The sequence below is a fragment of the Podarcis cretensis genome, assembly GCF_951804945.1.
Source record: "Podarcis cretensis genome assembly, chromosome: 3".
Taxonomy (NCBI): Eukaryota; Metazoa; Chordata; class Lepidosauria; order Squamata; family Lacertidae; genus Podarcis; species Podarcis cretensis.
In genome coordinates this window covers 31442498-31551215 of record NC_137172.1, presented here as the reverse complement: position 1 = coordinate 31551215, position 108718 = coordinate 31442498, and the positions used below count along the sequence as shown (strand labels likewise).

At 42.4% G+C, this 108718-nt stretch overlaps 4 protein-coding genes and 1 long non-coding RNA gene across 13 annotated transcripts; 2 read left to right on the top strand and 3 right to left on the bottom strand.

Annotated features, from left to right (window-relative positions):
• Positions 1-3156: 3156 nt before the first annotated feature.
• On the bottom strand, positions 3157-8387 carry FAM177B (family with sequence similarity 177 member B). The gene is made up of 5 exons (XM_079969362.1): positions 8215-8387; positions 7240-7398; positions 6478-6544; positions 5777-5874; positions 3157-3436 (listed from the first exon to the last, which is right to left on the bottom strand). The coding sequence occupies exons 1-5, from the start codon at positions 8239-8241 to the stop codon at positions 3239-3241; spliced, it is 549 nt and encodes a 182-aa protein (XP_079825488.1). The 5' UTR covers positions 8242-8387; the 3' UTR covers positions 3157-3238.
• A 3788-nt stretch (positions 8388-12175) lies between these two features.
• On the bottom strand, positions 12176-37362 carry BROX (BRO1 domain and CAAX motif containing). 4 transcript variants are annotated; one of them, XM_079969315.1, is made up of 14 exons: positions 36936-37362; positions 30799-30937; positions 30552-30658; positions 29934-30030; positions 28678-28773; positions 27137-27209; positions 25353-25458; positions 23373-23462; positions 22850-22935; positions 21715-21796; positions 20096-20246; positions 17802-17961; positions 15234-16405; positions 12176-14891 (listed from the first exon to the last, which is right to left on the bottom strand). In XM_079969315.1, the coding sequence occupies exons 2-13, from the start codon at positions 30897-30899 to the stop codon at positions 16319-16321; spliced, it is 1236 nt and encodes a 411-aa protein (XP_079825441.1). In that variant the 5' UTR covers positions 30900-30937; positions 36936-37362; the 3' UTR covers positions 12176-14891; positions 15234-16318. The 4 variants fall into 4 exon arrangements, with proteins under 4 accessions (XP_079825441.1, XP_079825440.1, XP_079825442.1 ...); XM_079969314.1 differs by lacking the exon at positions 36936-37362 and adding an exon at positions 35066-35220; XM_079969316.1 differs by lacking the exon at positions 36936-37362 and adding an exon at positions 34783-35016.
• Positions 37363-38335: 973 nt separating this feature from the next.
• Positions 38336-61741, top strand: AIDA (axin interactor, dorsalization associated). Of its 4 annotated transcripts, XM_079969339.1 has the most exons (12): positions 38336-38613; positions 46628-46697; positions 50319-50372; positions 52973-52993; positions 53090-53144; positions 55667-55730; positions 55957-56063; positions 57389-57400; positions 58493-58615; positions 60266-60388; positions 60848-60965; positions 61282-61741. In XM_079969339.1, exons 1-12 carry the CDS (start codon positions 38504-38506, stop codon positions 61376-61378), a joined length of 954 nt encoding a protein of 317 aa, XP_079825465.1. In that variant the 5' UTR covers positions 38336-38503; the 3' UTR covers positions 61379-61741. The 4 variants fall into 4 exon arrangements, with proteins under 4 accessions (XP_079825465.1, XP_079825467.1, XP_079825466.1 ...); XM_079969341.1 differs by lacking the exon at positions 52973-52993 and having other exon boundaries at positions 38338-38613; XM_079969340.1 differs by lacking the exon at positions 57389-57400 and having other exon boundaries at positions 38338-38613.
• A 3005-nt stretch (positions 61742-64746) lies between these two features.
• MIA3 (MIA SH3 domain ER export factor 3) lies at positions 64747-103128 on the bottom strand. 3 transcript variants are annotated; one of them, XM_079969148.1, is made up of 28 exons: positions 102773-102966; positions 100242-100375; positions 92718-92804; positions 89242-91987; positions 86824-87099; positions 85170-85309; positions 81345-81476; positions 80581-80602; positions 79608-79696; positions 79339-79416; positions 79145-79255; positions 77283-77354; positions 76615-76719; positions 73614-73736; positions 73398-73500; positions 72878-72933; positions 72310-72400; positions 71345-71483; positions 70404-70505; positions 70264-70324; positions 70123-70158; positions 69910-69977; positions 68936-69033; positions 68711-68833; positions 67779-67855; positions 67546-67617; positions 66182-66323; positions 64747-65628 (listed from the first exon to the last, which is right to left on the bottom strand). In XM_079969148.1, exons 1-28 carry the CDS (start codon positions 102948-102950, stop codon positions 65306-65308), a joined length of 5784 nt encoding a protein of 1927 aa, XP_079825274.1. In that variant the 5' UTR covers positions 102951-102966; the 3' UTR covers positions 64747-65305. The 3 variants fall into 3 exon arrangements, with proteins under 3 accessions (XP_079825274.1, XP_079825275.1, XP_079825276.1); XM_079969149.1 differs by lacking the exon at positions 67546-67617 and having other exon boundaries at positions 102773-102968; XM_079969150.1 differs by lacking the exons at positions 64747-65628; positions 66182-66323; positions 67546-67617; ... (5 more) ...; positions 70264-70324; positions 70404-70505 and adding an exon at positions 70512-71107 and having other exon boundaries at positions 102773-103128.
• LOC307212282 lies at positions 87109-88309 on the top strand. Its single transcript, XR_013836936.1, has 2 exons — positions 87109-87832; positions 88210-88309. It is a non-coding gene; the product is annotated as an uncharacterized lncRNA (long non-coding RNA).
• Positions 103129-108718: the final 5590 nt, after the last annotated feature.

The following is a 108718-nucleotide window of genomic DNA, read 5'->3' as shown; positions in this document are numbered from 1 at the left end:
AGCTGAGGACTGTAAAACTGAAGTATAAACAAAGCAGGAAATAATCGCAACTAGACTGCTTTTTCACCATTTAAGTGAAGTATTCAAGAGTGAGGCTTAGAGTGGCTGGGGAAATGCAGCCAGATGGGCAGGGTATAAATAAATTATTATTATTATATAGACCTTGCTGGCTATGAAAATCTGAAACGGTGGCCCTGACATAAAGCTCTTGTCATGGTACAGATAATCCTTCCCATGGACACCAGGTTGTTTCTGTACTCTCACGTCTTCTCAGAGAAGGGGAAAGAGTTGAAAGGGATGATAAGAATATTTCTGACTCAAGCCTTAACACTGTTAAAAATTCACTCTCTTGCTCTGCATAACAAACATAATCCCCTCAGGAACTGGATAACCTGTCAGTTGCCAGATTCACATACTTACATAAATATATTCTTATCTATGGGGTTTTATGCTCAGGGAGGCTCCAATCCCCTATAACCTTTGAGTCCCAAAAACATTTTCTTTGCAGACAGCTGTGCCTTACACTAGATCTGACATCTTTTTTCTGGCAAGGTTCCTATGGGTTTGGTGGGGAGGGGGCTAACACGTGAGCTTCCAAATGTCATTGGAAATACAATTCCCATCACCCCTGACCATAGCCCTTGCTGCCTTGGGCTGCCAGGAGTTAGAATCCAACATCTGGGGGTGGGGCACAGATTAGCTACCCCTGCTTTCATAACTGCTGTAACAGGAGAAAGCTGCACCTGTTGAATTTAAATTAGTAGGCAGATTTTAAAGGCACAGAGTCTCCAGCACAAAGAAAGGGCAGCAGCCTAATTGGAGACCTTTATTCCATCTAAAATAGCAGGTGTTTTCCCTGTGATAATATTCAGCTATGTTCGATGGTCACACATCATACTTCGCTGAATAAAAAAGGCTCTGGCAACTGATGCTTCTTTTCACCTTTACAGTGGGAACTTGGGCAATAAACTGGTGTTCATCTCTGTAGGATACATTCGAACTTATTGCCTCTGAGCATTTGTGAAGTCTGCTCCTTTAGTATTGTATCTCCAGATGGAGATTCTGGGAAGATTTGAGGCCCAGTGTGTAACTTTAAAAAAAACAGCAACACCTTTTTCATCCTAGTGTCAAATATATCTGAAAGTGACCTTAAGAGAATCGTACTAATTCTGGTTTATCAAATAATCTCCAAATAATCTCCTGAGACAACCACGAAATTGTGTAGAATGTACGATATACATTGAATGATGCAAACAAGAGTCATACAGTGAGATCAATTTCCTATAAGTGTAACTTTAAATATGCTATCCGATTCTGTTTGACTGGTTTAGCATGATGACCTCATCTTTGATTGGAGATGGAAGAAGGCACTGGTGTCATTTTGTCCAGTTGATAAATCACTTGGCCTGGAAACCAACTGTAGCAGTGGTGGAATACCTATGGTCCTCTAGATGTTGCTGGACTACAACCCAGCATTCCTACTGGTTACGCTGGCTGGGGCAGATGAAAGCTGGAGTCCACATCTGGAGGGCTAAGAGTTGTCCCACCACTGTTGTAGAGCCTCCCCACTTCTGTCTTTGCCACATATTCCCATGGCTACAGTTCAAGACTAGGTGTTTTTTTAAAAAATTTTTTGGATGTCTGGTCATTTTGGGGAGACCCGGAGGTGCTTTGAAAAGCCATCATTGTACTTTGCATGCTGTGCCACAATATTTGGTAAAACAGGGTGTACAAGTTTCATAGCTGCACACTGTGGTTCCGCTCCTTTCTCCTGGGCCGTGTCCAGAAAGTGGTTTGGGGGATGAGTGTTCAGATCCCTAGGCTCTCACTTCTGGGGTACCTCAGGGTTCCGTCCTCTCCCCCATGCTTTTTAACATCATATGAAGCTGCTGGGAGAGATCATCAGGGGGTTTGGGCTGGGTGTTCAGCAGTATGCAGATGACACCCAGCTCTAACCTCTCTTTTAAATCAGTACCAGTGAAGGCAGTGAAGTCCTGGAGGCAGTTGGAGGATGGATGGCGGCTAACAGATTGAGGTTGAATCCTGACAAGAAGTACTGTTTCTGGGGGACGGGGCAGGCGGGTGTGGGGGACTCCCTGGTCCCGAATGGGGTAACTGCCCCTGAAGGACCAGGTGCACAGCCTGGGAGGCATTTTGGCTGTCTATGGAGGCGCAGGTTAATTCTGTGTCCAGGGCGGCTGTCTACCAGCTCCATCTGGTACACAGGCTGAGACCCTACCTGCCTGTGGACTGTCTTGCCAGAGTGGTGCATGCTCTAGTTATCTCCCGCTTGGACTACTGCAATGCCAGTGACCCGGAAACTGCAACTAATCCAGAATGCGGCAGCTAGAGTGGTGACTGGGAGTGGCCGCCGGGACCATATTAATACCGGTCCTAAGAGATCTGCATTGGCTCCCTGTACGTTTCCAAGCACAATTCAAAGTGTTGGTGCTGACCTTTAAAGTCCTAAACGGCCTCACTCCTGTATACCTGAAAAAGCGTCTCCACCCTCATTGTTCAGACCGGACACTGGGATCCAGTGCTGAGGGCCTTCTGGCGGTTCCCTCATTGCGAGAAGTGAGGTTACAGGGAACCAGACAGGGAACGCCCTTCCATCAGATGTCAAGGAAATAAGCAGCTATCCTATTTTTAAAAGACATCTGAAGGCAGCCCTGTTTAGGGAAGATTTTCATATTTAATATTTAATGAACCCTTGAGTCACATTTGGCAATGATATCTCAGGGGCATTCCATAGAGGACAGACAGACAGCCAAACAAACACAAGCCACTTTCCAAAATATATAGTAGATTCTTCCTTGAATAAAACAAATACTTTGTGTCAATAAACCAAATAATTACTCCCCGACATGGTGGGCTGCTAAAGTGCCAATTCAAACCCAGATTACAACCACCAAATGGACAGGAACCATTTTCAAGCTGAATGAATTTGTTGTGAAAACAAAAGCAGCCATGTCTCTTTTTACTAGAAGTCTGTTGTCTTGGGACAACTTGAAAAGTCAACCTCAAAATTAGAGATTGTCGTGCAGTGCCACCTTGTGGTAAAATATAACGAGACTACCCCCAATTAAAATTGACGAGTTTATATTCTGGGCATGAATGGGTCCATTCAGCATGAAGTTCCAGTAACAAGGCAAAGCTGTGTGGTTTTTTTATTCAAAGCATTCCATATTTAGATGTGCATCAAGTGCTTATTTACAAACTTGACAGTGGCTAAAGTTCATTTTGGACTGGGGAGGCTACCTTCTTCAAGTTCATTGACCACTGCAACAGTGTTTTCCAGAGAATATGCAGGTGTCTCTTTAGAATCAGTGGACCCATATCCAAAGCTCTGCCTCTCCAGGTGCTCTTTTTCATTTGATGCAACAGTCCCCTCCATCTCCTGCATCTCTTCTCCATCTTCATCACTTTCACTTTCCTGAAACGAACCCCCAGACAATAGCAAATTCAGGGCACAAAACCAAAACAATTTGGATGTCTTAAGGGAGGCATGTGACAACAGCTAAACAAATATTTTCTTATTTTACATAAGAGTCTATTGGATCAGGACAGTGGTCCAGGATGTCCACAGGAATCTCACATTCTCCTGTCCTGCAGTTTCCAGCTGACAAGCCAAGTGTCCCCATCTTATATTGGTGCAGCTTCCACTTCCTGCCCAAATGTATAACCTTACATTTGTCCCTACTGAAATTCATTTTGTTAGCTTGCGCCCAGTTCTCTAATCTGTCCTTAGCTTTAGATACCCCTCCCAGTTTGGTGTCGCCTGCAAATTTGAAGAGCATCCCCTCAATTCCTTCATCCAAGTCATTTATAAAGATGTTGAACAACAACAGGCCCAGGACAGAACCCTGAGGCACCCCACTTTTCATTTTTTTCCAGGATGATGAGGAACCTTTACTGACCACTTTTTGGGTTCAGTCAGTCAACCAGCGTTCAACAGTGGAAAAGACTCTGAAGATGGTGGATCCTCCTTCATTGGAGATTTCAAAGCAGAGGTTGGATGGCCATCTGTCATGGATGCTTTAGTTGAGATCTGTGCATTACACGGGGTTGGACTAGATGACCCCAGGGGGTCTCTTCCAGCTCTACAATTCTATGATTCTATGACCGTGGAGGCAAAGCACAGCCATCATGGTTAATAGCCATTAATAGCCTTTACCAATTTTTTTATAATCAAGTGGAACTTAAATTTTGTGAAATAAATAACATAAGTATTAAAAGTAAAGGGACCCCTGACCGTAAGGTCCAGTCGCAGATGACTCTGGGGTTGCGGCGCTCATCTCGCTTTATTGGCCGAGGGAGCCAGCGTACAGCTTCCGGGTCATGTGGCCAGCATGACAAAGCCGCTTCTGGTGAACCAGAGCAGCGCAAGGAAATGCCGTTTACCTTCCCGCTGGAGCGGTACCTATTTATCTACTTGCACTTTGATGTGCTTTTGAACTGTTAGGTTGGCAGGAGCAGGGACCGAGCAATGGGAGCTCACCCCATCGCGGGGATTCGAACCACGACCTTCTGATCGGCAAGTCCTAGGCTCTGTGGTTTAATCCACAACGCCACCCGTGTCCCTTAACGTAAGTATTAGTGGAAGCTGAAACGTAGCAGAATGGAAACAGCACTGATTGTGATAAACACAGAACAGGACAGCCTCCCCATATTCCTAAGCCACAGCCCGCCCTATTCAGTCTAAGGAAAAGCTTTTGGGAGCCCTCAGGAAGACACCAAGGGGGAGAAGGAGAGAGTGAAAATGTCACCTTTCCTCCCATCTCCTTTGCTGGTGTTTCTCTGGATGCAACAACATTAGAATTTAGGTATTTCATCAGTTGTAAAGGCAGACCTCAGACATTTTGAAGAAAAATAAGTGTTGTTGCTTCCACAGTTAGCCTCAGCACAGCTGGAAACCACTTTTAGGTTTCTGCATCAGAGGCTGACTTCTCACAAAACAGCAGGTGAAATGGTAAATCTGTACCTTGTTTGCCTGCTGTTTTGAGAAAGATTGGCCTATGATGCAAAGTCTATAAGCAGTTTCCAGCTGTGCTGTGGCTGACCCTTGCGGGGGCAGGGGAAAAAGAAGTCTTCCATATGACTCAAAATTGCATAAATTCAGGCTGGAGGTGTGAGAGAGTGCTATCTTAAGAAATGCTCCCCCATCCAACACTAAACTAGGTGTCAGGGAAAGGGACTGCAAGTTTTCTAGGAAAAGATGAAGTCTTGTGGAGTCCCACCTGCTACAAGTAATTCTTATCAGCTGTTTTGGAGACTTGCTTGCAGAAACAGTTAAAAGGGACCAGCAGGAATACAAGATGTTTGTTTTGGGAAGTGAGTGCTAACATGCCTTTAATATTCCCATGTAACCCAATTTCAAAAGGACCCTCCTTTGTTATTTCCTGCCAAACTTCACAGCCAGGCCCATTTTTCTTTGCTCTTCAGAGATCCCCACATCCAAAGCTGATTGCATTCCAGCTTCATATTTATTGTCACTCAGCAGACTCACAAGAAAACAGGAGGGCTTATCCCTAGCAGCTTCTTAGCCTCCAGTGAAACAGCCAGATAACCAGGCAATCGGTAAACAAACAGATTTGCTCTGAATTCTCTGAAGAGTTGCCAGAGAAAAGGAGGTCGTTCCCTGGAGATAAATTCAATAGGATCGGTGCTGTGGGCCTGAGCCATAATAAAGCAACCCTAATTAACCAAACACAAACAATCCCAGTGATCTTAATTCCTGTTGCTTTTGCTCCACTTGGAGCTAGACTACACTTACCTTGTTCTGTGTCCTGTAGTATTCGTCTATTGCATATTGATATTTGGATTCATTGAGTCCAAACAGCGCGGCGAACTTCCCACCAAGAAATTCGCAAGCTGTAAGGATATTGAAGAAAAACAGCAATTGGGACCTTCATCTTAGAGAGAAAGAATAGCAAATGGATAGAAGGGAAGTGGGAATCACCAGTGGATCCCAACGGATACAACAAGCCACATCCCACCTGAGCTGAGCTCATGTTGATCTCTAGCTTGTGAGCAGGGTATGTGGAGAACAAAAGGTGGGCCATAGGGCAACTTGGTTTCTGTGGACTATGGATGCACATTAATCCTCCCACACCATATGCACCACATTTTAACTTCCATTAAAATGGCCTTCTTCAACCTGGTGCCCCTCCAGATGTTGTTGGACTACAACTCCCATCAACCCCAGCCAGCATGGTTACTGGTCAGGGATGATGGGAGTTGTAGTCCAATAACATCTGTTGGGCCCTAAGCTGGGGGTGGCTATAGTAAGGTAGGCCTTGTTCCTGGTTTGCTGGATGAAGATGAAGACAGACATACGTCCTTACCCAGGAGCAGAAGACTTAACCAATGTCCACAGACCCAACATGGGCATTTTTTTAAAGCAATTGTGAATTGATGTGGTGACTGTTCTCACCTCATCAATCTGGCAACCATACTGAAAAGGAAAACGCTTACTAAAAAAAGTTGTCGCTGCTATTCGAAGGACCCAAAATCGCAGGTAACTAGCCCAGGAGAGGCCAACCTATGAAACAAAAGCAACATTTTACCAATGACAGTACAGAAACTCATTTGCCACTCCATTAACAGCAGGATTATATATTTGAGATCGGGGCTGTGGATGTCTCTTTTGACCTCAGAAGACAAAATGTCTTCCTTACAACTCAGGTGGAGTGACAGGTGGAGAAAAGGGCTTTTTTTGTCATGGCACCCAGCATATTCAAATGCCCTCTTTAACACATACCCCTAACCCTAACCCTAACCCTAACCCTAACCCTAACCCGGCTCTTAATGTGCTCTTTAACAAAGCTTGCTTAGACCCCAGTCATTGCCAGGTATATATATTAATGCTTAGGCCTTCCAGCACATTAAGACCGGTACACATTAAGACTCGGCTCTACTGAGATTTTAAATTACCTGATGTCATATGCTGTGCATGTATATTGCTTTTCAAGCACATTCAAAGCACATTATTTTTGTCAAGAATTATGGGCGCTGTTGTTACAATTCCCAGCAACCTTGAACAAACGACAGGGCCCAGAATTCTTTGCGGGGGATGGGTGGGTGTGGATTGTGCTTTAAAGGTATAGTGTGTATGCAGTGGGAAATTAGATACATTTACTTTAATTGCTTTTTGTTTTGTGTTATTCGCTGCCCTGGGAGTATTTTTTTTTAATGTAAGGTTATATACAAATTTGCTGTTTTTAAAAACATTCTCACAGTGTCAGGAAGTGGATTGTGGTCGCTTTCCTCCATATCTTCTTCCTCTGTACTGTATTCTTCCATCGTTTCACCACTTGTAAAATGAATAATCCTCCTTGGAGGTTTCCCCCCCTTTGAACCTTCATCTCCTGGCTGTTTGCCACCATTTTCTTCTTCCTGCTCATCAGAAAGATGGTGATCAGCTGAGACAATTTTAGGAAAATTGTGGGAGCATCCATATGCATCATTATTTTTATTTCGCTCACGGTGAGTTGGTAATAAGGTTGTGCGCTGCACATATCCTCTGTGTATATATCATATACAAACATGGAATCTACTTAACATTCCATTGCACTCTTTGCAACTTTTGGTCACACTTTTAGAGTGACCAGGAAACTAAAAACCAAGCAGAGCTACGAAGACAAGAGCAGGCTTGATTCTAGGGCACGAGTCCTCCAGATGTTGAACTACAACTGCCATCATCCCTGACTACCAGCTATACTGGCTGAGGATGATGGGAGTTGGAGTCCAACAATATCTAGAGGACACCATGTTGGCTACCCCTATTCTAGGATAACAGGGAAGAAGTTCAGGACATACAAACACACCCCCATGACGTGCCTGACTTGTTTTAAATTTGTGCTTAGCTAGAGGGAAAGTGTTTGTCTTCTCAGGCAGATAAAGTACAAAATATGAGAGTCTATATGTGTTGATTATGAAGAGCTCAGGGCTTCAGCACAGTCCATAAAATCATATTGTGCACTTAAAATATTTTGCACACATATTTTACAATGCATCGGGGGATCGTGCTAAAAACACATCTAGCTCTGGAGCAGAAAATTTTGTTTACCGCTCCATTATCTCCCAGCTACTGTGACAAACAGCAGGGGAGTTAAAAGCAGGTTCAAAGGATTTTCTCTGCTGCCGTGCGCGAGGAATTATAATAGGCAGCTATTGCTAAAGATCTATTAAAAACCCACAATAGTCACTCACCTTCAGAATCCCTTGGCTCCCTTCCATCACAGAAATGAAACTCTGACTAAAATGCTGAAGAAGTTGGGAGGAAAACAAGAAAACATAACTGGGCCGCCTCCTCTTTTGGGAACATTAGCAGCTCATAACTGAAGACACCAGCCAGGAAAAGCAGAGCTGCTTCAGGAGGGAATTGCGCTCATAAAAAGGGCTGGCTGTATTTGAATTGTGGGCTGGGCTTTTTTCCTCATGCAGATCTAAATGATTGCAACAGAGAGGTGGAGAGCCAAGAGGAACAAGTACCTGCAAAAATGATAGTTTAGGAGGCTGCCAAATCTGCAATTTCTTTTTTCCAAATCTAGTTTTAGGGATTCATTTTCAGCACCTCCTTTTTGATGCCCTCCCTCCCTCAAAATGTTTAACAAGGTTAAAAGTCACAGTGGTATTTGCTCTTTCCCAGCAGTTAACCAGCCAGAATCAACGCCACACCTTTGTTGAATGGAGAGAAGCCGCTTGTGACCTGGGATGCCGCGCCACCTACTGCTTGTTTTGCGAAAGTGCCACGTGTTAGGAAGTTACACGTAGCAATCGCAGGTCTTCTAGCTATGCTGCGGATTCCCGACAGAACCGACTTGAACAAGCCATTATCTCGTTTTTTAACCAGAAGCTTTTGTCGTATGCATAGCAAAGAATAAGGCATAATCACACTTGGTATGGGGATATTTATTTTGAGTTTAACTGCTCCAAAGCTTGAATGATTCTGTCCCACTCTGATTCAGTCTGGTAATAGGTTTTAATTTATAGTGTACCAAGGTATTCAAAATTATTCAGTCAGTCACTGTAAGTAGTCCTAACAACAGTCCTATAAGGTAGGCCCGCCTTTCTCAATTTTGGGTCCCCAAATGCTGTTGGATTACAACTCCCATCATCCCTAGATGGGCCAGCAGTCATGAAGGATGGGAGTTGTAGTCCATCAACACCTGGTTGGAGGCAAGGCTGAGAAAAGCAGAGGTAGGCGATTCTTTGCATATCGCAAAGGGGCAGAGGTTAAGAGATGGGGCAGCCAGCTGCAAATAAGACTTGTGCCGCATGGGAAACTGTGAAGGCACATTATGGGATGTGTGGGCGGGACAAGTTGCTGTTGCTGCTGATATTCCAGTTTTCACGATTGCTTTGCCTCTGACCACCCTACTGAAAGATATTGGCTTGCCTAAGTCATGTGGGGAGCTCACAGGCGAGACGAATTTAACCTGGGAGATGTCCCAGCTCAAGCTTGTAGTCGTAAGACACTATAATATACAGTGGTACCTCGGGTTAAGAACTTAATTCATTCTGGAGGTCCGTTCTTAACCTGAAACTGTTCTTAACCTGAGGTACCTCTTTAGCTAATGGGGCCTCCCGCTGCCGCTGTGCTGCTGTTGCACTATTTCTGTTCTCATCCTGAGGTAAAGTTCTTAACCCGAGGTACTGCTTCTGGGTTAGCGGAGTCTGTAACCTGAAGCGTCTGTAACCCGAGATACCACTGTACAGGGAAGCACCTTAGTTTAATAGCACAAGAAAAGCCTGCTGGATCAAGCCAGTGGCCTCTCTAGTCCACCATCTGATTCTCACAAGCAGGACCCAAGCACAAGAACAGTCTCCTTTGGCTTCAAGCAGTCTCCTTTGGCTTCCAGCAACTGATATTCAGAAGCATTGCTGCCTCTGATAGTTGAGATTGAACATAGACATCAGGGTTAGCAGTATCCATCGATAGCATTATCGTCCATGAATTTGCCTCCTGCTTTTTAAAAGCCATTTGAATCGGCAGCCGTTAACAGCTGCTATACTATGGTTGAACTATGGGGTTGCAACATTGGTACTTTGGTTGGCGCTGGGCTCCTGGGATGTCATCAAGCATTTCCAAAGGATGAATGACAGAAGAGCCTTTGCATGAAAGCTAGTTGCTTATTTCACAAGGAGACTTTTGACATATAAACTTTTAGGCGCCAAAAAGAGCGAGCGCCAGGAGGATATGGAAGAATTCACATACACACAACCCCACAACAGCTTGCCGTAAAAAAGCCTGTCGTTTCCCCTGCCTGGGGTTAAGCCTTGAGAGAAGCAGAGGCTAACCGAGACTCCGAACTAATCAGGTAATAGGCAACCATGCAGGAATAATTCAACATTGGTTTGTAATCTGGCCTAGCTCGAGTAATCAGGTAGGTTACAGTTGTCAAACTTCTCCTTATAGTATCTTGACCCGCACAAGTAGCATGTGATAATTCACAGAATTATAAGCAGCATCACAATTCTTAAGTGCAGAGTTGTCTTTGCAACAATACATTAATATCCAGCTGTGTGTAAGGCTGTATCACAGGACTCATCAGGACACAAGCAGATTTTTTTGAATTAAAGGAATCAAGTACCTTTGACCTCAGTACAGGTTCTGACATGCTTAGACAAAGATGCTTAGCTATGATACATACTAATCTTTTGAGCTCGAGCGCTGCACGCTCAATGAAAGCTTGGGTGTAACACATGCTGCTTTAGTGTTTCTTCATTGAAAACCAATAATCCTACTGATTTGTCTGAGATATCCAAAGGGGAAATTAAGCTTTTAGGGTGGCATGTCTCTAACAAAGCTAGCTATTTCCTGTGAGCTAAAATAAAACAGAAAACAGTCAGAGGAGATTTCAGGCATACCGTTTATCATAGCATATTGTTTGCTGAAACTGCAGCTTATGCAGTTCTTTTTTATTAAAGGCCGTATCATGCCGACAAATTTATATATCTGGTTTAATAAAAATGGTTTTAACACTAGTATCCCAAGTTCTGTAAAGTCTCTTTAAACCTTGCATTACTCTCAGTTCATGTAAAACTATATATAATTTGTATAGTCCACTTTAACGCCCGGAGCATATCTAAAAGTGGTTTACAATAAAATAGTGTCACATTCAAAATCTGGTACAGGAAAAGAAGTTACATAGGATAGTGGATAATGTTGGACTAGGACATGGAAGACCGGGGTACAATTCCCACTCATCCACTGGGTCACCTTGGAGGAAAGGTGGGATGGAAATGTAAGAACAGTAAAAAAGGTAAAGGTAAAGGTACCCCTGCCCGTACGGGCCAGTCTTGACAGACTCTGGGGTTGTGCGCCCATCTCACTTAAGAGGCCAGGGGCCAGCGCTGTCCGGAGACACTTCCGGGTCACGTGGCCAGCGTGACATCGCTGCTCTGGCCAGGGCCAGGGCCAGAGCCAGAGCCAGAGCCGCACACGGAAACGCCGTTTACCTTCCCGCTGGTAAGCGGTCCCTATTTATCTACTTGCACCCGGAGGTGCTTTCGAACTGCTAGGTTGGCAGGTGCTGGGACCGAGCAGCAGGAGCGCACCCTGCCGCAGGGATTCGAACCGCCGACCTTTCGATCGGCAAGCCCTAGGCGCTGAGGCTTTAACCCACAGCGCCACCTGCGTCCCGTAAGAACAGTAAGGAAAAGCAATTATCCAGGCTGTATTTCCTGCCATAATAATAATTTATTACTTATACCCCGCCCATCTTACTGGGTTGCCCCAATCACTCTGGTGGCTTCCAAGAAAATATAAAGGGACAAAACAAAATATCAAACATTAAAAGCTTCTCCCTACAGGGCTCCCTTCAGAAGGTTGTATAGTTGTTTATCTGTTTGTCATCTGCAGGGTGGGTGCCACTACTAAGAAGACCCTCTGCCTGGTTCCCTGTAACTTTGCTTCTCACAGTGAGGGAACTGCCAGAAGGCACTTGGAGCAGGACCTGAATGATGGGGTGGAGACACTCCTTTGGCTTGAGTGGGTCTCTGTTGTCATACCAGGCAGCAGCTCCCACCAAAATTTCATTGAGGCTGGCGAGCCTTTCCAGTGCACCAGCAACATCAGAGCAGCTAAGCCAAAAGGTATTCAGAGGGGGTTATGTGGTCCCACTGCGACATCAGGGATCTGCTGAAGAATTAACACTCACAGCCTACAAGCTGTGAACATGCTAGGCATTTTATTATTCCTACAGCTCCATCAACATACATGGTGCTTTACAGAGCAGTGTTTTAAAATCAATTGCTACATTTTCCATCAGATACATTTTAATTATGAGTGCATAAGGAAAAGCAGCCTAACATTCAGAAAATAATATGAAAATGTTCAGCTTGCATGTTAAGCAATTCATTTGTCCATAAAGTCCCAACCAGCTTCTCTTAAGAATGTTATGGCAAGCAGGGGAGCAAACCGAAGAGGCAAATCAGAAGTATTAAATGTAGGGAATGCATGCTGATACTGAATAGCTTATACTTCATGAAAAAAGTGTCACAATTACAAAAGAGAAATCTATATACACTGGAGTGTAAAAAGATCATGCCCTGTTTTCATTAATTATATACATAATTATATATACTACATGACATCTAAGTCAAAATAATGATAAAAGGCAAACAGAAATCCAAGAGCATGTTGATTCATTTCCATTCATACCACATTCTTGATATGCAGTCAAAGGCCACCCAAGCTTGGGAAAGGGACCAGGAAGATCTGTTAATTCCCTCTTGATACAGATCTCAACCAGCATTCCAGTAATGGCAAGACGTAAAGAGTAAAGTTTCCCCAACTCCAAAAAAGCAATCAGGAACTTTCAATATGTGTTTTTGTATGCGAGTGTGCAAACATGTACACTAGGAAACCTTAAGTACATAAACACAGCTGTTCTAAAAATAAACGGAATGTTTTTTTACTGCCAAGGATAATTTTGGAATCCCAAATCTGCAAATACGCTCACTAACATGCTGCCTCATTAGTGACCAGTATATTCTTCAAAGCATCTTGCAGCGCCAGCTAACATTTCCACAGATTTGAAGCAGTGCCTTTTAACCATCAGAAACACACCAACAAGTCAGAGGGCTTAGCCAACCTTACCGTCTGTCCTGCTCTTTCCAGGCACAGGAATACACTTAAAAGCCCCATGGCTAAGCATTGGTTGTTGGGAGCTTTTTGCCCCACCAAAACATCAGTTCAGATTTTCTGTAGATTGCTGTTTGCTTTAAAGAACAGATTTTCACAGGGGAAAACCCTGGAGGCACAAGAAAGGATGCTCGGACACAAAGCCTTAAAGCATGGGCTGTGCCTGGAAAGAGCAAAAGAGAGGACAGTGCCGATAAGCCCACTGGAACCACACATTTCTATTTAATTTAAAACTGGCTTGTGTACTTAAGACTTTTAACCCGTCATGTCACACCTATTCCTCCAATAGCTTCAGGAATATGCTGTAGTTAGTGGCAGCTTCAGAGCAACCGAAGATAAGGGGCTGAACAAGAATAAGAACATGCAGCCAAAACTTCTTACACTGCTGGTTGAGAACTAAAGGTGGCTGAACCTGCAGGCATGTGGTCGGGGGGCAGGGAGGGCCCACCGGATACAACAGAGAGGAAAAGAAGGTTATGGAATAAATAAGAGCATGGGAAGTATGGATGGTAAGTGAAAGCACACAAAGGCAGCACTTATATGTGAGTTAAGCTCCACTGAAATAACGGACTGTTTACCTCTGAATACATACAACCAGGACTGAGCTATGAAACTGATTTTCTATGATAAGCCTGGGGGCAGGTTGTTTGCCAGCTCCTAACTGTTCATTAACTACATTTTACAAACTGGTTAATTTAAGGTTACTGACCAGAACCCCTAATAAGAACATAATCTACAGTTCCTTAGCACAATACATTCCAAAGATGTGTTAAACCGTTGAGGCTTATCTGATCCCTACTAATCCCTGGCTGGACATGCTCCTGGTGTTTTACATATGCCATGAGCTTCTCAGTGCATATTCATATATGTTTCCATACATCAGAACCCTATTCTTTCATCCAGTGTGGTGTAAGGCAGCAAGAAGACATCCTAAACCACTGGATGATTGTAAATTTTGATGGAAGAGAAGGGTCCAGACCTGTACTGGCACAAATAATAAACAGAGCCCTGCTGGATCCAGAAAAAAGTCCATTCAGTCTAGTGTTCCATCCTTACCAAGCGAATATGGGAAGCCCACAAGGAGGGCGGGAGCACAGTAGCATGTCACATCTTAAAGGTGATTTTAGGCTTTGGTGAGTCCAGCCAAGCTGATACCACACTGCATTAAATAACCTTACTTTCTCCAAATACAGGTAGTGAGCCAGAGTAATCTACTGAGGACGCTGTTTATACAAATATATACAAATTCAATTGCAGGCTGGAGCAGCAATTTTTCCAATCATGTGTTAGCGGTAGTTGTTTTTACAGGACATTTTTCTTTCAAAGCCATGTTCTGTAAACCAGATTCTACTAGTTTCCCATAGCATAATCCAAGTAGCTCACACAGAGATACAGCAACATTCTTTTGCCTTGGCTCTCAAGAGTCAACATTTCTTTGTTTTCCAGGTCACCATTCTGCTGGTTATCCACAACCAGGGACTCAGTTAGATTGGTAACAAAAAGGCGATTTATATGTGTTGTATATGCGATATAACATTGTGCCACCAGATGGCCATGTGGAGTCTCGTTTTTCTCTACCTCTTTTCCCTGTTTAAATTTACAACTCATTTAACTGAAACACTTTTTTGATGTGTCTAGACGCAGCCCAGGTTTCTGAACGGAATCAGTACAGCCACTCTATTCTACAAACATCATCCCCATCCTCCATGTTTTGATTCTGCTTTTCCATTCTATTAGTCTTACAGTGGTGCCCCGCAAGACGAACGCCTTGCAAGACGGAAAACCCGCTAGACGAAAGGATTTTCCGTTTTGGAGGCGCTTCGCTAAACGAATTTCTCTTCGCAAGACGAAAAAATCTTGCGAGTTCCCGCGGTTTTTTTCGCTCCCCCCCTTTCCTAAGCCGCTAAGCCGCTTATCAGCTGTTCCGCTGATAAGCCGCCTCTCAGCTGATCGCTAAAAGCCGCTAGACCGCTAATAGCGCTAATCCGCTAAGCCGTCAATGGGCTTGCTTCGCAAGACGAAAAAACCGCTAGACGAAGAGAATCGCGGAACGGATTAATTTCGTCTTGCGAGGCACCACTGTATCTTGTTGCAACTCCCATAACTCCACAATTTTGTTTCTCCTTCAACCTTTCTCTATACTTACAATAACCTTTTAAACTGATTTTACCCCATTTCTGATAACAGCAGTTGGCACAAATATTGAATACTTAACATGAATCCTCTTCATATTTACTACACAGATCTGCCATTATCTTCAGGCCTTCTCCATAATGTGTTATTTACTGGAGTGGGTAGATTTTTTTTTTAACACAACAGAGCAGCTTGATGTTTATCCATGGCAGCTCTGCGTTAAATTAAGAGTTGCATAGTCCTCCTGTAAAAGTTTTGCTTCTGTTTAGCCCTTTTGGTGCAACGGCTAAATCTTGCTTAACATATGTTCCTATAACCTCTCTTCCCCAAGCATGACCAAAATAAGACATTTTGTTTCTGTCAAAGGACTTCAAGGTCAAGTACCTTCCAAAAGCATATTTTACGTGTATTTCACTTGCTGTATTTGAAGTGTCAACATGGCATCAGTTGTATTCCTGCTAGGGTAAAAGTTATATGAGCTAAAACGTTCTATTCCCTTAGCAAGGTGAGGCACTATATTTCCATACCATTTCTTTAAATAGATTATTACTTTGATTCCCCTAGAAGTCTCCATTGCCTCAACTTAACATCCTTGCTCTTAAAATTCAGTACTATGAATTTGTCCTACCTTTTAAAAATGTTCCTTGACTTTAGTATTTTCAGTCAGCTCTTTTACATGCCACCTTAAAGCTTCTACAAAATTTCCTCCTGTTCAGTCTTCCTCCTTCGCAAAATACTGCCTCTCCCAAGACTCACCTGCTTCTGTTTCATCTCTTGTATTCACTATCATTTATTCCACATTCCAGTGCAAATTCATCTAAACACTCACTTTCTATGCTGAGAAGGGTACATTTATGACAATTCCAATTTTAATCACTTAATTCTTCTGAAAGAGAGCTTAAAAGAAAAGTATCTATAAAAACTCGAAAAGCAGTGAATTCCTTTGTAGGATGAGAAAGTCCAGAAAACAAGGTAGATGATAAAAAACCCAGAGTTCACAAAATGCAGCTCACAAGGGCTATTTCAAAGCATTTAAGAGATCTGGCACCCAGTGTCTTTTTGAGGTTTTATATCTGGTTCTTTCACAGGTTTCACTTCCTCCTCTGGTTTTGGTTTAGCCTACAAATAAAAGTGAGAAAATGGTGTTACTGGAGAGCAAATGTTTTTTGTTTTTCTTTTAAATACAGATTTAAGCAATGTGGCTTTCAGAATCGAGAGACAAATAAGCCCCATTTGTGCATTTATATTCACCACATGAAAACAGCCACAGGGTGTACTATCAACGCCTGTTGCCTCCAGTGAGTCAGCTTCAGTCTATAAGTATGAGGGTAAAGGTTTGAAGTGGGGAGCCTCCACTTCTTGTGGATCTTCATTCTCCAACTTGTGTGGGGTTGTAAACAGACAACAGGACTTGATAGAGCCCCAACTTTCCCCCTGCTCTTTTCACATGAGCAACACAAATGCCAAAACAGGGCTAGATTACTCAGGTTTTTGGTTTTTGAATTTGGTACACAAGAATGCAGAAGGCACTCTAAATTTAGGCCAGTTCTTCAGGTACTATAAAACTGCAGCTGCATATTATTCGATAGTGGTCTCAACCAAGGCATACAGGTGAAACTCGGAAAATTAGAATATCGTGGAAAAGTTCATTTATTTCAGTAATTCAACTTAAAAGGTAAAACTAATATATGAGATAGACTCATGACATGCAAAGCGAGATATGTCAAGCCTTTATTTGTTATAATTATTATAATTTGTTATAATTTGTTATAATTTGTTATAATTTGAGAGCCAGTGTGGTGTAGTGGTTGAGAGTGGTAGTCTTGTAATCTGAGGAACCGGGTTCCCGTCTCTGCTCCTCCACATGCAGCTGCTGGGTGACCTTGGGCCAGTCACACTTCTGTGAAGCCTCTCAGCCCCACTCACCTCACAGAGTGTTTGTTGTGGGGGAGGAAGGGAAAGGAGAATGTTAGCCGCTTTGAGACTCCTTAAAGGGAGTGAAAGGCGGGATTTCAAATCCAAATCCAAACCAATTACTGAGTACATATGCATGCTTCTACATCTCAGAGGTCCAATGTTGCTCTATTTGCAATCCTTGTTTTGCTGATTTCATTTAATATTCTAATTTTCTGAGATTGTTAATTTGGGGTTTTCATCAGCTGTACGCCATGATCGTCACAATTATAACAAATAAAGGCTTGACATATCTCGCTTTGCATGTCATGAGTATCTCATATATTAGTTTCACCTTTTAAGTTGAATTATTGAAATAAATGAACTTTTCCACGATATTCTAATTGTCTGAGTTTCACTTGTATTTTGAAAGCTTTTCAAGGGAGTAACATTTCATGCAGGGAGCCCTTGGAACAAGGCAAAGATATCTAAGACACCGAAATCCAACGCTTTCACAGCACTAGTCTCTATCAACACCATTCTTCCTCCACAAAGCAAGAAAGCAAGGTGATGCTGATGCAAAAGGTAACTCAAGTTGGAAAAAGCAGCAAGAATTGCTTACACTGTCCTCCTTTGGCCTTTTGGTGAGATCAAACGCAGAAAGGGCTTCTGAAGTCCAGTGTGCATGCAAAGCAGGGAACTCAAAAGCAATTGGCTCAACCAGACCATAGTTTGCCTTCAGCTCCAGCTGGGGAGCCTCTGGGGGAATCTTCTGGAAGTAACTGGAAAAAAACACCACGTTGGATTTTAGCAACCTCCTCGTTCTTCTCGTTCAGGATTCATGCCACAAGGCAGTGGGCACAATTTAAACAAACACACATCACACATTCATTCCTATATCAGGGGTGGGGAACCTCTGGCCCATGGGAATAATTAGGCCTGTGCAGCATCCTTTGGCCCACCAAGCCATTTCTGCCAAGCTATGCCTACTGACCTGCACCTGACACCATAAATGTCAGGTGTGGGGCACATATAAATCTGGCTCAGCTGAAAGGTTTGCAGGCACTGCCAATCAGCTATGCTGTAAAGCACTGGGCAAAGCACCGAGTGAGGCAGCACTCTGAAAGGGGCTCTTGAAGATCCAATCATCAGCTGGATGTCAGGCCTTCACAAGTCCCTTTCAAAGCACTGGGCAAGGCAGTACAGTGGTACCTCGGGTAACAAAATTAATTTGTTCCGGAGGTCCGTTCTTAACCCCAAACCGTTCTTAACCTGAGGCGCGCTTTAGCTAATGGGGCCTCCCACTGCCACCAGTGTGCGATTTCTGTTCTCATCCTGGGGCAAAGTTCTTTTTTTTCCCCCATCATTCTTTTTATTAATTAATTCCACAAAAGAAAATAAAAACTAACACACATATATATATATATATATATAAAAAGTCAGTATACAAAAAAGTCAGTATACAAAGATTAAAAAAGACATAAGAAAATTTAAAGAAGACAAAAGAGAAGACATAAATAAATAAAAATACATAAACTTTGATTTGCCCATTAACATTCTTACATATACATTCCTTTCAAGACTTCCTTCAGCTTGTCCATAAATCTTTCGAAACAGTAATCAAGTTCACACGTTTCTCTGCTTATTATTGTCGTTAAACTTATCTCTATCTCCTATTTGCTTTAAACAATAACTCTTTGTCTTTCACAGTGCGTCTCTGAATCCCTTTAGCGTTGTTTGTCCCTCACTAATACATTCCAGATAATCCACATACTTTCCCCAATCCTTGATAAACACTTGGTCTCTTACATACCTAATTTTCCCTGTTAATTTATCCAGCTCTGCGTAGTCCAGCAGTTTAAATCTCCACTCCTCCACCATTGGTAATACCTGCTGTTTCCACTTTTGGGCTAACACTACCCTTGCTGCTGCCACTGCATAATATACTATTCTACGATCTTCTTTTTTAATCTCTTGCCTTAACATCCCTAACAAGAAGATTTCTGGTTTCTTTCTAAACGTGTATTTTAGAATCTTCTTTATTTCAATATATATATTCTCCCAAAATTGTTTCACTCTTCCACACTCCCACCACATATGGTAGAAGGAGCCCTCCTCTTTTTTGCACTTCCAGCACTTCTTATCCGTCTTATACATTTTTGATAATTTTATCGGTGTTAGATACCACCTATAAAACATCTTCATGACATTTTCCCTGGGGCAAAGTTCTCAACCTGAGGTACTACTTCCAGGTTAGTGGAGTTTGTAACCTGAAGTGTTTGTAACCCGAGGTACCACTGTACTTTGAAAAGGGGCTTCTGAATACTCCTATGTGTCGAAAAGGTCAACTGGCACCACTGTGACATCAAGTGATTGACAGGTAGGCTGCTCTGTGGCCTGTGAGGAGCAGGGGAGATAATGCTCTCGCCCACTGGCCAGATCGTTTTTCACTGGCCTGTATTTAAGGTCTTCAACACAGGAACACAACCCAAAAAGAATCCTGGAATGAAGATTTCACAAGCACTTCAGGCTGCTTAGTTTATTGCTGAAGTTTTGTTATAATTGGGAAATGGATAAAAGAAGGAATTGCCCTGCCAATTCCTTGGGAAATGGATAAAGAAGGAATTGCCCTGCCAATTCCTTCTTTAACTAGAGAATGAAGTATGAAAGAATATCATCTGCTAGTGGCCTTTAACATCATTACTCTCAGTCAAACAAAATGGCTGCCGATCTTCTCACGTTCATGTGCACCCATTAGTACTAATTATTTCCCACAGAACTCAGCAAGATCGACTTCTTAGTTAATATGTTTGTGGCTTATTTGGCTGTTACTGTAATTCAAAAAACAACAAGCAAGATCACTTAAAAACCGTGCAAGTATTTGTTGAAAGCACGGAAGAGATGTAACAAACTTACATGAATCCATTCTCTCGCTGACATTTTTCTAAGGTATTTTTCACCAGAGTTCCCAGTTTCCGAAAGAAGAGGTGGCCGGAAGGCTTAGCTGTAGTTCCAGGACCTTTGGTTTCACCATATTCTTTGCACAAAGCTTCAGCCTTGGCAAAAACTGAACAAGAAAACAACAAGTGAGACCATGCTCTTTAATTATTCCTCTTTGTAAAAGCTGGACAATCTACTGTTTTCACCTGCAAGGAGATTTGAAATACTGAGAACACAGTCATGGACATGATTTACACTTTACACTTTATAGAACAATGACATGTACTTGGAAAAATGACAACAAGCTGAACAGTCACAAAGTGAGATGGTTGCTTTTTTACTTTTGCTGATTGTTCTACATTGGCAAAAAACAAACAACAACCATTGCATTTCCCCCTATGTAAATCGTTCTAGGCTTTTTTAAAGCAGAATCTCATATAAACGATTAGCAGATACCAAATCTGACTATCATATCTTTGTGGAAAATACTTTCAGCAAACACTTATGTTACAATTTTGCTCAGGTACAGTGCAGTCTTTCCTAGACTAATGATTTCTCCTATCAGTTTGGCACAGGAATATTTACATAGCAAGTACCGGACCTATTAAGAATGTTCTGAGGGAGATTTAGGTGACACTCTGATTCTCTGCATTTATGAGCAAGACTTTGGATGTTTTGATGTGTGGTAAATAGAAGGTAAATTCCCATATTTTCCAGAAGGGAGGAACAAGGTACAAAAGAATGTAAGAGCAGACCTGCTTGATCTGACCCAAGGCTACACCTTGTATAACATTCCATTTCTCAGTGGCCAACCAGATGCCAGGAGGACAATAGCTCCCTCCTACTATTGTCACCAGTAGCCATTTCCTCCATTTCCAATTTGTCTAAGCTTATTTTAAAGTCATCAGAAGTGGTGGCCATCACATGTTGTAGAAACAAATTCCATAGTTTAACTGTGTGTTGTATAAAATAGTAATTTCTTTAGTCAGTCCTGAGATCTTCAAATGGCTCCCAACTTTATATTACAACAGAAGGAGAACATCATCTCTCTATCTGCTTTCTCTTCACCATGCATAACTTTATAACCTCTATTATGTCCCCTCATGTTAAGACACATTCTTGAACCAGCAGCTCCAAACATTGTAATCATTGCTCCTGCTGCCTGATCTTTTTGGTTGTCCTCTTTGGGACCTTTCCCACCTCTAACACATCTTTTAGAGGTGAGTGATCAGAATGGGAAACAATATTCCAAGTGTAGTCACACCAAACATTTGTATGCAGGCATTACTATGTTAGCAGCTTTGTTTTTTATCCCATTCCTAATGATCCCCAACAGGGAATCTGCATTTCTCACAGCTGCCAAACCCTGTGCTGACACTTTCATGGAGCTAAATGCTAACAATGCATTTTACCATTTTAATGTCCATTCACCCAGCTTGGAGAAAACTTTTTGGCGCTCTTCCCAAGATTTGTTTTTACCACCTGAATAATTTGGCATCATCTGTGAAAGCCTGGCCACCTCATTATTGTTCACCCTTAACTCCAGATTATTTATGAACAAGTTTAAAAGATTTTTTTAAAACCACCATACATACATTTTTCTGATTCCTGCAAAGACCTAATAGCTTCTCCACATTTGTCACCGGCCAGGAGTGTTTGACCATGGTAGCAGTAGGCCTGGTGAAAGAATACATTTGTTAAACATGGTTAGGCAAGCTAAGGCCTGGGGGCTGGATCCAGCCCAATCGCCTTCTAAATCCGGCCCGCGGACGGTCCGGGAATCAGCGTGTTTTTACATGAGTAGAATGTGCCCTTTTATTTAAAATGCATCTCTGGGTTATTTGTGGGGCATAGGAATTTGTTCATTATTTTTTTTCAAAATATAATCCAGCCCCCCACAAGGTCTGAGAGACAGTGGACCAGCCCCCTGCTGAAAAAGTTTGCTGACCCCTGAATTACGACATGCTGTGGAGCAAAATTAAAATGCCACTTGCTTCAAGGGCTGAGGCAGAAGAGCAGCAGAATCATGACCTGGGAAGCATCACCAACAATCCAACTGGGGAGCAAAAAGGGAGAATATGTACGAAGTGCATTTCTGCTCTCGTTCACAACGCACATCTTCATTTGAGACAGTACGCAATTGTCACTGTCCATTGCAGCAGAATCGTACAGGTACAGTGGTGCCCCGCAAGACGAACGCCTCGCAAGACGGAAAACCCGCTAGACGAAAGGGTTTTCCGTTTTGGAGGCGCTTCGCAAAACGAATTTCCCTATGGGCTTGCTTCGCAAGACGAAAATGTCTTGTGAGTTCCTGCGGGGTTTTCCCCCTTTTTTCCCCCTTTCCCTAAGCCGCTAAGACGCTATTCAGCTGATCCGCTGATAAGCCGCTTAACAGCTGATCGCTAAAAGCCACTAAACCGCTAATAGCGCTAATCCGCTAAGCTGTTAATGGGCTTGCTTCGCAAGACGAAAAAACCGCTATACGAAGAGCCTCATGGAACAGATTAATTTCGTCTTGCGAGGCACCACTGTAATGGATTACTGCTGTGGGGACAAGATGCTGGGCCTGATATATTATAGGAAATTTAAGAGCATCCTATCAAAAATACACTCTTCCTGAAAAGTACTGCTTTAAATAGAACACAAAGCTTTGATTGCATCCTACGCTAGCATTTTATGACCCTTTGGAAATCTTCTTGAAATATTTATAAACAATGACAGAGCACTCACATAGGCCATATAGAAACATGACTTCAGCTGAAGGTATTTTCGCCACTTGGTTGTATATGCTGGGTCCAGACTGGATAACATTTGATCTGGAAGGAGAAGACAGCATTACATTTACAATAGCAGTCTATTCACAAAGCCATCCTCTTACTGTGGCTGCTGAGACACACTAATTTGGTATGAAAGCTCTAGTTACTCTGGGAACTGTCTTTTAATATGCATGGTTGCAAGATACACCTCACTTATTTGGAGAAAACTACAGCAAGCCAATCAAATTCTCAACCTAAGTTTGTTTCTTGCCCCAGTTAGCTATAAAGAGGGAAAGGTAAACATTATCAAGTCAGTCTACTTTCTGGAATCATGGTTAACCCAAACCAAGACCCTTCTTAGCTAAATCTGAGAGCCATGGAAACCATTTACTGTCCATAATATTTCCTTGGTATTCTTTCAACGCTTAGGAGCCTGTACTTTAGGACTTAGCTTAAGAAGCTATCAAGAATTCATACAGCAATGCTTTTTGACATACCTGCTCTTTGATAGAAATTAGCTGTTTCATAAGCCAGAGCCGCTATTAGACCAGGATTGTGTTTCAGTTCAATAGCTCGGGCAATAGTCACTGAAACAAAAAATAGATATGCTGAAGCTATTTCCTGTAGTTGATGGTGATTAAAAGTACAGTGGTACCTCGGGTTACATACACTTCAGGTTACATACGCTTCAGGTTACAGACTCTGCTAACCCAGAAATAGTGCTTCAGGTTAAGAACTTTGCTTTAGGATGAGAACAGAAATCGTGCTCCGGCGGCGCGGCAGCAGCAGGAGGTCCCATTAGCTAAAGTGGTGCTTCAGGTTAAGAACAGTTAAGAACAAACCTCCAGAACGAATTAAGTACTTAACCCAAGGTACCACTGTATAAGTGAAAAATTGGCCACAGAAGTCCTGTTCAGAAATAAATAAAAGGTAACATGTTTCTAATAGTTGAGCCGCACTGAATGAACAACACAGGAATGAACAACACTGTTCCTGCAGGAACAGACTAAAAGGCCAGTCTAGTCCAGCATCTTGTGCTCACAGTGGCCAACCAGATGCCTCTGGGAAGTGCACAAGCAACAGGACTCTCCACGCTTACAATTCCCAGCATATGGTATACAGAGATACACTGCCTCTGACAAAGGAGATAGAACACAGCCATTGCAGCTACTAGACATTGAGAGCCTTACCCTCTTTTTTAAAACCACCAAAATTGGTAGTGATCACTACATCTTGTAGGAGCAAATCCCCCAGTTTAACCATACACTTTGTAAATAATTTGAGACCCTGAGACCCCTGCCCCAATTATTGAAGGAAATCATTCAAATACCAGGCTCTGCTATCTTAAAGTTAAACTGAATTATTCATAGCTGCTGGTAGAAACAGGAAAGGTCAGATTTCACAATGAAAAAAGGTACAAACATTGCTCATGGCTGAATGTAGCTAATTAAATTAGCAAAAGTGATATCGTGAGTAATAGAACTGGACAGATGCCCCAAAGCTAATAACACGGGCATTATACCAAAGATCACAATAATGTTCTAGTATAGTTGTGCATATATGTCAGAATGAAAAGGATGGGGACACAGGTGTTCAAGCCAGAATAGAAAATTGAAATTACCATGTCAAGAGCAATGTCAGAACATGAGGGTGTCAGCAGTAAACCTGTCTACTGCTCCTCTTATCCTATTACTGCTCAGCTTACTCAGGAGCATTTGGTGAGGTACTTTATCAAAGGCTCTTGAAGGTCTTAAGTACATGACGCTGACTGGCTCACCTCTATCTATATGCTTGTTGACACTCTCAAAAGACTCCAAAGGACAGAATTTACCCTCACAGAAGCCATGCTGACTACTTCAGCAAGACTTGTTCATCTATATGTTTGGTAATCCTATATTTCCAGCAGTGTTTAAGCTAATCAGATCCCCTCTGGATCCTGTTTTTTAAGTATTCCAGCAAATGAGTATTTCCATTTCCAAGGATCAGAAATAGAAATATTCCTTAATTAACTTGATACAAAGGGAGAAAATCAGTTAAATAAATAATCTACTGAGTTTCATATCCAATGTTTTCAAATCCATTATGAGGAAGGACATTAGTCTTGCATAGAGGTTACAGGTTTGATTGTCCAATTATTGGGATCAGGTAGCAGGTGATGAGAAACATCTCTAAATCACTGGGAGCTGCTACCAGTCAGAGTAGACTACATTCAGCTAGGTGGACAAATACTGGCCAGGGGCATCTTCCTATGCCCCTAAAATATCTGGATTTTGCATTATTACTATATAAAAGCAGCCCCACTGCATCAGGCCAAAGGCCCATCTAGTCTAGCATCCTGTCCTCACAGCAGCCAACTAAATGCTTACAGGCAGCCCACAAGTATGAGGTAAAATGCCAAACCACATTCCACCCTAGAGTTCCCCAGGAGAGAAAATATAAAGAAATCCAGAGAGAGCCCTTAAAAATTTAAGGAGTACCTTCTTGTGCTTCAGCTTGGCACTGGATAACGTAGGAATCTATCATTCGAGCTTCTAAATCTCTTCCCTTTTCTACAGGAGTGATCAGCCTAGGGATGTGGCTTTCCTAAAGGGGGAAAAATGTAATTTAAGATATGTTTGAAGTGCTATAACCAAACACAGGTAACATCTGAAGGAAATGACCAAGGAGTAATGAGGTCACAGGTATAACCCTGGAGTGGCTCTGGGATGGGCATTGGTGGCACTGCACTTCAGTGCTTCTGTTCCTATCTTCTGTATGATTAACAGAGTGGCTTTCAGATACTATCTGGCTGCCCCTGGCACTTCTGCTATGGGGTTCCTCAAGGTACCATCTTTCCCCCCAATGCTTTTAACAAACTACTGAGTAGTCGTCATTAGGAGACTTTGAGTAAAATGTCACCAGGGACCTGATGACACTCAGCTCTACTTCTCTGTTACATCTAAATCAGAGGAGGCTGTGCAAGTCCTGGATCAGTGTCTGGAGTCAGTGATGAGATGGATGCGGGCAAAAAAAATAGAAGCTGAATCCTGAAAAGATTCCTGAAGGAGCAGGCACATGATTGCTACACATTATTATTTTTATTTATTAAACCCGGTTTTTAGCATCGTGGCACACTATTTTAGAACACGCTTCTATTGAAATCAAACAGGCACCTACAGTTTTTATATTTCATTACCTGTTGTTGAAAACATTATTGTTTTGACACAGCTTTTTATAGAATTCATTTGATCCAGTGCTGGGTCAACTGTTTTGTACTTAATACGTTTAAAATATTATGATGTTTTAATGAATTCATTGCACACTGCCGTATTTTTCACATGCATTGTGGGTTTATAAATAGTCTTGCAAATAAGTAAAAGTATTGTGCCATTCTACTTCCAAGCAAAGGAACGAATTCTCCGACTTTGTGAAGTGTATGGAGCATTCATGGCTACCATGGAATTCCAGAGGTATGTGGAGCAACAAAAGACAGTTGCTATTACACCAGGCCCCACTAGTCAATAAGTCATTCCAAAATTAAGAAACAGCATGTGGTATAGTCTCCCTAGGGCTTCACTGCTTGCTTGAATGCACCCTCACATCAAAATCTCCTTGCATTAGGAAGATTTGCCCTATAAACTACCAAAAGAAAAAGAAAAAAAGACAAGCTTCCAAGAGATTTGGAGTGCATTTTTGAAAGTGCATTACTCAAGAGCAATATCTACACAACTAGAAGAAGTGGGAAGCACAATGCAGGGATGAAACCCTCTCCAATTTAACAGTTTTTAATTTGGGATTCAATCAGAGCAGTGGCACTCATTTATCCTAACCTTTTTTCTGAGCATGTGAGCCTGAACAATGAAATGAGGGCAGGCTGGGGGAAATTGGGCAGGGGTGGTTGTGGGAGGCAGTAAGAGACTGTTCTGTTTTACTGTAATAAGGTCAAAACCCTAATAACAATCTCCTCCCCACTCCCCATTGTTTTAGCTAGTTTTCCATGCATACAAATATGGTGATATTGGAATGCCTTCAAGCAATTCCCCCATATAAATCCAACTATCCCATGGTGGGTATTCCACAGACTTTTCATAAACATCTGAAGTTGTTCTTCGTTCTCTAAATTAAGTTACTGTATAAAAGGAGGGGAATCAGAACATCCCCCAAAACAAGGGTTATATTGACCAAAAACAAAGCAAGAATGAAAACAGGATCTTCATAAGAGGAAATGTGTGTGTGTGTGTGTGTGCTTTGTTTTTGTTATTTAAATAAAATGGGTTTGTACCTTTAAGTGTTTGAAAATCCCAGCTGCTGTTTTCATACTCCTGTGGACATCTTTTGCTTCATCTTCGGTTATGCTAAAAGAGGAGCAACAAATTAGTACTGCAGCTCTCCAAGGATATTAAACATCATCTGAATTTACTCCCATTTAACCTCATCAAATTTTCCAGAATTCTCATTGGCCAGGTTTATTTCTAATTTCTATTATCTCGCCCCATTTCAGGAGTGGTCACTGTAAATAACCTTTGTTTTAAATGTCTGATACAGCCGAGACAGAAGGTAAAAGCTGTCTTATACCAGATCAAAATGCAGTCATACCTCGAGTTGAATGCGCTTCGGGTTGAGCGCGTTCAAGTTGCACTCCACGACAACCCAGAAGTAACGGAGTGCGTTACTTCCCGGTTTCGCCACTTGTGCATGTGCAGACGCTCAAAATGATGTCACGCGCATGCACGGAAGCGGCGACCCGCGCACACGCAGATGTGTTGTCGCGTCTTGCATTCCGTTCGGGATGCGAACGGGGCTCCAGAACAGATCCCGTTCGCATCCCGAGGTACCACTGTAGTTGTGCTGTGCATCTATCTCAGCATTGTCTGTACTGACAGACAAGCAGGGTCTCAAGCAGAGGCCTTTCCCATTTCTCACACACTGATTTCTTTCACTAAGTATGTCAGGGATGGAACTTGGGACCATCTGTATGTAATGTGTGTTCTGTCACCAATTATAAACATCGTCAACACAGCCCAACAACTGCAGCCCCAGTATGTATGTTTCACCACAAATACCCTTTGGACCAGGCACCCCCAAACTTGGCCCTCCAGCTGTTTTGGGACTACAACTCCCATCATCCCTAGCTAACAGGGCCAGTGGTCAGGGATGATAGGAGTTGTAGTCCCAAAACAGCTGGATGGTTGAGTTTGGGGATGGCTGCTTTGGACCCTGGCCTATGTTTCCATACCTAAAACATAATCCTCAAATGGAAAGCAGAAGAACAGAAGATGCAACATATATATCCCATGAAAAACAAGACTTTCTTCACTTGCTACCTTATGGCTAGGAAGGCAAGTGCCAACAGAGCATTCCATAACCAGTGTGCCATCATTGAAGAACGTAAGAGCCCTGCTGGATGGGATGAAAGCCCCATCTAGTCCAGCATCCTGTTTCCACAGTGACAGGCCAGATGTTTAGGGAAAACCTACAAACAGGACATGGGCACAACAGCACTCTTTCATTGTCTATGGCAGGAAAAGAACAGAGAAGGGCTTATATCAGGTCAAGAAGTACCAAAAACTCTGAAGGAAGGGGAACCTGGAGCAGGGGTTCTGATGAGAATATCAGAGAAGGGCAGGCTCAGATAACAATAGGCAGTCCTTCAGATATGCTGGTCCAAAGCCATATATGTGCTTTATATAACCACTATATATGCTACTTCACAATTTCGTCTGTTGGCTTAATTGATGTTTCCATGGCCTTAAGCACAACTAATGCTGCAGAGGAAAAGAGGTAGATAGTTTAGAAGCCTATTACTAAAGTGAGAATACTTACTCTTCTTTCCCTGCCAACCTGGATGCATATTTTGTGTACCACAAAGCCACATTAAATCCCATGGAAATTAATTCAAACACAGCATCTTGTTGGGCACTAAGGGACAAGGGAAGAGAAAGAAAGAAAAATATAAACTCAAATGGTTTTTTGCATCAACTACAACACACTGTTAAGTACTCCACCTCTCTTTTAGAGACTTCTAAGGCAAACAAACAATCTTATGTTTAGTTCCTTCCTCACCCTCCCATCCCAAATCATGTGAGCAAACCCCAGAGTATTCAAATGTACGCTCCTCACATAGATTTCAGACAACTTGAAAAGGATAATTGTTCAGTCAGAAACAATTTATGCTTTGTTTTAAACTGGATTAAGAATGGTTGAAGCATAACTCTTGTGCAAAATCCAAGTCTCCATCAACCCCTCCAAACAAAGCACAGAATAGCAGTCAGAACCTTTACAGTTCCCTATAAAGAGCAACTGAGAATGTACTAGTTGATGTTTTAAATAGAACATTTATCTTAAGCAGAATTATTCACACGCCCTGTAAAGATAAATTTCATATGAACTAATCTTCTTCTCTCTGGGGTTCTATGATAATAATTTATACTAATAATCTATTATTTATACCCTGCACATCTGGCTGGGTTTCTCCATCCATTCTGGGCAGGTATGATACAGAAGGGTTTGCAATTCGGGGGGGGGGGCTGCAATTATCCATACAAATCCCCTAAATGTGCAGGTATTGTGGAAGACCAAATCATAGGAGAATATATGTAAATATATATTTGTTTCCAGGCACCAACAACTTGCCTAATCATAGTGGCCTGGTTTAATGTGAATGAGCAGTGTGCTCCAGCATTCTGCTGAAAACGCAAGTGCTTTGTGCCCCTCATTCCTGCTAAGCCAGAGAGGAAGCAAGTCACTGTGCGGCTTGTCATTAGTATTCATTTATAAAAATATTTATATACCACTAATTCATAAAGAAAATATCTAAGCAGTGTAGAACAACTGTACAATCCAGGCTCTCAAAACATGGACTACTTGAGAACCCAGGCTCACAGGTTTTTTCTCTTGGAACAAAGGATAAGTGGAAGCCAATCAGCTGATAGGATGCAATTGTTTTTAATCATTTATACAATGTTTTAAATGATATTTATACCACTGGGCCTTGAAAATAAGGGCATGACATAAACAGAAGTAATAAAAATAGTTACAAGAGGCACTGAAAACCATACTACATGTAAGTACGTAAGTACCTCGGTACTTGTCCCTGCAAGGTGTCTGTCCACTTAAAATTCTGAATATATCTCAGCTTGCTGTCCTGTGAAGAGTCATCCAATGAAACTATAAAGCCTGTTAAAACAAACAAACTCCTCTAAAATTCCAAGTAACTTTCAAAATGATGATCTTGATCTTCAGCAATTGTTCCTGAGTCTACTACTCAGCCTTATATACGTAATTTGTTTATATTTGCACTTTCACTATTTAATAGCCCCCCAAGATCTACTCCACTGGGCTAATTGGGGGCCAGTTTTAATGCTTCGTATTGTACTGTACATCTTCTACAGGCTCATTGCATAAACCATCTAATAAATATATTAAATAAAATTGTTTCATTATTAGGTGGGAAAGCAGAATTAAGAAAGCTATAGAAGTACAGCATTTTCCTACCGGTTTCAAATATGTCAAGTACATCCACTAGACATATGAATCTCTGGGCCACTGATCTACATATCATGCCAATTGGGCTAAGTCCCATTTCTATCTTTTATTGGCACAGCTGAGAATTTGTGCTTTCTAGTGCCAAGCAGAGATTTATTTACTGAAACTACTAGTAACCCAGAACAACTATGCCAGCTGCACTGATATCTTACCTTTCAAGAGTGAAAAATAGGAATCAGTTGCGTTTTTCATCATATCTGGATTACAACTAAGATCTGTAAAAAGCTCCAAGAGTCGGCTTCGTGATAATCTTAGATCACTGTATTAAGAAACACACCAAAAACACATTTCAAAGACAGATACTTTGGAGAGATGCAGTGTTGGATTGTCTCTTACATCAGTACTTGCAAATGCATGTTGTATGTTGAGAAGCCCCACTGAGTTTTTAGAACCACTTACTTGCAAATCTTTGTTGCAGCTGGAGTGGTGGCTACCCCATAGTAATTGAATGAGACAGGAGCTGTAGCCTTTAAAGGGTTTCGATGAAACCAATGAGTCATTTCTGAGTGTCTCCTGCAGGTTTAGAACTACAGCAAGCCTGAAATAGTGAAGGGAAGGGAAGAAACTAGAGATTATAAACATAAATACCAATCTTCAGCAAAAATAATGATAAAGTATCTAATTACTTAGAAATAATTATTCATTGCAGGAAAGACTTAAGGGTACAATCCTAGCCACATTACTACAATGCAAATCTCCCTTACAATTTATTTACTGTATTAAAATTATTTGTATATTGTCTTGCATTTCCAAACACAATAAAGTGGTTACAGGGCAATAAAAATAGCAACATTTAACAAAATGTAACAATAAAAGCTGTATCAGTAAAACATCCATTGCAATTACAGTGGCCAGATATGCCAGGAGTTAGTATTAACAGTCAAAAAGAGGTTGGGTAAAAGGAATGTTTTTAGTGGCTGGGGGAAGCATCTAATACCGTATTTTGCCCCATAGGACGCACCGGCCCATAGGACGCACCTAGTTTTTTGGGGGGGAAATAAAGAAAAAAAAAATTTATTTCCTCCCCGCCAGGTGTGGGGCTGGAAGAACCAGGTCGGGGAACAGCGGGAAGGAGCGCTCTGCCTCCCCGCTGTCCCCCGAGCTTGTGGGGCTGGCGATGGGGAGAAGTGTGCTGAGCCCGGGACTGCAGGCAGCTCTGCGCAGCCATCGGGAGCCGGGCAGGACTTCGCGCCCCGCTCCCGATGGCCGCGCAGAGCTGCGCTGAGCCCGGGACTGCAGGCAGCTCTGCACAGCCATGGGGAGCCGGGCGGGACTTCGCGCCCCGCTCCTGATGGCCGCGCAGAGCTGCGCTGAGCCCGGGACTGCAGGCAGCTCTGCACAGCCATGGGGAGCCGGGCGGGACTTCGCGCCAGCTGCGCTGAGCCCGGGACTGCAGGCAGCTCTGCACAGCCATGGGGAGCCGGACGGGACTTCGCTCTCCAGGCTTCAGCGAAAGCCTGCATTCACCCCATAGGACGCACACACATTTCCCCTTCATTTTTGGAGGGGAAAATGTGCGTCCTATAGGGCGAAAAATACGGTAGTTGGTGCCTGCCTGATCTCCAGAGCACTTACTTCTGAGAAAGGACTGCACTATATGAAACATCTACTGTATTTTTTAAAGTCAGTATTAGCTAAGGTGGCAGCACGGAAATGCTTAACCCTTTCGCACCCAGTTTAATATAACTAGTGCAGCAGAGATATACTACACAGCAATCATTCATTCATCACATGATACACTTTTGCAGAAGGATAAATCTCTTTTATGTTATCTTTTCCAGTTTTCATAAACTAGGCATTGTTCTAGAATAAACAATAACCAGAGCTTCAAGAATATTTTAAGAGGCAAGAAGTACAGAGCACTTATACAACTGCATCAACTAGATTTGCTACTCAGAATTTCTATCAATGGGGCCATTATTAACTTGTCTTTTGTATCTGTGAGTTCACGCTAGTCCATAGGATGCCTTTGCTTTAGTGTCAGAAATACAGTATTTGCTATTTGCTAGAACTAGTTAAACTTGACTGTTCAAAGCAGATATCTGTTTGGTTTTTGTTGTAAGCCCACTCCTGCATTAGTAGATTTGTTCAACTGTGAGGCTTACATGCATTTAAAAAAGCATCCAACCCTTTCACAAGCTTAGCCTACATTAAAGCAGAAGAAAGTCTGGAGCAGCTGCTTTTGGAACAAACCAATATGTCTGAGCAGAATGGACTCATAGTACAATTAAATATTAAAAGCAAGTAGATTGTGATTAGGATAGTTAAAGCAACACTTTGAACAATCTAATTACTCTAATTTCATCCCCATTGTTTTTCAAGAACTGAAAAATGGGATACCTTTTACAATAGTTGCCCCAGACAAACTATATTTACAGAAAGCACTTCTATATAATTAGAAGTTGCTTGTGCTCTCTTGATTAATGACTATCACTTTAGAGCATTAAGAAACTTCTGCTTGAGTCTATTGACTGAGATGCTGCACAACCACTAAATTTATACTGTACAGCATAAATGCTGATGTTCATCTGATATTTCTTAGCAAGCTTCTTTAGAGCAAAACCCTCAGTGCAGGCTTCCTTTACAAATAACATTACTGAATCTTTACCCATCTATAAATGGCATAAACATGGGCTGTGATCCAATGTGCATGTGAGGCTATGTACATGCATAGTGAGAACACATACAGCTGGAATATATTGTAGGCACTTGCACAGCTCAAGAAGCAAACTGATTTTAAACTGAAAAGCACCTTGTCTGATCCGTCATGCCAGAGGCTCCAGCAAAAAATATAAAAGACACCCCCAATTCTGCATGTAGTTTTCTACCATAACAGCACAAAGGTTTAAAATCACAGCCCAGGTTCTATTCTAACACCATTTTGCATCTAACATCTATTTTATTAAAACATTTCTTAAAAATAACTATTGTCCTTCTCAAATTGGTTACAGTATTTCAGTCCACCATTACAGCTTAATGCATAAGTGGATTTTTTGACAAGAAGTCATGCTTATAAGGTCAGGACTGGTTAACTGAACTATTAACCAATATTCATAGAACACCCAAATAATAGCTTAACAAGGCCTAAGCCACTACACTGACCTCTGTTTCATGCCAGAGAATCATAGCTGTCAACCTTCCCTTTTTTTTGCGGGAAATTCTCTTATTCCAGCGCCATTTCCCACTGCTTCCCGCTGCTATCCCAGATTGTTACATATCCCGTAGACTGTCCCTACGACAGGTGAGGCTGCTGATCCCTTATTTTCGAGGCTGCTGATCCCTTATTTTCGAGGCTGCTGATCCCTTATTTTCAAATCTAAAAGTTGACAGCTATGCGGAGAATCTTGCAAGTCCTCAGTCTGCTGGATGACCACTAGGCTAAACCAGTGGTTTTCAACCAGTGTGCCGTGGCACCCTGGGGTGCTTTGAATGATGGTCAGGGGTGCTGCGGGCAACACTGGCCTCTGTCCTTCTTGCCTCCCCTTCCTCCTCTGATGCCCTCACATCTCTGCCTCCCAAAGGCTTTCACAGCTGTTTATTGCAGTTGCCCTGGCTATCTTTATGAAAGGTGGGCAGCTCAGAGACCAGGGATGACTTTAGCAGCTGCCAGAGAACTCCCAAGGAGATTGGAGAGGAGAGGAGGCTGAAGGAACACTCCACAAGGGAGGGTGTTTGAAAAGGGTAAGGCACTATCAGCTCTGCAGGCAAGGGGTGACATAACTGGGTTCCTGAGCCCCACAGGGGTGCCACAGAAAGAATGCAGTTGGTTAAGGGAGCCATAGACTTGAAAACCTCTGGGCTAAACAAACGAGGATTACTGCATGCTTCCCCTCAGTCTGGGACTAATGGGAGAAGGGAAGCAAATTGGGGTTGAAGAGGTGTTCCTGATAGCACCTATCCCCTCAAGGATCTTTTAAGCTGTTAGATGTCTGTCCCTTCACAATGCAGTATAAAGAATCCATTGGGATACTTAATTTGGAGCCTCTGACCTAAATCAATCACTTCACAGAACTATTTAAGCCATGAACAGGAAAGAGCCTCTCCCAGGTTAATAGGGTAGATCGTTAATGGAGAAGGAATATGTATCATCAGAGATGTTTTCCCCGAAATCTCCCGTTTACCACACACACACTTTCCATGCAGTGTCTCGGAGGAGTCAAGGATGGCCATCATCCGCCCCAGCTTCAACCAGAGCACTATAGTGACCAAGCAGATTTCCCCCATCGCTTATCCCCACCTCACCCCCATACAGATGTTTGCCCTGAATCAATACTTTTCTATCCCAGGGCAGCAATCCTTTACCTCCCTACTGGGCAGCAGGCCCCAGTAAACTTAATGTGACTTACTTCTGAGTAGACATACGGCATGAAGGATTGCACATACCTCCCTCAAATCCCTGTCAAAACTTAGCAGATTGAGAAAGGTAAAGTAGTGCAGGGCGTTGTCATCTTTTGCTTATAAACATTACTTCACTCGTCGCAGGCCCTGCCGAGGGGAATCTCTTCCCAGTCTGGCCTCACCAACACACAACCGGGCCAAACACCAGAGTCTTAAAAAGGGCACGAAGTCGCGCCCCGCCAAGCCTCCCGCGTGTGTGTTTGTGCGTCCCCCGCCACCCGCCGCCTTTCTCGGCCTCTCCTCCCCAGGGCGGGGCTGCTCTGTTTACCTTCTCTCCGCCAAGCTCTTCCTGCTGCGCCGCTGCTACGGCAACCACTTCCTGCTTGTGGGTGCGGGAGGAAAAGAAACCGAGATATAATAAGAAGGATCCCGGGCGGAGCAGCTCCTCCACTTCCGGCGCCGGCTTCTCCTCCCGCCGGTCTCTATGGTGCCGCGCGGATCCGGGAAGCAGGCGCGAAATGGCCGCGCCGCGGAAGCCCAGGGAGTCGCTCGCGCAGCGGAGCGGCCTCCCCGCACTAAGCCAGAGCGCATCGATACCTCTCAAGCCTGCGAAGGAGGAAGGGGGAAAGCAGATCCCCACGCCTCGCCCCTGTCTCTTATTGCTCCCAGCCGGAAAGAGACGGGACTACGGGGGAGTAAAGCCCACGGAGCCCAATGGGATTTTGAGCCAGCCTGCACCCGATGGCCTTGCCAGTCTGTTCCTCAGACAGGTTGCCATGGGCTCAATGCAAGACACATAGGTTCCAGTCTTGCTTGGATGCAAAGCCTGCCGATTAATGGGTGATCTACTTCCCAAAAAGTGTACAGGCTTAATCAGTTTCCTGCTTTGGTATCTGCCACCCGCGTGCATTCTGAGGGACTTATCCTGCACAGTTTTTTCCTCTCCTCTCAACCCCTGATAAGGAGCCAAGACCCTATCAGCGGGGAAAGGTTATCCATGGCCTGCTCATCGGTTTGCTCCAGGACACTTATTATATTAACTCACTGCGTTGTAAACTATGGATGTCAAAGTTGCTCACTGTTAGAGACCGCAATAGGGGGGTGGGTGAGAGGCTTTGCACAACTGCAGTATCTAGCGCGGTTGCGGCAGTCCATAATAAACGGCTTGCTCCGAAGTAGTTCCGTTGACTACAGCAAGACTACTTTGATCTGGACTAAAAAGTTGTAGATTGCGATCTCTCTCACGCGAGCTAATGGCCACCACGAGCTATCAATTGAAAGAGAAAGTAGGAGGACCTTATTGTTCCATCCTTCCCTTTTGTTAGTGCAACTGCCTTACGCAGGCATAATAGGGAATAAAGGGGGGTCTAATTTTTCGCGCGATTCAGGCTACAATCCTATGTCAATTTACTGAAGAGTAAGCGCCACTGAACTTCTAAGTAATCATATATTGCATCAGGCTGCGGACTACCGTGTTAATACGAATCTTTGTCCACGAGCTTTGTTGCCAACTGTCTTCGGCTGCGGTCATCAGTGAATTTACTTTTAAGGTAATCCTACCTGAAACCAATGGGATTCACTTCCTAGGTAACTAAGTTGCTAAAACTCTTAGAATTATCACATGGAAGGTAAGAACTTGGGTTTAACTGAAGATGCAATCCGTGCCCATTGAAATCAGTTCAGTTTGCTTTGGAGACAGCGCTGAGATTGTACTTCCTATCGAAAGGATTGTAATAGCAAAGCAGGCAATGGATTGTTTAGTGAGGGGAGAAGGGGGGAGTGAGGTCTATGCTTAGCTAGGCAATAATATACATACTGTACAAGAGTAGACAAAATAAAGCCAAGGAGGTGGCATTAGAAGGAAACTCCCCAGTGTACAGAAGTTCTCCTATGTCCACATCCACAAATATCCCCTACACAATATAAGGATGAAAACATGCCTTCTTAGCACCCTGTGTCTAATTCTACATGAAAGCATCGGGCTGTCGCGGTGTTTTGAGCCCTACCTGAATGCAATGGCACTTCCGTGTAAACATTTTAAAGGATTGAGCCGTTGAAACACTACAATCGGCAAACAGAGGAAGGAGACAGGGTACATACCGTTGTCTTTTAGTTCAGATGCTGGTGTGGAGGGGTTGAAACGCAAGATAAACACACATTTTTAGATAATATAAATAAAGTCTGTCTGTAGCACTCACCTCTACCCACGACGGATTCGTTTGCCCACTTATGTAGATCCAGATGTGATGGTAAGCAGGAGCGTGATGACAGGTTTGATCCAAGACCTTGGCAATAAATGCGCTAAGAGAGACCCTAAACTCCCGAGATAGATCTACTAGCCGAAGATCACGTGTCCTCCCTTGCCCTGGCAAGAATCAGGTAAGGAGGCGGAAGTGCTTCGGCTGGTGCCATCGTAGAAATTGGGCGGGGCGGCTGCTTCAGTAGCAACGACGCCTGAAGAGCCATACGCAGGGTTAGGTGCCCCTTGGGGAGGTAACGGCTAAGATCGGGAAGCAGAGAGTGCATGTAGGCTTTTTATTAAGGGAGCTCGCCTCCCGATTCCCTCTGAACGCCGCAGGGCAGAGCCGTAATGCAGAAACGGGACAGTCAGTCTATCATCCATGTCTCTATGTTGCCCTGGCCTTTTTTTTTTTTTTGCGTTGGTTGCCCGGCACGTTGCCCACAGGAGGAGGTAGCCACGCCCACGCGCCCCTCCTCTGCCTCCGGGTTTGAATTTGAGTTTCCACGCGCGCTGTGGAGGGGTGCAAGCACCAACGCGTCCGGCGAAGTGCGTGTAAGGCAAGGCACCTTGAGCCCCAACTGAGCGCTGCGTATTGGTGGAGAGGACAACTCGATTACATTTTTCCTATAATAATCCTATGGATTTTGTATATGTTTGCGTGTGTGTATGCGAATATCTATATAGCCCTAAATATAAAGTGACATGTAGGGAGCGTATAACTTCTATTGCAGGGCCTACCTTTAAACTCCGCTAAAATATAATCCCCGGGGGGAATTCCGTCGGGCTGCTACTGCCTATTGTTCTACAAAGGGAGGGCGACGGTGCATTAGATGCGCAATTACGCCTGATGCTAAGCCTGGACTACACTGCTGGGTTATGGTCTCATGCGCTTACTCAACTGCTCACCTGCCAGTATGGGGAAAGGGACATCAGACTACACTGGAGGGCTGTCCTAAAAGCCACCCTCTCCCAATTTTTGACATGGAATAACAATGATCGCTTGCGTGCGCACATAGAAATAGAAATGAATAAATATTTCCCGCAAGAAATGCTGTCTTGCTTCTGCCTGGCTTCCTTGGGAAAGCCCAGCGAGCATGTAAACCCAGCAGCGCCTTCTTTAGGTTGCCGTCTTTTATATGCTCACTGACCAGGGAGTTAAGCCCCGTTGACCTCAAGGCGGTTTTACTCCGGAGTGGGAACAACGGACTGGCGGGAGGCCCCGGCGCATCCAAAGCCGACGCTCGCTCGCCAGTGTCACCGCGGCTCTAAATGCGCCCGAGAGCAGAGCAAGGAAGGCGGGTCGGGCACAACCGAGCCTGATGGCGGGGAGGCGGAGCCGGCCCAGAGGCGGCCGCCAGGTTTGGTTGCGGTGGCAGATGGGCTTGGTCGGTGACTGAGTAGCGGTGCTGCAGGCTTTGGACGGAGCGGCGGTTGCCCGGCGCGAGCCCTCCTCCTCCTCCTCCTCCCCCCCCCCCTGGCGCGCGGCCCCGGGGGTGAAAATGGTGCCCTAGCTGCGCTGGGACCATGTCGGAAGCGGCCCGGAGCCTCCTGCAGCGCTGGGGCGCCAGTTTCAGGAAAGGCACCGACTTCGACTCCTGGGGGCAGCTCGTGGAGGCGATAGACGAGTATCAGATGTGAGTGCGGGGTGGGCGGCGGCGCCTGGGGCTGCTGAGGCGAGGCGGCTCCGAAGGGCTGGGCAGCCCGGCGGCGGCGGGTGAGAGAGGCGGCGGGCGGCACTGGGTGGGGCAAAGAAGTTGAGGCTGGGGCGAAGGCACTTGGAGGGCTGCGGGCGCCTGGGTGGGTCTGGCGCTTCTGGGCGGAGGCCGAGGGTGGTGACCCGAAGGGCACAAGCATCGAAAAAGCTCTGGGTGGGGCTGAGGAGCTGAGAGGCTCCCGTTCCTCAGGAGATGGAGGCGGGGGGGGGGTCTGAAGGCTGCAAGAGGTTCTGCGTGCTTGGAGCCCATGTGTCGATGCTTCACTTCAGGAGGATTGTTGTGGGGGGGGGGGGGTTTGGGGGGGGGGTAGGGCCACGAAGGTCCCGGGGGGGGGTTGCCTGTGGGTGAAGATGAGGCCGTCTTCAGTTGAGGAGTTGGGGAGCTGTGGGAAGGGCTGCTGAACTAGATCACTCCTATCTCTATTTCTAAATATTTGCCTCCAACATTGAGCTTTGAAGCCTTAAGGAAGGATGGGGAGATATCTCCGCCCTGGGTCTCTCTCTCTCTCTCTCTCTCTCTCTCTCTCTCTCTCTCTCTCTTTCTCTCTTTCTCTTTCTCTCTCTCTCTCTCTCTCTCTCTCTCTGTGTGTGTGTGTGTTCTGCGCTGAAACCTAAAGTTAACATTAGAAATAAGACTAAATGATTTTGTTAACGTTGTCTTGCTTCCCCAGGCACATCTATGTGTTTGCCAGTTGTGTGGTGTCTGGCGAAAGTTTTGCCTTTGGGAGCCACCTGTTGTTGTCCACATTGCTAATCTGGATGCTGCGACTATCTCTCAGCCCTCGCTGGAGCTGCCAGATGTGCTGTGGCACAGGGCTTCTTGCAACTCTAGAAACCATCTGTGGAAGAAGGGTTTCTGCAGGTGCAGGTGCTTTGGATGCCGTGCCGTGGAGATTCGTGCTTGCCAATTAGATACCTACCCTCCATAAAAATCGGATAGACCCACCTTTTCTTTCCTGCCAAGCTTTCATGTTTCGCCCATCGGCACCCAGCTGGCACTTGGGGACTGCTGCATAATATTAATAGCTTGCTGGGAAGCAATTATGACTGCTGTTCTTGACTTGAATCAAATCTGCAAAAAGCCAGAAGACAGGCTGAGATCCAAGAGAGCTGCTTAAGCCTTAAACTCATGCAAGGGGCTTTCAGTTAAATTTGTTCCTATTCAAACAGCTGACATCCTCCCTGCCATACCGCAAACAGCTTTTAAAGTGTCTAGGTGACTTCCAGTCAGTATGGCATGGGGAGGGCTCCAGTTCAAGAAAAAGAAGTCTTAAAAACCCATTGACCTCACAGAATGAGATTAATAATTCTTTGGTGTCTTGTCTTAGAGCATGTGCCCTTCATCTTTCAAATAGTTATTCGCTGTGCATTACAAGTTACTTCAGAATCTTTTTCTCTCCCTCCCACAACATAGGAGTATCCCTTTTTGAGTGCCATTTAGGTGTGAAGTATAGAATCAGTTATATGCCCTCTGTTGACATACACTGAAGCTTGTTCTAGGCCTCCCCTTGTTAGTATATGCCATGTCACCACATCATTGTTAATCAGAGTACGGTGACCCAGTTATTATTATTTATTAAATTTCTATACCACCCTTCATCTGAGAATAACAGGGCAGTTTACAATATTAAAAAACCCACACAACATAGCAAAAAACAAAACAATAGCACCCCCTACACACAGTTTAAAAAGCCATAAAAAGGTAAAGTTAAGTCCAGTCACGAACAACTCTGGGGCTGTGGTGCTCATCTTGCTTTACAGGCCATAAATTGTTTAATTAGCCAAAGGCCTGGGAGAAGAGAAATGTGTTCGCTTGACACCTAAAGATATGTAATAAAGGCATCAAGTGAGCCTCCCTGGAGGGAGCGTTCTACAAACAGAACCACCTTAGAAAAGGCCCATTCTTGTGTTGCCACTCTCTGAACTGCTCATGGAGGGGAGGGGGTACATGGGCAGGGTATAAACTACTACTACTACTAATATTAATAATAATAATTTAGAACAAACTGACCCTCAGAACATTCCCTTCTGGGCCTTCAGGCTGAACACAGTTCCCCACTGCTGCTCAGAGGAGCTCAAGGTAGCATTCATGGGTCTCAGTTTCCCCATTTTGTATCCACAACACCGAGAGCTTGGTTAGGCTAAGAGATAGTGATTGGCCAGAGGAGGGGAATAGTCTCTTCATAGTTCTGGAAATTTATGGGATCCCTAGTTAACAGTCCTTTGTGGCACTTTTTAAAAAAGTCTTACCAATTCATACTGCAATTCTGTTCATATCAGGAAGCAATCCCTATGGAATTCAGTGGGGCTTATTTCTGAGTAATGTACATTTATTGTGGCATGAACCCACAGCAGACATTGTCACAGCAGGCATATCTTTTGAACCAAGGTTTGCACTGGTCTTTTTGAACCTGAGATTCTTCGCCTACCAGCTTTTAGAATCATAGAGTTGGAAGAGACCACAAGGGCCATCGAGTCCAACCCCCTGCCAAGCAGGAAACACCATCAGAGTACTCCTGACATATGGTTATCAAGCCTCTGCTTAAAGACCTCCAAAGAAGGAGACTCCACCACACTCCTTGGCAGCAAATTCCACTGTCGAACAGCTTTTACTGAGGTGCCTCAAGTTGTTACTGTTTTTATTCTAGAGTTGTGCTTTTAAGTTGCAGCTGCTTGTGACATATGAAAGTGTGGTATATAAATAAATAATTTTAAAGATAAGACATTTAGTTAGGTACTAAATATCGTGCTCTGGTCCATGGGGTCATGAAGAGTCGGAAACGACTAAACAACAACAACAACAACAACAACAACAACAAAGTATTTATACAACTAAAACAAGAGAACCAGAACAGATGGAGGCCATGCAACTTTTCTTCTAGGAGAAAAGCAACTGTGACTGCTTCTGAACCTAAAGTATGACACTTTTCAGTTTAGTTAGGCACTAAGAAGTTAGTTGTACAAAGGCAATACTGTACTTAAATGTCCACTATATCCTTGCAAGGGAGGAGGATAGTGAGAAAACCAGTGCAACTTGGCTATGTCCCCATGGCCTTATTGGCCACCCCTCTGTGACTTCCTTGCAGTCCCACTGGTTTCAGCTACCTTTGGCTGCCACTGATTTGCAGTTGGCGTTACTGATTTATGAGCATGTATCACTTTTTATATATCATGCAGGTTGTCAAGTAAGAAGACACTTAAATACCTGCTGTTGACATTTGCTGGAGTTGTTCTAGGTCTCCACTGGAATTGCCTGTAAAATGTTAATACAGAGGACAATTCACTAGAGATGCCAAGTACAGTACTGCATCAGATGGTCTGTGCAAATAAAGGTTCATTTCTATATTTGCGATGGAACTTAATATAGATTTTACATGGAAAATGCTGTAGGGTTTCATGGTAGGCTTGTGGAACTCCAATAATTTTTTCTTGTTAAATTGATTTGGTTTGTGCAGGATGCATTAGTTTCAGACTTTCCTGGAAAACCATGCACATGGTTCTGCGATAGGAATTTAGCCGTTTTGCCTTGCCTCTTAAAACTTTCACAGGTTTTTGAAGGAGGGGATAAACCAGGCAGCAGAAGTGATGAACCTCATCACTAATGTCTCGTCAGAAAGCAGTAGTAACAGTGTGACTCTCTTTTCCCCTGGCAGATGCTTAAGTGGTGGAGCATAACACCCCTTTTCATTGAACTGTATTTCAGGGCTGTCTACTGCACTACTTTCACTCGATATGAGTGTGCAAACCTGCCCTAAGAGATGTAATGGTGAAAGCTAGAAATGGTAAATGTGGTCCTGTATTTCTAGGACAAAAATAGGGCAGAGTAATCCTGTGGGTGGATTTGGATTTGCATCCAAATCTCATGCACTCAGAGTTGCAGTTTTGCCAGTTTGACTCATGGTGTGCCTTTGGATAACTTGCCAGCTCCCAACTTAGCTTCCCATCTTTAAAATATTGGAAATGGTGCCTCAAGAACTGTTAGGTTCTTTGACAGATTTGAGCAACCTTTTGCGTATCAAGGGCTTCATTCTATGATGATGGTAGATGGGGCTGGAGCAAAAAGTAGATGGGACCATTCTTCCATTCTCCTTTTTCATACTGCCAAGGACTTGCTCAACTGAGCAGGCCACAGCACTCTTGCTAGAAGTGTGAACTTGCAGGGACCTTTTGAAATTAGACTGAGGGCCACAGATTGCCCATTCCTGTTCTGCAGCAATATGGAGGCCTGGGAATATTGAGGGGCAAAACTTTTTTCCTGTTTGCAGCCCTACATGGGGAAATTGAAAATTTTAGGTAAGTGGGGAAAACATTAAGTACTTATCTCTTTTAGAATATTGGATGGGATGCTTTTAAAGGCACTGTTTTAAAATTTTGGTGTTCGCTGAACTTCGTTCCCTTAAAATGGTTTTTAAGAGCAATCAACTTTGCTAGATTTTATATTATTTTTACATTTACATTCTGCACTTCATCATAAAAAGTTCTCAGGGTGAGTCACAAAACATACAAACACATAATATCAAAGGTGAAAATAAGACACGCTTAAAACCCACTTTGAGAATTGTTCCTTTGCTATCCCTCCTAAAATGTCAGGTTTCACCTCTTCATATTATATATTTTTTGTAGCTTTATAGATGGGTAGGGACAGTCTTTGCTCTTCTGGCTAAACATCATTTAGGTTTAAGATGAGCAAATTCAATCTTTGAAATGAAATCACAAATCTCATACTTCAGAAAGGCAAAAGAGGGTGTGCTGGACAGAAATCACTGTATGCTTGTATAGAAATCTTGCAAAATTGACAGTTTATAGTACATGTACAGAATTAGAAAGTTAATATATATTGTTAAGATTGTTCCACTTAGATTTGTAGAGTTGTTTGGCAACATAAACTGGGTGCAGCTTTCTTTGTATCTTTCCAGGTAGGTAAGTATGAGTTTCCATTTGCAAGTTTAGATCATTTCACTGTTTTTCTTGCTGTTAAATTGATAGCCCTTGTCACTTTACAGGGTTGTATAACCCTGCAAAGGGATTTATTGTCTCTTTCAAATGTATGCTGTATGCTATGCATTTAATTTATATAAGCAAAGTAGTACTACTTTAATGAAGTCATATTTTTCCATGTACCTAAGATCAGGCTTCCTCAACCTATGTTTTTGGCCTACAACTCCCATGATCCCTAGCTAGCAGGACCAGTGGTCAGGGATGATGGGAATTGTAGTCTCAAAACATCTGGAGGGCCAAGGTTGAGGAAGCCTGCCTAAGATCTTCAAACACCTTTTTGCCTTCTCAACTACATACCTCCAAAATCTCTAGCATTTCCCCACCTTGCTTTTTTTTTGTCTCCCATCTCTTATTCCATTACACAAGAGGTTTAGAAGCTTGACACTCAGGAGGAACCAGAGCCTATAGCTCCTGGCAAAGTTAGTACTGCAACTCGGGCCATGACGAAAAGTGGACTGAACTCTTGGTCCATCTACTTCTTCAAGCACCTTAGAAAAGAGGTGCTTCCTCTGCAGCATTTACATCTCTTGGCTTTGTGCATTACTGGAAGCAGCATATAGGTAACATAAATACCAAATGGTCTGATGGTTGATCTGGAAAAATGCTACTATCTGAAATCATGTGTTACAGGCCATGTGCTGTGTAGGCTTACATTTCCCCCATAATTTGAAGGATTTCTCATGGAGGGGTATGCAGTTGTGAGGAGAGAGGCAAGCCTTTTCTGATCTTTTTTTCACACCACCTTTTTGGTTGGCCTGCATGATGGGTATAAAAGCTTTCCACTGTCTTTTGTTTGTTGTTGTTTTTTAAAGTGGAAAATTGATGCCCTGTTTCCATTTACTGCAGGGCTAGGGAAACTTTTTCAGTCTGAGGTCCACATCCCCTTTCAAGTGACCTGGAGGGAAGAGTGTGCAGAACAGTAATTGTAAATTTTACCTTAATGCACCAGCCTTACACACACATACCCAATTCTATATCCTCCATCCAGGCAAGCAAGAATCTTTATCAGAGTTCAAGGGCACATTCCAGCCGGGCAAAGGCACTCAAGGAGGGTGGGGAAGCAAGGCTGTTAGGGTGTGTGGCTTTGGGGACAGGGTATGTAACTGGAGAGAGTCAGATTGAGAGGCCCAGAGGGCTACATTTGACCCCTGGGCCTGAGTATCCCTACCCTTAACTTAGTGTGTTGAATAAATCTGTGGGTGACCAGGCAAAACAACCTGTTTTCTGCATTTTCTTGGGCTTCTTTGCTGGGGGATTTGGGGCATGCCACATACTTTGCTGTTTGCCACTGACCTGCATGGCCCATTCCCTGAGGCAAGCATTAGCTCTGTCTTTGTTGCCACACAGGCAGAGGTGCAATCTTATTTATTTTAGACTTGGGAGAATATTGGTACATACTTTCAGAATCCCTGTAAGCTGTGGCAACCATTTTCAAGCTTTCTGTCTTCAACTAGCCCTGTGCACATTGGTTTCCTTGCTGGGGAGCTGCTGTGTGTTGCAAAGGTTTCTAGGGTACACAGTTCACAAAGGCCGTTAGCCAGATATACAATAATTGCTTTTCTACCCTGTAACACAGCCAGTGAGGTCATGTAAGGAAAGATCAGTAAAAATAAGAGGGGTTTCTTATTGCTCCTGCTCCTAGGTAGATTCCTGCTAAATGAATTTTGTCTCATCTTGACCCTTTCTCAATAATAATAATGAACTTTTTCACATGTTCCACATGTTACCACCTTACTGATTACTAAACAGAATTGCCAACAGCCCGCTTCTGTATGAGTATTTTTTGGAAGCAAGTATAAATTGTTTAGCTTTGATTGAAATAGTGGCAGGTAGAAACAGATCGTATAAATTCATAGTCTAGATTGGGATGAATTTATTGCTCTCGATCATTATTCCAAGGAATCTCCAATAACCTGATGTTCAGCAGGCTCCAGCAAGACCTTTAGGCACACCTCCAACAGGTTGCCACTGCCTGCTGCTCTACTACACTAGTACCTTAGCTGTTGTGAAGCTTCCCAGTTCCGGGTGCAGCTTTTGGGGCATTGCCAACAAGGGTGGGTAGCTGCTGTTGGGAGGCAGAGATTCGGAAGCACTATTGGGCGTACTTTTGTTTATATCCTAGCCCTAATTCCTGCCACTTGTGTGAACTTGGATTAAGTTGCCTGGAGTCTGCATTATCTGTTACATGAAACAGCATAACTTCAGTTCCCTGTATGTTACGTAACCCCTTGGTTTGATTGCATCTGCTTAGAAAGTGCATTGGAAGTTGTATATCTGCTTCAAACTCAACTTTCCTGCAAGTCAGATTATAGATTTAAAAAATGATAGGAACAGGGATCTCGTTTTGAGAGTGTTTTGGTGCCCTTGATCACATAAATGCTTCCTCAAATATAAAGCAATTTCTGTCATTCTCTGATAAGGACTTGACCTACAGAGATGCTAAATGGTATGGATATACTATGGCTTTTTACAGAGAATAGTAACAGGTGTTAGGGGTTTGGTTGAGATGTACAGTAGTAGTTTTACAATTTCTTATTTACTCAGAACTTACATCATAGGTGGGAGTTGCATTAATGGCAGTAAGAATTTCCATGCAGAATGTAATGATGGAAGCAACATAGACCAATATAGTTGTGTTTTCCAAGCATAAGCATAAGAAACATTGGGTGGCTAATTAATGTATGTCTCAATTAGTTCTAGGTGAAAATGTTTGCAGAAGTGCATGTTTTTAAATCTTGGTTTGATTGTCCTTATTTCAATTCTTGTATACCTTCTTAACACTATATAATATACATGCTGTTTCATTACTGAGAACACCGTCTGCCTCTTAACATAAAAAATACAGGTTCCTGTTTAAACCTGTTTTTAAGAATTTTAAGAGCACAGTTACCCTTTTTATGACCCTAAATTTCACTATGTGTCTCCCCTCTTTCCAGATTAGCAAGGCATCTACAGAAAGAGGCCCAGTCTCAACCCAACAACTCAGAATTCACAGAAGATCAAAAGGTACATGATGGTGTATGTTCATTGGTGGTGGAATATTCTTTAAAATAGTTTTTAACCCTTTCCTTGCAGTCTTTGGGTGGAGGTAAAGAGAAAAGAGGAAGTACTATCTGGGCAGCCATTTAAAAATATTGGGTTTTGTGTGGCAGTGAATGTCTGAAAACTGCCTTGACATTACCTGCCCTCTAAAGCTTTGGGCATTCAGCTTTCAGGAGAATAAATTTTGTTCAAAGAAACTTAACATAGATTACCATAGATAGAAAGTACTCTCATTGCTAAGCAGGAGATCCCTGCTTCACCATGCACCAACAAGTTAGCCAGGCCATTGAAAATTCATTCATTTTATTATACAGGTGACATTTTGGCTTTAAACCAAATCTTTCCATTCACAATTTGTTAATGAGAAGGCCAACCTGGCTGCCTCCATTGCATCATTCAGCAGAGCTTTTCTGTGTAGTACAGGGCGTTTTATACTCTAGCCTGATGGAGGTGGTAAAACTAATGGTGTCTCACCGTGACTTGTTTGTGCAGCATTTTGAGGATAAAATTACTTGCATCTGCTGGACCTTGACTTCATAGCAGGTGAATCTCAAGAGGGATCCAGAACACTGCTTTGTCTTGTTTTGTTGGATGAACTTCAGTTGGTATGGTTTGAGGATGTGAACAAGGTGCTTGGATTGGTGTGGGTCTGTACCTTTGGTCTTCATTGCTGATAAAAACTAATAAAGAAGGGAAGGCTAGTTGGGCCAGATGTGATTAATGCCTCTTTACCAGAAAGAATGGTCCCTGTCTGCTTAAAGGATACAGTGGTAAAACCACTCTTTAAGCCTTCCCTGGATCCACAAAATTTAAACAGCTGCCAGCCAGTTACTTATGTCCCCTTCTTGTACATAGTTCTTGAGCAAGTGGTTGCTAACCAAATCCAGGCTCTCTTGGATGAAACAGATTTTCTAAATCAATACCAATCAGGGTTTATCATAGCCTTGGGGCTATGATGTGTGATAGAAGTGAATGTGTATGGGTAACTTGTCCACTGAGATTTGGAGCTTGAATCACTTAATAGGTAAATGCTTCCAGACCTAAATTAGGAAAAAATGTATGCTAAAATAGTTTTGATTGAGTCTCCATATTGCTTAACTGACTCTGCCTGGCCTTAAGTACAACAGACAAAATTTTGCTCTTGAACAGAGCTCCTCTCTTCTTCCTACTGCAGTCCCCCCTGCAAAATTTTTTTTTTTTAAATTGCTTCTCAGAACACCATGAAATATGAGGACTATAGCTGAAGGAAGGATCAGCAGATTGGCGGTCTCCCTTTGTATGAATGGAAATGTCTTCTACTCTAGGGCTCTGTTGAATCCCTGCCATTGTGTAGTAGAGCCTTCAAATGGATCTTATATAAGAGTATGCATGGTGAGGATTGGGAGATTAATTCCCTGCCTTTCAAGGCACATTCTAGGATAGCATGGAAGTATAATCTTCACACTCTTCACAATAGGGAAGCCAATGTGCACTCTGAAAAGTTTTGGTTAGATCTATGGTCCATCTTAATCAAAAGAGTGATGGGTGGATAAAGGCAGAACCAGCAGGTGTTAATGCCAAGGACATTTCTTCATTGTTATAAGTGCTATATGTTTATATCTGCTGTGACGATTTTACAACTATCATTGCAAAATGATGAGATTTAATGGATCTTGCTTTAAATGTCAAGATACAATCTCTGAAAGAATAACCAGCTTTGTTTTGGACTATTTTTTAATGTAAAGAGAGTCTTCTTCCTATCTAGAGTAGCAAATTGCTACGTGGCAATTAGAAGGGGGCGGGTCTTCCCTGGACACTGCCATCTCAGTGCATAAATTTCTGATGTTCAGGTGTTCAGGGGTGGGGGGAACAGGAGCAAAGAAAGCATTCAGGTTCTGATGTTCTAAGAAGGCAGGGTCAGGAAGCAAATGAATGATGCGTTTCTTTAGGGAGAAGTGGATAGGTGGCTAAATGGAATGGAGTTGGGTTTGGAATTAGATTGAGAACTTTTCAGCCACATCTCTCTCTTTTTTAAATATTCAAGTGCCAGAAACATTTGGAGAGAGAAACTGTGTTCAGTCATTAATACTAGAATCCACCAAACCAAGATGGGTCAGCTGGAGTGCATGGTCTTGAAGGCAAGCATAGATAGAATCGGCATAACAGAAACCTGGTGGAATGGAGAGAACCAGTGTAACATGGTTATCTCTAGGTACAAACTCTATAGGAAGGCCAGGTGTGGGCATAATGGACGTTGTGTCATTCTGTGCATCATAGAGGACATAAAGTCAAATGAAATAGAAATTTCACTAGTTGTTTAATTTAATTTGTTGTTTAATTTCTTTTTACTGGTCACACCTCTCTTCCCATGGTGAGTTCTTGGCTCTTGTAAAAGGGGGGTTGTGTCTTGATCTTTCTGTTACATTTAGCAGTATCAAGTCATGAAAATCCTGTTTCACTGCAAACTATCACTTTGTTAAAACATACCGTACTTATAGCTGATTACTAGCAAATAGACTTAAAGCTCTAACAAAGCAAAATTCAATTTGGATGAAAAACATGTGCAGTAGCACAAACATTACTTGCACAGCAGAGCTAATGGTTAACATATCCAATAGCACACTCTTAAGATTCAGTTTTAACTTAAATTGTGGACAAAGATTCTCACTTGCAAGGACATTACAACTTTAATGCTTTTAATGTGGTAAATGTTTTCCCTGCTGAAAAATGAAGCATCTCGTTGGGGAAAGCAACACTTGGAAAAACATTAGCTGTATCTAGCTGTAGTGTTTTGGATTTGGGTTTTTTTTTCTTTTAAAAAAAGTTAGTGTTGGGTGTGGTTCCTGAGAAATAGCTATGAATAATGCTTGCTGGTATCTTGCCACCATTCAATAGATCTCAGTTTCTTTCTTTAAAAAATAACAAACCAGGCCTATTCCTTGTGACTCTAAATCTCTCCCAAGCAAATCTGAGTGCATTATCATTCTTCAACTCTCAAGTGCCTTCTAACACATCTCAAAGCTTTCTGCTCCACAACAAAGTGCAGCTGGCAAGTTCAAGCAGCTGTAATGCTCTAATTTGGGGAGAAGAAATAGGGCTGTAAGCCTAGCTGTTAAGCCAGGAAAGGAAAGCAGACTGATACCTCAGTTGCCTCTAGCTCAGTGCAGGGGGTGAGTGGGAAGGAATGTGGGTGGAGGAAAAAGAAGAGAACATCTTTAGCCCTCTTGTTTACAACACTGTATTTGGGAAGAGTCTCATATTAGAATTTAATATATTCTGATTTGCGTTCATCTATGAAGATGTGGTCTCTTTTAGCTCAGTCTGGAAGTTGGTTGTCATTCTGCTTTCAAACTACACGTGTTGCACAGCTGAACTTGCATAATAAAATGTATATCTTTGTGCAGGAGTGTGGCTGCATATGGGAAACAGCTCTTAGGAACACAGAATATTCTTGCCCGCTATTTCTGCCTCTACACTTAGATAGGCACTTTGCCGTCTCTTCCATCTTTTACACACACAACTGAATTGCTGCTGCTTTAGTACATGAGCTTGAAAAGAAATATTCTGTTAGTAAAAAAAAAGTTAACTTTCTCCTCTCACTTACAGAAAACCTTAGCAAAGATCGCAACATGTTTGGAACTCAGGAGTGCAGCTTTGCAGGTACAGTTAATTCAGTTTTCACCTTATGACTTCCAGTTTCTTTGTGGGTCTCAATGAATGTTAAATAAAAGACACTATCTATGGGAAGATGGCTTGTTACATATATTGTATTCTATTCCTCTGTTAGCCACTTATTACAGGGAATCAGAAGCAGAAGGAGAGATAAAATTAAGCAGTGGTTGAGAATAGAATCATAGAATTGTAGAGACTGTTTGAGGTCTTCTGGTCCAACCTCCTGCTCAATTCAGAATGGAGCTACAGCATTCCTGACAATCATATGCTTAAATACCTCCAGCAGAGATGCCATCACTCCTAGGGCAGTCTGTTCCATTGACAAACTGCTTTTTGTTAGCAAGTTTCTCCTAATGCTTAGCTGAAGTCTTCTTTGCAATTTGCATTCTTTGTCTCTAGCCCTCTGGAACATCAAAGCTCTTTACATATTTGAAGATTGCTATCACTTATTTCCTTAATATTATCTTCTCCAGGCTCAACACACTCAGCTCTCTTTCTGTCAGTCTTCATAAATCTTAGTTTCCAAACCCCTCACCGTTCTGACTACCCTCCTCTGGTTGATCAATGTTCTTCTTAAAACAGCTTCTGAATATTGAAGGTTTCTGCCTGTATTTTCAATACTTCCATGTTAATCTCACCGAATTGTTCCTAAATATCACTGAAGTTCTTAGGGGGCTACTCACAAAGGTGCTCTTGTCCCATGAACAACAAAGTAAAGTAGACTGATCACTTCACTAGTAGTGATGTATCTTGGAGTTGGTCTAGGATGAGAATGACGTCTAGTTTTATTTGTTGCTTTTCTTCACCTTTTAAGTTTTCTCCTATAGATACTCTGCAAGAAAAAGTAACAACATCACTCTCATATATACTTCAGAGAAACTTTAGTTCCTTTCCTACTGACATGTTAGATCACAATAGAAAGTAGTGCAAACTGAAACCTGTTTCATAATCATTTTACTACAACCAGTACAGGAGTGAAGCCCTTTGGGCTTATGCTGAAATTCTCAATGTGAAACTGCCCTATACTGAGCCAGACCATGCAACTGTCTATAGTCTACTTTTCTGTGACTGGTTCAATTTCTCCAAGCAGAGGTCTCAACCCTGGTATCTGAGATCCTCTTAACTAGAGACACCAGGGACTGAACTTTGGACCTTCTGCACGCAAAGCATATGTATGCTTTACTGCTGGAGCACAAAAAATAGAACTGAGAAGTGTGATACATGGCTGTATGTTTCCTTTGCTATAAGAAAAGCAGCCAGGTTCTAGTCACTGAGATTTCTGAAGACTTCCTCCCCGTAGTCAAGAGGAGCTGGAGGTGCTTGCCTTGATATCACACCGAGAGGTGAAGAAATTCTGCTGGCCAGCGGGCAGACTTCTGTCTCTGGTTATCTTGCTCAGTTAATCTCTCATAGCTGTTAAAAAGAAAAGTAGAGATGATAAGCCTGCTGCCTGTGGATTTCTCTCCCTTCAGTTTGACATAAGGACAAGCTCCTTCAGCTTTCCTGTTGAGGGAGCCTTTAGACCGTGGCTTATATTTTTCTCACAGTGAGTATAATGTTTCGCTGGGCTCTGACTTTAAACAAATCAACCCAAAGTCTACAGTGTCATTGCTTTCTTTTAAGTACATACTACTAAATTGCATGCTGTTTCAACATGCCAATACTTCAGTCTTAAGCAAATGTGTCATTATTTGCCTTCAACACCAGCATAATTACTTCTTGATATCTATATAGATTGCCAATAGGTCTCCATGCAATATAATATGTGTGCATCACCAGGATGTTTAATTAATTAAATGCAGTGACTAGTAAACTAGTTGTTGCTGCTGTCCTGTGTTCGCTGCAGCCTTTATTTCTTCCTGGTCTATAACTTGCGTTGCCCTCCAGTCTTGATCTATGCTATCTTCTCCTTGTAAAGTTATTTTGGCAGAAGGCCCCACCTTAGTTCTGCCCGATCAGACATCTTATCACTGGTTTCTTCACCTCTGGCCTGGTCTGACCACATGAGCAATTAAAACACATCCATAATCCTTAATGTTTTTTGTCCTGGTTCTAGTCCTGTAACCTGCAGTTCTCCATATCATGTTTGAATCCAACTCCCATCATCCCTAGCATGACTACTTGTCAGGGATGATTGGATTTGGGAGTCAAACAACATCTGAAAGGCCACAGTTTAGTCCTGTAAACCCTGCCCTGAATTTTGGTGGTCTTAACATACACAAAAATTCCCGCCCTGTGGTTTAATTAAAATATATAAGGGACCAGTGTGTGTGTGATAAAGTGGATCTAATATGGAAAATGATTGGACATTAGTACCATATTCAATTTTTGAAAAGAGAGCAGATATTGCTTAAGACTCACGAGGGAAATTATTTTTTCTATTTCTAATGCCTTAATGAATCTTCAAGAAGCTGGAGAGAATGCTGTCTTTTTTGATGCATTAAAGACATGCTGATAATTCAACATGTTTTCCAGTCAGTTTTTTACATCAGCAGGATTTTGTGTCTCAATAACTTTTTCCCTTTAGGTAAACAATGAAGTTCAAAGGTACCCAAAGAACTAACAGTTAGTTTCTCTTTGAAATACAGGGCCCTTTCAGGAAACAAGAGGTAGAACAAAATGCAAAACCAGCACTACTTTTACCATTGTAACTGGCTGTAGCAATGGATAGTAGATACAGATATGTAATACTACTTTCCTTTTAGTCTACACAGTCCCAGGAAGAATTTAAGCTAGAGGATCTGAAGAAACTAGAACCAAGTAAGTATCTTTTAATTTCAAGAATAATTTAAAAGCAGTGTCAGTGTGGGATGGTGTTAAGTCAGCTGTGCTTTTGTGATATTCTGGCTTCTCTTACTATGCACCACAAAGAAGAATTTGGAGGGCCCACAAGATGGTCTTGGTTTTCATATCTAGGTGCTTGGGCTCCTGATTGCTATAAATGTATTCCAAACAGTTCTATAAAGTTTCTATTGGTAAGCAGCTAGGAGCTGATAGGTTTTTTCCAGGAAAATAATCTTCCAAGTATGCTGTTCCGTCAGGCAAGTGATGAAGCAACTCTCTAGACCAGAATTTCCTAAAACGAATGCTGTGAAAAAGATGTTAATGCATCATGAGAAATTAATTAAACGAAAAGTTACCTTTAAACTGAACATATCAGCACAGATTTCCACTGCATCTGTGCATGATTCACTGGCTGTTTGCCCTTCCAGCACAATCGGCTTCTGCTTGGAGGAGGGGGATGTGTATGGATCATTCAGCCACTGTTGATGTAAAGATAGATTATCCCTCCTCTGAGACAGCTGCCCATTATGTGCCTACGTGAGCCACTCACAATGCATGTCCAGAACAGTGACTATTGCAGATACATAATGGGTTTTAGTCAAGAAATGTCTACGCGGTGTAGACTCATTGAAATGAATGGCCATGATTAACCTAGGTCCATTAATTTAATATTTCTACTCTGAGTAGAAGTAAGTTGAATACAAACCAGTGTGCAGGTTCCACTTTGGCAGGTAGCTTTCTTTGATCCAAAGGGTTTATTTAATGTAAGGTATTGACTGATCTGGCCAATGGTCCGTCTAGTCCAGGCATAGGCAAACTTGGCCCTCCAGATGTTTTGGGACTACAACTCCCATCATTCCTGACCACTGGTTCTGTTAGCTAGGGATGATGGGAGTTGTAGTCCCAAAACATCTGGAGGGCTGATTCATCTTTTCTCAAAATTGCCAACCAGATGCCCATGGGAAATCTGCAAGCACTCTACCCTCCATTGGTTTCTGGCAATTGGTATTTAGAGGCCTACTGCCTCTGACCATGTGTAGCCACCATGCCTAGTAGCCTTTGATAACCACCAACTTGGATAGCTTTAAAAGGAAGTTATGCAATTCATGGAGGGTAGGGCTATCACAGCCTCCTATGGCTGTGAGTGAACTACCCTGGAACTTTTTAAAATAAAGGATGGCATGTGAGTATTTTAAATAAATCAATATAAGCAAACTTCATGAGTGAAACATTCCATTGTACTTTTAACCTTCTTGTGAACTTTTGACCCTCCTATGCAGGAGAGAGCTGCGAGAGCAAGTATTTTACATCCCAAATTTTATAACCAATACCCAAATGCAGTATGATTGAAAATCCTATTTCTTCACACATGGAAAGCTTGAAAACAGTAGTGTCATATTTTGATTTGGGCAAAGGGGACTGAATTGATGTTGCTCTGAATCTGGTACTTACTTTTTTCTCCACTCGTAACACTTAAGGACACGATCCTATGCAAGTCTGAACCCCTCTTTGCTCATTGTGGTTTATTCCCAGGAATGTGTACATAACACTGCAGCCTTAGTCTCTAGTGTGCTCTTTCACAAAAGAGAGAGGTGCCCTGAATTTTTCCATTCTTGAACAGGACAGTGGTGAAATTGGATTCTTCTGTAGTAAAGCATGAAAGCAAAGTGCTTTCCTTAACTTCTCAGTGTGTGGGTAAATCACAGGTAAACCATTAAAAACAAAGAACCTGTATGTGTAAACAGTGTAGCTGTAAATCCAAAACCACAATATGAAACATTACTTTGAAATCAAAGGTCTTGTCCATCTGTAACCAGGGCTACGATTAATTGTGCTTCATGAAGTTCAGCAACCTTATAGAAGTTGTTCATATTATCAGGACTGGATATTCCATCTTATTCTGGAGAAGAGTCCTATGTATACAATGCCTTAAACCCCCCCCCCCTTTAATTTACATGATGGTAGTAGACATTGTTCTATTGAAAAAATACATACTGTGTGTGTTTGTGTGGGAACAAATCATAAAAGTACCACCACCAATTCTTCATACTATTTCCGAGAGATTATTGTCTGAGCCTTACTAGGAATGAAAGGAAACACTATTGGTTCTCAGTGCTATTTTTTCTGAGAAGAGAGCAATCTATTTCAACATGAAAAGACAAAAAGTATGGCTCTCACATTGACATTGATTTAAAATACGATCGGATGTAATTTTTCTAACCATGCATTTGACCCTTTTTCTTTCATTCTTTGCTTTTCTTGCATGAATTAGGTTGTAGGAAATGCTACTTACTTAAAACTCAGAATTTTTTTTTGGGGGGGGGTTGACTGTGAAAATGACAATTACAGTGACCCTGTTGTTATGTTGTATGTAAGGAGCCACTGTTTCTTTCAGGTGTCTTCTGGGAGGGCACAAGAATGAAACCCTCTGCCTGTAATATTTATACACTAATTAGGCTTTTTGATAGTTGATGGTGACTGTCTGTCTTCCCTTACAGTCTTAAAGAATATTCTTTCCTATAATAAAGAATTCCCCTTTGATGTTCAGCCTGTTCCGCCAAGGTAAGCAACCACTAAATTAGAAGTATATATGGAGAGGGCTTTAGGAAGCTATACCAGAGATTGTCTAACAGGGAATTGTTATAGGTCAATTCTTACTTCCTACCCTCTGGAAGGCTACGGATATTTCCTCAAGCGATACTGTTCATTGCAGGCACATTGATCTGAAAATAATTGAGTGATGAAGGTGCATAATCACCCCTCAGTTGTGGTGTGTGTGTTTTTAAAGGAAGATCTTAGCACCTGGTGAAGAGGAAGATTTGGAATTTGAAGAAGATGAGGAGGAGGGTGGAGCTGGAGCAGGATCTCCAGACGCGTTTCCTGCCAGAATTCCAGGTAGTAGGGGACCATTTTCTTCAAATGTCATTTACTAGGATGAGGGTGATGATGTGGGAGTTAAGATTTGTTGCAGAAGTGTTTGGGTGCACACTTGGATGGTCATTAGCTAATGGATGGATACCAGCTGGTACATCTTCTGTACCAGTCTGTGCATAGAAGCTTTGCTAAAGTTCTTTTCACATAGTTTACATATAGTAATAAACTATTGGTTACTAGTTGGATATGAAATAGGTTTGCTAACTTTGGAGAATTCTTTATACTAGGCCAAAAAGGGGAAACATTTTACAGATGTCAACAAGGTATCTGCTTTTCTTCAGCAGCTAAGTTACTGTATTTATTGTAGGAATTTATATTCCACCCTTCGAGTAAATTCCTAGGGTGGCTTACAATGCAAAATAAAAGATCCTATAAAAACACTACCCCAGAGGCTGATGGATCCAGTGGGTTTCCAGATGGCTCTGGAGGATTTTCTGGCTGGTATGACTGGCGCTCCTGTCAAAGCCCTGGCTGACCTCTGAACATCCAAATGGCACACGCCGTTGACACAATTGTCCTGAGTGCTCTCTCCCACTTTGTGGAGCCCATTTAGCTCCCTGGTATATTTCAGAGGAAAGAAGCTAGGAGACGGCTCAAACATGAGTGGAGGAAAATTGCAATCGAATGCAATCGAACACTGGTGAGGGCTCCTCATCAAGCCTACCTAGTGGCAGTGAAGGCAGTAAAGAGGGCATACTTTGCTGCCTCCATTGCATCCTCATTGTGCTGTCCAGCAGAACTTTTCCAGGTAGTGCGGGGCCTTTTATAGTCTGTTCTAAAAGAGATGATAGAACCAACAGTAGCTCACTGTGACTTATTTGCAAAGCATTTTGAGTATAAAATCACTTGCATCCATTGGGATCTTGGCTCCACTCCTATGGCTGATGAATCTCTAGAGGTGTCCAGGGCACCTGATAGTTGCGCTTCCTGTTCCTGGCAAATTGCCATGTCTGAAATGGCTCTTAGACCACCAGCACTCGCTGGACAAAATTGATAGGTAGATACGTGTAAACATAGTGTTGAAATACTTTTTACAGAAGGGCTTAAATGTGAAAGGCTTAAGGTGACTCATGCAACCTAGATTTCGGGAGGCATTATATACTGCTATTCTCAATCAGCTGCTTTGCTGAATTTGTACTGTTCATTGTACTTGCTTTGCCTGTACAATCTGCTTGTTTCCATGGATCCCCTATTGCATTATTGTGCTGCCTAACTGTACGTGGTCTTGTCTTCTACATGCATGGCTCCATCGTGTAACCATATACTACATAATTCATCTAACGCAGGAGCCAATGAAGGTATGATAATATCTTAATGTGAGCAGCTATTAATTGTGAATGTGTTCATATTGGCCAGAGCACTGGCCTTGTGCTTTCACTTGGATGTGAAAACTCTTGTATGTAAAATCATCCAGCCCACCACAACAAATGCTAGATGTTGCAGAGCTCTTTGCCCATGCCACCACACAATTAACCCCAAAGTCAGAACATCTCCAAGCGTCCGTATTGCTTTATATGACCAAGGTCACATGAAGAAATTAATTCCATTTTGGGGGTGGTGGCAGGGGGAGGTTGTAATTTGAAGAGTAGATACTGCAGATTAATACCTGGTACTATCTCTTTCAAAAGGAGGAAATTTATGCTGATATTTATTTCTGAACTCTAACATACAATAATATTCATTGGTTACCTTTGATCAGACCTTTGTGAAACTCTGCTTGCCAGTTGCTGTTTTGTTAGTATCCTTTATCTAAGGTGACTCAAATGTAGATTTGTACTTATCTATAACAGGTTTATCACCATATAGAGCTGCGAGTACAGTTGTTAATTGGCCCTGAGCCGCCATTTTGCATCTGACTCTGCCATTTCCCTGATCCACTATTTTACACCTGGTTCCAATTACTGGACCTCAGAGTTCCAGTTAAACAGCAATGAAGTTGACCTCAGAGCTGACCTCAACCCCCTGAAGTCTGCCCACCTCAATTGAATCAAGGTCTTTGGGTACAGAGGTGAATCTTTTGTCTTCCCACAATGGGTGTATCTGTTTGGTGCTTATTTGGGGGATTAGATGTACTAATATAATATATCTGATCCTTGTAATCCAAGTGTACTGGATTACTGGTGGCTGGTACCTTCCTTCCCCATATGGTGAACTTCGAAAAGGACCTGCAGACTTCTTACTCATGAGACTTGCTGCCAGATCCAAATGAATAGCTGTTTGTTTGTGGCTCAAAGTGGTCCTTTGACATTAGGCAGCCCCGTTTTTCCTTGAATACAGTCAGTGGATTGAATCCTCCAGGTTCAGAATGCAGATAAAAATAGCGGTAGAAACTGTGCTGAAGCGCTATAATTCTGTTTCTTTAACATCCCCTTGTCTTATTTTCTTGCCAGGTACATTATTACCCAGATTGCCATCTGAACCCGGGATGACGTTGCTTACTATCAAAATAGAGAAAATTGGTCTTAAAGATGCTGGGCAGTGCATCGATCCCTATATCACAGTTAGTGTGAAAGGTAGTTGTTGTGTTAGTTGCGTTGGCGAGGCAATTAAGTCAAGCTTTGTTCCTTTGACACTTCTGATCTACTGGCTGCCAGCAGACTTGCCAGTAATTGCTTAAGACTCCCACAGCAAGTATGTAGTTTTTCCCCTCAACATGTACACATTTTCTGACTCAATCAGTGTTTATGAAGGGCTGAAAAATGACACATTTGTGTCATGCCAGTATCCCAAGATACTGGTTTTGAGAGGCATCCTGCGTCTGTTAGGAGTTGTGCTTTATCCAGACTTCTTCTAAGTCCTCAACATCATAGCTCCTCTTTTCACTTTGAAATGAATGCTCACTTTCATGTCATAAGTGTTTGAATCTTTCTTGGCTTTTAACATTCAGCAAGTCATGACAGATTTCTATTAGATTAACTTCTTCTGACGATGAAAGTGTGTTCAAATATATAAAAGCCTCGTCTACCTTTGTATCTTTCTGTTTCATATAAATTGCTAATGACAAAGTGTTCCTAAAAGAATAAATAGAGAAACATATTTTGTGGATTTCTTGAAAATCTTTAAGTGACATTTGAGGTATGAAAGTATTGAACCTTATAAAAAAAAGGTGGATTATGTGTTTGGAAAGTGCCCTTCACAGAATTGAATTTATGTTATGCCTACTGTTACTGTTACTGGTAGGTGATAGTTTACTGGACAATATCCTGAAATATACACTGCAAATGCATTCAGATCTAACCTGTCAGATTTTCTGTAGCAAAATCACCCCTGGATAGGAAATAGCATATACCTTGAGCATACTACTAGGGAGGGTGATATCCTAGTTATGCAGTGACCTCACCTGCAACCACCACATTGTATTTTCAGTGCCAGGTGAAAATATTTGTATTTATCCAGGCCTTTTAAACTACTTGAGTTTTTTTAAACATGAAATTTGAGTCTTAATATGCAAGAAAGGAAATGATTAATGCTGTTTTTATTTTGTGAGCTTCCAAGAACGTACACTATAAGAAAATATATTTTACCGAGTAGCCATACAAACATAATTAACAACACTGCAATTCTACTTACAGAAATATTTTTGATCCAGTGGAGATGTTTGCTAATGTTAGAAAAGTGGCATTCTTTAACCAATTCCCCTTCAGTCTAGGCCACTGTCCATGCTGTACTGGAGGGTCCTTCAGCTATCTGGAGCAGAAGGCGGGGTGCAGGATACTGCAACAAGGAGTAGGAAAAATCGTCTTCCCTTTTTTTTTTTTTTTACGTTAGTCAATGCTTCTCCTGAATTAAAGGGATTCCTTAAGCAGAATGGCAACATTGGATTTCACCCTAAATAAATATGTTGTCATATGCACGTGTTTCTCTTGCAACAAGTGATGCACAATGAGAATTCCTAATAGGTGTGATATGTCAGTTCCTTGTGGTATTATGTACACAATTTTGGATTGGACGTGATAGTCATGTAAGATACTCGCCTTGTCTAAAGGTGATTCTTGTGCTGTTCCCAAAAACAAATGCTTTTTTCACTAGTAACATGTATAATTCTGTTGTTACATTTTCAGAAATGGAGGCTTCCAAAATTTAATGCAGTGGTCCTTGTATTTTTCTAAGAATAGAAACAGCTCTCTCTCCTGATAAAAACGTCATGTTTTGCCTCCTAACAGATTTGAATGGGATAGACTTGACCCCTGTGCAGGACACACCAGTTGCTTCAAGGAAGGAGGACACATACGTTCATTTTAATGTGGACATCGAGATTCAGAAACATGTTGAAAAATTAACAAAAGGTTTGTTGCATCGAAATATGACCAGCTGATCAAAGTTGAATTTAGAACCACTGCAGAAGTCAAAAATCTAGGGTGGGGAGGAAGAACATTTCCATGTTTTGCTTTCGTGACAGACTGACAACAGTATTTCTAATAATTGCTCAGTACCTTTTATAACGTAAAGCAAAAAGTGTGGCTTAATGGGAGGCAGCTTTGTGCCAAGCCTATAAAAAGAAGCACTCTGCCATGTAACATGCACTATGTTGCTACAGCTCTACATCATCTCTACATGGCTCAGTCGAGTCGTGGGTTCAAGCCCCACGTTGGGCAAAAGATTCCTGCATTGCAGGGGGTTGGACGAGATTACGCTCATGGTCCCTTCCAACTCTACAATTCTATGAGTCTATGTGGTTGGGGGTCTTCACCCTCTGTATCCTAGATGCCTCCTTTCAAGGAATGATTCTTTTCCCCTCTGTTCAGGTGCAGCTATTTTCTTTGAATTTAAACACTATAAGCCTAAGAAAAGGTTCACCAGCACCAAGTGCTTTGCCTTCATGGAGATGGATGAAATTAAACCTGGACCAATTGTTATAGAACTGTAAGTGACCTTGGGCACATGCTGTACACTCAGATCCTACTAATTGCTTGCATGTTGAAGAACATAACTACTTGTGCTATGCTGGATTGGCAATTGCTGCTCAAAGTCTGCTAGACTGATAAAGATGCTGAGCATCCTCTGTCAAAGCATTAAAACTTTTAGTAGGTAAGATGGCCGGGGAGTGATGATCAAAACCTAATACATCTTGACATGGGATGCTGCAGCGCACAGAGGCAGGTTCATCGTAACTGTGTGCATGCACATGTCCTAAGGATCATTAAACTAAAGAGTCTGACAGTTCTTTATGTAATTATAGGTACAAAAAACCCACTGACTTCAAGAGGAAGAAACTCCAGTTGTTGACCAAGAAGCCACTTTATCTTCACCTCCATCAAACACTGCACAAAGAGTGACTTTTGTGAACTGAACCACTTGCCACAAAACCATAGCAGCTGCCTTATGTAGCATTCATCCTTCAGGACGCAGGGGAAATGGCTGCATTTTACCCAGCAAGTCAAATGGGACCATCACCTGCCGCACATCAAGTGGATCAGCAGCCAAGCCCTGCCACCTAGGTGCAGTTTTCTTTGGAATGTATATTTTTATCACAGATGTTCCAAAGCGTGTTGTGAATTTTCCTAATTGGGCTGGTTGTAAGAGTTCAGTTTTGTAATTTGGTTTCTACACCCATATAAGAACACCCCAACTAAGGCGGTTGGGAAGTCCTCATCCGCCAGACCTGATACAGCAATAAAGATGTGCCAGTATCAACAAAATTATTATCGTGATGGTTGCTGCAACTCTTCAAGTATGCATCTCTCTCTAGTCAATGGATTGATTTTATGAAGGTGACTGCCCACAAAAAAGTACTTGAATTTACTTGATACAAAAAGATACTTGGTCATGAGTAAGACTCCAAAGTAGGATGCTGCACCCTTGATTGCCTTCATCTTTTCATATGCCTGTTTTTCTTCAGTTTGGGGACAAAAGTAGCTACAAATGAATCATGGTGCTTCTGAATTCCTGAAAATAAATAGGTAATTTACACTTGCTAAGGCAAACTAGGAATAATTTGCTGATCACAAGAAAGGCTGCTTGAGATATATATATATAATCAGCTGGTTTGCCTACTGACTTGAATTTTCTACATTGATCATTAAAGGAAATTAAGCCACCCTAATTACCTTGTTATAGGAAAAAGAAATTGTATAACAACCTTAAGGGAGGAAACAACTGTTGTTACCAGAGGAACTGTGCTCTTTGCCAGCCTCGGTACAAAATTCCCTGTGAAATTTACCTTATCTTTAAGAGAATGGAAATATGCAAAATAATTTTGAGATCATGGACTTGCATGGATACTTAACTAAGGGGGTGTGCATCAACTCTGTGGAGAGGCCAAATAATGAGACCAACTGGGGTGATAGCTATATGCTTTATAATCTCCATTTCTTAGGGCCCTAGGCTCTGCAAGAAGTAGGGCTGTCCAAATGTTGCCTGAAGAGCTCTGGACTGTTTGATCAGCAGAGGGTTTTTAAAAAACATTAAATTAAAAGCTTCGTTTACTTTTTTTTTTTTAAGGAACTATATTGCTCTGCTTTAACAGAAACAAACGGGGAGCTCTTCAGAAATCCACAGGCACCATTCTGGGCATCTTCATGTTATAAGGTCTTTTGGAGATGGGTTAGTGTGCAAAGGTTTTTTAAAAAAACAACAAAAAATAGATGAGCAACACTACACACCACTTAATGTAAAAGAGAATACCCCCCACCCCGCTGGATTGTGGAATAAAATGTATCCCTTTACTTCCCCTCCCTTAAAGTCCTTGTACTTATAATTTGGCAGGCCTAATCCTCTCTGGATTAATTACAGATCAAAGATGAGAATGCACAAAATGCTTTTTTAAAGTGCAGATATAAAGCAATACATCACTAAACTAGGTCACATGAGAGTCACAGCAGTCCTAACCATGTCTACTCTGAAGGAAATCCTACTGAATTCAGTGTTTGTTCCCAGCCAAGTGTTTTCACTTACCTATTACTTGCTGCACATTAACTAGTTACTGATCCATAAGAGGAAAGGAACCATTTTCTTGCAAGTTTACTCAAGAGCCTTGGTAAGCAAGGACCAGTACTTTCTTTGAGGTGGCAAAGTCACATACCCAGAGCTTGCTTATATATCCAACAATCCTGCTACTGCCGGCTAGTTTACTTTCTAATGTAAAACTTGTTTTACCCAGTAGAAGGGGGGAAAGAAAAGCCACAGCTGGATTGTTTCTTGTTGGCAGGCACATAACTTAAGTCTTAATACCAAGAACCATTCTGAAAACATTCTTAGTCAAGACAAGTAGTTCCTACTACACTGGTACCTCAGGTTACAAACACTTCGGGTTACAGACTCCGCTAACCTAGAAGTAGTACCTTGGGTTAAGAACTTTACCTCAGGATAAGAACAGAAATTGCGCGGCGGCGGCAGCAGGAGGCCTCATTAGCTAAAGTGGCACCTCAGGTTAAGAACGGTTTCAGGTTAAGAACGGACCTCTGGAACGAATTAAGTTCTTAACCAGAGGTACCACTGTATGCTACCCAGCAAAAGTATTCGCCCCCAGAATGCCTTAAGCGATTATCACAAATGGAACTGTTCTTTGAACTGTGAATTGTCTCTTTACATAATACTCAAAGCATTTTCTGATCCTTTAGAAAGCTTCCAAAAGACCAACATTAAATGATAAGAGAACACTGAAGCCTACTTTTAATGATGGGGCTAATTCTCCTAGAAATGCCCTTTCATACATACCAGCATCATCCATAGAAAGCTGTGTGTTGTACTCCAAAGAAGGAAAGTTTGTATTTGTTTTAGCATAGAAGCAGCAGCCTATAGAAGCCTCTTTCCATGTGCTTCAAGTCTGGACTAAGTTTTGTTTACTCTTACCAATTACACATTGAGATTACTGTTTTAAACATGTGCATATTCAGCAGTAAACCCCACTGAAGTCGCTTCTGAGTAGACATGTTTAAGGCTGGGTTGTAAGGTAGTCTTATCTGAGCTATCTTCTTGACTGATGTAGTTTTGAAACAAGATCTGGCCTACTACAGAGCCAAACATGACATGCAAAAAGTAATCAAAATGAGCACAAGGGAAGGGTGAGCTTCTGAGCCCCTCTTCAGCAGCCCTCTGTGCTAGCATCTCTAGTGAATCCTCAACAGTACTGCTCATGGAAGCTGAATCTGCCCAAAGACCCCTTCCCCACTGCAGCTCCACAGCCCATACTGCTCAGGAGGGTCAAATGACTCCAATGAAGCCAGCTGGGGTGGGGTAATGGAAGGAGTCCTGGGCAAGGAGCCACCAGCTCACGTCCCCCTCAGATTCAACTCAAATGTGCTGTTTTATAACAGTTACCAAGTGATTTGATGTAAAATGGCACCATTTCAACTCATAATTTTTTGAGCCTGCGATTTAAGGAATCTGCACTTGACATGGAAATTTGCTCCGTACCTGAACTTTCCTGGGCCGCTAGGGCTCTAAATTGTGTGTGGGGGGGTGTGCTTTATGGAGGCTTGACACTGGGTGGTGATCAACTAAGTTTTACTCAGCGTACGCCCACTGAAATCCATGACTATTACTAAGTTGGGCCTATTAATCGCAATGGGTCTAAAACTTAGCTGAATATCACCCATTAGCTGGAAGAGTTTGTTCTATCCTTTCATCTTAAGCCGTCTCGTGACTAGTACTATTCATTACTGCAAAGGAAAATGGATTTGTACAAAATTCATTCTTCTAAATGTAGCAAAAAAAGAGAAAGAGATCTTGCTCACTTTATTAGTAGATTTGTCCTTCCAGTACAGAGTAGTTTGTTTCTGGTCTTTCATACCAGGTAGTTTAAAAATATCTGCATTTGAATCCTTATGTAAACCACTTGTCTACAGTCACTGTAGGCTATATGTGAAGGGGTAGCATTTCTTACCAAAGGTATTTCCACAGGAAATGTTCAAATTATCATTTTGAAATCATTCACCAACTTATTACATAGGCTACATTAATTAAAAACTAACCACACAGGTACTTTCATATATTGCACGTTGAGAGCTGCAGGTCAGCCACAGCTGTAGAAGCAGGCTTCAGGTTCATCACAGAAAAATTATATGTGCATCCCAAGAGGATGAACAAGTCCTCATTTAAAGGTGATCGAATGCGCGTTGCTAGAGAAATTATTTCTGCAAAGGAGAAAGAAAGAAAAAAGCTACATAGAAACCAAGTCCAGAGGAGGAAAGAAGAGTTGGTTCTGAAGCCAATGAAATCCTCCCCACATGAAATGTGATGGAGATCAGTCCAGAAATCCAAAGTCATGGTTTCTCTTCAGCATGATGTGCAGAGTCCCGTGAGCTAGCTGGGGATGGGGGACCAGAAGGACCTCCTTGGTAGTCATTGGGTCCTGAAGGTGGCAAGTCTCTGGCAGGAGGAGGGGGGTAGTCCCTTAATCCTTGCGGAGGTAGCCGTGGAGGGCCTGGAGGATAATCTCTTGGGTATGAAGGCCGGAAAGGAGGAGGTCCGCGCTGATATACTCTCTGATCAGGAGGTGGTAGTGGACCATGTGGAAAGTCTCTCATTCCAAATGGAGGGACAGGTGGATAGTCTCTTGGAAGAGGTGGTGGAGGGGCTCCACGTACTGAAAGGAAAAGCAGTACAGTGAATTATTCACTGGCAGGAAGTACATGCAATCTCACCCCAGAAATGTGGCAGAAACCAAACAGCAGGCACAGAATTCCAAGTTTACCAACTTCCATTTTAAAGAAGCATATTTGAAGCCTTTATGCCTGGCAGATAATATGTGAACAGACAACAAAATGTTCCATTTCTCAGAAAAGGAACCATCTGTATTTTGCATGCCTCTCTTGTCACTTCCAGTCCTTTTCCCACATAGTTACAACTGTGCTTTGCTATCAATAGACTCACCAAATCTATCAAGGCAATATTCAGATGAAATACTTCAGCCAAATATTCAAAGCAGGTTATGGCTCTCAAATTAGTATTGCTAACATTGCTCAGCTCTCACAAATTCACCATGAGGCACCCCTGCCCACTCACTCATTGCCGCAAAGATAACTTTGTTCTTTGTTCTACAACAGGCTGTGAGAAAGATTCTTGAACCTGTAATGCCAATTCAAATAAATGCCAATTTTTTTTTATTAAAAAAAAGCACAATGGAAAAACAACCATACCTAAGGGAAGCGGTCGAGGTCCATAGGGTAGCCGGGGTGGAAGTCCAACACGAACTGGAGGTGGTGGCAAATGTCCAGCTGCTGGCGGTCCCATTATGGGGGCCCCTGGGTAAGGTGGTGGGCCTTTAGGACCCATGTTAACCTGTGTAAGACAGAAAAGTTAGTCTTCTACTATATACACCAGCGAAATATAAAACTGATCTTCCACCAAAAATGTTAAGTGTTTGAAAGCTATGTATTTTCAAACTCATTTTCACTGCATACTACCAAACAGGGGTGAGGAATCTCAGGCCAGGGGACCAGTTGCAGCCCTCCAAACCTCTCTAAATGAGCCTCAGACTAAACTCCTCCTTGCCCAGCCTTTTCAGTGCCCATCAAGTACTTTTGCCTGGTTAAGACTATGCCTGTTCCTTGCCTGAATGGAGAATGTAGAGTCTTGTGCGTGTAAGTAAAGGGATCCCTGACCATTAGGGTCCAGTCGTGGCCGACTCTGGGGTTGCAGCGCTCATCTCGCTTTACTGGCTGAGGGAGCCGGCGTACAGCTTCCGGGTCATGTGGCCAGCATGACTAAGCCACTTCTGGCGAACCAGAGCAGCGCACGGAAACGCCGTTTACCTTCCCACCGGAGTGGTACCTATTTATCTACTTGCACTTTGATGTGCTTTCGATCTGCTAGGTTGGCAGGAGCTGGGACCAAGCAACAGGAGCTCACCCCTTTGCAGGGATTTGAACCACCAACCTTCTGATCGGCAAGTCCTAAGCTCTGTGGTTTAACCCACAGCACCACCTCTGTCCCCTCTTGACTGGAATGTAGCCTGCTGTACAAAGGCAAGACTCTCATCCATTGCCCAAACTACTTTTGCCTCTGGCTCCACCCATGATTGGAATGCAGACTGCACAAGGCAATGCTGCTCCTGAACTGAAAAAGGTTCCCCACCTCTGGCTATACAAAAAACAGGTGTTTCAACTAAGTTACAATCCTGAATATTTAACCACCTAAAACCCATCATCCATGTAGTTAGTATTTCTTAAAGCACCAGAAAACCCAAACAAACAGTTAATTTAAACACAAAGAAATCCAGAAAGTACCCAAGGGATTAAAAAAAAAAAAAGCCTCAAATATCTGCTATATTAGATTTCTAGAAAATAACTCAGGACCAAAGCATAGCTTTTACAAATGTAGTATATGTTAGCTGCCCTCACCAATGTATGCAACCTTAGGAAGTCAAGAAGCCCCAGAAGAGTTGTAGCCTAAAATGAGTCTCGCGGGGCTCATTTTGTCATGCTGAGATATGAAGCATCATGCTCCTCTCCATCAAACCAGGGGAAAGCAAAAGCACCAATCCCAGACTCTTGGTACTCACTGCAGTTGCTTCAACAGATGAAGGTGGAGCAGTAGAAACACAGGGGGCTTCAGGCTCTTTAGCAGGGTTTGGCTTTATTTCCCCCCCAGCAACATAAAGACAGTAAGATGATAGACAAAATAAGAACATGATATGTAAGAGGTGATGTGACCCGTACAGTGGGGTAACATACATGGTTCTTCCCAAAATGCCATCTCAGAAAAAAAATTAAAACCTCCCTGCCCCTTGCTTACCATTCCATCCACTACTGCAGCAGGAGATGATGTCCTTGGCCCACAGTTCATTAGGGATGCTACCGCAGGGCCAAGCTCTAAAGAGAAAGACCACATATTTTTTACCATTTTGAAAAGTAATGCACTTTCTCAATTGTGGACACCCACTTGTTGCTTGTCTACAACTAGAGATCTTTTGTTCTTCTAAGTGGTATGCACATTTTGTTAAAAATTATTTCTTAATTTATATACCACTTACATGCCCTAATGGCTTCTAAGCACCAGCCAGCACAGCCAATTGTCAGACAGAATGGGAGTTGTAGCTCAGCAACATCTTGAGGAGCACATATTCCCTACTTCTGGTTTAGAGACCTGGACTATGCACTCCCTTCCTCCCTGAACAGTAACGTGTACAGTGGTTTGAGCATTGGACTAGGACCAGGGAGACCCAGTTTCAAACACTCACTCAGCCAGGAAGCTCGTTGAGCAACCTTAGCCAATGACTTTCAGTCTAAACTACCTCTCAGGTTTGAGAAGATAAAAGGGGGGAGGGAGAAAACCTTGCACACCATTCTGAACTCCTTGGAAAAAGGGCAGAAATTAGCATAGCATTGTGGCATTAAGGATTACTCCATTTACAAACTGTGCACATATGCTAGCAAAAAATAAGGTGCTTTATTTTCCTATTAAGGTCAGCAGGACAGAAAAGGCTTAAAATTAACTGGATTATAATCCAACATCTTTAAACACAGTGTGCCATTCTGGCTAATTTAGGACTGCTTTGTTATTTTTACTATTTTCATTCTTAAACCAAAGAAGGAAAAGTGAGAGAATTTCGTAAAAATAAAAAATGGGCCCTTTATAAAAGTTTAAAGTGATCAATGATAATAAAGAAGGCTTCTATAACAAGACAACCTAAGGAAAAAAGAAAATGGATTTATTGCCATATTCACCTCTTGAACCTTCTCTTGGATTGGCAGAAAGGGGCCGCCCAAGGGGTTCCATCATCAGCGGTGGGGAAGGAGCTCCCCCGCTCACAGGTGAGGGCCCAAAGGATCCATCTCGACTTAATGGACCTATAATAAAGCATGGTCACTGGTGTCAAGTATTTATTTCCTTTTCTGAAAGGTTAGGCTTGACATTTCAGATCCCTAGCAAAAGGTGAACAGAGCATTTACCTCTGCGAGGGGGGGCTTGATGGTCTGGTCGGCCTGCAGTTGGTTTCACAATTAGTGGTCTCTGAAGCGCAGCTATTTTCTGATCCATCTCTATTAATCTGTTAAAGGGGGAAAAATCCAAAATTAATCTCAAAGTGCATTCATGCTTGTACGATATAGTGCTGAAGCAGGTGCGCCATGTGGTTGGGGGATGAGGGGTCTTCAGCCCCCAACATTTTTTCAAGGAGGGGGCTGGGCTCCCCCAAAATCCTGTAGCCCCCGCTCCACTTCCTAATCCCCACAGATGTCGTGTGGGGAAGAGGTTGAGCACGGAGCCCTGCTTTGCGCTTCCCATTCTCCACCTGGCACAGGAGTGCTGGCATCACAGCAGCAGGATGCTTGAGCATCTCGGTGTGGCGCGCGAGCTAGGTGGGGCAGGACACGTCACATGATGTGTAACATAACACATCACATGATGCACCCCCACAATGTGGGGGGAAAGTCGGCAAGTCGCTGAAGGAATTTGCCATTAAATAATATGCATTTTCACCAAGAAACCTGCAGTTGTGAATAGCTTAGTATTAAAAGGTAAAGGTACCCCTGACCATCAGGTCCAGTCGTGACCGACTCTGGGGTTGCGCACTCATCTCGCTCAAGAGGCCGGGAGCCGGCACTTGTCCGCAGCTTTCCGGGTCACATGACCAGCGTAACTAAGCCGCTCCTGGCGAACCAGTACAGCACACGGAAACGCCGGAGAGCGGTCCCTATTTATCTACTTGCACTGTGAGGTGCTTTCGAACTGCTAGGTTGACAGGAGCTGGGACCGAACAACGGGAGCTCACCCCGTCGTGGGGATTCAAACCGCCGACCTTCCGATCGGCAAGTCCTAGGCACTGTGGTTTAACCCACAGCGCCACCCGCGTCCCAGCTTAGTATTAGTGGCAGTCTATAAAACCAAGCACCTTTTGCAGTTACCAAGTAGAGAACATACTTACTTGAGCCTTAAGTTGGAATTTTCCCTTTTTTCTTCAGCTAATGCCCTTTCGGCAGAACGTGCTATGAGCTGCAATAGAAAAAAATAGTGAAAGTCACATTCTGCTAGGAAAATACACATTAAAGGCTAATTGCTGCTGCTCTGCGAAAAGCATTAACTGCCCTGCTCAACTAAATGAAAAGGGTTTTTTTATATGCTTTAATAAAATCCTTACCCAGTTCTCATGGGCCTTCTTCTCATGGATGTCAATCTTAAAACATTAAGGAAGGAAGGAAGAAAAGTTTATTTGGGTCTGCACATTGGCTTATATACTACATCTACTGCTTCAGAAAGATTTACTGGGATAGCATCACACCTGATTCTTGTAAGATCGCTCTGTTTGTTGCAGTTCTTCAACGATTTCATCAATTCTCTTTCTGTCAAAGAATTTGAGAGATTACTTCTGCTCACTGTCTGAAAATATGAGACATTACATTCATCAATCGATCTATTTACTTGTATTTTTTCACGTCTTCAACTGCCAGGACTGCTTTTTCATCTGCAGCAGAGAGCTTCTGATCCTTCTCTTGACGCTCATACTCTTCTTGTGACAACTTCCTAAAGCACAAATTTAGGTATAATTAACCCTCTGTGGCCAGACACAACCTGACAGCATTGGAAAAAGTTCTAAAGCTTTTGTATCACTCTTACACAACTCCATGTTTCAGGTAGTCCTCAACAATGACAAATTGTCAATTGGCGTTTCAGCCTCTCCTTGATTCAATGGTGGGGTAAATTTTTTTTTTTTAAATTATTTGCAGCTATGGGGATCAATTCTAGCCCTATTGGAATGGCTGAAAAAACAGAAGCTGGGTATGTTTAGCTTGGAAAAGAGAGGAGATATGATAGCCATCTTCAGATATCTTAAGGGCTATCACACCGCGGAGAGAACATGCTTGTTTTCTCCTGCTCTTCAGGGTTAAGACTCAAGGCTATGGCTTCAAGTTACAAGAAAGGATATTCCGATTAAACATTTGGAAAAACTTTCTGATGGCAAGAGCTGTTCAGCAGTGCAACAGACTCCCATGAGAGGTGGTGAACTCTCCTTCCTTGGAGTTTTTTAAGCAGATGTTGGATAGCCATCTGCCATGGATGCTTTAGCTGAGATTCCTGCCTTGCAGGGGGTTGGACTAGATGACCCTTGGGTCCCTTCCAAGATTCTATGAAAGGTAAACAGAAAAGGAGCAAAATGATGTTATAGCTTACACAAGCTTTCCAGAACCTTATTTCTTCCAAATACTGTTGGACTACAATTCCTATCATCTCTTGACAATTGGCCATGCTGGTTGGGTTGATGAGAGGTCATCCAAAACATATGAAGGGTGCCAGATTGGGGTAAACTGGTTTATACCATGTTTTGGGGTATTTTTATCATCTTTAAAAAGCCCAGTACTTACTTCTGAAGTGCCATTTCCTTCTGCTGATAAAGCTCATTGAGAATCTCCACTTTCTGTTGCAGAGTTTTACATTCACTTTCTAGCTGAGATTTTGCTCTCTGCAAGGAACAAGAATCATGTTCCAGCTTCTTGATTTGCTCTGCAATAAGACAAACCTATTTAGTACAACATTTGTAAGAGCTAAGATATGGTGACACAGAACATTCAATTGCTCAGGAAACAAGACAGTTTTCACTCCAGGCTCTTTGACAGAAGGAAAAACTGCAAATTTGGGTGGAAATAAGCTTCACACAGAGACAGGCCAGTGACTTGGAAGAGGTCCCAACATAAAGAGGAGGACCGAAAGATGCAGCCCTGAAGTAAGGAGGCTGAAAGAAGGGTAGGTGGAAAGAGGCAGAAATAAGACCATGAATTAAGCAAAATGCAGTCTATCAAAGAAAGGGCTGTAAAGAAATTCCCCGGAGCTTAAGATAAGGAGATGCTGTAAGCACTAGGGGAAGTAAGATAGTTTAAAGTAGTAGTCAGCAGCCAAAAACCAGGAATCTGCAAACACAACAGGGAGTGGAAAAAGTAGACTATGCACAACTGTTCCCTTTTTCTAGGCCCTATGTTCTCTTGGCCTGAAGGAAATGAGCAGACAAAGAATATCTAGAAGGCTGATGAATGCCAGCCAATGGGGAATGCAGTTGCTGGATCTAGAGCTGAGACAGTGAGAGATCTAAGTGGTTGACTGTAGTCTTTATCGTCACCACATCATTACACACTGGCAAGGGAAGTATTAGGGACAAAAAGCAGGGTAAAGCAGATGGATTTCATTGACTGATTTGAACTAACCAACCATTCTTGTGCCCCAATGTTTCTAGTCTATTAATGAATGGAAATGGGAACCCCCTTAACTGATGAGTTACTGCAGTGGTTTCTTTTAAATAACTTGTCATTCCAAATTATATATCTGCTGAACACACCTTCCAACTCATGCCTTGCTGCTACTTCATCATTAAGTTTGGACCGCATGTGATCTCTTTCTTCTTCAATGATAGATAATGTTGTTTTTACCTGCAAAAAGGCAACAAATGGCCAGTGAAACACTCTCCTGGAATACAAACTTGGGCCATATTGATTACACAAAACAATGTTTTCATGGGGTTACTTCATGTACCAAACTGCCCCCAGATTCTCTCACAGCACCTTTGAGACCCACTATAACTAGTGGAATATTACTGAAGGTATTTCAGATTTTTGTGAGCTTCTACACTATGGTGGGTAAGGGGAAGGAATCTGTGTTAACATGGGCTCAAAAGAATTTTGTATTTTGGGGCTCTGCTTGGACTCAGATCCGTGGGATAGTTATCTTTCAGCCTACCCAGTTTGTGTTATGTGAAATGGGTGTTTTGTGCTTGGGCATGCCCACACAGTAACCATTTTATGAATGTACATGCCCCCATGGCAGCAATTTTGTGAAGCTGCTATGACATTTCAAGAATCCCAAATGTGCCCACTGGTCCAAAAAGATTGAAAGCATCTGTGTTATACCCTTGAAACATCCATCATCTGTTTAATCTGATTCTTCATCTTTTCATTCCTGGTATCTAGAAGGGAGAAAAATTATTTCATTGTGTCTGTTTAAACAAAATTTTCAAAACATGGCAAGAGGAAATCTCCATAGATAATTATCTAGAAGTGTACAGATGAAAGCAACACATTTCAACATGAAGCAGGAAAATATTTCAGTTATAGCAATTAAATGCTAACGATGACTCAAGAAAGGGCAGATGCCAATGGCAATCCAATCCAGTTATTTATCTGATGAATTGCTCACATTATAGATATAATTCAGAGTTGAGAAATTTACTTCTCAGTGACATAGCCAGTATGTTAGATGATCATCATCTTAATTTATGGTCTTTTGTATTAGGAGTATCTGTTTCTATTTGACACATAACAGATGTTAATTATTCACTGTTGTGTACCATTGCCCCTAGGAGACTTCAGCTATTGCTTCCTCAAGATTAGCTGCTTGAATGGTCTACCAGGTTATCTATGATTTTAGTACCTGAGAACTCTCCATTGGCCAGATCATTTCCATCATCCCTCTTGCCTTCTGACTCAGATTCTGCATCAAGCTGCTTCAGCTGCATAATGCAGTTAGTCAGAACCTAAAGCAGCAGCAAAAAGGCAAATTTTAATCTATAGGACCACAACATTAGGTGTAGTAGTTCAATCACAGAGTCATGAACACAGAAGAAAGTTGTTCTTCAAAAGAGCTTACTTCAATTTCATTTTCTTTATAGGCAAGTGCTTCTTCCATATCATTCTGAGATTTCTGATACAACTTGATCTGTTCACTGAGCTCACTGTGCCTCTCACTCCAGCCTTCTGCTTGTTGCAGCAGCTGAAAGAACACAAGTACAATATTAACAATATTACTGGGATGACAAACAGCATGTAACTCAGGCCATCAGGTTTTAAAACTACACCAGAGTGGCTAAATATGTCAAAGTTAAAGTTGTGCCAAAACAAAAAATAACATGCCACCCCTTAAAAAAATAATGCTGGCTCTTAATGAGGGGAGGCACAGGCAAAAGAACAATCATCTGCAGCCATGCACAAAATCCTTTAAAATGAAAGCACAGCTTTAACTGATATATTTAGATATCATCTTATAATAAAACCAGAAAACAGGAGGGGTGGGTGGATTTCACAGAGGATCACCATTTTAATATTCTCCCTGGAGCAATAACATTTCTAAACCTGCCACAAGGCACCCACCCGATACATAAAGGAATTCAGGATGGGATTCACCTAACCATAACATGCATCTTCAGCATCTGTCTAACCATCTATATTTCTTTTAGAATTCATTGTTGAACATTTCCACCTTCTCCAATTTTTCATTATACTGAGAAAATGTATTGTATGTGGTCTATTCCCTTGCCTCAAATGACCTCAGTAGGAGCTGCTGCCCATCAGTGTCAACTGTCAGCAAGGGGAGACTTGCCTTCATCATAACCTGAGCACAATCTAGCTGTTCATCCCCACTCCACTGTGTCAGAGAACCACAGACAGTTCCCAAAACCAGATGGGGACATCATTTTGTGTGAGAATTTTTTTCTATAAGCTACTGTTGAGAGCTTCTCAGGAATATAAATGAAGATGTAGGTATTCTACACGAGTAAATATTGTAGCTAGCAGCTCCTATGGTGGAGTTTCCTAACCACTTATTTTCCCACAATTGTGCATTCATGTTTCACTTCTACCAAGGTTGCATCTTCTCTAGCTCCAATATCATCAATGTAACAAAAGGTTAACATGTTGCCAGAAGTCATGGGAAGAGAAGGTCTGATAACTACAGCTGATACAGCTATGGTAATTTCTTCAACAGTCTAGGAATCATCAACTAAGGAAGTTTGACCTGGTCTTCTCATCAGCTTTCCTTTTTTCTCTCTCTCAAGGTCAAAAAGTATTTCTTGTTCAATGTGCTTTCACCTTGTCACTTATGTTCTGGCATCATATGGATGTAACTTTAAGTTAGGAAGACACTGAAGAGCATGGCCAGAAATGACCTTCCGGACACTACGAATCTGCACAGGAACAACATTGAGCATGGCTGTGGGGGGTGGGGTGGGCAGCTGTTCTTGCCAGTCACAGGAACTAGAGGCACCGTCATCAGGTTTCATTCTCTCACAGAGCAATGAAAACCAGCCTCCTAGCACTAGGGTTCCAGACTGTCTTTGCAATGACCAGCTCTAAACAGGACAGCAAGTATAATTCACTGTAAAGAACTGTACTTGTCATATAAGCAAAGGATTTAATAAAAGAAAGTGTGAAGCTCAATATGGTCAAATACGGTGCTTTTTTCAAAAAAATGTTTAGGGGTGCTCTCATTTTGACTCAGGAAAATCACCATTTTATATTTCAAATTGGGAAAAATAAATACAGTAAACGGACAAAAGTACAAAGATTCACAAAATGTTTAGGGGTATGTGTACCCCCAGAAAAAAGCACTGGTCAAATTTATCTAGGGTCAAATACATCTACAAAGACTGCTTGCTGCTCCTTAACTTCTGTGCACAGATGGGGACGCAAAACAATACCATCTCAGCTAACACAGAAGCATGACACTTGCATTACAGATATATTCTTTTTGCTGAGAATCTCCAAAGAAATTCACCATCCCTGATTGCAACAATCCATTAGCTTAGGGTTGGACAATGTGTATTCCAGAGGCCGGATGAAACCTTCAGCCAGTTTTATGTCCCCAGAGTTATCAGACTCTTGTTCCTTTCCTTCTCTAGTCTTGCATTCCTCCCACATTGTTCTGCTAAAGGAGGAAGATATTAAGCAATGGCTTTATGATGGCAACAGAACTGGCAAAAAATGTTCCCAATACTGCTTTTCCAAGGAAAAATATTAAAAACGGCTTTTACTAAATAAGGAACCATCCTGTGAAATGAGTTACACAAGCCTGGCCTGCTCCCCATTGGTTTTGGTTTTGCCCACTGCTGTCAGGCAGCCCTCAAGAGAAAAAAGGTTCCCCATCCCTGCTTTAGCTCCTGGGGGGTCAACTGATTCCCCAAGGCTTCCCCTAGATTTTGCCACACTCAAAGCAAACCTAGCTATCTTCATTGTCCTTTGTCTCCTTCCCCAGTGCTGCCCGGGTACTGCCCAATCCCTGACGAGACCAATAGTGGGTCCAACAGTGAAGAAGGTGGTTTCTGCACATGCTGTAGGGGGAAGTAAGGGGCAGATGGGGCTTATTAAGCTGAGAAGATAGCCCATCTAGGAGAAGGAAAACTCTGAGCCTAAACTTCTGCTGCATTGTGGGATATCTTCAGGAGAGGAAAGGGCTAAGGAGTAAACCCTACACACAATCTGAGCAGAGTCACTAAGATGGTTGGATTGCGCCTTGTACACCTCCTTCTGGCAACTCCAGCCAAGCTGCTGCCAAACATATTGTTCTGCTTTCCTTTGGACCACATCAGTGAGACCGAGAGGGGGGTCTTGTTGTCTAGATGGTCCAGGACCTCCATATATACTACCCAGGCTCACATCCCAGAGGTCACTTCGGTGCTGCTAACACAGTGTTTAGACTTCACCTGAGGAGGTGCACTCCACTGTCTCTCGAGACAGATGGATGCCAACAACTACTCATGCCCCTCAATATTTTAAAATGAGCAAACTTTTCAAGCAGAATTAACTTGGTCTGATATGTACACAAAGCAAAGCCTAATTTATAAAGAACAGCAGTTTAACAAAAATGGCACACTCACCTGCTCCTTACTCTTCTTAAGTCTCGTATTCTCTTCTTGAATACGACTCAATTCAGACTTCACTTTTTCTTCACTTAGTTTAGCTTCATTAAGAGCTATCTGCACCTAAAAATTCCAATAATTTCAAGTTTAATATGCAAATCACATAAAAATGCCAGCTTACACCAAAAAAGCACAGAATAATTTAATAACCCGCAACATTCAGAATTTAGATTCTTCTATTATCTTGGGAGACCATACCATGGTTAAAAACAAATTATGGTTTAATACAAATGCACAAGCTGTATGTGCATGCAGCTAAAAAATTCCTACAGAATTCCTCCCTCCACTTCTGTTGCACCACCTTGAAACATGACAGATTCTTGCTTGTCGTGATGTTCAAACCCAGGCTCATGGTATTAACCCTGAACAAACTGCAAGCAGTAAGCCAAGACCAAACTTTTGTTTATTGCTCATAGATTTGTTTATTTGAACAGCAGGATAAGCCAGACACTTAATCGGTCCTGGTAGCACAGCAGGAGTGCAAAGAGCAGAATGAGAACTTTTCAGCAGCATGCACCAGCAAGTTGTGCATTCACATGGAACAGTAATTTGTTTTTAACTGTGGTTTAAAGTGATGCTGATATCAGGTCAAAGATTTACTTGAATTCAAAATCCAGATGTGTTACCTCAGAGAGCTCTACAGAATGCAATGTGATGACTTCTTGGAAGTTCTCCAAAGACTTCTGCGCTTCTGTGAGCTGTGAATAGAAATAAAAAAGGCATACATATTGGGCTTGAAAATGAAAGAGTTATACTGACACTACATTTACTGAGATGTGTAATACATAAACTACTGGGTAGTTAAGCAGGCCATCAGGTTACCAGCAACCTAATATAATTTATTTCAAGTTCTGTAATGAAACCCAGTTACAAAGACCCATCTGTGTTGAGAAATAGGTTCCTTATCCCCTCAAAGAAAGGAGGAGCATACCATAGATACCTAAGCACATTTACTAGTCTCAGAATAAGAAAAGATAGCATAGTAACTACATATTGAGCTGGAATACTGGTTCATATTGCGTCAGGAGCACATTCATAAATAGCCTTAGGCAAACGAGTCACTATTTCTCAGTCTCACCAACACATGGTGACTACTAGCCTACCTTATAGCACTGTTGCAAGGACTGAAATAAGCTCTATGAAGTACTCTGAATACTGCAATGTCCTAAATAAATGTTAAGCATTATCAGTATGCTTAAGGTCAGGGATCAGACATGTGGTTGGACTCCAACTTCCATCAAGCTCAGCCGCCTCCATAAGAGATGATGGGTATTGTAGTTCAGCAACATTTGGAGAGCCACAATATTTGCTTTAGGTCCCAAGAAAGGGACACCTGCCCCTGGCCCACACCAGTCCTTCCCTAGGGCCTCCCTCCTGGCAGGTGTCCTTGGGCAAGATGCATGCCCTGAGGTGGGAATGTAGAGGAGAGCCACCCACTCGCCTGGGGTCCACCAGCACCCACCCTCAAATGCATGGCCAAGGAGAGGTGGCCAGGGAAGGCTTTGCTTGGCTGCTTGGCCTGCTCTCTGCCACCCTCCTCCTAGGCCTGCTGCAGCTGCGGCTCCAGCACTGCTGGGATGCTGCCAGGTCCGCCAAGGAGTGCCAGCCGCAGCTCCCACTGGGAGCTCACTGAGCTGAGAGGGCAAACAGAGTAACCAGCAGGCAACCGCTGTAAGAAGCAGCCACCGCAAGGGTGCAGCGAAGGCCACCTGTTGCCTCTCGCACAACGCCCACAGGGTGCCTTGCCCCAGGTGCTGGCAACGGACGCCATGCCACTGTCTAAAGGGCTGTCACATGGAAGATGGAGCAAGCTCGTTTTCTCCTTCTCCAGAGGGTAGGACCTAAACAATGGATTCAAGCTATAAGAAAGGAGATTCTGACAGTAACAGCTGTTCAACAGTGTAAAGGACTTTTCAGAAGGTGGTAGACTTTCCTTCTTTGGAGGTTTTTAAGCAGAGCTTGGATGGCTATCTCTCATTCTTTAGCTGAGATTCCTACATTGCAGGGGGTTGAACTAGATGACCCTGGGGGTCCTGTCCAACTCTACAATTCTATAAAGGTTGTAAGATTATTAACTTAAAAGTTACCATTAACTCACCTGACTATTTTACCTTCAGAACACAGGAGAAATATTGAAAATAAAGCTTGGAGGCATGAGTGTGGATAGAACATTCCAGGGAAAATTCTAAGGATGTGTGACTGACGAGAGCCATTTGTGTGGATTCCAAAGCAGTGAAGGCCCACATCACACAAAAATGGTCAGGTTTCCAAAACCCAATGGAAAATATGAGTTACTGGACTTTTCAATCGTAAGTGCTGACATTTAAATATTAAACAGATTACAGAATTTAATGTCAAATTGAAGTTAAAAAAAAGTTCAACTCTTCAAGTGTTCATGAAGTTCTCAACCACCACCACCTTTCCAAGGAGCTTAATCACACTCTCAAACACGCCAACAGCTGGTAGCAAAGTAGGAAAATTTGCTTACTTGTTTCTGTTTCTCTGAGTAGTGCTCTTTCTCAGTTTCTAGCATGGTGTGCAATTTTTTCACTCGCTCGTCTAACAGATGGTTTGTTTCTTTAAGCCCCCTGATTGTGTCCTGTTAACAGCAATGGAAAGATATGTTTATTTTGTTTAAATATTTTAAACATCTGTCATAAGAATAAAATCCTTGTTTCATACCTTAAGCCCTGTAGCCTCATCTGAGAGATTTGTGTTTTGTTTCTGGGCCTCGTTCACAGCTTCTTTTGCTGCTTTTATCTTTTTAAAAGAAAACAAACAAACATGGAAAGTAGAAACTTAACATTAATTTCATTTTTGATATCCCAAATTATAATCTTCCCAATTATACTATTAAAAGAGAGTAGAGGACACACACATTTTAGATTATCCAAACACTGATATTAAATTTTTAACTTCAGAATAATAAAGACATGCAGACAGCACAATACCTTTTGATCATATTCCGACATCTTTTGTAAGATTTCTGTCTTTTCTTTTAAGAGAGTTTTAATTTTTTCTACAAGTTGTTTTTCTGTCACTAGAAAAAAGAAAATTAGGGACAAATGTGGAGCATTTTTCTGTAGAACTGGACTACTCTGCTAACCCTTGCACATCACATGTACCTCAACAATTACAAATAAAAAATGCCCAAACATGGCCTCCACCCCACAACACTGATGTCAACTGCTGAAAATGGTGAGCTTAGACATCACAATATATCATGGATCTATCATTCAACTTAGGTTCAGTTTCCCTGAACTGGGGCTGCCAACTCCCGTGTGCATGCAGTTCACTGGAAAAAAGGGCTCTTTCCCCACCCTGGTGATCTTCTATTAGGCTTCAGTGTAAAGCTCCTGCATTTTATGCTAACAGACACACTGCATTATGACCCTTCTTGGGGACTCAAGGGGAAGGTATTCTTTATACTGAAACCTATTATGTCAAGACTCCAGTGAGGTAGTGGGGAAAGACACGTTCAAAATGCATTGGAAAGAGTTAGGCAGATAGTACAAAGGGGGCTATTGGAAACAGGCAGGATTCAAAGGCCTGTATACAGACCAAAGCTTCTCAAGCCTTCCTTTCTCACTGCTTTCCCCACCTTCTCAAAACAAAAACAAAACCACCCTTGGGAGATTCTCCTAAGTAGAATCCAGAACAGCACAAAGGTGTAGAGACAGACGTGGAAGTTCCCATGAATCCAGGAAAACACCGGAGGGACAGGTACATGCAATCTTTGGATTACAACCTGGTCTGACCAGACAAACAGAGTAAAGAGCAGCCAGAATACTGAAGTGTACAAATGGCTCTTTATACACGTGGTATTAAATAATAAATTTTGATACTAAGTGCTCACAGTTATATTAAACAATAAAGCAATCCTGCCATACAATCTGCAATATCACAAGGACAAAATACTCCTACCTTGATACATTCTACTCTTTACCTACAAAAGGAATGGATAAAAGACAGCATTATGAGAAAGATTATGCCGTTTTATTAATGCCATCAACAATGAAAAGTAAATGTTTGTCAATAACTGCTTCAAGAAATATCAACACAAGCATGGTTTCCATTGCAAGTATCAATTTACATTATGCAAGCAAGCTTCTAATAAAAGCTTTTAGGTTCTGCTTCAAAGTCAGGCCAAAATTCTGGTTATGCAACTACTGTGTGGGTACAATTAAAAACATTTGATTTTGAAACTAAAATAAAAGAGCAACAAGTAAAGTACCAGTTTGAAGCCTGCCTGTCAAGTCATTCTATCATTGATGATGTTGTAATTTGAGGCAATAATAAACTTGCCACACAAATTATTATAGAAACTTCTCCCTTTATTTTGAGAATGTAGACCGTTGTCCATATTATCAGTACTGAAACTGTCTAGCAAGGATCCATCTTTGCCATTACTATTTATAGTCCAATTTTAACATTGGATTTTGCAACTGCAGAACAGTGGGTTTCCAGTCAATGTGGCACTTTGGACACAAATGTTCAGCACTGACTTGTTTTCTGTTAAAAAACTTCATTAAAAAGTATTTAAAATAAATTTATGTGCTTTACTGTTGAAGGTAGAAATATTTGACACCAAATATTGAAGCTTGAAAGACTTCATAATCATAACTGTCAAAGCTCGGCCAGATAACTAAACATCAGTATACTATATTTGACCTTGAAAATATACTTACGGATAGACATGTTCTCCACAAGAAAATGGCAAGTGTAGCAAATCCCACAAAGGCAGTAATAATAATGGGCTCCCATGGAAGTCCATGGAAGTCAGGACCAGGCTGCATGTCTTCAGGTAGTGTTGAAACCAACTAAGAAAAAAGTTGGCAAATTTTATTTTTCTTAAAAGCTGTCAAGTGAGTACATATTTAGAAAATGCACCAAACTCATAGGAAAGTTTACACAGAAGAATGTCCACTAATTTCAATGGGGTCCACTCCCAATTGTGTCTCATATGCCTGGCAAGCTTCATCCTTACAACCAAAAATTATAGCCTAATCATATGCACACAGACCAGAACAGAAAGGACTTAATGTAAAGTATGACAAAATCTAAGGGGTTCTCTCACCAAAGATAAGGCAGCTTGAGCTGGGTTGTGGGAAAGGAATTCACAAGCAGTTCCCTCTGTTCTGAATTTGCTTAAAGAAATTCTAATTTTTGATTCTTCCAATGACAACAAAATCAATATTCCCTGTTACTGTTAACTTTTGGATTTATTCTTCTTCAACAACAACAACATCCTACACATTTCAATTTAGCCAAGTTAAACCTAACATAATCTTAAGTCTAAATCCCTGATGACTTTCAAGTTGTTAGTTTTCTTAAATTATTCCTCATTAGAATTTCAAAATATATATACTTAAAAATTCAGAAAGTAAATTTCAGAACCCATACTTTACTAAGTTTTGAAGTTGTGTTTTGAATCAAAGGTATGTATGCTGAATTAAAGCTGTTGGATCCTTGATAGCTTGCTATTACACCACACATTTACAACATCTTGTTATTGAGAGTTACACAAGCTTTCAGTTTCATTCCCAGAAACCTTTGCATCACTAGGTGTACTGATATGCAGAAAAGAGGGGGTGGAGTGGAGAAACTAGGACTCTGTCCACACAGAAGTTAAAACTTCCAGGTTCCTATGTCACTATAGATCTTTCCACACAAGAAGAATTAGGTATTTGTCATACTGAAACCTATGACACATATAGCAATACAGGATCTATGTGACCTCTCTCCCAAAACATAGACACAAACAAGAAAACTTTACTGAAATGTGCATAATTCTAATTTATGTTTTCTAGAATCGTTTGCAAAGTGGAAGGGAAGGATGCCCTATTTATTTCCTGGAAGAGTCTGACGTTACATGATACAGGAGAATGAGATTTCAGAGCCACAAACATTTACAAACAACTCGCTGTAAAATGGGGGCTGGGACTAGAGAAAGCAGTCAAGATGCAACTTCAGGGCCATTTACTGAACCCTCGAAAATTGTTTGATCTCTACACTCCTAGCTCCTGTGAGCCCACGAACTTGCAAGAACTACGAAAGCTGATCTAAACAGCTTTATCCCCACTGGAACTCTGTATTCTGCAAAAGCCATTTCAGGGCACAACTTGTTTGCGGGCTGTGCACGCGTTTTAAAAACAGCATTACATTCCCCACCCCCAGCAGCGGCACCGGACCAGCGTTTGTTAAATCTTTCTGCCGATCCACATCTGCCCTGCGAAAGGGGGTGGAGAGAGAGGCAAGGAGTAAACAAATCCTCCTCTGTCGTTTCCTCAGTCGGATGGAAACCCACGTTTCCCCTTCTCCCTGTGTCATCTTCAAGCACTAGTTTCACCTAGTTTCTCCTCGCAATGTCTCTAAAGGCCCATCGAGTTACTTTCACCTCCACCCAACCCCCCACCCGCATCCCTCGGCCGCCGCCGCCACGGTCCTTTCCCCAGGTGCGACGGAGGCCCCCAACGGGCGCTCGGAGCCCTTAAAATATGAAGAGCCCTGGAAGACGGGCTCCCTGCGCGAAGGGGGCGACAAGAACCCCTGAGACTACAACTCCGCCGCCCCCCCTCCTGGGACCCCGCCGCTTGGCCGCCAGCCCCCGGCTCACCTCCAGAAGGCGGCCCGTGAGGGAAGCGTAGCCGCGGGACAGCGGCCCCAGGAGAAGCGCCGCGCCGCCACCGGGGGCGCCGGGAGGACTGACGGACTCCATATGGGGAGAGGTGGGCGGGGAGAGACGCTTGCCACTATCTGAACGGGAAGGAGGCGGCGGTGAACTTGGCCCGTTTCTCCCCGACCGTTGATACGGCGCCTGTGTTTCCCGCAGGGACACGTCACCTCGCGCTGACCCTCGAGCGACCCCGTGACGTCATCGGCCCGTGCCGGCAGGTCAGGGGGAAAGAGATCCCGGAAGGGAAGGTGGCCGCGCCGGGTCCTTGCCGGAAGTCGGTGAGGGCAGGCAGGGTTGGGAGCGGCGGTGAATGCTCTTTGCTCGGCAATGGGGTGACAGCACGTTCCCGCGGACTGTCTTTTGACTCCCGAAGGAAAGCGCTGTAGCCGTTCACTTGATACGGGGAGCGGGAGTTACAGCGAGAGCACGGCTGGAGGCGACCACAGGCCTCAGCTCCTCAAACGACACTGATTGAAGTTACTTTGGAGGCAAAACTGTTTGGCTTCAAGAGCAAACGTGTACCTTTTACATTCAGGTGTGTGCAAAAGAGGCGGGGGGAACCAGCCATTTGTATACAATGGTACCTCGGGTTAAGTACTTAATTCGTTCCGGAAGTCCATTCTTAATCTGAAACTGTTCTTAACCTGAAGCACCACTTTAGCTAATGGGGCCTCCCGCTGCTGTCGCACTGCCGGAGCACAATTTCTGTTCTCATCCTGAAGCAAAGTTCTTAACCCAAGGTACTGTTTCTGTGTTAGCAGAGTCTGTAACCTGAAGCGTATGTAACCTGAAGCATATGTAACCCGAGGTACCACTGTACTGTATAACGAGAAGTCTAGAAGAACAGGCAATGAAGGCTCTTTTTTTGAGCAGGAGAGCAGCAAGGGTTTCCTACTGCTGGTTTTCAACAACTAAAAAGCATTGCTCTGCATGCTGCTTTTCTCGTAGAGCACGGGTGTCAAACACAAGGCCCACGGACCGAATCCGGCCCGCCAGACCTCATCATGTGGCCCGTGTAGCCGCTGCCGGCCGCCAGCCTTCACCTTTTATTCTCCCTTTTTTTTTTTTTTTTGACACAAGAAAGCCACCTCTTCAGCGCATGCGCGGCAGCCTACAAGCCAGAGAACGTCTGCCCTCTAGCGGCGCCGGCTGTTCTACACAGGAAACCTCCACTTTACATGCATTCAGGAAACCTCCACTTGTTTTTATATTGAGCGCAACCGGCCCTTTGAGGGTGACCAAACTGCTGATGCGGCCCCCAATGAATTTGAGTTTGACACCCCTGTCGTAGAGGGTTCCAGGTGTGTGTTTGCTGAAATCTTTTAAACATGCTTGAACAGCAGTCAACTGTTACTGGAAATTACAGTGGTACCTTGGTTTTTGAACGTAATCCGTTCTGGAAGACCGTTTGAGTTCTGAAACGTTTGAAAGCCGAAGCCTTAATACAGAAAACTCAATACGGAAGCTGCGTGACATGTTTGACTTCCGAGGCGTGTTTGAAAACTGAAGCATTTACTTCCGGGTTTACAGCCTTTGAAAACTGAAATGTTCGTCAACGGAGACGTTCAAAAACCAAGGTACCATTGTCTTTGAACATCCTTCTGTGTGAACATGGTTTTGACTCGGTTGCAAGCACACTTGGGTGCATAAGGCTGCAATCCTATGTATTTCTACATGGGAGGGATCTCAACCGAACCACAGTGGGACTCGCATATGCACAAGATCAGGCAGCTGCATACCCTTCGACTTGCTTAAACTTCTTTACAAAATCTAAATTAAACATGTATTTAGACATTAACACCACACTGATTATATACACCATTAAGTAGGTACTCACAAGCTCTGTGAAGGGGCGCATATTTTCCTTTGCTGATAAGATAGCACTATCCAAGGCAGCAGTAATATGTGGAGCAGTAGAGTCTGCATCTGATGGATTACTACTCTCTTCTGTGGCATCATCCTTAGCATTAATTATACCTTAGGTTAAAAAAAGTTCCATATATTATTTTCACTAAATGTCTTCAGCAAAAAAAAAGCATCTTAAAGACAAATACATTACTTTTGGCATAATTATTAACACATTTATCTTCTGTTGTACATCACCCACATCCTTTCAGAAGAAGGGAGAGTCATAAATACATACATAAAAGCAATAAAAACTGGTCACAATTCAGATTAGTTTCTTGTATTTCACAAGGATATGACCTCACTGTTTACATTTCTTCTACATTGTGTGTGCGTTACACATTGAGGAAGACACTTCATGCAAGTAGGCTCTAGTCCAAAAATATGCAGGAAGAGGCAGTCAAAATTTATCAATTACTGTATATTTGTTCAGAGGCCCTACTTAAGTCTTAATTTAAGTGTATCCTAGGACACAGCTACATTAGTAAAGAAAAAGTGTATTATATGCTTTATAACATTGTGACACCAGATGGCACTGTGGAGTCCCGTCTTTCACCAACGTGATTTCCCACTATGAGGTTTACAATGCATTTTCCTGAAACATTTTTTAAATGTGTCTAGATCGAGCCCCAGACCTGTACATCTCAATACTGCAGCTTGTTTACTCATTAGTCAATCTGAGTAAGTCTTGAAATCCATGGGACTTACTTTTGAGTAAATAAGTCCTGGCTTGTGCTGTAAGTGCACATACTATTGCAACCTAACAGCATGATCCTAGGCATGTTCACTAATTAGTAATTCTTATGTCCCAGTAAATGTCTTTAGAATTGCACCCTAGTGGGTTAAGTCAGTTCAAATACACTACTGATTCACTCATAATCCAATACCGTCATCATACCACAATTTAGAGAAAAACTTTCTAAATCTAAATATGCAGATACATTTTCTCTGTTGATGACCATAATTTTAGAAGATCTTGTCTGTTGACTTGAAAATGGTGAAAAAATCACCACTGATTATCTATAGGTAGGATTTCTATAACACAGGTTCAAATTCTGAGCCCTCTGTGCATCTCTCGTTTAAATGGAGAAAACGCCATATGTACAGAGGGATCTGTCATTTCTACAGAAATGAGCAGGAGCTCATCTGGATGGGAGAACTCCACATGCACCAGAAGCTCTGCAATCATAGTAAGTTGCTTAATTAAGGTGTTGACTTTAATTTCATAGGTAATTTCATTCATGGCTGAGTCGGAAGAACATGAGGCTCTTAATCTCAGGGTTGCAGGTTCAAGCCCCATGTTGGACAAAATATTCTTGCATTGCAGTGGGTTGGACTATATGACCCTTGTGGTCCCTTTCCAACTCTACAATTCTATGAGGAGTTTAAATATTTTTCTTTGTAAATATGCCTTTGGGCATTGGAAATCTTAAAAAACCTAGACAATAATGTCACCAGCAAAATAAACCATTTTGAATATAAATATGCCTACTTTATAGATTTCATTTGGTATGCTTCCTTTAAAAACTACATTGCTTTTTGTTAAGAGAAAGAAGTTAAATAACAACAGTTATCAAAAAGGTTACCTGGAACGATGTCCCTCTCCATTCCTGAATCAATTGATGTAAGAGTCGTATCCGCAATTGGCAATGTTTTGTCACTGTCAAGGACACCCTTGATTTCTGTTTCATCTGAAGTTCCAGTCTTTTCCAAAATATTCCTATGTTCTTTTGGTTGATCTGGGTGAATAATGTCTTCCTTTGCTGTTGACATCTGTTCCAAATCTCGTGGTAACTCTTGATCTGGGTTCTCTACAGGGCTTTCTATAGAATGTCTGTCATGCTCAGTTTCCTTTGCATTAGCTACAGTGAACATAAGTATATATTTTAGTTAGGTTATACACCTGCCAGCACCTTGCCTACTTCTTAAATTAAATTTCACATTTTTCTTTGTTTGCAAATACATTACTTTCATTTCAGTAACTCTGAATTAGGAATTTCTATAAACATTTTTTCAGAATACAAATATTAGTAATATGAAACACTTTTTTTTTTCGTAGGAATGGCCACTATCCCCTGCAGGAGTTGTGAACTTTTGTTAATTTATTCTGTTTTTTATCCTGCCTTTCTTATATCATAGAACTCAAGAGACATATACACTTTCTTCTGTGCAGGCCAACTGACCAGCTTAGCTTCAGCAACATTGCTGCATATTGTTGTTTCAGATTGACGACTTTGAAGAATTCTAGCTTCCATTTTAAATAAATAAATATTCAGCTAGAGAGATAAGCTTAAAAGTTTAAGAACTGACCAACAAACAGCCAGCATATATTCAGCCTTAGGATTTTTACAGGCTGTTGTCAGGACTTGCCAACTCAAAATATTTCCGCTGTTTAACATTTGTTCCTCAAAAGTAACAAGTGAAACATTTCCAATGGTTATGGATTAGCAATCAAAACTTCAACATGGATATGCAGATTATATGAAGCTGGAAATGCAGTCCATTTTCAGTGGGGCTTTCAAGACTGATCAAACTTTCAATCTTTATTTATTGTCTTAGTAGCACAGAATACAAATTACGATTGTCTATCCCAAGGTTAGGGACGCAGGTGGCGCTGTGGATTAAAGCCTCAGCGCCTAGGACTTGCCGATCGAAAGGTCGGCGGTTCGAATCCCTGCGGCGGGGTGCGCTCCCGCTGCTCGGTCCCAGCGCCTGCCAACCTAGCAGTTCGAAAGCACCTCCGGGTGCAAGTAGATAAATAGGGACCGCTTACCAGCGGGAAGGTAAACGGCGTTTCCGTGTGCGGCTCTGGCTCTGGCCAGAGCAGCGATGTCACGCTGGCCACGTGACCCGGAAGTGTCTCCGGACAGCGCTGGCCCCTGGCCTCTTAAGTGAGATGGGCGCACAACCCCAGAGTCTGTCAAGACTGGCCCGTATGGGCAGGGGTACCTTTACCTTTACCTTATCCCAAGGTTGGTAAATTAGTGGTGAAACAAATATATGGTAAAACTTTTTGTCATCAAGTTCATTCTTAAGAGTTTGAAATTTTAATAAATCATGATATTCCACAAATTAATGCTTCATCTCTCATGTTCATTTTGAATGTAGTAAATATATAATAATCAAACATTTTAAGAACATATGCTCTATAATTATAAAGTTCTTACTGCCAGATAGTGCCAGCTGAGCAACTGTGAAGGTGGTCAATTTGTGTGGCAAAATATGCATGCAGGCCCCAGACCACTGTCTGGGGAACAGAATGACCTCATTGCTAATATGACAAGCTGGCTTATCCCATTAGACTTTCTAGGTAAAAATGAAGTTCTCACACTTGGTCTTCACAAGCCTCAAGCCAAAACAAAAAAACAGCCTAGAGCTAGTTCTTGGTGTGGTATTTTTATTTATTTTTTATGTCCCACTTGTCACACTAAAGTCCTTGTGAATGGTATTCAGCTAAGGTTTGCTCAGAGTAGACTAATTAAAATTAATAGACCTAACTTTGTCATGTTCATTAATTTCAGTGGGTCTTCTCTAAGTAAAGCTCAGTTGCATACTATTCTGTATCCCTTCAGACTGCAGGTGGGGTGTCACATTTGAATGCAAAATAAGCTCCCTCTGCATAGGTACACAGGGTATTTCCATCAAGGATTTCAACAGAAAGCACATTCAATTCCATTCAAAGTAAAACACCATGATTTAAATCTGGAAATAGTTTGTTTAATTCACTGAGCAATTAATCATTTTGATTCAGAGTTCATCAGCTGTCTTAAAAAGTTTCCTCAGCAATTATCCTAGACAAGGGTTCGAGAAACACTTTAAATACCGGTAAGTTCAGCATCAAGTTTGCAGGTGCCTATGCGTCAAGGGTTTCTGGCATATTTTGTAGCCCTGTCAATAACTCAAAATATAGCACAATCCTACACATATCTTCTCAGAAGTAAGTTCCACCAAGTCCAGTGGGTCTTATTCCTAGGAATGCATAGGATTGCAGACTCAAGACTTACCTGTAATGGATTCACTAGAGTCCATCCCAGAATCTGGAAGGGAGGCAAGTGGAGCACTCTCGCTAACTGGAGAGTATTTTTGCCTTAATGAATACATTAGTTCCTGGATGTCATCCATTAAGGCAGCTTCGTCATCAAACAAATCAATTTCCTTGATCACTTCTTCTTTATTTTCTTCCTCCCTGGAATCTAAAACTTTGTTCAGAACATCCAGAATATTAGACTCTGAAGATTCAAGGATGCGATCCAATGCCTCTTCAGTGTCTGCATGGTTATCAGTGTGTTTCTGAGCAAACATCAGCTCCAACGCCATGTCATGAAACAAAGATTCTATCCTGAAAATATGTTGCGGTCCAAGATACTTTTGGATACGTGCAATACGTTTTTCATCAAGAAATTCTTTCATTATATTGAGCTGCCTCACAGACTCACTGTACTCTGGCTCTGCAGCTTCATTTGTTTTTTCTGAGACCTCTTGAGGCCCAAAGTCATCGCTGGAATGCTGGTGCTCTGTTGAGGTCTGTAACTCTTCATGAAAGTCATTCTTGTTTTCTAACTCAGAAGTATTTATTTTATTTGACATTATTTTATCATGTATATACGGGGTTTTTTCCTGAAGCAGAGAATTTTTCACTTGAGGCTCCACTTCCTCCTGATTTTCCTTTTTGATTTCCTTCCTCTCGCTCAGCTGAGAATCTTTATTTATTTGTATTCCTTCCTGTGCCTCATTCCAATCTTCCATGCCATCTTTCTTGGCCTGCTCAAGTGTTGTTATTGCATCTTCTCCTCTTGCATCAACAGGATTAGCAGCTCTTGAAATAGCACCATTTGGCATTTGCAACTGAGTGGTACCACTTTCAGCCTCTAACGTGAAACTTTGTTCATCTGCAAGTCTCTCTTTAGACAGTTTTGCGCTTACTGCATTTTCATCCTGTAGTAACTCCTCTTCTAGTACTTCAAGGAAATCATCTTCAGCATCTAACTCCACAGGCTTAAGTTCTTCCGTGTTTTGCTGAGTAAAGTTTCTATGTTGTGTAACTTGCGGGGATTTTTCTATAATCAATTTCTTCTCTTCTTCCTCCTTTTTTAAATCCTGGGTTACAGTTTCTTGTTCAGATTGGACAATAGGCACTTCAGTATCTTCCTCTGTGGGAATGCTTTCCATAGCAGAGTCATTTGACTGCTTCGTATTACTGAGCACCTTCCCAAGTTCAAGATCTTCTCCATCTTGCTTTGTTTTGCCTTCCAAAAGGTCAGAAGCGCCCAGTTCAGGTTGAGATTCATTTGTTAGTTCTTCCACCAAGTGTGGTACAATGTTCATTGGCTGTTTACCATCGCCATCTTTTTTGCCTATTTTTTCCCATAAAGTTTTGTGTTTTGTATCATTTTCTAAGCTATCTTCAATGTGACCATCTCTTGTTTGCTTTTCTTTTATTATTTTATGAAGAGAAAGGCCTTCTGGGTCATCTTTGATATCACCTAGGGGTGGTTTTAAATGTTTTTCCTTAGCTCCCATGGATGCTTTAGGCTGCCGGCCACCTCCATAATTAGAAAAGGCACCAAAATCATGTGTAGAAGTGCTTTGCAGTTCTTCTATGGTGGGTTCAACTTCAGCTTTTGAATACTCTTCTTCATAGTCCTGAGTTTCATGTTTTTCCCCCTTAGGGTCCCCAACATCTACATTATGTATCTTCTTTGTAATCAGATCATTTTCTGGTGTGATGCTATCATCTTCTGCTGAAGATTTTGAATCAGCTAACACATCTGTATTTTCCTTCTTGCTGATTAGGACCACTTCATCATTATCTTCATCATCTTCCTCCTCCTCCTCCTCCTCTTTGTCCCCATCAGTTTCATCAACTGTTCTTTCACCTCCACTGACAATTGCAAAAAATTTATCGCCTAAATTTGTTAGTAAACTAGAGTCATCTTTTTTCTCATGAACAAATCTTCCTGCAGCTTCCGCAATGCCATCGTCATAGTCACTAGTTTCTGATTCAAAAACCCCATCAGATGGCATCTCTTCAGCTTCTGGGTCTTCTGATGGTTTTGTTTCTTCTGTAAAAGACAGCAAAGGGATTTCTTCAGACTGCTCCTCAGGTTCTTCAAGCTTCTCTGTATCGTAAGAGTCAATGCCCAGATCTTCGCTGAAATCACCATCTAGAGGTGTAACAAGGCTAGTTGTCTCATCATCAGACACAAGGGCATCTGCAGTTGAGCCAAGTGTTGTTTTCAAGTCTTCCAATACTTCGTGTTGGCGTAGATGTGTGTCAGTGCCATCATCTTCGCCTCCATTATCTGATTGTTTAGCTTTGCCCTGAGATACACTAGAGTTTTTGGCACTTTCATATTTTGGCACTTTTAATGTTTCTTGCAGCATTTCTTCTGAAGGCTGATGTGCACTTTGGTCTCCCTGAGGATTGTCTGTGTTACTATTTACAGTGAGGTCCTTGCTCTTGGAATCAAGAGCTCCCTCTACATTCTCGTTATTTTCAAAAATAAAATTGTCTTTTTGACCCATTTTCGCATGGTCTTCACTGTCGACTTCCGAGCCCACTTCAGAACCATCAATCTCTGGTTCTACTGACTCTGTATGCTCAGCACCTTCTGTTTCCTCTTCCTTTTCAGTTTCTAGATGAGCTTCAGCATCACTAGCAACCAAGTCCTCTGATAATTTTAAAAGCTCTTCTGCGTTATAATTGTCAAAATCATCCTTGCCTCCATTAAAGCAAACAAAGTCTGTTTCCTGAAAGAAAATAATCTTAGTTACTTAAGGAAATAATTTATCTTCTAAAATTTACTACTATATTGGTATCTTGCTTTAACCTAGCTGAAATTTAGATTTTAATTGTTCCCACTGAGATCCACAAGGGAGTCATCTATTTAAAATGGATAGTAAGAACTCCTTTAGATTTTGAGCAAGTTTAGCACTACAATCCTGTGCCTGCTTCCTTGGAAATAAGGCTTTATGGACACAGTCATAGGATCAGGTTGTACAGAACAGAAACCCTGATAAACTGTGATGTACCAATTGCACAATGGATTTTGCTTATGCAAACAATACTTCCCCTTCCTCTGCTCCCCACTCCACAGCCTCCCACAAAATCTGCTCCAGAAGACTGGGGGCCCTCCATAGCAGGGTTGTTGCTGTTGCTGCTGTTATTTTAGTGTGTTGGAGGCTGCAGAGGGGAAGGGGGGAGAAGTTTTGTCACTTGTGCTGGTGTGATCCTGGATCTCAAACAGAGGGATTTATTGGTCTAAAATACAGAGAATTTTGTTGCTGGAGAAAATATTTTAAAGAACAGCTTTTCTTCTTTTTCCATCTCAATCTGCTCTTTCCTCTTCTTCTCCTGGGTTCATTTATATGGTCTGTTTTTAAAGTGAGCCCTTTAAAATACATGGATTTATCCATGCATATTCCTGAGCCTTAAGAATTGAATATTGTGTATATCAAAAGAAACTCGCAAATAACTTACATCTGTTGGCAATTCTAGTTCTTCATAGGTATAAATGTGATTTATCTCAAGTAAATCCTTTGGAAAATATCCAAATTCATTTCCAACCTGAGAGAAAAACAAGGAAATAGAAGGGTCAGTATGAGAAATGGTTTTGTTTTGTTTTAAGTATTTCTGCCTGTTTAGAGGCAACTTTGCTGCAAATCCATAGGAGTGGCACGTGCAGTGCATCAGAAGAACTGGTCATGATACTTGGCACGTCAGTTTCCTATATAGTACAATTTTTGGCCCCCTTAAACCATGGGTAGGCAAACCAAGGCCCGGGAGCTGGATCCAACCCAATCGCCTTCTCAATCTAGCCCGTGGACAGTCCCGGAATCAGCTGTTTTTACATGAGTGGAATGTGTCCTTTTATTTAAAATGCATCTCTGGGTTATTTGTGGGGCATAGGAATTTGTTCATTTCCCCCCAAAAAATATAGTCTGGCCCCCCACAAGGTCTGAGGGACAGTGGATCAGCCCCCTGCTGAAAAGGTTTGCTGCAAACCCTTTTAAGAATAATGGGGGTCAGGAATACAGAATAAAACAAGTTTTTATGTATTTGAAATAATACAGTAAGTTTAAATGGCAGCTACTGTTAAAAAGGCACTACAGTGGTACCTCGGGTTAAGAACTTAATTCGTTCTGGAGGTCCATTCTTAACCTGAAACTGTTCTTAACCTGAAGCACCACTTTAGCTAATGGGGCCTCCCACTGCCGCCGCGCCGCCAGAGCACAATTTCTGTTCTCATCCTGAAGCAAAGTTCTTAACCCAAGACAGTATTTCTGGGTTAGCGGAGTCTGTAACCTGAAGCATATGTAACCCGAGGTACCACTGCATTTGAAATTCATCCAAATAGGCACAGTCAAAGGCCACATACCCTAAAGATTGAAACCATCAAGCATGCTTGCACATGTCATTCCATTAGGGGTCAATAACAGTTTGAGGAATCTAGTATATGCAAATGCTTTGCCTCAGCATCACTGAGAATGTAAAGGAAATATATGAAAAGTTATCAAAGCAGTGAAGCATCAATGCCTAGATGCAGAATTTCACCACTTCAGCTTAGAGCACTGCAGAAAGGTATACAGTGGTACTGTACCTTGGTTTACAAACTTAATCTGTTCCGGAAGTCTGTTCTTAAACCAAAGCGTTCTTAAACCAAGGCATGCTTTCCCATAGCAGTGGGGGATTCAACTTACATTCAACAGGAAGCGGAACATGTTCTGCTTCCAAGGCAAAGTTCACAAACCAAAACACCTATTTCCGGGTTTACAGCGTTCTTAATCCAAGTTGTTCATAAACTAAACTGTTTTTAAACCAAGGTATTAGATTATTAGTCAAACTCCAGAAAAAATTAGTTCTAAGTCTTGCTGAAATATGGGAGTGGCACTCTCACTAGTGCTTATTTATTTGGAGGTTCCTTTAATGGAACTTGCTTTCAATTTATAGAATTTACTGGGACCTTTGATCCACATTTGAAGCATACTGTGGGCATAGGTGTGCCCAGCTTCATCTAGATTGCATTCTTTTTGCCTGGCTCAAAAGCTGATGTTTGTCTTTGTTTCTTGTACTTGATTATTCTATATTTAACAGTGTATATTCAGCACCATACTCTTCAGAAATTAAATGTAAAAACCAACAGGCATTGTGGTACTTAGGATCAAACTAGGTGTGATGTTTAAAGCATCTTTGCATTTTTACATTTGATAGCAGCCAGTGGAAAATAATTGGGATCACAATCACAGGTGGAGAGCGGGGTTAAATCTTCCTTCCCATGCTGCAGTCTTCTGCTCCTCTGAAGCTGCAATTTACACTGACAGGAAAGCTCTAATTTGGTTCTGAGAGACAGGGCTCAGAGGTAGAAGCCTTTCTTACACTGTCTAAAACTGGGAGAGCATCAATTGGGAGAGTATGGCTGGAATTTCCAGCTTCTATACAAGCAAAGAGAAAATATGAATTTTACATAAACAAAGCAGGTTTTTCCCTCCCATCCTACTTTGCTCTCCTTGAAATCCATTTTTCTACCATTGAATATAACAATAATGAGATGTTTTCATTGTTCTTAAACCTAGCATGAGATAAGTTACTTCCTAACAAATAGCATATTTGCAGAATAAGTTATGGTTTGTAGGCCAACATCACATTCAAAATGCCTTGTGATATTCTCTTATTTTCAAATACTCCACCACCACTCTGCAAACATTTCCCAGTATTTTAAAGTCTATACTTTAAAATTTGACTCCCTGCTATTGTTTAAATTATTCACACTCAACATCAATGCAAGACCACCCTTCTTTTGTCAACACGTATTTCAGTAAGAATAATTAATTCCACACAAGAGGCAAGATGCTACTCTAGTAAAATGCAAGCTATGGAAGGAAGCTAAATCTCTCATCCTAAACGTGGTGACTAGAGAGTACGGTAAGTCCCACTCAACACAGAGGTGCTTATTTCTGAGTAAACATGCATAGGCATGCACTTTCTGATTTTATCCCAGCTTACTGCTTTCTAGAAAAGATTCACACTTCTGCTCTCATTCAGTTCTTACAACTGTTATCAGGAAGCCAATATTAACAGCCGAGAATTGCTACAGAGATTAGATAACTTAGGCATTTAGAAACTGGCAGAACACATTAAGTAAACAAACGCTAAAGATAATGTGCTCAGTTAGAGTGCACTCCATGAGTGTTGCCCCTTTCCTAAAAATCCTGGTGGTTTTATTGCCAGGAAAACATCCCAGATATTTACTAATAATTAAATGGACCACTTCCTGGCTTCAAATAAGTTAGTAAAAGTTGAGAGCAGGTGATTCAGATGTCTTTTCATAGGGCTTGAGAAATATATTTCCAATTTCTCGATGCCAGATTCATATGTTTTTATTATTACAGTGGTACCTCGGGTTAAGAACTTAATTTGTTCTGGAGGTCCATTCTTAACCTGAAACTTCTTAACCTGAAGCACCACTTTAGCCAATGGGGCTTCCTGCTGCCGCTGCACGATTTCTGTTCTTATCCTGAGGTTCTTAACCCAAGGTAATATTTCTGGGTTAGCGGAGTCTGTAACCTGAAGCGTATGTAACCTGAAGCGTATGTAACCCGAGGTACCACTGTATTATTAAGGAGTCTGCATGAAACTCTTAGATGCCAGGCCTACGAAGAGATGGAAAAACAATGCCACACAGTTCTTGGCTGAAAGCATCAGCATCACTTTTGCATGCAATTAAACCAGGGATTTATCTGGTTATCTGGCTTATAGGATGGTACAGTAAAATGAACATCTGTCTAGTATATAATACTCTTCTATGAACAAACAGAATGCTAGCTGGATGTGTTATTCCCTTTGTTCAATATTTATTCTTAAATATTAGTGCAAACTAGTAACATCCAAAGTCAAGGTTGCACAATATGTGTTCTTGACATGGACTGCATCTTTTTTGTAGCCGGAATGGACAATTTTTCCATATTAACTTTGTAATCAGTTACAAAGGATTTAAGATATTGTACTGTACTCTCACCTTGACCTTTGCTGAGTTACCTTAAACTTATTATTGTATACAGCTGTTTGTATGCAGATTAATTTGGCTAATGTGGGTGTGAACTTTTTAATTATTTCTTTGGTTTAAAAACTTGAGGCTCTAATTATCCAGCCTTTTGTTTCAGAGCCAGCCCTCTCAAGTCTTCATATTTTGTGTTTATAAAGCGCTGGCAAGCCTGGAAACAGATGTCTCCTAATTATCCAGGTTATTTGTGGCACAGTAATGTCAGAGGGGAATTACTGGAAGAACACAATGATTCCATTCTGCCACTTTCACTGCATGCAGTGCTTTTCCTGTTTCAACTGTGCAACTTTAATTGGACTCTCTTGCCAGCTGAGAGTCTGTTGTGCCATAATCCCACTTGTGTATTCCAGTGAAAGCAGTTGTAATGGTGTTATAATGGCTCGTAGTGGCAGACTTTCCTTTACAAAGGAAAAAAAAATATGCTCAGCATGCTACAAGGAATTTGTTCAACCAGACAAGTCTGTGTAAGGGGCGGGGTACTGCCAGGTACACTTTTCCTTGGCCTCGAAGGACTAAGTTGCCTGCAGGAGCCCACCAGCGCCCTACCGGGCTTACGCTGTCCTGCCAACATCCTAGGCCTCGGTGACAAGCTCTGCACAGGCCTGCAGTCAGAATACCCAACTTTAAGGGACTGTTCATTTGTTATTTAGCAGTGACAAATTATAGCCTAGTAGGTATCTATAAGTCTATCTTACCTCTCTTCTGACATCTCATTGCAAAGAGGAAGTAAGAATTTGAAGTAAGGTCTATCATGTTTACTGAAAGCCATCACCTTAACAGAGGCCCCAATCTAGTGAGTAGTACTTAAGATCCATTGGTTATGTTAGTTGCTGTTAACTTGTCCCATTCATTTCAATAGAAACCTAGGAAGTAGGCTTATACTGAGTGGTGCAAAAACAAAACAAAAAGTTCCTCAATGGAAGCTACTGACATTAAATGTTCTTCTGAAAGGGACATTTACCCACAAGAATGGGATTCAAGACCAGTGCTCCTCATGGTATAGGAGTAGGAAAGAAAGTAACTAGCACTTACTAAACTGGGAGCACAGAGAGAGTTGTGAGTTTAGCTAAACTGGAAGCAGCTTGGTGATTGTGGTATGTGTCTACACTGTTGCTATCTAGGAATCTAATGCAAGTACAGTGGTACCTCGGGGTACATACACTTCAGGTTACATACGCTTCAGGTTACAGACTCTGCTAACCCAGAAATAGTACCTTGGGTTAAGAACTTTGCTTCAGGATGAGAACAGAAATCGTGCTCTGGTGGCACAACAGCAGCGGGAGGCCCCATTAGCTAAAGTGGTGCTTCAGGTTAAGCACAGTTTCAGGTTAAGAACAGACCTCCAGAACCCGAGGTACCACTGTAATTTTGTTGCCTCACTTGCTTCCAATAGGCTTTGCTTGTAGAATTAAAAAATAACAAGTCTCTGATGCTCTCTCATGCAGAGGAAACTTAAAGGCTGTAGGAGTACCCTTTGAATTCTCAGCAAAGTGTGGAGTACTTAATAAATATGTTTTAAAATGCACAGAGCAGTGTCAATGAAAATACCTTTAAACGTCTCTGCAGGAAGCAGTGAAAGAAAGAAAGAAAGAGTAATTAAAATGTTAGTTGAATACCACCACATATCTCTTCTGCTAAGTTTTACTCAGAGTAGACCCCCTGAAAATAATGGACCTAACTTAGTAATGTTCATTAATCTCAGCGGGCCTATTTGTGAACAAATCTTAGTTGAATGTCACCCATACAGTTTTTTCCCATTTGTGTTAGATGTGGAGATGGTGGGGGTTGAACCTGGGCTCTTCAGCATTCAAAACAGTTGCTCTGCCACTGAGCTAGGGCCCTTAAATAGAATTAAAGTGTGCATGTCTCTGTATCCAAGCCATTGTTAGTTCTTTTGTGTTGTTAGTGTACCACATTTTTAGAAAGCACAATTTATGCTCCCAATATGAAACAGATGAGATCCTTTATCAGGCTCCAGAATGCAATTAAAATATTTCTCTTGTGCAATACTGCCTTTGCGGTATATCCTTCCAAATTTTTCAGGACCAAATTGCAGGTTTTGTAGTTGTAAGATTCACCCCAAACTGCTCTCCATTTCCCGATCATGGGGTAGGGGAGAAATTACAGGGTCCCAAAATCTTTTCCTCCCATGGAGACACAATTATGAATGGACAAATAGCAGAGTAGGAGAGGGTACACAACACAGTACACTACGCTTTTCAGCAAAAGTTGATGGCAGAAACAGAGTAAAAGTAACATGCAATTGTGGGCAATATATACGTAGTGGCTCAAGCCATTTTCAAAATAAATGCTACCATTAAACACAAAAAACCCTTGCAAATGTGGTAATAAAGGTAAAGGTAAAGGTACCCCTGCCCGTACGGGCCAGTCTTGACAGACTCTGGGGTTGTGCGCCCATCTCACTTAAGAGGCCAGGGGCCAGCGCTGTCGGGAGACACTTCCGGGTCACATGGCCAGCGTGACATTGCTGCTCTGGCCAGAGCCAGAGCCGCACACGGAAACGCCGTTTACCTTCCCGCTGGTAAGCGGTCCCTATTTATCTACTTGCACCCGGAGGTGCTTTCGAACTGCTAGGTTGGCAGGCGCTGGGACCGAGCAGCGGGAGCGCACCCCGCCGCAGGGATTCGAACCGCCGACCTTTCGATCGGCAAGCCCTAGGCGCTGAGGCTTTAACCCACAGCGCCACCTGCGTCCCGATTGTGGGCAATATATACGTAGTGGCTCAAGCCATTTTCAAAATAAATGCTACCATTAAACACAAAAAACCCTTGCAAATGTGGTAATACATGCCACAAAAGAAGCATTTTTTAATTGCAAATGATAATTTACCAATGGACTCTCCTTTCTTGGAGGTTTTTAAGCAGAGGTTGGATGGCCATCTCTCATGGATGCTTTAGCTGAGATTCCTGAATTTAACAGTTACCATTAACCCCCTGACTATTTACCTTCTGAACAAAGGAGAAATATTTAAAATAAAACTTGGTGGCATGAGTGTAGATAGACCATTCCAGAGAAATCTCTGGGACTGAGAAGAGTCATATGTGTGGATTCCAAAGCAGTGAAGGCCCACATCATGCAAAAATGGTTCCAAATACCCAGTGGAAAATATGAGTTACTGGACTTTTCAATCATAGGTGCTGACATTTAAATATTGAACAGAATTTTATGTCAAGTTGAAGCAAACAAAAACAAACGGAAAAAACCCCTCATCTGTTCAAGGGTTTGTGAAGTTCTCAACCAAAACCACCTTTCCAGGGAACTTAATCACACTCTCAAACATGCAGCTCTACAATTCTATTATAAGTAACAGGAATCTGCTGTCTCGTTTGGGTGATCTGGTAGATTTGCATTTACTCAAAGTTTTCTGAGTCAAGGCAGAATCTCTTCTGCATTCGAAGCTGATGGTGTGCTATTTCTAGTGCAAAAAAAACAACAACAACTACAGAGGTGGTGAGTTTAGCTGGATTGGAAGCAGCTTGGTGATTGTATTGCCTCTTTGTAAGCATTCATTTACTTCCAATAGGCTTTGCTTGTAGAATTCAAAGTTAACAAGTCTCTTATGCTCTCTCATGCAGAGGAAACTAAAAGGCTGTAGCAGTATCCCTTGACTTCTTGGCAAAGTGGGGATTATTTAATGAATATGTAAGATAACATACTGTAGCACAATGTGTAAATACCTGTGAACATCTCTGGGGGAAGCAGCGAAAGAAAGAAAAGAAAAATTAAAATGTTAGTTGAATACCACCCCATGTCACGTCTAATAAGTTTTACTCAGAGTACTGTAGACCCACTGAAATTAATGGACCTAACTTAGTCATGTTCATTTATTTCAATGCGCCTTCTCTGAGTAAAGCTTCATTGAATACCACCCATACTGCTTTTTCCAATTTGTGTTAAACCATATAAAGTACTTAAAAACTTACACTTCCAGCCCAAAGCTCATGTGTTCTCCCGGTTAATTTATAATACACGTACACCGATTCACCTTCTTTAAAATCTACAAAACGGCAATCTGGGCCTTTAAAATCCTTCACTGCTTTCCCTCGACACATTAGCACTGTTGAAAGAAAATGAGAAAAAATGGCAAAGTAAATAAAGAGCCGTTTTCTCAACAGAAAAGGAAACCTGTCTATAACTTGCAGTCCATGTGTATGAAACAATGTAGCCCAGGAATGAGAATTTATGGCTGGTGAAAATCTGGTATCGAACTTACTTTGTGTCTTAAAATGTTGGTTAAGGCAATGAAAGGACATAATGAGGTTTCAATGTACATTTTATTGAAGATGTTTCTCCTGGAAAAACGTAATAGACTCCATTAATATATCCCAGTATGACAATCCTTCACTATGCCCCAAAGGCATGTAGTCATATGCATTATGCACCAGGGTGCTATTTGTTTATTTATTAAATATGTTTGTTATTTGCTTTATGCAAAAAAGAAATCTCAAACCAACAAAATAAACATAAAATCAATTTAAAACTCAGCTTAAAAAAAAAATACAATACAAAATTCCTAAAAAGTTCATCCAGTAATACAATAAGAGGAACAAGTCCTATACCAGCCACAACACTAGATGTTAATTTAACCACAAAAACTGTTTCCTAAACATTGACAATGAGGATGCTGTGTTGCCCTGTGAAGAGCATGCTCAACTGGGTTGATTTTGTTAAAAAAAATAAAACCTTGATATTGTACATTTGTTTCAATTTAAGTTAAATTAATTTATTTGGGAAAGAAAGGCAGAACAAGTATATTTTAATAAATAAACAAAATCAATGGAAAGGGTTCCAAATTCTATTTTATAATTCGCAAAAGCTTATCTCTGAAAGGTGATGTAGCTAGAGAGTCCTTCTGCACATGCATGCTCATACACAACTGTACAGTTAGTTTAACTGAATATTAAAGTCTTTTTAGTCTAGGAATGTCAAACCAACAGCACAAATCTATGCATGCTTACTTGAAAGTAAGTGTCACTAAGTTTAATGGGGGATAGGTTCACAGTTTATAGCTGCAATCCTATACTCAAACGTCACCCCATTGAACTCAGTGGGACTAACTACCAAGTAAGCCTGCAGGTGCAATCCCTATGCACATTTAACAGGACATAAGGAAGTCATCCTTGCAGTTAAACAAGTTGAGGAGTGGGCTGTCAGTAACAAAAATTAAACGCACTGGATCTGAAACATCTGAGATATTCTTACAATGAGTTCTAGATCAGAACAATACATTTTAAACAAATAAATGCAGTCATCTAATTAGCTACGAACCACTCAAATAGATGAATATTTCCAAGAAAGTGAATTTCATATATCAGATTTCTTTGAGTAATTTGATACAGGACAATGAAATGAGAAGAAGAGGAGAATGAGGTCAAGAATTTGCTTCTCCCAAAAAACAGCTTCTAAAGGATGCAGGTTTGTTTACAAGCAGAAAGGAAGACAAATACTTGATGCTTATTAAAAGCAAATCTTCCTGGTGACAACAGTAGTAGTAGGGAGACAGCAGTAAGAGAAACAGGTCCAGCAATAAGTTTTTACTGGGTGATGAATCACAACCTCCCTTGGGTTAGCCCAAACAAACAAAAACAGCCCATGAAATCATTTGGGGCAACAATTTTTTAGGGTGACAACCACCAAAGTCATGGGCAACGTAAGAGATGCAGCCTAAGACCCTTCGACACCGTGGGACATCTCAGACTGCGTGGTGGAGCTGTTTCGGTGGGTGGGACTGGAGGGATAAAATGTAAAAGGATCGCCACCCCCCCGGGCTTCCAGTTAAAGTCAGCAATGTATAAGAAAGAGTAATAATGGTGATCGGGATGATAATTATCGCCGTCTCCACACAGGGAAGGAATAAAGCACGCGCTACTTTACAAAGTAGAAGACAGGTAGCAACCTGCAAGAGCACATTTGACGGGGGGCGGGGGGGGGGCGGGTGAGACACTGAGGCAACACTTCCCAGTTTTAGCTCCGATCCTAAACACCTCCAAACCCCCTCCCCGTCAAAAATAAACCCCACTGTGTTCCATTAAGCTCGGGTGGTGTTTTTTGTTGTTGTTGCAAGTTTCGCTCTGGCACAAGCTAAGAAACCGTGGCAAGTGGGGGCCACCCTGCCAGGAGCAGCGGGCCCAAGGCAACGTGGACGGATATTTAAAATGATATGGGTGTAAAATGACAGGGGGAGAGATGAAGATCCCCGCCGTCCCTCCAGGGACGTGGGAAGAGCGGTGGGGCAGAAGCATCCTCCTGCTCTCCCCCCCTCCCACCCCACCCCACCCCACCCTGCGAGGCAGGAGGCGGCCCCCATCCAGAGCCTCTTCTCTGACGCGGCCTCGGAGATGCCGCCGCCGCCGCCGCCACCGCCGGCTCCTGCTCGGCCCCCTTTGCAAGGGCAGACAGTCGCAGGGACCCGGCGGATACCCGGTCGCTTGCCTCTTCCCTCCCCGCCACTTACTGCTGCACTCGGGGTCGGCGCACCGCTTCCATTCGGCGAAACGGCGGTCCGGGGCCCCGCCGGACTGGGCGCAGGGGGGCAGCTGGGCGCACAGCAAGAGCAGCAGCAGCAGCGGCGGCGGCGGCAGCATCCGCCAAGGCGGCAGGGCGAGGGGCCGCCGCCGCGCCGCAGCAGCCATGTTGGGAGTTCGCGAGGCTGCCGGGCTGGCGCCGAAAAAAAAAGAAGCGGCGCGTGGGGCGGCCGGGCGGGGGGAAGCCGGAGCAAGACACGTCAGCAGCAGCAAGCAGAGCCCGGCTGGAGAAGGATATGGGGAGGAGGAAGAAGAGGAGGAGGAGACTCGCCCGCTGCCCCAAAGGAGCAGCAGCAGGAGGAGGAGGAGGAAAGGATGGAGGAGAACCACACCCTGCGCGGCGGTGCTTGTCCACAGGGAGGAGGAGGACCAAGAATAGGCGCGCGCGCCCCACTCCTAAGGCAAATGCACCTCAGGCGCTCTCTCTCTCCCTTTGCTCGCCTCTCCCTCCACTCCCCGACTGTATTTTGCGTGTATGTGTGTGTTCACTTTGCACCCCCGGCTCTGTATCTGGCAGCACTGCCCGCCCCCCCGTCAGTCCTGAATAACTGCCTGGCGGACAGGCGGAGAAAGACAACAACAGGTCGGACTTGGGGGACCTTCCCCTGTCAGTGGGGAAAGACAACTTCGCTTCCGGCAGCTCGCCAGACCAGGGTGGGCGCGTGGAGCGAGAGAGCTCCCGTCAGGCCCAGCCTGCCCGCCCGCGTGGACGGTGACGAGGGGCCGACGGGAGTTGTAGTCCGGAGGGCCCCGGGGTTTTGACGCTTTTGAAGCAAAGGCGCTGGTCTCTTGCGCGCGATATAAATAGTTGGGATTTATTTACTCTTCCCCCCACCGCCTGCGCGCCCTCACTACGCAGTAAGGGTCGTTAGGGTTGCAGTTTTAAAGGCGCAGGAAAATTTAAATTGAAGAAAGGGGGTACGGGGATGTGGCGAGTCCTCAGCGTGGGCGTAGCCAGGGGAGGCACTTGCCCCCCAGATCAAGTAAATCAATAAAAATATTTAACTGAGGTCTCCCCCCCCCCCACAATATAAATCTGGGCTATGTCCATGGTCCTGAGGTGGAAGAACAGGAAGTGTCATTTCGGACTGCAGGAGGATAAAATCACATCTAACCATAGGAGCCAACTCCTAGGGGCCGAGGTCCCTTTGGTACCCCCAAAATAGAATATTTAAGGGGGCTCCCCCCAAGTTAATAGGCATTGCCACTCAAATGGTGCATGCGTGCTGCATCTGGTAAATCGATTATTCAAGTTGGCCCCCTGCATCTCACATAATTCCTCCCTATGTACAAAAATCTTCCTGCAAGTAGAAATCTAGCACATAAGGGAGTAGGATTATCTAGAACTGGTGGAGAGCTTTTGGCCCCCCAGATGTTGCTCAAGTAAGCAAGTATGGGCAGTGACCAGAGATGACAGGATGTAGTTTTGCCTGAAGCTTTGTCTACCACCTCATTCTTTCAGCAAGTCACATGGACTGTTCCACTTCACCCTGATGTGGAATCTGAATGGCTTCCTTGTGCATTTCACATGAAAAATCACATAGGGTCATTCAATGAAGCTAAATGGTGGGAGATTAAGTACAGACTGTGCTTCTTCACACAGTGTATAGTTTACTTCCATAAGATGTAGTGACGGCTACCAACTTGGATGACTTCAAAAGAGGATGAGACAAATTCATGAATGATATCAGTGGTCACTATTAATGATGGCTATATGTTGCCTCCAGGAACAGAGGCACTATGTCTCATATTACCAGATTAATTTTATTTCTTAAATGTTTCTTATTTATCCCAAAGGATTCAATCACATACCAGCAAATTCAGGTTACACAGCTATAGCTGATAAGGGATCTTGTGCAACAAACCCACTTGCCCAAAATACCAGACTTTATGCAATAAGTAAAGTGATGGGGAAATGCATTGGAAAGCTTAGATTAACATTTGTTTTGATGCAACACCATCTAATCATCTCTCAAACAAATCAGAATGAAAACTCAGTACGGAGGCAACATTGCCTAATCTCCATGCGAACAAATCAGGATGAATGTTCATTAAACAGATAGTCTGGAAGCACCTTCTGTTTCTGTTATTCCCATATTATCTATAGGGAATTAATTTAAAGTTAGTACTGTACTATATTTCATCCATGTGCAGCAATCTACATGGCTTGAAAAATGTTCAAAAACCCCTTACCATGCATGTGTTTGGCTGAGTTATGTGCAGTATCTGACACCAGTGCCAGTCATCCCTGCAGATATATAGAAGAAGATTTGGATTTGATACCCCGCTTTATCACTACCCGAAGGAGTCTCAAAGCGTCTCACATTCTCCTTTCCCTTCCTCCCCCACAACAAACACTCTGTGAGGTGAGTGGGGCTGAGAGACTTCACAGAAGTGTGACTGGCCCAAGGTCACCCAGCAGCTGCATGTGGAGGAGCGGAGACGCGAACCCGGTTCCCCAGATTACGAGTCTATCGCTCTTAACCACTACACCACACTGGTTCTCAGTGCAGCTGCATGACATTTGACTGGGCCAGGGCACCTGGTAAAGAACATTCAGATGATGCCAAGAGTTGCTATGTCAGCTTTTTTGGCTAAGACATAGATTCAATGTAGTAGTATTGAACACTCCTCTATGTTATCAGTTTGTTTGCATTAAGGTTATTGTTGGTTTATACATTTGCTTTGCATTTGTGCTTAGATTACATTGCACCAGTTGACTGGTTCAATGTGAAATAAGCATGCTATACAGGAAAATACGTTCATCCAGGATTCTAACAAAAAGAAGGCAAAGGTTTGCTAGAACTTAACTTCTGTCTTAATATGAAAAGGAACATAACACAATAGGCTAATGATTGCAATGTAAATACTTTCATCTCTGCACATTTGGCAGTATGCAGAAGTGGTCTTTTAAGATAATTAAAATATGTAAAGCACACAGTGTCCCTTGGACCAAGCAGCACAGAAAGAATAATAATGATGAACTAGTTGGCTCGCTGAGTGACTACATAAGTAGCAGTCTGTTGTGCTCTTCCAGTTATTGCTACTTTGATATCTGAAATTGCTAACAGTAATCTTTGCCACTAATTACATCAGAAGTGAAGCCGATGTTCTTATCATATACTCAAAATTATTGATTTTCATTGCATACTATTCTCTTGTGTACTATCTCACTTTGAGCCAAATAATCAGTGACTATTGCCTGGCTGCTGGAAAACAGAACTGTTCTACTGTTCTTCTTCACCCAGTCAGAGGAATTTAAAAGTATGTTAACATGAAAGCCTTTTTTAAAAAAACAAACAAACACATACACACACTGATACTTGCTCCCAAATTTTCACTTCTAAATGTGAAAGTAACTTTTGTTGCGATCAGCTTATTTCCACAAACATTTTTATGACTAGGACCTGCCCAACTTTCATCATTTTGAGATGTATGACCTGGTTGCTTGTTACCTGTCCCATAGATAGCAGGGTCTCCTTTACAGTACCTTTACTACCCACAGTAAGGGGAAACAGGAACATGCAAATCCTAAATTTGCTCCAGATCTCACCCTGAGTACAATCCCAGTAGCAAAGTAAAAAAAGAGAACAAATCAATTTAAATGGAATGGATGCCATGAGCAGAGTTCTAGAGCTTTAATCAGCAGGGGTTTTTTTTTGCACACTTAATGTCAAGATATGATAAAACTTCTGACTCTCTCCTCCAAACTGCAGTTGCTTGCGTTCTTGGATGACAGGTCAGCTACAGTCTTGGATGACATGAATTATTTAGATCTATTCCAGTCTGGGTTCAGTCCTGGCTGCAGGACTTGAGTCACCCTTGGTCATCCTGATGGATGACCTTTACAGAGAGTCGGACAAGATGAGTGGGCCTTTGCACCTGCTTCTCAATAACTCCGCAGCTTTTGGTACCATTGACCATGGTATCTTCCTGCACTGGCATTTAACTGGAATTGGAGGCACTGTGTTACAGTGGTTTGGGTCCTACCTATGCGTGCAAAGAATAGCATTGGGAGGGGTTTTTTTTTTTTTGCCCCCTGGAAGCTATGCTATTTTATCCGCAAAGCTACTTACTATCTATTTTACAGCAAGGTGCCACCAGTAAACTGCTGACACTCGGCTCTATTTCTCCATGATATGTTATTCAGGAGGGCCATGCGGCCCTGGGATGATGCCTGGACAGATGCCTGGCCTGGATGAGTAAAATAAGCTGAGCCTGAATTATGACAAGATGGAGACATTGTGAGTGAGTGGTTCCCATGTCCAAAAAATTGGTCAGTTGCATGCCCTGAAAATTGGTTGCACTACCCCCAAAGGAACAAGTATACATTCTGGGAGTGATTCTGTATCCAGCTTTGTGACTAGAGCCCCAGGTAGCCTCAGTGGCTTTCCTTGTGCTTGATCCAGAAACCATAGCTTGTGCAGAATGCTGCAGCACACTTGCTGACAGGAGCGAGACCCTGTTAGCATATAACTCCTGTGCACAGAGATTTGCACTACCTGCCAATCGCTCAGTGTGGCAGCACTTACACTCTCTGCCTACTAACATCAGCCAAGTGCCTTCTTCTCAGCCCTCTATTTAGTACTAAATAGCACCCTGAGATGGAGAAGGGAGATCCTCCCCTTGTGATTCTAATTGAAAGATAGGGGAAGCAGATCTGCTCTCTTTCTCTCCTCTGTCCCTCCAGTGCAGGGGAGGAATGAACAGGAGGTGGTGGTGGAGCTGGAGGCAGAGAGGGAGGATATAGTCTTGTTGCTAAGATCCAGGTGCTGCCTTTGTTGCAGGGATCAGACACACTCATCCAAACAGAGCACATGTGGAGCAGATTCACAGGTTGAGTCTCATGACTGAACTATGTAAAATGAAATAAAAAACAAACTTGCAACTATTTGTGCATTTAGGAAGAATAGACCCTAGTAAGCCAACAGTTTAGCTCTGGGTATGAATATTTAGGATTTGCAGCTATGCTGCTGCAGCACAATCCCAAGCATGTTTACTCAGAGCCAAGTGCCAAGGTGGTTACCCGCTTCCTTGCAGAAATGCAGGGATTTAGCTTGGCCCTATGTATGGCTCACTGGTTTAAGTGGGTCTTAATTCCAAGTCAGCATGTAAGATTGTAATCACTTTTTTCGTTCCATAGGTGAAATAGAAGGCTATGACAGTGAGCAGTTAAGTATTTCCTATGGTATAATCACTACTATGAGAAAGCTTGACTTCCAAATACAGTGTTACCTCAGGTTAAGTACTTAATTCGTTCTGGAGGTCCGTTCTTAACCTGAAACTGTTCTTAACCTGAAGCACCACTTTAGCTAATGGGGCCTCCTGCTGCTGCCGCGCCGCAGGAGCACGATTTCTGTTCTCATCCTGAAGCAAAGTTCTTAACCTGAGGTACTATTTCTGGGTTAGCGGAGTCTGTCACCTGAAGCATATGTAACCCAAGGTACCACTGTAGAGATTTCCAGGGCTTTATATGGTAAAGAGATGAGGTGCCAGTACCTGTATCTTGAGAAAAGTGCCATGGGTGCCAGCACAAAACAGCTACCAATGGCAGCAAAGAAAGGAAGAAAGAGAGAAGTGTGCTGGTACTTACTACAAAAAAAAAAGGGGGGAGTACTGGATATTTCCCTACAGTCCTATAAACTGCACTTGACATTCTGGTTGAAATTGTGCGGTTTTTTTGCTTTGTGGGGCTGAGGACAACTTTTTGTTCGCTCTCAGGGCTTTGGGAACTTCTGTGCATAATTTTAGCCACCTAAAATTAAGCTTCGAAAACAAAGACGTTCTGCATCTTTTAAATTATATCCTGCTCTTCATTAGAGAGGACCTGCAAGGTTCAGGCACCTCGCGAGCACAAGGAGCGTGTACCGTAAACG

What these genes read in the sequence shown, in the direction of transcription:
- FAM177B (XM_079969362.1), bottom strand. Translation starts at nt 8,241, where the DNA reads ATGGAAGGGAGCCAAGGGATTCTGAAG. An exon ending in ACAATCCACTTCCTGACACT is followed by an intron (nt 6,545 to 7,239) that starts GTGAGAATGTTT and finishes TTTGTTTCATAG; the next exon opens with GTTGGCCTCTCCTGGGCTAG. An exon ending in ACTACAGGACACAGAACAAG is followed by an intron (nt 3,437 to 5,776) that starts GTAAGTGTAGTC and finishes GGTTCGTTTCAG; the next exon opens with GAAAGTGAAAGTGATGAAGA.
- BROX (XM_079969315.1), bottom strand. Translation starts at nt 30,899, where the DNA reads ATGACTCATTGGTTTCATCGAAACCCTTTAAAGGCTACAGCTCCTGTC. An exon ending in CCAAGCTGAAGCACAAGAAG is followed by an intron (nt 23,463 to 25,352) that starts GTACTCCTTAAA and finishes TTTTTGTTTCAG; the next exon opens with TGACTATTGCCCGAGCTATT. An exon ending in CAGCGAGAGAATGGATTCAT is followed by an intron (nt 17,962 to 20,095) that starts GTAAGTTTGTTA and finishes GTTTTTTTCCAG; the next exon opens with TTACTTCCAGAAGATTCCCC.
- AIDA (XM_079969339.1), top strand. Translation starts at nt 38,504, where the DNA reads ATGTCGGAAGCGGCCCGGAGCCTCCTGCAGCGCTGGGGCGCCAGTTTC. An exon ending in AATTCACAGAAGATCAAAAG is followed by an intron (nt 46,698 to 50,318) that starts GTACATGATGGT and finishes TCTCACTTACAG; the next exon opens with AAAACCTTAGCAAAGATCGC. An exon ending in GGACCAATTGTTATAGAACT is followed by an intron (nt 60,966 to 61,281) that starts GTAAGTGACCTT and finishes ATGTAATTATAG; the next exon opens with GTACAAAAAACCCACTGACT.
- MIA3 (XM_079969148.1), bottom strand. Translation starts at nt 102,950, where the DNA reads ATGGCTGCTGCGGCGCGGCGGCGGCCCCTCGCCCTGCCGCCTTGGCGG. An exon ending in TGTGGAGAACATGTCTATCC is followed by an intron (nt 80,603 to 81,344) that starts GTAAGTATATTT and finishes TTCCTTTTGTAG; the next exon opens with GTAAAGAGTAGAATGTATCA. An exon ending in ACTCAGAGAAACAGAAACAA is followed by an intron (nt 77,355 to 79,144) that starts GTAAGCAAATTT and finishes TTCTATTCACAG; the next exon opens with CTCACAGAAGCGCAGAAGTC.